The sequence below is a fragment of the Ochlerotatus camptorhynchus genome, unplaced genomic scaffold (genome assembly GCF_037179485.1).
Source record: "Ochlerotatus camptorhynchus isolate MF236.1 unplaced genomic scaffold, CSIRO-AGI_Acam_v1.1 ptg000569l, whole genome shotgun sequence".
In the NCBI taxonomy this organism is placed as follows: domain Eukaryota; kingdom Metazoa; phylum Arthropoda; class Insecta; order Diptera; family Culicidae; genus Ochlerotatus; species Ochlerotatus camptorhynchus.
In genome coordinates this window covers 356,288-500,466 of record NW_027041050.1, presented here as the reverse complement: position 1 = coordinate 500,466, position 144,179 = coordinate 356,288, and the positions used below count along the sequence as shown (strand labels likewise).

The 144,179-nt window shown below is 39.2% G+C and overlaps 2 protein-coding genes across 3 annotated transcripts; one reads left to right on the top strand and one right to left on the bottom strand.

The window, feature by feature from the left end:
* Positions 1 to 12,587: 12,587 nt before the first annotated feature.
* On the top strand, positions 12,588 to 14,284 carry LOC135713562 (alpha-2-macroglobulin receptor-associated protein). Its single transcript, XM_065236685.1, has 2 exons — positions 12,588 to 12,859; positions 13,164 to 14,284. Exons 1-2 carry the CDS (start codon positions 12,656 to 12,658, stop codon positions 14,100 to 14,102), a joined length of 1,143 nt encoding a protein of 380 aa, XP_065092757.1. The 5' UTR covers positions 12,588 to 12,655; the 3' UTR covers positions 14,103 to 14,284.
* Positions 14,285 to 28,006: 13,722 nt separating this feature from the next.
* Positions 28,007 to 88,702, bottom strand: CCHa1 (CCHamide-1). Of its 2 annotated transcripts, XM_065236703.1 has the most exons (5): positions 88,564 to 88,702; positions 88,114 to 88,359; positions 42,656 to 42,815; positions 42,463 to 42,591; positions 28,007 to 28,526 (listed from the first exon to the last, which is right to left on the bottom strand). In XM_065236703.1, the coding sequence occupies exons 2-5, from the start codon at positions 88,211 to 88,213 to the stop codon at positions 28,259 to 28,261; spliced, it is 657 nt and encodes a 218-aa protein (XP_065092775.1). In that variant the 5' UTR covers positions 88,214 to 88,359; positions 88,564 to 88,702; the 3' UTR covers positions 28,007 to 28,258. The 2 variants fall into 2 exon arrangements, with proteins under 2 accessions (XP_065092775.1, XP_065092774.1); XM_065236702.1 differs by having other exon boundaries at positions 88,114 to 88,702.
* Positions 88,703 to 144,179: the final 55,477 nt, after the last annotated feature.

Genomic DNA, 144,179 nt, shown 5'->3' with positions numbered 1-144,179 from the left:
TCAAAAATACTCGTCATCAATCCATCGTCATCAATATTACCTTTTCAATAATATTGTCAGTATGTCAATTCCAGAGTGATTTGAGATTTGAGCGTAATTGCTTTTGTAAACAAACACGTCAATCGCCGATTTCTCGTCAATAAAAACTCAATCTCGTAAACTAACTATACCAAATGATAGAGGAATCATTTCTCTACCTCATAGTGTTGTTAGTTTTCGAAATTGAGATTTTATTCGCGAGAAATCGACGATTGACGTGTTTGTTTACAAATGCAATTACACCCAAATCTCAAATCACTCCGGAATTTATTGTCAATATATTGACCTGTGTAACGAACGCTCTAGCGTATTGTCATTAATGTGTTCATTATTTATAGATTGATAATATTGTAAGGAAAATTGACAATACGATGTTTGTCAATATATTGACATGTGTAATGGGCGCTTTAGGTTTGCAAGAAAATGGCCTTACAAGGTTTGTCTACAAAATGGAGTTGAGGCCTTTTCAATTGTTGGTCTCATTAATCCTCACTTCTGAGGATACGTTTTATTGGTTTTATTTCAAAAAAGATTTTACACACCAGCGCAACATCCATGCGGATTAACATGATGGACAAATGAAATATAAACATCCCTGAGTGTGTGTATGGATTTATTTAAAAAATATTATAATTTTTGCAAATATTTGTGTTTTGCATTATATTTTGAAAATATGTGTTCCTTTCCAGAAAAATCTGTTAGTATTACTGACAAGGGCTCATATGCATTTTTCTACGGAAAACGAAAACAAGCTGTAAGATCTATCCACTAGAGTAGTTCAATAGTTTACATCCTCATGCTGATTCGATGAGGTCTCCAACATCTGTGCCAAATTTGAACGAATTTGGTTATGATCTGGATTAGCGGGAGAATTATGAATTTTGTCTAGGAACATGTATGGGAAACGAAACGAAACTATTTGCGTACTTTTATAAAATTAAAAAACAGCTTAATTTTGACTATACTTTCAACTTACATTGGCAATTGAAAATACTATGCAGAACACTTTAGCCGAAGTCCGCACAGATTAGATTTCTGTAGCAAAAGTTTTTTTTTCTTAATTAAAGCGATACTAAAAGTTACTAAAGTTTTACTTTAGCTGTCGTTAACTAAATTCTTTTTTTTCATAATCAATCAAAATCCTGTTAAGTAGATTGATACATGGTGGGGAATTTCTATTTGGTAAATCAATGAGTCAACGTCTCAATACTAGCCGGATATGTGATTGTCAAATGTACAAAAAACAATGTATGTCAAGGTATTTGGATTCTGCTTTATGGATGTTCACTTCAAAGAAGAATGCAGTCTAGCGTTATCACGCTTGGCTATTATTAAACTTTAAATGTAGACTAAAGATTTCGTATTTACGTTTGAGCCGGTTTTATAACAGATCATCAGAAGATGGTAAATTCCGTAAGCAAGAGCTTCCATTTATGTATAATGCACGCGCTAAGGGCTTAACTGCGATAATCAATTGTCTTTATCGACTTTCTTTTTGCACAAGAGTTTAGATCTAATTTCCGTCCTACTAAGCAAAATCCGCACTTTATTTGCGTTTTTTTTCAAACGGGATTTAACAAAAAAAAAAAAATTAAAATTTTTCTCAAAGATAACTTTTAATTTAATTAACCTTTCCATACGTACCGTTGTATTTGATAAAGAATAGCAAATTGTTGAGATATTGTTAAAAATCTAATGCTGTTTCTTGATTCCAATTCCGTCATACTAGTTTCAATTCCGTCTAAACGCATTGAAATTGGATTCACTTTGCAATACGGTTTCACTAAAAGCACTTCTTTTTTTTCTTAAAGAAAAAAAAATGAGAATGATCATATTACAGACTTTGTTTTGTTGCTTTTGAACTTACCTTTGAGAAGCATTCACGCTTATGATCAAAATAGATGTCTACCGTCAGTTTATAATTCAAGATGTTGGCGTTCAGACCGACGGGGACGACTCTATCTACGATGAAGAAAAGATTGTGTTTTGCTGTGGCTTGCTGCACGCACGCTGAGAAGATAGAAGGAAAATTTATGACGATTTTGAAGATTTCCTGCAAAAAGATGAAGCAAGATGCGCGAAATGAGAGATGATTTTTCGAAGAATGATTCGCTAGTGTGAGATTTTTTGAGCATCTAGAATTGAGATTTAGATGTGTCGCCCCCCTCGGTTCAGACAACGAATTCACATTCGAAACCGTGCAGTAATGGATTCAACTACAGTGAAAAACATATATTCTTTTCTTTATTTACAAGGCTTTCAGTCATTGGCTGGTTCGCCTTGGAACCAATATCATGGTTTGGAATAGTATATGCGGAAAACACTTGTTTCTTCCGTATACTTGAGTATGAGTGCTTACAAATTTTCTCAAACGACAGGAAAATTCGGATTGAAAAAATAGTACACTTGAATGTCCCAAGTCGAACCAGCCGATGGCTGAAAGCCTTGTAAATGAAAGCAAACAAAATAGAATGAAATTGGTTTCAGTACAAGTGGGAGTATTAAATTTAAACCTTAGAAATAGTATTTTCACCCATGGATTTGGCAGATGTACTACAAACCTTTTCTTAACGTTCACCCACCGTGCGGTCAAGCTTGTTTCATTAGGCGCTTTTAGCTTAGTCGGGATTCGTGAACCCCAGGTTGAGAATCAATGGTATAGTAGAAGTTGAGAATTGATGTCTCGATGTCTGTCGACCGTTCAGTTATCCAAAATGTCGGAAATAAAGTTTAGTTTTAGACATCTAGCCCTTGGTTGAAGGACTCTAATTAAAGATGGAGGCTTTTGGACAGCGAATATACATTTGAACTCGTGATGGGATGGGACCGATAAGAAGAATATGATTATCAATATCTGGCGTCATTTTTGAAATCAAGTTGCGGTAATGGGATCACCGAGTAGATGGTGAAAATAGATTTCTGCTGCCAATTTGTAATTCAAGATAGATAACTACAATTTAAAAGGGCGGCCTTCATACAGCGAATGAACAATATGTAATCGGATCTAAGAATGTGAAATCTAATACCGCAAGATGGTAGCTTCTGAAAATCGAATGCGCATATATAACGCATTTATAATTTATTTCGTCTAGGTGAAGCTATTTTTAAATCTATAAGGTGGACACAACATTTCTGATGGTGGCCTTACGCTATCAAAAGTTAAAATCAATATCTGCCTAATTTTGGCAACCAAGCGACAGGTTCTCGGCCCAGGCCTCCAGGAAGTCGAGGAGGAGATCGGTCGGTTGAAAAACAATAAAGCCGCTGGTGTTGACCAACTACCAAGCGTGTTAATGAAATACGGTGGTGAAGCACTGCCTGGGTAATTATTGGTGATTTTAATGCAAAACACCGCTCATGGAATAATGTCCAAATAAACTCCAATGCTAATATTCTGTTTGATGATTGTTCTGCAGGTTATTACACTATTCAATATCCAAACAGCCCCACATGATTTTCTTCTGCAAGAAATCCCTCCACTATTGATTTGGTCTTAACTGATTCATGTCAACTTTGTAGCCAATTGGTTACCCATGCTGACTTCGGTTCTGATCACCTTCCAGTAACTTTTGAAATATCTCAAGAAATAATTTCTAATCCCAACTACTACTACAACTTTGCGGAGTCGATATTCATCGTTTACTCGCGACTTTCTAGAGGTGAGGGGTAACAATTTGTAACAAACGGATGGCAGGGTAGGGATTGAGAACACAAGGTTTGGAAAGCAATGTACTCTTGATCTCGAACTAAGCGACATACTGGAAAAAAAGACAAATATGGGGGTACACCGATGAAGACCTAGCAACTTGAGAGAACACAAGATGACACTAACTTCTAAATCCTCAGATCGATCCGTTTTAAATTAAATTAAAATAATCGAGATCTTGGCTCGCTAAGATGTATCTAACGGGCCACATAGGTTGTTTTCCTCGGGCCCTGAGGGATGCGGATAACTCGGATCTAGCAACACAATGGAGGGTGCATGACCAAAGCACGTGGTCGATATCGTGATAGCCACTACCACAAGCGCACAAATTGCTGCCTGCGAGCCCGATTCGGAAGAAATGCGAGTCTAACGAGTAGTCATTGGACATGAGCCTTGACATGACACGTATAAAGTCACGGCTCATGTCCAACCCGAATAGAAATTTACATTAGCCCAACGTTTTTTTTTTTTTTTTTCAACTCTTTATTTGTTCCAAATTCAAAATTACATTTCATTTTAACCAGTAACGTGCAGTAACGTACCAGCCTTAATTGTTATGATATATATCTAAGTGTTTTTACATTGTTCATGTCTTGGCAATTCAGTATTTTAAACAGGTTTTTTTAACCTGCATGTCAGTATAACAATTGATATCTTAAAACTAAAAACTAAATCTTATCTAAGTATAAAGGGAATTAATCGTTGCAATTGAGGATTGTAACGATTTTTGCCTGAAATTATTAATAATTTTGTTGGACATTTGTGCTAAAGTCTCAACATCCGAAATTCTATGTACCTCGGTAGTACTGTACCAGGGAGGCAACTTCAAAATCATTTTCAGAAGTTTTTTCTGAATCCTTTGAAGTGCTTTTTTCCTGGTAGTGCAGCAACTAGACCATATTGGCACAGCGTAAAGCATGGCCGGTCTAAAAACTTGTTTAAATATTAGAAGTTTATTCGTCAGGCAAAGTTTGGATTTCCTGTTTATAAGAGGATACAAACATTTTATATGTTTGTTACATTTGGCTTGAATGCCCTCAATGTGATCTTTAAAAGTTAATTTTTGGTCAAGTATTAATCCAAGATATTTCACATGGTTTGACCAGGAAATTGGAACTCCGTTCATAGTGACTATGTGACTACTACTAGGTTTCAAAAAGGAAGCTCTAGGCTTATGTGGAAATATTATAAGTTGAGTTTTGGAAGCGTTGGGAGAAATCTTCCATTTTTGTAAATAAGAAGAGAAAATATCTAAACTTTTCTGCAGTCTGCTGCAAATAACACGAAGACTTCTTCCTTTAGCGGAAATGCCTGTGTCATCAGCGAACAAAGATTTGTGGCAACCCTGAGGTAAATCAGGGAGGTCCGAAGTAAAAATGTTATACAATATAGGCCCAAGAATGCTACCCTGAGGAACTCCTGCCCTAACAGGTAGTCGATTAGATTTGGAATTTTGATAATTTACTTGAAGAGTTCTGTCAGTTAAATAATTTTGAACTAATTTCATAATATAAAGTGGAAAATTAAACTTTTTCAATTTAGCAATCAAACCTTCATGCCAAACACTGTCGAATGCTTTTTCTATGTCTAGAAGAGCAACTCCAGTTGAGTGGCCTTCAGATTTGTTTGAACGAATTAAATTGTTAACTCTTAAGAGTTGATGAGTAGTTGAATGCCCATGGCGAAATCCAAACTGCTCATCTGCAAAAATTGAGTTCGTATTGATGTGAAGCATCATTCTATTCAAAATTATCTTTTCAAAAAGTTTACTTATTGAAGAAAGCAAACTTATTGGACGGTAGCTAGAAGCTTCAGCTGGATTTTTATCCGGCTTCAAAATTGGAACAACTTTTGCATTTTTCCATTTATCAGGAAAGTATGCCAAATGGAAACATCTGTTAAATAATTTTACCAAGAAAGACAAGGTACTCTCTGGGAGTTTTTTGATGAGGATATAGAAAATTCCATCATCACCTGGAGCTTTCATATTTTGAAATTTTTTAGTTATAGACCTTACTTCGTCTAAATCAGTCCCCCAGGAATCATCAAAAATATTTTCCCGAGAAAAAATATTCAGAAAATCCCGAGCAACCTGATTCTCAATAGGACTAGTAAGACCCAAACTGAAATTATGGGAACTCTCGAATTGCTTAGCAAGTTTCTGAGCTTTTTCCAAATTTGTGATCAAAATTTTACCACCTTCTTTAAGCGCTGGAATAGGCTTTTGAGGTTTTTTCAAAATTTTTGTGAGTTTCCAAAAGGGTTTGGAACTCGGGTCTAATTTAGAAATATTATTTTCAAAAGTTTTGTTCCTCAGGGCAGAGAATCGCTTTTTAATTTGTTTTTGCAAATCCCGCCAGATAACTTTCATGGCAGGATCGCGTGTTCTTTGATATTGTCTCCTACGGACATTTTTAAGACGGATCAAGAGCTGAAGATCATCGTCTATTATAATTGAATCGAATTTAACCTCGCATTTTGGTACTGAGGCAGCTCTTGCTTCAACTATAGAAGTAGTCAGAGATTCAAGAGCATAATTAATTTCATCTTTGGTTTGCAAAGGAATGTTTGGATCGAAGTTATATTCCATAAATGTTCGATACTGCTCCCAATCAGCTCTATGGTAATTGAAAGTAGAGCTGTTGGGATTACAAATTATTTCTTGGGATATTTCAAAAATTACTGGAAGGTGATCAGAACCGAAGTCAGCATGGGTAACCAATTGGCTACAAAGTTGACATGAATCAGTTAAGACCAAATCAATAGTGGAGGGATTTCTTGCAGAAGAAAAGCATGTTGGGCTGTTTGGATATTGAATAGTGTAATAACCTGCAGAACAATCATCAAACAGAATATTACCATTGGAATTGCTTTGAGCATTATTCCATGAGCGGTGTTTTGCATTAAAATCACCAATAATGAAGAATTTAGACCTATGACGGGTAAGTTTCTGGAGGTCACCCTTGAGAAAATTCTTTTGCTGGCCTACGCATTGGAATGGCAAATAGGCAGCTATAAACGTAAGTTGTCCAAATTTTGTTTCAACAGAAACCCCCAAAGTTTCAAAAACTTTGGTTTCAAATGAAGAAAGAATTTTATGTTTGATTCGTCTATGAATAATGATGGCAACGCCACCACAGGGTCCATCAAGACGATCATTTCTATAAATCAAGTAATTTGCGTCCTTCTTAACCTTATGGGCAGGTTTAAGGAACGTTTCAGTTATAACGGCAATATGCACGTTATGAACTCTTAAAAAGTTAAATAGCTCGTCTTCATTATCTTTAACAGATCGAGCATTCCAATTTACAATATTTAATGCTTTAAAATCCATTACTGAATTTTAAAGTCATGACAATATTATTTGCAAATTTTACTCCAGTTTGAATAGCATCAAACATGGAGTTAGATTTAAGCATATCAGAAATCATGTCAATTAATGAATTCTGTAAAAATTCCATTTTGGGGGCAGTAATGCTTCCTAAGTCAAAATTGTCAAAATTTCCATTAGAACGTTGGTTAGTATTTTGATTTCTACCCGCTGCAATAGCAGCATAGGTAGCTCCATTAACTCGCTGAACATTGTTAGCAGCGAGGGGAGTAGGTACAGATGAAACATTTGAAGCAGGGGTGATATTTGTACCTACGGGTACGAATGTAGAATTTGTTCCTCGCTGACCGTTGTTAACAGCATAGGAATTTGTACCTGGTCGGAAACGTGGAGCGTTTCCTACCTGTCGGTTAGAACGAGATTGTAGGATCGCTTTGCGAGTCTTACATTCCCAAAAATTGGATTTGTGGTTTTCACCACAATTTGAACATTTAAATTTCTTAGGATCTTCCTTCACAGGACAGTCGTCCTTTGCGTGAGAGGAATCACCACAATTCATGCATTTAGCTAGCATGTAGCAATTTTTAGTTCCGTGACCCCATCCCTGGCACTTACGGCACTGGGTGAGGTTTTGGAAATTTCCTCCAGTCTTCCTGAAGTGTTCCCACTTCACTCGGACATGGAGCATAAGGCTAGCTTTTTCTAAGGCCTTAAGGTTGTTTAGTTCACTAGACTTGAAGTGAACTAAATAAAAATCATTAGAAATCCCGTTGCGCGAATCGCCAGGACGGGATTTCATTTTCATTTTGATTACTTGGAGTGGCACAACTCCAAGTAATTTTGCCAGTTCATCTTTGACCTGATCCAGGGATTCACCACTGGGCAATCCTTTCATGACAACCTTGAACACACGTTCAGTTTTGGTGTCGTAAGTAAAAAATTTGTGCTTCTTCTCAGTAAGATACTTGAGAAGACATTTAAATCCGTCCAAGGTTTCAGCCAATACACGACATTCACCCCGACGTCCAATTTGTAGTGAAAACTTAACTTTCACGAAATTCAAAAGTTCCATGCGAAGAGCATGGAAATCGGTAGTGGTTATCACAATAGGGGGAATCTTTTCCTTCTTGGCATTAAGCCGGGAAAGTTTACTAGAATTTTTCTTGGATGATGGATCATTCTCATCATCCGTGAGCAAATCAAATTGATTACTCAAATTAATTTCTTCAGAAGGGGGGTCAAGAGTTTGCCCCTTTCTTTTGCGTTTAGGCGCCATGGCGGCAGTAAATGTTTTATCCAAATCGACTTCCAAGCAGATTACTATAAGAATCTGAAGGATCGAAGAGGAATTTTCCAAATCGATATCCAAGAAGGATTACCTCGGGTAGGGTCCAAACAAGGATCGAAGAGGAATAAGAGGAGTTGAACAAGGTAGAAAATTTTTTACAGGTTGAGCACTGAAAAGTGCTGTTTAAATTTGTTGTAGCTTTAGGTAGTAGTAACACTTCCTTAAGCAAAAAGCAAATAGATCCGCACGGCAAGAGAGCACGATGCGGACTGAAGATTAAACATTGTAATAATCATTGTATGTAGTCTACACTGGCTTGACGAAATGGAAATAAAGAATAAAGAATGAAGATAAAAATTGATTCGGTCGGAGCGCTTCTTTTGTTTTTGGGAATAATGGGTGCAAACCTTCATATCATGTGTTCTCATTGACTTCGTTCCGTAGCTTATTAACTAAAGTATCGTACCAAATGCATAATTGAATTGACGAACTCTGAAATAATGGATTTCTATTCAAGTTTTCTGCTCAATAGGCCCAAAACGGGCGATTAGGCCGAAGTAGTTCTCTACCCTACGTTATTATGACATTTTGTATTTTTAAGTTACACTCAAAAAATTCCACACGTTTGATCGAAATGTTTTAACACTTGATTTTTTAAATGCACAATCACATTTACTTTAAGTGTATTTCACCTTGGTTCAATGTGTTATACACGTTAATTTCTAGTGTTTCAAACTTTGAAATGTTGAAACTATATCACTATCTATTCAAGTGTATTGCACATTGAAACACACTACTGTTCAAAACAGATGGATTTAAAGCGTCTTACATTTCAATGCGATGTGAATTGCTTGCTCAGAAAGGTAAACATCGAAAACAAGACTTGTGACTTTATCCTATCAACCCGCCTCATATATGAGAACAACCGTGGCACAGTGAGATCGAACGAAGACTCCGGCTGGTTCGATACCTGTGGGAGAATAGAATGTAACCATCTTCCCAGATCACTCTCATTCCATTTTTGTTGCCAGTTGGTGAGAACGTACTGACGGGAAATTGAAAAAAAAAAAATTCCGCAAAGGCGATTTGTCGATCAAAAATATCGCCTTCCATAGCGCCCACCTAAGCTAGCGAGTCCGTTTTCTTATTACCCGGAATTGAGCAATGAGATGGAACCCAAACTAAGGTGATAGTATAGGAGCAGTTAGATAAAGTACTCAATTTAGCTCGGATTTCGGTCAGGAAATACGAGGAGTGCTTCATCGGCCTCATTGATCGAATAGCCTCCAACGAGCTACTCTAATAAAAATTGTATGGTTAATTTGCTTAACGACGTGTTTTGGGTATCATCCAAACCATTTGTGGAATAGTTCAATGATTTGGGTTATCGTTCGGTATCGTTTCTGGTTATTTTTTATTAGGGTAACGCTATCAGTAAAAATAAAATAGTGATCAGATGGTAGTGAGGCAATTTGCTCTACTGCGTAAAATATGGCTGCTAGTTCCGCAACGTATACGGAACAGGGTTTTTGCAGTTGATACTAGGCGCTATGAAATTCGTTGAATATTCCAAATCAAGTGGAAGCGTTAATAGTTGACCCATCTGTGAAAAACTTGTACTTGTACTTGTTTGCAAAAATTAAGGTAACAACCATCGACCGATGGTGATCTGGTATTACACGGATTTCTTGCAACATGGTCAGATCAAAACTTACAGAGGAACTATAAAAGTCTTGGAGGTAAACACGAGAGGAATTGAATGAAGAAGGGCCAATCTCCAGCGTCATGTACTCGTAATAGAGACTCATGAATCTTGTTTGAGGATTACTGTCGAGCAGCTTCTCAAAATTTCTATTACCAATGGGTTCATTACTTCACAACGGATAAGAAACCGGAAGGACAGTTCCGCGAAATGTTCTGTCAGTGGGAGAACACCCGCGAGTACTTCGAGGCTCATCGTATGAGTCGAGTGCATACAGCCTAGCGCAATACGAAGGCAACGGTAATGAACCCGTTGCAGCTTCAGGATATGTGTTTTCGCCGCTGATTGAAAGCAGAAGCTACCGTACTCTAGAACCGTCAAGATGGTTGTTCGATACAACCTGATCAGATCTTCCGGGTGTGCTCCCCACCAAGTTCCAGTAATTGTACGAAGAAAATTAATTCTTTGTTGGCATTTTTGTTTCACATACGCAATATGTTTTCCCCACGTGCTTTCGGAATTGAACCAGACACCTAAATACTTGAAAGATATAGGGTTAAATACCCCATTTACGGCATATTAAGCACAACCCACACTTAGTCTTTCTTAATCTAGCGTAATTTATCACCAAACGAAATGTTAATATTATTGTTGGCTTCCAAATTTATTTACCTTTCCGTATGTACCGTAATATTTGATAAATAGTAACCAATCGTTAAGATATTGTCAAAAGTCTAACACCACACCAGTCTGTGCTAACACTGTTTCTTGACGCCAAACTCGGGTTACGGATTCTAAACTCAGCCTAACGCATTGAAACGGTAACCAGCGTAAACACATAAATGAGTAAAAAAAATACACATTTTTTATATTTATATGCAGCTGTCAAAAAATGTGTATATTTGGAGATTCTAAAATGTGTAAAAAAAATACACATTTTAAGAATGTAGTACCAGTCAAAAAATGTGTATTTTTATACTCATTAATGGGTAAAAAAAAACTTCAAACATTGCTGCATCCTACTTTGTTGACGCACGCCATTTGCTAAATTTCAGTGAAGAACAGCAGGAAAATTGATAAAACTACGGTCCAAACTGGACAGTGCGCAACGATGGACATGCTAGAGTGTGCTAGAGGGTAGGTGGTTAATACATTTTTCAAAGCTTTTAGTTTTAGTTTAGTTTATATACTTCATATCCTGATTTTTGTTTTTCTTCCCTTGATTTGTTTCCCGTGCTGAGCATCAATGCTACCGATGCCAGGGAGGAATCTCCCATACCTGGACCCTACCTATCGACCCATCAACTCATGAACCGGAGACCAATGGCTTCACTTCCCTTCCGAAGGAAGGCGTGATCCTCGGCACGATCAGAGATGTTATGCCTCAGAACATCCCGGCAGCGTCGACTGGGATTGAGAGGAAATCACGCTTACCAACACCGCCGCTACTTATTTTTGTTGATTACATTTCTGTTTTTAATAAAATATATACAATAATCGAGCAATCTTTATTTTACCATTGACACAAATAAGAAAAATCCGAAGTTAATAAAAAACTATGAGCACCCATTATATTTAAATTCTAGAAATGATTACTTTTTACACATTTTGCTGTAAAAACCGTTATTGAAAAATGTGTAAAAAATACACTTCTTTTGACGTTTGCTGGGTTTACACATAAATGTGTAAACGCAGTTTACACATTTTATGAGTAGGCCCCTTTTTTCACGAAATGTGTCAAATTTTACACATTAATGTGTTTCCGCTAGTTACCGTGCGAATGAAGATAAAAATTCAGTGTCAACATTTCAAAGGGGCGTAATTGCTTTTGTAAACAATGACTTTAGCCGTCAATTTCTCGCGTATGATATCTTACCTCTCCAATATTACAATGCTAGCTGATAGAGGAAACATTCCTCTACCTGGTGGTGTCATTATTTTTCATGAGTGAGTTTTTATTTGCGAGAAATCGATGGCTAAAGCCATTGTTTACAAATGCAATTACGCCCCTTTGAAATGTTGGCACTGAATTGATTCGAGGAGCGCTTTTTTTGTTTTTGGGAAAAATGGGTGCAAACCTTCACTGCTGTCACGGTATAACATGTTGCCTATACGCGCCTGCCACGGGGCTGCATTACTGTATACCATCTCAAGGCATTTCAAATTTCCTATTGGAAAAAAGTTCTCTTTGAAACCGACTCTATTTCATTTGGCGCTGTCCTCATGAAAGAGATTGGTAGAATCAAACTGGAATTCCAACTACATACATACTTGTCAACCTAAAGCTATGTACACACCATGTAACTAGTTGCTTGCAATAAATTGCATGCAATTTTATATTTTTTTTGCATCCCCGTGTCTAATCGTCCCATTTTGGTAGTTCAGAGAAACACACACTGAAAAGTTCGTATGGAAATTTATAGTATGCAACTAATTGCATGGTGTGTATAGGGCTTACATCTTAAATATCAGCTGGTTGTCATTAAGGCCGACGTCTGGAACAGTAAGCATATATTCATTCCTATTTATGGTTAGACATATATCCGATTTCATTCTATAAAATTGAGAAAAAGAAAATCATTATTAAACATGGGTAATATAAAGTTACTAGTGCTGGCACTAGCATGTGTTCACATTGTACTAAGTTTGGCCAGTGCAGACAGTGCCGCCGACAAGTATTCCAAGAAAGCTAATACGCTTCCTGATTCGGAGATTTACGAGCCGGATTTTCGCAACATTCAACGACCCTTTCGGATGGCCAAACTTAATATGGTTTGGGCAAAAGCCCAGCATGTAAGTAAATGTTATTTATATTTGGATGCCCGTTATGTTCCATTGATGTTTCGAAAACATAACATATAAAACAAAAATCACCACAATTCACAACACCACCCAACAAACAATTTGAGTTGATTAAAATCTGAATGAACCTTTTTTTTAGCAGAAGAAGCAAATATTTCGCTGAATAAACTCATATTCAGCTTTCAATGTTTGTTGGGTTGGTATCGCATATTGATTGGACATGTAATTGAAGCTGACACAGTTCAGCATCTGTTAAGTACTTAAGTCAAACCCTTAATTTGATCCATCATTTTAGCGACTAACCGAACCGAAGCTGAAATCCCTCTACACTGAGCTCAAAATTCACGATAAAGAAGAAATAGCATGGAAGCAACTGAACTCACAGCACAAAGACAAGGAAGGCCTCAAAGAGGCTGAGCTGCGAAAAAAGTTGATCGGAATCATGAGCACATACGGATTGTTGGAGTATTTTGACGACACGCAGGACCCGGAAAAGTATAAACCCTACAAGGCATACTCCGGAAAAGTAGACAGTTATATGAACAAAAGTTTGTTCAAAGATAAGAAGTTGAACAAACTTTGGGAGAAAGCGGAGACGTCGGGATTTACGAAGGAAGAGCTGGATACCTTGAAGGAGGAATTTGAGCATCATCAGGAGAAAATTGATGTGTACTACAACCTGTTGGAGCAATTGGGTGATGATGATGGGAAAGGTGCTAATGTGCATGAAAATGCGGTGAATGAGGACGAGCACGATAAATTCAATGAGATTGGGACGGCTGAGGACGACAGTAATGATATTATGACACAACAGAAAAGTGAGAATAAGCAAAATTCCTATCTGCACAAATCAAACCAACTCAGGGACAAACATCGTAACATTAAGGATAATTTTGATCGCCTTGAGCGGATTGCTTCCAAGGGTCCCAAAAGCCAGGATTTCATAGAACCTAAAGTGCAAGGATTATGGAGAATAGCGTTGAATTCTAATTTTACCGCTGATGAATTGGCCTCGTTGAAGGTGGAACTGTTGCATTATGAGAGCCGGTTGCTGAAGCTACGACACATGCATGCGGAACATGCTTTGAGTATGGAGAAGCACAAGAACGCTCAGCATGGTGATAAGGCCAATACTCACAAAATGATGGAGGAAAACATCAAGAAGCAAACGAGAAAGGTTGAGAAGATTCAGGAAGAAGTAGAGAAGCGCATTTTAAAGCATTCCGACCTTTGAGATAAGTAGTAGGATAATATGCAAAAAAATCTGAACATGATAGTGCCAATTATGTGCTAAAGCATTTAAAATCGATTCGTCCATGATGTCTCTCGAATACATAATCAAAGCAGCTGTTTGTCTTTCTATTGTTTTTATTTAGATTTGTGTAAAATAGAGGCCACCAAACATATATTTTCTGTGAACCTTAAGCAATTGAACAATAAATTTTCTATTTCTTTACACTAACTACACTTTGTTCACTAATTACATTCACAGGATCTTTAGTGTAAGGTCTTAAACATTCTCTCGCAAGGTCTTGGTGAAGAAGAGTGTCTAAAACGAACATTTACCCCACCGATACACAGTGGTTCAAACCTACCAAAAACGTGCTTTTAAATATGTTATTTTAGAAGTTGGCAGATCATAAGCTTGCTTTCCATCCACCTACACTGCCCGTAACGAATAACTGTCCCATTTTTGCTTGATTTCCTATTCGTCCCATATTCCCCCAATTATGCTTTTATGGGCAGTACAAGGGCTCTGAATATATAACATTTTCTAATCATGCTTAAGAGTGGTTACCCGAGCAAAGTCGGATATCAAAATACTTTGATAATTTGATAATTTATGACAAGAGCATCCACATTTATCACTGAAATCTACATTTTTTCTTACGAGTCAACCAGGATGCTTGTTGCAAGGGTGACCAGCAAACCGAGAAAACTGGGAATACCCGGAAATGTCCAGGAATTTGAAAAGTAACCGGGGAAAATCCGGGAATTCGATGAGAGAACCGGGAAAAATAAATTAACCACACTATAGGAATAAATTTTCACACCAGAATTTCAGAATAAACCATTAAAAGAGAGTGATTTTTTACCAAATGAATGTCTCTCTTTGCTGCATAATTATCTTCAGATACCCGCCTTATTGTTTTTAGAATTTATTCACTCAGCAATATTTCAAATTGATTTTTGCGATTCAATTTCAGATGTAAAGTGCATGAGCCTTAAAACAAAATATTGAAGACTTGGAATCCTGCTCTGAATTATTATAGAATTCTTCTAAAATCAGCCAGAAAACACTCTGCGTAATAATTACCGTTGAATTCTTTTTTGAATTTCCTTGAAACCCCTCCCTTGTAAGAAATTGTTTGAAATCCGTCTTAGAATTCCCTTTGACTTGATTTCATTGAAATCCTTTTTAAAATTTTCTTTTAACTCTATTCAAAAGAGCATAAATCTTTCGAAATTTGGAATTACTTTAGTATTTAGAAGTTCCTTGGAGTATTTTAAAGAATTTTTTTTCTAATTATTAGCAATTTTTTTGCAATAAATGTTGTTGCAGCTCTTTGATGAACCTTTTCAAAAATTACCTAATAATTTAATTTAGAACTTGCAATCTTCTCCACAGAAATTCTTCCAAATTCTTTTAACAATTTCTAAAGACTTCATGTCAGAATAATTCTGGAAATTCTGCTCAGAACTTCTCCTTCAAAAACTATGCGGGAATCCTCTTCAATAGTTGTTTGAAATCAACACTTTGAATACTTTGAAATTTTACTAAAAATTCCAGGGTTTGTCCACAAGATTCTATCGATTGTTCTGTAATTTGTTTTAACCCTTAAAATGCTTTTAAGTCTCAGAGCCTTGACAATTATGACTGCACGAGTATTTTATATTTTTTTCAAATCTGTGATCTTGGAAAATTTTTGAACTCTCACATTTTAACTATTTTTTCTCCAAATCTTGCATCATGAAAATTGTTATTAATCCCAAATTTTGAAGAAAATTTCTATTTTCAGATTCTACACAAATTTCAAAGCCCCAGAATCTTGGGAATATATCTTATTAGTAAATAATCTTTCAGTGATTTTTTTTCCAAGTATTGGTTTATTGGTCGTGGGTATTAAATTTCATGAAACATGTTTAGTTTCACGTTGAGCGAGCTCAAACGTCAGTAGGTTTCACATATATTTTTTTTCGTGTTTAGCTTTGTATGTGAATACACATTTTGAAACATTTTTTTTTAATTAAATCTCTTATTCTTCACAATTCTTTCTTAAAATCCATTCATCCAGATTGCATTTGGACAAGTGACTTTAATCTCTGTCACTCAATAAATTCTAGGGCTTTGAAATCATAAGATGTATCGAGCATAAAATGTGGCAGAATTCGATTTATCAAAGTATATCTCGAAAGATCAATAAATTGTTTTGAATACATTAAGTGACACATGAAGTTGAATTTTTCCTATAACTTTAGAAAACACTTTCTGTAATTTGGCTTTTATTTTTCCCACAAATAATCACTGAAAATTTACAGTTGACCACGTTTTAAAAAATGCGTACAATTTCTTTTTTTGTTGAATATTAACAACCGGGATTTTTTTTTTTTAGATTTGAACCGGGAAAACCGGGAAAAAACCGGAATTTAAAAATGAAAAGTCACTGTTGTTTTCTTTATGAACATCACATAGACAATTATGATTTTTACAGTTATATTTTACAAAATTTGTTGATATTAATCTACCTGTGAATTTTATTTACAAATCGATATAACTGATAGAACTGATTGAAATATAATTTGGTTTTTATTTTGAATAGATGAAAACTTATTGATAACATTCAATTTTAAATCTTGATATAAACCAAATAAAAATATATTCAGATTACTAAATTTGATATCACGTCGGCGCCGGTAGTGTAGTGGTAAGCATGATTACCTCTCAACCCAGCACGCCTGGGTTCAATCCCTGTCGGCGCCACCGGGATGTTCTGAGGCATAACATCTCTGATCACTCAGGGAAGTAAAGCCGTTGGTCCCCGGTTCATGAGTTGATGGGTCGATAGGTAGGGTCCAGGTGTGGGAGCTGCCTTCCTGGCGTCAGTAGCATTGGTGCTCAGCACGGAAAACAAGATCGACGGAAAAAACGTATTTTTATTTTTTGTTTTCCTGCCATAGTTATAATAACATGTTGATTACTTATTTTGTTTATTATTAACGAAATTACTGATATCAAAACGCATACATGGATTTGTTATCAAGAAAACAGGATTTGTTATCTTTTTAATATTTTTCATATACTAGAGCTCATTTTTGTTATGATTACTGTTAATTCGACCACACGGTAGGCAAAATATGTTATCACGAACGCTTATATCAAAATATCAAATTTAGTTTTCATTTTGATTTCATTCTCTGCTCGGTTAGTGTCTTTAGTAAAGGTGTATCTTTTCCTTTATTTAACGTCGGTCTCTGTTCCGCAATCTAGTGCCAATCACCGACAGACATCGATTGCCATCGATTGACGGTAATTGAATGTGCAGGAAGGCAGCTTCCATACCTGTGTAGGATATCGCACCCATTCAATCAAACACACATGGGCCGGGACCAACGGCCTTACTTCCCTTCCGAAGGAAGACGTGACCAGAGATTTTTATGCCTCAGAAAAATCCCACCGACCTCGGCTGGGATTGAACCCAGACCCATTGGGGTGAGAAAGCAGTCACGCTTACCACTACACCACCGGCGCCGGCTTCAGTAAAGCTGTAGATAATGCTAATTCTACACGCAAATCAAAAATTTATTCCAGTGAATGTTAGTTCCGTACATTGACTAAATTACTTGGAGTTGAGCCTGTCCAAGTAATCAAAATGAAAATGAACGATTCGCGCAACGGGATTTCGAATGATTTTTATTTAGCTCACTTCAAGTCTAGTGAACTAAACAACATTAAGTCCTTAGAAAAAGCTAGACTTGTGTTCCATGTCCGAGTGAAGTGGGACCATTTCAGGAAGACTGGAAGACATTTCCAAAACTTCACCCAGTGCCGTAAGTGCCAGGGATGGGTGTCGAGTCTTCACGCGAATAAAACCACTCAATTAACTGTGTTATTCAATTTCTATCTTTATTCTCTCCATAGCACAAATTAGCACGTCCGATCACTTCAGCTCTCGATCTCCTCCAAATCCCTTCACTCATCCTTTAGCCCGCTTTACACTATCCTTCCTCTCTCCACAAGTTCAGCCCTCTCTACACCGAGGGGCAAGACCATACATACCACCCTTCTTTTAATAAAACTGTTGTAACTTCTTCGGCTCAATTCTCAACTTTTTCGTAGATGAAAACAAATCATTCACCTTCGCTTTTTATCTATCTCTCTCCGCAGATTCATCTGTAAGCAATTCTTCTTCATCCTGTAGGTCCCTCTCATCTTCCTTCGAGTCCCTTGGTAAAGCTTGTCCTTGATCTAGGTTTTAGTTTCTTACCGGATACTGTTGACCGCAAGCTTACTTCCAATCCCACTCTGTCAGTTGTGTGTGTGTATTCAATCTAACCCCCACTGGCCGGCAGTGGTATTATGGCAGAAATCTGCTTACAACAATCCTTGATGTAATTATTTAAAGCAAGTTTAGTCCGGGAGCAACCCATTTCAGAATGCCTGGTAATTCACGTCCATTCCGAGGTTACTTTCACATACAATAAGCCCCGCATGTAAACACTACCGTTATCATATGAATAATGGTACTGCAAATACACTTCCAGATTTCGAAATGCAATGTTTCGAAATCTGGCACGTATTTAGTAATATATGGAAATATGCATTTATGATTGATTATAAATCAGATGGATCTCACCAAATTCTGCCTCCGAAAAAGGACCGGTTTGTTCACTTGCGGTAATCGAAAAAATCTTCCGCGTTGTTTTTACAACCCAACACGACATTTTGAATCACATTCGAAGTTTTTCATTTGCACCGAATTTTTGCTTGACACCAAATTCGCTGCATCCTCCGGAAGGCAGAACGCCAGAACCAAGAAAAGAAAAAAAAAAATACCCGGTAAAACTCTTCTTGGGAGGGAGGCAAAGCACCAAAAATAAACGAAATGAAAAACCGACCGACGCGACACCACAGCAACACAGCTACTCGAAACAAATTCTTGTCCCAGATTTTTCACGTTAATTACAATATCACTAAAAAAACTTCTGAAGACAAGATAGATCTTAATTTACACTTATCCACACGCGAAAACTAACATTCGTTTGATTTGGTACAATTAAAAAATATGCGAAAAACAGATGAAATCAGCGCCAGCGAAAACAAACCCAACCGTTCGCGGGCCTTCCAATCCCACTCTGTCAGTTACCTCAAAAAGCTCCGGCAAGAAGTCAGTAGCTAGCTTATTATCCTTTTTAATTCGTTTAAGGTTCTACAAAGGGTCATTATTTTGTTTACTTCTTCTTTTTGAAATATTCTTCGATCATCATTTTCTAAATGTATTGGTAAAATTCATTGGAAATGCATGTCCCCACGCCAAAACTGCCCATTTTTCATAAATATCAACTGGTATGGTGAGGAAAACTTAACCATCTCTTTTCTTCCTTCATTTCAATACAACAGCAAATGTGATGTCACACTATCTAGTGGATAAGAATGTAGCAGACAAAACATAAGCACTGCCAGACTGCGCTGTATGCAAGTTTGTTTACACCCCTGAGCGGGAAAGTGTATAACAGGCTACGTGCACTGCTGCCATCAACCCTGTTAGTGTTGAATTCAATCTTCTGTGACTTTTTTAATTGGACCGGTAAAATGTTTAAAATGGTCATTTATGTTTTATTTAATCAGTTTTTGATATTTATCCACCATTAAATACATCCACTCATCTATGTTAATAAGGCAGACTTCGCAATTAATTGTTTTAATAAACTTAAATTCATTGCTAGAGGCAATACATCTGGCACCGCTGTTTCAATGATACTTTCACGATTGCTAGCAAAGCAGTAAAGTAGAAATGGTTTTCTTTGTGATGAATTTTGTTCACCAAGAGTTTTGCGAAGCAGTTGTTTTGAGTTTCGTGTATTCGATTGCGTTTAATTGTGCTATACTTCGAAGAACACAAGTAAGTAAATACAGTGAATGTGTTTTACCCAGGAAATTTTCGTGTTTTACCCACGAAATACATGTTTTAAATTTTCGTATTCATAATATATGAATGTATGTGTAAACTAATGATGATGATTTTATGATATTTAAAAAAGAAGAAGAACACAAAATTACTTACCCTTTGTAGAACCTTAACAAAAATAATATCGCCTACCGTTAAGGCCCAAACGCAATGTGGACGGAAGCGGAAGCGGAAGGGAAACGGAAAGTTTGACAGTTGTCACAAATGACATCAAGAAGCCTAACATATGTCGATTTGCTTCTAACTAGTTTTCAATCCGACAGGTACGCTTACTCAGATCGGGCTTTTCCACTGCCGCTGCCGTTCCACTTCCGCTGTCATTGCGCTTGGACCTTTATTGGATTCCAACGGGTTTTTCGTCTCGCATCGCATCATCTGCATCGGTCCCAATCTCGTGTTACACCATAATTATGAATAATTGCAGGGACATTTGGTAATTAACTTCTTATGCGACGTCTGAACATCATTTCCGAAGGTGATTTCCATGTGACAGAGTGATCAGTAGCAGATATGCCAGCAAAAATTTTCGTAGTTCCCTGCGCCAGTTCTGACCTAATTCTAGAGCGATGCTTATACGTTTCAGAATAGTACGATTCTGACGCTCCACCTCGCCGCTTACCTGAGGCCAGTATGGTGTTGTATTCACTAATTCGATGCCAAAGTTTCAGACAAAACTCTTGAAACTCCTCGCAATCACCTCTGAGCTGTGGTCCGTTGTCTGTCCTCTAAACGCGAGGAGTACCACACCTGCTAAACATGGTAGCCAGCACATTAACTGCATATTTTGCTGTTATCGTAGTCATTTCAGTAACTTTAACAAAACGACTGTAATAGTCAACTGCTACCAATAAATATTGACCCTCCGGCAGCGGCCCTAAAACATTTATTTCTATTTATTCCCAAGGGCCTGAACGAAGCTGTTTACGAAACATGGGCTCCAGTGGATCGGGCGCGGCTACCCAGAGTACAGGCCCAAACGAAGTGACAAACGACTAACTGGCGAAGAAATCCATTAAAATAATGTGGTTCACTGTAATGGAATTTTCTTAAAAGCTTGTGTCATCATCCACTAGATGGGATAGTATTTTTGTTTTGATTTAAACAAAGTAGATTTTGTGTGCAATGATCTTTGACAGTGTGCAAAGAGTGTATCGTTTTGTCATTTTTTATGCATTTCAGTTTTGAGTAGAGTGAAAGAGATCCCATTCTAGTACATTTAGTGTTGCCATGTGGTACAATCAACAATCAATACGAAACTAACGATTTTAAATTGGCTCATTACTTGACTAGCCTATTGGTCCCAAGCAAACGATTAACGTACTTCATTCTAGTCGAAATTCTAGTACTACGCAATGTTTGTTTTGATTCGCTATGAAAGTTTGACAGATAAAATGAGGGGTTATGTAGGGTCCTATGTTTCGAGGGGTGAATCGATTAGCTTGGGACCGAAGAGAGTACCAGAGCTGAGTCAAAAAGTTGAGCACGTTATTTCGGGACCTTCTAGTCTTAGAGTTACCTCTATGGTACAATCATAGAGGTAGCTCTAAGACTAGATCAAAGATGAATACTAAGATGAAACTGTCGGAAGAAAAACTTTCTATTTTAGTGTGCTCTTTCACGGTCCCTTTCATCCAATGAATACCTCCCGTATGCAAGGTAATTTTGTGGTTTTGCTGCCCCCTCAGTAGATATGAAATTTTGCGCTCTTTTTTATCAATACAATCACACCAAAATCAGAGATGTCCCATTTTTTAAATTATTCGATTAAAATCTAATCGATTATTTTTTGTTCACTATGCTGTCATTTTTCCACCAATGAGAGTGCAGCATATGTTTGTAACGATGGGTGATGATCCTCTGGAGAAGTTAATGCTTATATCAGCATGATACAACCGATTACACATATTATACTTTTCAGTTCGTTAATCGATTAATCGATTATTCAAATGAAAATCGGCCATCACTAGATGAATGTGAAACGTCATTTCAAATTTAAGGCCGTACATAAATAATTATACAATTTGAGAGGGACCGGGGCTAATCACAAATTACGTCCCCACGGTAACTGAAATAAACACGAGTGCGGACCGGTTGCTGGTACTCTCTTCAGTCCTAAGCTAATCGATGCACCCCTCGAAACTTAGGAAAATCCACGAACCCCTCATTTCATCTGTCAAACTTTCATAGAGAATCAAAACAAACATAGTGTAGTACTAGAAGTTCAACTAGAATGGGGTACGTTAATCGTTTGCTTGGGACCAATAGGCTAGTCAAGTAGTGAGCCAATTTAAAATAGTTAGTTTCCACCGGTACAATCCAGTACTAGCAAAGATGAATACTAAGATGAAACTGTCGGAAGAAAAACTTTCTATTTTAGTGTCCTCTTTCACGGTCCCTTTCATCCAATGAATACCCCCCGTATGCAAGGTAATTTTGTGGTTTTGCTGCCCCCTTGGTAGAGATGAAATTTTGCGCTCTTTTTATCAAAACAATCACACTAAAATCAGAGATGTCCCATTTTTTAATTACTCGATTAACAACTAATCGATTATTTTTTGTTCACTGTGCTGCCATTTTTCCACCAATGAGAGCGCAGCACATGTTTGAAACGATCGGTGATGATCCTCTGGAGATGTTAATGCTTATATCGGCATGATATAACCGATTACAAATATATTACTTTTCGGTTCGTTAATCGATTAATCGATTATTCGAATGAAAATCGGCCATCACTAGATGAATGTGAAACGTCATTTCAAATATATGGACCGTACATAAATAATGATACAATTTGAAAGGGACCGGGGATAATCACAAATTACGTCCCCACGGTAACTGAAATAAATACGAGTGTTCACCGGTTGGTACTAGTGTTGCCGTGTGGTACACTGAAAAATTGCAATACCGTGCGGGACCGAAATCCGTACAGCACCGAAATCCGTACACCCTGTTGAATTTGTTTATTTATATGCATCATAACAATGTAAATATTATACATGAATACATATTCATGTTCATTCATGCATCAGCTTGATGTTTACTTCAACAATTAAGCAGTATAACATGCAATTAAAATAAGAAAAATAAAAACCTTATCACGTGTCGGGCATTTCTGTCAATCGGTTGCGCTCTTAACGATTTTCTAAGAAAATGTCTCGGATTTACTTCCAGTTGTTAAGCGTATTTAAGTGATTTTTGCAAGTAGTTTCCTGAAGGTCGATCGGAAAGGTAAGTGTTTATCGTTTTATATCTCAATTCTAAGCAATGGATCGTTCATATGGTATTTATTTATCAAAATTAGTACTGTACGGATTTCGATCCATATATAACAGCTGATTCTAAATCCGTACACTTGTGCATCACTAATGACGATTCTACTTTATCCAATGTTTTTCAGCAGATATGGAAACTAAATACACGCCGGAGGATTTTGAGAAGACTGTGGCAATGATGCGTGCGGAGAAATCTTACCGAGAAGCATCCAGGGATTTTGCCGTTCAATTCACCACCATAAGAGATGCCGTATTGAATCGCTACTCTCTTATTTTATTCGTATTGTAAATGTTATATTATTAATATCTTTTAATGAAGAGCGTCAAGAACCAGCCGAAAAGTAAAACAACGCAGCTCCCCTACAGGATATCACCAACACGCATATACAAATTAGGGACCATGCATAAATGACGTAGCATTTGAGGGGGGAGGTGAGGGTTTCAGAATTTGTGACCGGCCATGTATTGGATATAGCCAAATACGCTACGAGGGAGGGGGAGAAGTATAAAATTGATCAAAAATATGCTACGTCATTTTTGGATGCTCCCTTACAGAGAGCAGACAGAAATGGGCCAGAGAGCATTCCAAGCTACCAGCGAGGAATGACCGGAAATACACATGAAAGTAGTGCGGGCGAAAATTGATAAAGAGAACGCAAAGAAACAAAGGATTGAGGAACGACAAAAGAAAAAGGTTGAGCGAGAGAGGAAGAGGAGGAAGAAAAGGAAGAAGAGCAAAGAAAGTTCCCTAATAAACGAATACCATGAACGAACTTTATCCCGGATGGGTAAACTTTCCCACAAATGGTTTGGATGATACCCCGAACACGTCGTTAAGCTCTCTATTATGGTTATTTTTATTAGGCTTGGAAGCAAGAAAGCATTATAACATGAAAAGGCAATGGTAACAATGGAGAAGAAGCAGAAGAAAGCTGTGGAAAAGAAGCAATGAAAGATCTGTATTTTTATGATTATTACTCTCTTGACGTATCAAATTAAATTAAGTTATAGTCGTTATTTTACCAATTTTAATTTTCATGCACAAAACGAAAAACTAATCCTTGATGTCAGTTCATTGTCTTTTTTTGTTGGTTTCTAAGATGGTTGTATTTTTCTTTTACTTATCCGCCATTATAGGGCTACCATCTTAGGAACCGGTTAATTTATCGCTTGATGCCAGTGGGTTGATGGAGTTCCAAAGTATGGCGCATCTTGTACGTTATCACATGTCAAATTTCAAAAACCTCGAAGTTTTGATCGGAGGAAAACTCCAGTAAAAATATTTAACCCAAAGCACTGGTAAAGAATAAAATTTGGAAGAAATTAATCCTTAAACATGATATTAGTTAGCATAAACTCCAGAACAGTTACCTTCTTAAATAAAAAGAATTCAGTTACCTCTCCTTTGAATCGATTGGAGCATCAATTAATCTAACGCTGATATCATTAGTTAAAAAATTAAAAGTAAAAAAAATGAACTTGAACCTTTGAAGAATGATTCTTATGTAAAATCGTGCACTGAATTCAACAATGTAGTCGAAAAAAATGTCAGTAGGATAGTTTTTGAGATACAGCTAAAAATGAAAATTCTCTTTAAACAAGTTTGATTACTATAATACACATATCTCCGGTTGTAATGAGATTATATCAATTATTTTAACGCTAAATTAGAGGTAAGAATTTTTTTCGTTCGATCAATTGAACATCAATTGTCAGTGAGATTGATGGTATTGTTGTTAGTTAATAGTTTGTTTTTTAAGTTTTCCTAAGAAAAATTGAATTTCTGCTAAGTTTTTAAGCAATGTTAATTAAAATGTTTATGGTGGTTCTACCATTACTCTCACGGAAAAATAGTGTTATAACGATCGAAAAAAAATTTATCACGTTTAATTTGGCGTTAAAATAAATAATATCACTTCATTGCAGCCAGAGATATTTGTGTTTTAGTTTTTTTTAACGTGAGATTTCATTTTTTAGCTAGGGGAAGGAGGGGCATAGTGAACAGGCGGGGCATAGTGAGCATCCCGTACTTTGGCTCTGGATCTCCAACTGCATGAAACAAATCAACTGGTAGTAGGATCAATATCATTAAGATATTGATCCTACAGCCAACAAATTTGTTCTGAACGGCCGAAAGTCCAAGCTGGAGCACACGCGATGCTCACTATGCCCCACCTGTTCACTATGCCTCTCTTACCCCTATATCTTCAAAACTATCCTACCGAGATTTTTTTGACTATATTTTTGGATTCAGCGTACGATTTTACATGGGAAATGACCATCAGCGTACAAAGTTCAAATATGCTGTAAAATAGTGTATTTAAACGAATATAGCTGTTTTGGACTCTTAGCCAAGCAACTACAAAAAAAAATACTTTATTCAAGATAGCAACACTTTTTTTTTCATTGATTTGGATCGATTTACATTCATGTACGGATTTTGATTCATGACTGTACGGATTTTGATTCATCCTCAACACAGTGTACGGATTTCGATTCAAAACTGTACGGATTTTGATTCAATCGTAAAACGCTGTACGGATTTTGATTCAAGATATGTGCAATTTAAATCCTTTTTTCTAATAATTGAAGGTAATTTTAAGACCTGGTGTTTGCAAATATTGGAAAAATAAAGATAAATGTAAAGGAAAAAGATGTGATACAGAGCATAATGTGATAGCATTATTTAGTATTGACCGTAAATGATTCTCTCGTGCTTAGGTGTACGGATTTCGGTCCCGCACGGTACTAGGTTCGTCACCAAAGTTTTCGAGCCGCTCCGTCTTTCACTTCGTTTGTGGTACAGGGTTGACATCTCTTCACATACACCTCTATCTACCTGTCCATTTTAAGCCACCAAACTACTGCGCGTAAAAATGTTTTCATCATGCGAATACTCAGATGACCTTCATGCGCTTTCTGAAATACACGGTTACGCAACTTATCCGGAACTGCCACACGATCAATCCGCATTGAAACTTCTCCAGCTCATTTGCAAAAATACGAAAATCGATGAGCAGCTCCTGCAGACTGTTGTTTTGAAGACTCTTCATCACCCGTTGAACATCTGAATCCTGCTTAGTGGCATCAATTAACTCTTCCCACTCGATAGTTACAAAACCTGCAGACAAATTCGCAATTCCAATTCATCGAATGCTATAGGTCGAAGAGTGGTCAGTCGAGAAAGCAACATTTTGATCTCCTAGGATGTATGTAAGTAATAGAATATTCACCGGGCTCCCAGGAGGCAATCCACTATAGCCAGGGGGACCCTACCCGATCAGAAGGGTATAACAAAACAATAACATAATTATAGCAATGGTTGATATTTGGAATTCACATTTGGAAAAATCCAAATGCCGGCACCGGTGGTGTAGTGGTAAGCGTGAAATCAAGTTTACACGCTATTTCTAAACAACCCAAATTTGAGTAGGATCTACTCATATCCGTCAAAAGTAGGGCTACCGAAAATTGAGTAAACAAAGAAAATTGAGTAGACCGGACGTGACCAGAGATTTTTATGCCTCAGAAAAATCCCACCGACCTCGGCTGGGATAGAACTCAGACCCATTGGGGTGAGAAAGCAGTCACGCTTATCACTACACCACCGGCGCCGGCTAAATGATTTTATATGTTAGAACTAGTTTGTGTCATTAGTGATGGTATTTAAACCTGCGGATGCTAATTAAATCAAATAAAAAAACTGATCGGTGTTTTCTACGTCATGAATGGTAATAGTTTTTTAAACGAATAATAATGAGGTATAATGAGTCTGGGTTTAGTTGTTCTATCAACAGTTTGATATTAAATCAATATTCTTCGATGTCAAATTATCAGAACAGCACGCGTTTCATTTTGGAAGAAGTTCGTATACTATAATATACTGTAGTACAAAGATTGGTGCGAACCGTTCACGTTGTGATTTTAAAATCGAGATATTTTTTTTAGATTAACGATAAAATACATCACAATAATGACTTTGTCAAGTAGTTTGAAATGATATTTTCTGCCACTTGAACTACAATAACATTTTGAGACAACTGCATTCAAGTGTTTTTGGCTCAAAAATCTAAGAAATCTTTAAGTATAAGGATAAGTACTGTTTTCTTGGTTTTAAAAGATTTCATTTGTTGCTTTAATTAAGCAAATGTTACGTTTATTAGGATTTTTAGAAGCTAACATACTGCCACAAAATTTCATGTTTTTCACATTTCTTGACCGCGAAATTGTGCTTTTTTGCTACAAATTTTCACTGTCCCTATTGATATGTATAGATTTTGGTTTTAATATACCTATACACAAGAATAAAGAAAACGTTTAAAACACCGTCAATTCAACATAACTATTATATTTTATACGTGACTTACACCATACCGTTTTCGGGGAAAGGAATTTCTATAGTAATGGAATCATCATGAATACTAAGAACTAAATCTTTATTTACATATACGCATGATCTCTCATTGAATTGCAATATATTTATTCATTTTTATAAACAGCCATAATTTACAGCGTAGTGTGACTTCCTTGTGAATAATTGGTTCAAAATCATGTGATGATAGTAACTTGCCCCCAATGTGTTATGTTTTTGAAATCTTTTTATTTTATCTTAAACCGCTTATTCAACACCACATCCATTATCCAGTAGAGAGTAGTTGGAGTTTTTTTTGCCCCGAGAGTTCGCGAGTTCTGCCCAACTTCCAGCCCAGCAGTAGGCAGTACTCGCGCTTGTACAGGACATAAATACTGCTTTCCCTTAATCCTATTCATGCTAGTGTTAACGGTAATGATAATATGCAGAAAACTTCCGCTTTGTCAAATCTCGAACCAATCGACTTCATAGTAACGAAGAGTAAAATGTATATCAGCCATCTCGTTTCAGTGTCCTTTTTTTGTCTCGTCAATGTTTCTTCCCCACTCGTTTGTTTGATTTACGTGCCACGCTCAAACTTCCGGGGTGGGGGTGAATTTAGCAGTTTGAACAGATTTTGGTTGTCCCGGTTCGAAGCGGCCGCATCCAGAAGCAGCTGACCGATGTCATCTTCATTCGAGCTGCCTGCTCCGGCGGTTGCGGTTTCGAAGAGTGCAGCCTTTCTCCTCAGTTGCCTCTGTCGCAACTGGTCCTCTCGGGATCGGAGTGCGTTGTGGTTTTCGAGGCTGGAATCTCCGTTATTTTCGTCGTCGTCCGTTTTCGAGGAACTGGAAGTAAAGTTTTATGGGGAGAAAGTTAATAATGCATTGATTTTGGATGAAACACATTAGAGAATAGCTGCTAGTATTAATAACTGATAATTTAGATACGGAAAAATCCTTCGAATGAAAAGTGAATCCAATAATTAATTTTTGTACTTTATCATTATGATTATGTACTTTAAAGGGTAAATATGTAATCGCATTGGGTAAAAGTTAATAACCATGACAATTGTTTTAGATACGAGCCAAATTAACTGTAATAAATGTTGTTAAAGCACATTAAAGATTTATTTGTGGACAGGCATGGAAAATAATTTGCATTCATTTCATACATTCATTTACATTCATTTGCCTCTAAATTTTTCATCAACAACATTCCGCCAAATGATGTATGGAGCTTTTGTAGGTTTTGTTATTAGGTACAACTTTTGCTCATAACTCAAATCTGTATCTCCTATGCATCACGAACTAGAGTGGGCAGAACTTGTTACTGTTTTTCAGTGCATGTAAAATACATTCACTGAAAAACAGTAGTGGCTTCTGTTCGCTCTGGTTCATCATGCATAAGAGAAACGGATTTGACTTGTTAAGAAAAGTTGTAGCTAATGACAAAACCTACAAAAGCTCAATACATTATTTTGCGGAATTCAACAGCAGTTAGAGGCAAATGAATGTAAATGAATGCAAATGATTTTCCATGCCTGTTTGTGGACATATTGTTTTTAAATTTTATCCTCGTGTATGAAGTGTACAGCATTGGACGGACTTACAAAGCAGAAGGTCATTAGTTCAATCCCAATTCAAATCAAGCAAATCCACTCTTGAAATAAAATGTGGGTTTTTGTCCTCTGTTCACGAAATCCTCTGTGATCAGTAATTTAATTTTTAAACAGGTCCCATTTTGTCTATCAAGCAATCGAATTACTTGATTAGCCTTATACCTCGACCATTGCGGTATTTGTGCAATAATGATACTTACAATCTTCACTTCAATCTTTGAACTTTTGATTGCGTGCATCAATATTGAAAATCCATCGCTCAGTTCGCGGTAGAAAGTGAGTTTTTTTTTAACGACAAATGGATCTATTAAAAAGGACTGTATTGTGGTATATTCCGTGTCGTTAGTTTAGTGCATGTCGTATAACTACAGCACTATTAGATTAGATTCGATTTCTTTATTAAAGATACTTTCAGCCGTGGACTGGTTCATCTCTGTTACTACATCACTACTGAGAAATAATGAAGTTTCGTTTGCATTAGAAAAAGTAATCATTTTTTTTTTCCGAAACAGGCTAGAAAATAAATCTAATTTGAACCGATTACTTTGGCTTAGTGCTAAATGCTCTACTAGCCATTGCTAGCCATTTCTGGTTAGTTGGGATCATAGCCACAGCGGTCTTTTTTTTTTGTTAGAGTAAATTTTAGCATTCCCTTTGTCTTTTCGAATAATCTTTCCACGTTGAGTTCACTTTCAGCTGTGGACGGACACAGCAGCAGTTGTATCTCTCGATGTCGATAGTGCTATCGACAGTTTGTTTACTTGATAGGTACATACCTATTTGTTCGTTTTTCACGCATTGTCTTTACCAGCAACTCGGTCGTGTGTGGTTGCTTTTGGAAACACACATAAATGATGAGTAGCGACGTTGAAGTGAAACGTACCATCAAAATGGTCTTCCGCCGTCGTTGGGCGAAATTGTTAATTTCGCTAAAGCACTAGACGCGGATCCTGTCCACAAGGGAGTTATATCAACAGATATCAACCAGCCCTGAAAATACTCATTACAGCTAAAATACTACTATTTAGAAATTATGAAACTATGAGATATTATAATAATATTTTTTATATGTAAGACGCAAGAAGTGGAGGTAAAGTTTGTGTAAGACACTTAAAACCAAAAAAAAATATTTTGGCTGTAATGAGTAATCGTCATGAGTGAGTATTATTCGTTATAGCTTATCGTTAATTCCCAAGTAACACATAAAACATCTTTTGAAAAAGAATTAGAATGGATTGTTGTATAAATGTATTATAAGAGATGCAGAAAACATCCTACGTTATATATGAGGTTTAAAGATGTTTTCTTCATACTTCTTCGATTCAACATTTTCCAAAATAGTTTTCTTTTGCTTTTATCTTAAAATGTTATTTGAACGTGCATCTTACTGTTTTAATACCACTATAAAACTTGTCGTATACAAAATCAATCCAGATTGACGTAAACATTGACGGTGCCATTGAGCCGGACTGTCTCTTCATGCCGTGATTGACAGTTTCTTATGAGGTATTCGGAGGTTTGTTATAAAGAAAGTTGAAAATACTTTTTTATGACATCTCATAAATTAATACAACTGAAAATGTGCAGGTTGTCTTATAAGGAGTTGAAAATACGTTTAAATAACATTCTGGCAATTAGATGTACGCTTTGCTACTAACAAAACGTCTTCATGACGGATCGAAGGCGTGTTGAACGAGAAAATAATTTTCATGCCATGGGCAAGAACATGATAGATACTTATAACAAACCTTTCATCAAGCGGTGTTGGTCTAGTTAGGTAGAAACAAGTCTACCACGCCAAGGACCAGTGATCGAATCCCATGCTCAAGATTTTTTTATTGTTTTTTTTTGTCGCTGGTTTTTATGATGTTTCCAAAATACATGTTATAAGACCAGTATTTAGTTGTATAAGCTCCGCATCTTGCGCTTTTTAGGTTGTATAAATGTATTAAATGATGTATATTAAAGTAATAGTGATTCTTTGCGTTAGTCATTACAAAGTATTTTCAACTTCTTTATGACAAGCCGTGTTGCTTGGGTTGTTACACTCTGAAAGCGACATTGACGAAATTTCGCTGTAATGAGTATGTTCAAATTGGCTCACTACTTGACTAGCCTATTGGTCCCAAGTACATCTATAAGCGTACCACATTCTAGTTGAAATTCGAGTACTACCATATGTTTGTTTTGATTCGCTATGAAAGTTTGACAGATAAAATGAGGGATTCGTGGATTTTCCTATGTTTCGAGGGGTGTATCGATTAGCTTGGGACCGAAGATAGTACCAGAGTTGAGCCAAAAAGTTGAGAACGTTTCTTCGGGACCTAGAGTTACTTCTATGATTATATACGGTATCAACGAGACTAGCCAGCTACGTAAGTACGTCGCCCATTTCCAGTCAACAGCTGTGGATTGTCGTAGAACTTCCATAAAGCAAGCTTAGTGTAGGCGCAATCTACCTGCCCCCCGACCGCAAAAACGACTGCACGATCATCCGTGAGCTTGTGGAATCGTTAGGCTCGATTTCTTCTCAATTAAGTCCCTGCTCTCCCGCTTTCGTATTTGGCGACTACAATCAAGCTGGTTTGCAGTGGCGCTTTACAGAAAGTGGCACACCATTAATTGATCCACTGCGTTCGCATATGACGGTTGCTTGCTGTGCTCTTTTTGACGGTTTTAACTTTTACGGGTTCACACAAGCGAATACTTTTCCGAACCGAAATTGACGTTTGCTAGATCTTGTCCTGGCAAACGATTCCGCATTACCGGGCACTTCTGTTTCCTTACCGGTCGAGCCACTGATTGATCTAGATGCCGATCATCCCGCTCTCGTCGCGTCATTTAGTTCACCTTCGCCGCTTGTTTTTACGCCGTCATCTGAGTTCTACTCTTGGGACTTTCGCTGAGCTGATTATGTTGCATTGAACAATGCGCTTGCGGAAATTGATTGGCAATTTATCGAAACAGCCGCTAGCGTGAATGATGCTGTGGATTTTTTCAGTGCTGCAGTGGAAGATGCTATTTTCCGCATTGTCCCAGCATGACGACCCCCGCAAAAGCCTCCATTGTCTAACCCACGCCTACGCGTGCTAAAACGTCAACGCTCTGCCGCCCTCCTAAAGAAATGTAACTCTCACTCGCCGTATTACAAACGACTGTTCGTAGTTATCGAAATTACAATCGTTTTCTCTATAATCGACACGTGAGACGGACGGAAGCGAACCTTCGCACGAATCCGAAAAGTTTTTGGTCGTTTGTCAACTCCAAACGGAAGGAATCCGGGTTGCCTTGCTCCATGTTTCTCGGGAATGACTCGGCTAATAGCTCCGCTTGGCCGGCACAAGTGCTGGATGCTACTGTTGGGAACACGCAAACTGAAGCTCTCGTTTGCTGCCGGACCTGACGGTATTCCGTCATCAGTTCTAAAACGTTGTGTAGCCAATCTCTGCCTTCCACTTGCGAGGCTATTCAATCTCTCGGCACAGCAATGTGAGTTCCCCTGCCGCTGGAAACATTCTTAACTGTTTCCAGTCAACAAAACAAGAGATAAACGGAATGTCCCAAATTATCGTGGCATCACCTCCCTGTGTGCCTGCTCAAAACTGTTCGAGATTATCATAAACGATGCTCTGTTCGCGTGTTGCAAAAATTATATCGATATAGAACAACACGGCTTTTACCCGAAGCGCTCCGTGTCCACGAGCCTGGTGCAGTTTACTTTTAACTGTTTGCGATGCATGGATTCAGCATGGCAATTCAATGCTGCGTATATGGATCTAAAATCTGCATTTGACACGGTGGACCAATATATCTTGCTTGCCTAGCTGGAGATACTTGGCGTCTCGTCAACGGCTGTGGAGTGGTTCAGATCTTACTTGGTGAATCGCTTTGAACGAGTTAAGATTGGCGCGTTGGAATCGGATGTTTTCTCAAACAACTCGGGAGTTCCGCTAGGCAGTAACTTAGGACCGCTACTGTTTTCGATCTTTTGACGTAGGACTACGTCTTTGATTTCTATATGGGGGTACACTTTGTGAAAACCGAAAATGGAACATGTAACACATTAAGAAAGATTTTGAACGTTAATAACTCAGCTGCCCCTGATCCAACTTCAATAATTTTATCACCAATCGATCACAAATATGGCTACGCATCGATAACAATGCTTCCGAATGTTGGTTTACAACAAGAAACTATTGAAAAACTGGTATATGTGCAGCATTGTCCAAAAGCGTCGAATTAACTAACAAATCCACCAATTACCTACATGCATATGCTGCTTCCCCAGCACAGTCGTCAGAGAGTAGTAAGTAGACGATACAAGTCGAAGTGGCATTCACCTCCTATCCTTGGGCGCGTGCGAAAAGGGAGGATGGAATTGCGTAATATTTTGCACACTCATCGCCATACTCAGAACCACACGCTCCCAACGACCACACCACTGTGTGGTGGTGTTCAGTCGTCGAAATTAGTAGCAGCAGTAGCAGCAGTAGCAGTGCTTTCGGCGTGTGGCGTTGAAAATTGTTCTCCAGTAACAACGAAAGGCTGCCTGCAAGCAGCGAGCTGCAGAGCCCACATAAGCAACCATCAAAGGAGGAAGAAGCTGCACCGCTATGGTATGGATCGAAATCAGTAGCTCTTCGTGAGTCGCTGTGGGTCGGTCATCTATACCAAGCGTGTCACCCTCGCTCCAAACGACATACAGCTCGACAGGCTCATCCGTGTTGAACAAACAGCTCAAAATTACTCAACCATCACTACAAAACGGTCCTTTTCAGGGCCACCAAAAATTTGTTAAAGAGTATTATTTGGACATTGGTCAAGGTCATTAGTTCCCACAAGCAGCTAGCTATGAAGGCGCAACCTGTATATAGAAGGTGTTGAATTGTAGACCTGAATATATTGGTGCAATTAGTTTTTCCTCGGCTTTCATTCCGCACGATTCGTTTCTTTCGTTTAATCGATCACCCTTGTAGTGACGTCGAAAAAATTGTTTCAATTACATATGAAATTTAATGTGGATTATAGAATTTTTTGTATGTTAACAAATTTTATGAATGGTTTGCCACTAAATGTTGAGATAATTTATTGATTATTGAATTATCACACTGTATACCATGAAAAAGCAGCCTGTTTTTGAGTTCTTACCTGTTTTAAAGTAAGGAGTTATCATAAAAAAACAAATCGCCAGCTGGAATTTCCCGGCGACTTTACAAATAAATTAAATCAAACAAAATCATCATGCAGAACTAGCTAGGATTTATTTTACTCCATATTTCACAAAATTGCTTTCGAGTGTTAAGACATCGTCTCCCGCAAAGTTTACATTTTTCCCTCCACCAACACATACATCTCCACAGGATCTATAGAATCCACGCAATTTCAAAAAACCAAAATGCACAGCATTACGAAAAGAGGTCAGGTTTCGACCAATAGCAGATAGATTTTAATTCTAAACAAACCAAACGATTGGAAATTTATCTACCAATCTGCTAAATGAACATTTAGTTAATTTTAAATAGATCACTATTGAAAAATACCAAATGTCCAACTGTTGCAATGGTGATCAACATTATCACCGGATGTCTGAAAACAGCGCATTCCCTAACACAGACTTAAAAATCGAATTTGATGCGGTCCCACTGAACGGTGCTCTTTCGATCATCGTTAGTGATGGTGTCCAGTCCAGCAGCAGCATTAGTAGCAGCAGAGCAGGAGTGCTTTCAACAACAACAACAACGAAAGGCTGCCTGCAAGCAGCGAGCTGCAGAGCTCATATGAGCAACCATAGAGAAGGAGGATGAAGTCCCACCGCTAGGCTAGGATCGGAATCAGTAGCTCGTCGTGCTCAGCTCAGCATTACTCAATCATCACTACAAAGCGGTCCTTTTCAGGACCACCTTAAATTTATTAAGAGTATTATTTGGACATTTATCAAGGTCATCAGTTCCCGCAAGCAGCTAGCTATCAAGGCTCAGCTGGTCTCTATAGAAGGTGTGGAATTGTAGGCCCGAATGTATTGGTGAGATTAATCATCGTCCGACCATTTTCCAGAACACGCTGGTAGGAAGTGTTAAAAATCCATATATAATTTGAGAGAAGTGGGAATAATTCGCTTTAGGGGTGTATATTCAGTTCCCATAAAGCCAATAAAATCAAATTTGTTCTCACGAGTTCAATCTCTCAAAGTCCCTCCTTTTTTACATATTCTGCACAAACGATACTTTCCGCCCCTCCCCATTCATATAATTCGGAAGGAAATCCTGTGAGGGGTGAATTGAATACACTTACCAAAATGTACAAATCTTAAAACTTCATAAATAACAAAAAATTCAAAATATGTAGATGAATCGAAAATACTCAAGTTGACAGTCCCTTGGATTCCCTTCATAAACTTTCTCTTTGAAATGAATACTACAAATTTGATACGCTTACAAATAAAAAACGGAAAGAGTTAAGATAATTGATGATTGATCAATTAAAAGAACTAAATGTTCACATTTGTTCCGTCCACTAGCGGTCCTACGTCAAGCTTCCGTTCGTGCCCCTAGGCACAGACCCTTCTACTTTTTAAACGACGTCGTCTTTCTGATACCATCACACAGCAAAAAATTAATTTTGATATCACATCAAAGTGGATGCACTTCAATCGTGTCAAAAATATGGTGTAATTTTACTTGCCAAAAAGGGCAAAATTATCATTGATACAGTGTATGAACTGACATTACGTTGCTTTTACTGCATTTGTTTATTTTTGTGGCCATAAAAATTCCATGATATTTTCGACATGATTGAAGTGCATCCCCTTGAATGTAATATTAAAATATGTTTTTTGCTGTGTCAGGATGCCGCGTTTTCTATGCAGACGATACGAAAATCTACAAAATTACTAAAACTCTCTCGGACTGTTGGCATCTCCAGAATATGTTAGGTACTTTTGCTGACTAGTGAAAGAAAAAAATTTGATGAATCTAAGCATCGAAAAATGTAATATTATTTCCTATCACCCAAAAATCGAACCAATCATGTTTGAATATGTTTTCTACGGACGCTGTCTTGCTCGTGTAGAGCACATAAAGGATCTCGGCGTTACCTTGGACTGCAGACTCACTTTCAGAATCCAATACAATAACATCATCTCCAGAGCTAATCGAAAATTGGACCACGGCGCCGAAATTATACACAACACGAGCCAATTCGAGCAATCATCCGGCAATTCAACAACTTCTTTTATATGTTCGACTTCAATGTATCAGCTGACGTGTTTCGACATCGGTTACTTGGCCTTTTCCGTACCGTTGACCGTAACTATTTAGTTTAAGTTTTATTCATTTAGACAATAATTTTCAGTTGAATTTTTTAATACACAAATAAACAAACAAACAAATAAACAAATACAGAATAGATGAGGAGAAATTCATGTTCATAAAATTTAAGACCGAAGAAGCGATGCTACATAACCCAAAGCAATTAATTATCCATTATGATGATGGAAAGGCAGTCTAAGTACGCATGTCGAATGCGGGAGAATACGACCAATATGTGCGAGTTCATGATCGGCCACCTGAAGTCCCCGAAAAATATCAAGCGTTGGTGCTGGGGAAATACGGTAAAGTAAAGTGTGCCGTCCGTGAAAAATTTTCAGCAGAGCTGCGCATCGATATTTACACAGGAGTACGTGGTATTTATGTGGATGTGAAAAAGGAAATTCCTACATCGCAGCATCGGCACCTCCTTTAGCAAAGTCGGTAAAGGCGCAGCTACAAAGCAAGACCATGCTGGAGGTGGCTGGGTTCGATTCCCGGTTCGGTCTAGGAATTTTTCGGGTTGGAAAATTTCTCGACTTCTCTGGGTACTTGGCACACAATTATACTAATGCAAAAATGGTACAGGCATTAATAACTGTAGAAATGCATCTAGAAATCTAGAACACTAAGTTGAGAGCATGGTCATCTAAGCATCTTACAATACTTCCAAATATGACCAGTGATGAGTATGAATGGAGACTGGATAAAAACCAGAGGACAACTATGAAATTCCCTTAAATGTATGTGAAACGGCACGTTTGGATTGACAAACTGGTGGTCAACAGTGTTTCAAGCGGAAATTGTAGCCATACTTGAATGTGTACAAGTTTGTCTGAAGAGGAAATATAGATGTGCAAATATTTGTATTTTTTTTTTCTGACAGTCAAGCAGCGCTGAAAGCACTGAGTGCTTACAAATGAACATCAAAGATCGTTTGGGAATGTATTCTCTCGCTTCGGCAACTGTGCCAAAGGAACTCAGTAAACTTATATTGGGTATCAGGACACCTTGGCATTGAATGGAATGAAAGGGCAGACGACCTAGCAAAGTTAGGTTCCAATTCACAGTTTTTTGGTCCAGAACCATACTGTGGAATATCAAACTGTATGATAAAAATGGAACTCAAATGCAGGAAAGAGCAAAGGGTGATGGCCAATTGGATGACTGTCACAAACTGCAACCAGTCGAAAAGATTTATAACTCCTAATATAACATACACCAAAAAGCTCTTAGAGCTCAATAAAAGAGCTATTAGTATATATATACTGGCCTAGTAACTGGGCACTGTCCTAGTAGATATGATATGAAGAACATTGGTCGGGTTCAGAGGGATATCTATCGTTTCTGTAATTTGGAACGTGAAACCTCGGAACATCTGCTCTGCACTAATAAAAATTCAATGATTATTTTTATGTGTCCCACACATGAATTTTTGCAATGTGATAAATAAATGATATATAAGTGTTGGACACATCGTTCTTATGTGTACACATAAAGTTCATGTGTAGCCACACATACTATTCATTTGACTCATAAATTTCATGTGTACTTCTGAGTGGATTCTGTTTTTGTGTGGACACATGAAAATCATGTTGAATTTTACATCGATAATCGTGTCGAATTTTATGAGGGTGCAGTTGGGGCGCTTTACACAAGCGTAGATCTAAATTTCTTGGAAGTATTAGCTTACAACCTAGTGAAATTTGGTCTGCAAATCATGGAAAGGTAGTTGGTTTTATAAACCATATTATACTGGACTGGGAAAAGATGTTTCCCGGAAATTAGCCGTCCACTCGTTAAATAGTGGTCGGTTTGCATGATACAAACAGCTAATAGGGGTACCAAAAAAGTTCAAATAATGGACGCAGTGGTTTTACTCCCCTTCCCAATAAAAAAAAAGTTCAGGACACGCAATAAGCTAATAATACGAGAAGCAGTAAGCTTGAAATTCGAAGGAGAAGAAGAAGAAGACATCGCAGCATTTTGTCAATCGGAATCGGAGATGCAAGACGGAGGGGCACCGGATGAATTCCTGTCCCAAACGGAAATCTTGGAAGCAGAATGAGAAGCAACAATTGGCCGAAGATCGAAAGGACGAAGAGACGCACGACTAGGACGAGGATCTAAGTGATAGCTGTTTGAAAACTACAGGTGTGGTGGCCGGAGGTGCCACAACGGACACGATTGAGGTGCTCAACGAAGAAGTAATGGCAATCGACGAGATGATCCCGGAGATTGAAGAAAACGTAGAAGAAGAACAAGCAAGCCCTGACCTGCATGATGGCAAAAGAGTTGTTCAACCAAGAACAACAACATATTACTGAAGAGAAGAAGAAGGAAGAAAGAAGCAAGCTATGGGCGCGGGAGAAAGCAACAGTAAACTATCGCCTCTCAGGAAGAAATAAACTCATTATGACCCTTTTTGTTTAATAACATTTAATTTTTTTTGCATAAATCGGCTCCGTAAAGCCAACGCCATTAAGCTTCCGAAAAAAATGAAAGGATTAAACAAATCTTTAAAAGATTTTTTTTATCACAAAGTAATTGGAGTAGATCTTGGGATTTGAGCAGAAATTTTCAATTGAAGGCAGTTGAGAAACATAGGAAGGGTCATTCCCTAAATAAGGGGGGGGGGGTAGATGTCTAGCGGGCTACAGCCCCCCTAGGGTTAATGTAGCCCCCTCTTGAATTATAACTACAATTACTTACTTTCCTTAAGAACCAATAGTTAAATCGTATTTCAATTACATGCTTTTTGGAAATTTTCTTGATGACATTGTCAATTTGAGAGTTGAACTTAAGTTTGTCATCAATAATCACGCCAAGATGTTTAATCTCCCGAACGCGATCTTAAGTTTCATCAAGAATTACAACACAGACGTTCTCATTCACTCGATTTCGTGAAATTACCATGAATTTAGCTTTACTTGTATTCAATTTCTACTGCTTACACTTCAACCATCTACTTAGAGATCACAAAACTTCATTCAAGTGTGGGACGGCAACTTCCAAATCCTTAGCTGAAATGAATAACACAGTATCATGTGTAAAAAAATAGTGTCGCAAAATCATAAAACACATCGCAAGTCGTTAATATACATAATAAATAACAGGGCCCTAGAATCGAGGTAGGCCGTGCATTGAAACTGACGTGTTTTGAATTTGCTGCTGCTTTATTTTCCGAGAAGTTTATTGAAAATTTAGTGCAATAAGTCCTTTAGCTGGTGAATTTTGGACACCTGAAAACTGTTTTAATAATTTCACGTGTGTTTATTAGTGCTGTGTTTGGTTATTTAAAAAAAATAGGATCGAAAGAGTTTTTAAGATTACCGCGAGTGAACAAACTGGGTTTTTTCTTCCTTCGCCGCCGCCGTGAAACGTTGCGAAAAAGCAGATCTTCGCTGAATTTTCTAATGTACGCTGTTGAATCGTGTCCGTTTGCGTTTAGTCACAAGTGATTTGCTTGCTTGCGGTTCCACATCACATCACTAAACATAACCACGAGCGATGACGAGGAACTGCATCCCAAACCCCATGATAAACAAGGAGCGGATGCATCCAATGAAACTTTTAAGCGCAAAAGAATCATTACCAACAAAGGAAAAAATTCGGTAAGATTCTTCCATTGCATTATTTTATGATTCTTCAATATTGTACAAATATTTACACATTACACACAACTACACATAGCAACTCGGAGCGTTTGGTACGGTATGTCCACGCATCCTTCCACCCCTGTAGATTCAAGAAATGTTCGCATTTATTTCCAAGAATGATCTTTGTGGCAAATACAGTAGGCAGTAGGCAGTAGGCCTGGCCGTCTTGATGTTTATATCATATCTCAGATATGCTGTAAACATTTATTAGACAAGAAAAATGATTAGACCTCATCTAACCTAATCATTTTCCAGGATGCTTTCTCGTACTGGCTGTGTTTGTATTAGATTAGATTACTGGTGTAGTGTAAGCAGGAATAAGCGCGAGTCTTTGACAGCTCAACATCATTTATTTGTAAACAAAGGTGCATCCTATATCTACACCCTAAAATATTTCGGTGTACGGCAGTGTACAACCGGTGTAGCTACACCGCAAAAACGAAAACGACATTAGATTAGATTAGATTAGATAATAAATAACAGGGGCCCTAATACACTTCCCTGGGGCACTCCAAGGTTATTTCCCACAAGACTAAAAATAGTATCAGGCCGTTGAGTTCTGTCAGATAAATATCTTTCAAACCATTTATATGCAGTACTCATAATTCCAAAGCGCTTGATTGATCGTAACAATAAGGTCCTAGACATTGTTTTATAAAGTGCGTTTCAGATCCAAAAAATTAGCAACAGTCGTATCTTTACTAATTTGCTAACACCAAATTCAACGCAGTTGCACAAGAATGACCTTCCCGATATCCTGATTGTTCTGGTATCAACAAAGTGTTTCTATTCAAGTTCTCCAACAGCTGGCCTTTGACAACAAGTTCTAAAATTTTCTGAAATGTGTGCAACATGTTGATGGGACGATGGTTTTATTTGTTTCTCCAGCAACTTTTTAAATTTTGGATTCCTTCCAAATGTGTGGCGCATGTCCAGTCGGCAATGATTCATAAATATGGTCCAGCAAGATGTGGCCAATGACATGAAAGCAATCTTGAACTCTTGCATTAACATTATCTACTCCAGCCGATTTTCTTAATGAAAAGCAAATAACTCGTAGTTCATCTAATTCTAATCTAATCTAAATCTACAACTAGTATTACCTGGCTGTTTTATTTCTTCAGGTTCATCTACCAATTCGATACATTAAGAAATCAATGAAGCACTGGCAACAAAATAACCATTAAATTTAGACGCAATTACTTACTCTTCCTTATTCTAATGTAACATAAACAGTTATGGACCGCGGTTTGCAATTACTAGGTTATAGTAACGATTTCAAAATTTTCCATACCTCTTTGCTGTTGTTTTGATGCTGATCATTTTCCTCTGAATATATTTACAACGAGTTTTTTTAACCGATTTTGAATATTTATTATGCTCGATTGTGTACCCATTCCAATGATTATCATTATAAGTTGTATTGGTCTGATCCCGTGCCATTTCATTGCGATATAGTTACGTGAAAATTGTATGAAACCAACAACGTTGCAGATGTAGCCAAAAATAAGAACCTACAAAAATAATTATATTTCGGCCATTTTATATTTAATCATCAAGAGAAACCTCAGGAAGAAACCCAATCCAGAATAAATTGATAGTATGAAAAAAATCATAACAAAATGGCATAATGGCGTCAAATGACTTAATTCAACAATACAAAAGGATTGTGCAAAACCTACTGGAAGGGATCAAACTTAAAGTCCGTGAATTCATATTTGGCAAAGAATATTATGATATTAACACTATCAGGGCTTCATGTGAAAGTAAGCTGCCAGAATAGCAATAGCTTTTCGGTATGTGCTTCACAATTGACCAGTATTCCTCAATTGGTCTTAGCTCCGGCGTATTAGCCGGATTCATCTCCTTGGGAACCACTGCGACGCCATTTTCGCTGTACCATTGTTTGGTGGAATTAGAGTAGTGGCAGCTTGCCAAGTCCGGCCAGAATAGGCAATCTACCCCACGCTGCTCCAGAAAAGGCAGAAGTCTCTTCCGTAGGCACTCTTCCTGGTAAATTTTCCCGTGAATCCATGATGTTAACAAATGAACTTATCCTGACAACCAAGGCCTACTTTGATTCTATACACTCTTAGCTTGATTCAGTGAAATTTTGAAATAAAAATAATACTCAAAAAATGTCGTAATGGCAGCGTTTTTAATGTGTCCGGATTTTTTCGTGTTCAACTTTTATACTTACTTATCATCATTCTCGTTTGATGACGATGACGAATCTGGACCCACTAGGTCCATAATGGAAACTGGAGGAACTTTAAACATTCGTCCGAGTTGTTGATAGTAGACACTGTTTGGAGCTGCATAGAGTGGCCTGAAAGAAGTCACAAAAGCATATTTTTAATATGTTCCAATTGAATCGTTCCAGCGTATTTTACCCTTTGCCTCCGGGTGGTTTCATTCGTTCAATAGCGGGCCATAGATCTGAGGGGGCCATGGGTGGTGCAGGGATGGACCGTGTCATGGATCGTCCAGACGGTGGTCCCGATCGTTTTCCGTGCCCACCCCAACATGAGTGGCCATAGCTGAGGCAGCCTCCTAAACGAAGCGGAGGAAACGATAGAGAAGAAAAACGTGGAACATGTGATTACTCTCACTTTTATCGATGGTAAACATGTGAGTGGGCTGTTGGCTCGAAAGTAAACATGGTTAGAAATTGTGGCTTGGGAACTGCCGCAATTCCCAAATTAAATTTTATTTGGTAGAAAAATCATGTCTCACACTCGAGCATTAGCGGGAATCCAAATTTCAGAGAGAACGCATTGATTCACTCCTGTCAGTGGTATTGATATCGTTTCGAAATTATTATTTTTTAAATTTTCTTGTAATATTTATAGACAAACCCCTATGCTTTACGAGACATTTTTTTTATTAATATGCCTAAAACGTTACTAAAATTTTTAGGAAAAAATGGTTTGCGGTATGATCTGCATATGTTATTATCTGTATATGTCAATAAGTGTAAAAATTCGAATTGTCTGGTGAATTTTAACGATTGGAAATACACAATAGCTCTTTGGGGAATGCAAAAGAGATTAACATAACATACTTAAAGGAGGTGATTATTGATTTTCTTCATTTTAAATTCGCTTTAAAGTGGAACTGGTGGTCTAAAAAATATTTCAAAGATAGCTACTACAATTTATTATTTAGAATAACGGACGTGTATTCTAACGTCTTAGTAGGTTATTATTGCTTTGATTTGTACTGTATGACTGGGAAGCTGAAGTGTGTTGTAAATGACATTTCACTGACGCACTGAAGCATCTTAAGTATCATAGCTGTACTGAATATTTAAAGCATACAGGAACCAATTTCTTCTGTTTGATTTCGCTTCAATCTGCGACCAGATCAAACTTCTGTCGACTAATTTTATTTCAACATACACATACAACATACTCTTTTTTTACACGGTTTTTTTTACGCGGTTTTTTTTACACGGTTTTTTTACACGGTTTTCCACGATTTACACGGTACGTTTTTAACGATTTCTCGACAACGATACAACCTATCGACTTGATTCCAATCACATTATCCGTTTCAAGCTATTTGTAATCGAATGGCATACTTTAAAAAAAAATCACAATTTTTGGTGTAAATACAGAAATTTTTAAAATATGTCTTTATGGACCATATCATGCTTTAATTACAAATGGCATCAAAATCCGATTTTTTAAAAACATTTAAGCATGCGAAAAATCAAAATCTCGTAGGTTTTTTTTACACGGTTTTTTTTTTACACGGACCGTATCCCCCGTGTAAAAAAAGACCTGAGTGTACATAGATGAGATGTGGATATAAACATGCAGAGTTCTGCAGCTAGAGAAAATATTTTAAAGCTGATATTGATATATTTATAACGTCATGTTCACGCTGACGATAGTAATTTATTGCGTTTTCGGTGCATAAGGTTTATTTTCAGAAAGATTGATTTTAGCATAGAAAAAGCAAATATGGACACATTGAGTGGTGTTTAAAAAATGTCATGGAACCCTTTCAATGCTATTTGTGAGCATGGTTTCCATTATAGATACTATAGATTCCATAGATAAGCGGAGGAAAAGTATAATGTAGCCAAACGAACTGTCAGTTAGTTAAGCCAAACGAGCATGACGTCATCATCGTGTTGTTTGAGGGAGAAGTATTATATTATTATGAGCACAAAACGCTTTCCACAATTCACATTCCTATTTATTTCGCGGACATCGGAAGAAGGAAAGGTAAAGCAACCCATTTCTCGATACATTGTTGCAAAGATTTGCTTTGCACTTCATTATGAACTTTTACGCACGAAACAAAACAAAACTGCACAACGAAGAGCTCTATGATGGCATGAACTTTTTTCACGGATGCCAGTAAGATCATTTATTTTTCATGGTTGTCAAAACAACTTTTTGTGCCTCCGCTTATCTATGGAATCTATAGTATCTACAGTTTCCATTAGTCCCAAGAAAAACGGAAGATTTCAATCTAATCTGTATGAGTAGTTTAAAGAACGACTTATTTTTAGATGAAATGTTTACCATAATTTTAACAGTTTACCTTATAGATTAATAAGTTCACCAATAAGCTGTCATCAAAGAAAATGGTCATTAAGATGGAGCCCTCGCATGAATATTTGTTTTCAGTATATTTCAGATATAGTACATATCTGAACTTTGCTTTGTTAAATTCAAATCTCTACCTGTTTCCATTAATAAGTAGCCATATTCATCGAGAAAAGTCATCACACCTGGCACGTACGTTTCAGTTTCAGAACTTATTGAGTCTTGGCCGTGCGTTTAGCCCTTTGTCTGTACCTTGGGGTGTTTTACTTACATACTACACACTTAAAAAAAAATAATGTAAATTTAGGTGCTCTGAGACTGACATATACGAGCGTCAATTTTGACATAAAATTGAGTCATAATAGACGCAAAGTTCATTTCAATCAAACGTAATTTCAAACTTTTCAGTCTAGGATTACTTAATTTTACATTACATGTTTGTTTACGTCTCATCTTTTATATCAAAGATGAATTCCGTTACGAGTAAGATTAGGTATTTCCATAGAGGTAACTCTAAGACCAGAAGGTCCCGAAGAAACGAGCTCAACTTTTTGGCTCAGCTCTGGTACTATCTTCGGTCCCAAGCTAATCGATTCACCCCTCGAAACATGGGAAAATCCACTAACCCCTCATTTTATCTGTCAAACTTTCATAGCAAATCAAAACAAACATTGTGTAGTAGTAGAATTTCAACTAGAATGGGGTACGTTAATCGTTTGCTTGGGACCAATAGGCTAGTCAAGTAGTGAGCCAATTTAAAATCGATAGTTTCGTATTGATTGTTGGTATTTCTATGTAAGTATGCATTATATCTATTATGTTTTAGTTGGGTTTTAATTTCTTCTTTTGGCATAGTGATGCTAATGAATTCACAGTGTAGATTATACTATCGCATAATTCGATTGAAGGGACAAATTTTTGCGTAATTTGTTCTGTGTGACTTTTCTGAGAATAATTTTCGTGTTCTAAGATGCCAACAGGGTGTGTAGAAGTTTAATTGCGAAAGTATTTCTGATGATTCTATGCGATGTGAAATTATGTCATTGATCAAGAAAAGCATTGCGAGTTTGCGGCGTTCTTTGATGAGCATGCAACGTGCTTCATATGATGGAAGAGGAAATACGGTCCAATTCAATTTGCGAAGGGCATATAAATGGAATTGTTTTTGGAAGGATTCTATGCGTTCCTCGTGTATGGCAATGTACGGATTCCATACTATAGTATATATACCTATAGGTTACAGTATTCCAGAATAGGTCTTACGTATGTAATATATAATAATTTAATAGTGTATGGGTCTTGAAAATTATAGCTGAAGCTGAATTATGATGCCCGACATACTATTTGCTTTCGTTATGATTGTATTATAATGTTCTACAAAAGTGAGTTTGGAGTCTAGGATCACACCTAGGTCCCTTACAATTTTACATTTGTCTAATTTTTGGTTGCCTAAACATATGTCAAAAAGAGGTGTTTCTATTTTTCTGCTAAATACAATTGCGTTGCATTTTTTTTTACATTGAGTTGGAGTAGACATTTACTACACCAAGTGTTGAATAAGTTGATTTCATTCTGAAATTCTTCTGTGTCGTTAGAAATACTTATTTCCATGAAGAGCTTCATGTCGTCTGCATATATAAGAACTTTTATTTTTTTTAAGTATGTAGGAAATGTCGTTAACGTACAAAATAAAAAGAATTGGGCCTGATAATTGGAATGAGAACCGTGGGGCACCCCAGAGGTGACCTAAATAGGTTCTGAAAGTTTATTCTGAAAACGAACTAGGTATTTGTTTGCGTTGCGTTAAGTATGATTGGAGCCTATTCAGAAGTTTAGATTCCATTCCTATTTTTTGCAATGTAAAGAGTAATAACGGTACGTCTATTCGGTCAAATGCTTCACTGACGTCAGTATCAAGCGCTTCCACGTACTTGCCATTGTACATTGCGTTAAGAATGAAGGTAACAAATTTAAAAATATTAGAGGTAGCTGAACGACCTTTAAAAAAGCCGTGCTGTTTGTTTGTAATTTGATTGTTTTACTTGCTGAAATTTTTTGTCGTTTACTATTGATTCAAAAAGTTTTGGGATGCTAGAGATAATGGCAACCCCACTATAATTACAGATGTCATATTTCTTGCCTGATTTGAAAATAGGCACCAAATGAGACGATTTCCAAATTTCAGAGAATATTGAAAAGGCGTTCTAAAGGAAAGCTGAGTTGTTCTGAAATATTCTTCAAGAATACAGGTGCAATTTCGTCAGGTCCTGGTCCTTTAGATGCGTCCAAATTTTTTTGTGTATTGAGGACTTCATGTTGACATATTTTATTGACAGATATGTTGTTAGAGACTTCCGGAATGAATGCAAAGAAGTCGCGGTCGCGGTCTTATATACACATTATATAACGCTATCTACAGATACTGCTCATATGGATGGTTCCCCTTTTGGGCAAAGTTTTTTAGATCAACAGGACCTATCTTAAATACGAAAGTTTAGTTCAGAATTCACTTACCAGGCGGCGAGTGTGACGTTATTTTCCAAATTTAACTTAAAATTAACTTAACATCTTGACTTGATAGAAGGCTGTTGGATTAAGTTGTTCAGATGGACAAGACTTGTTTTATGGTAAACAGTTTAGTTCAGATTTCACTTACCAGGTGGCACAAGTGTGACATTAAATTTCCATTGTTTGCCCTAACTTAACATCTTGACTAGATGGAAGGTTCCTGTTTTTGGCAATGTTGTTCAGATGAACAAGATTTATTTAATGGTAAAGAGTTTAGCACATAATTCTCTCGCCAGGCAGCGCTAGTGTGACATTTATTTTTTAATTGTTTGTCCTAACTTAGCATCTTGACTAATTAGAAAGTTCCCTAACTGGCTTAAATAGAAGGTTTCCGTCTTCGAAAAAGTTGTTTAGATGGACAAATCCCATCCTAAGTTAAAGAGGTAAGCTTAGAGCTCACTCACCAGGTAGATCATCCTTTAGACACTAGAATAACAAATTTACACGAAGTGTCACTTGAAAATTCGTACATGTAAACCACACAAACACAAGAAATAAAGATCATTTAAAGTCAAAAGCATTTGCTCATTTTCGCTTCGGACGGCGTGGTGAACAGCAATAGCTACAGTAGGAAGGTGGTGGCTAGTCAACAACCCAACAAGCAACAATTGACTGATCGTGGCAAAAGAGGAAAAGGTCTGGTAATAGAGGTGCCAAGCATCATCGCAAAGTTCTTCGAGATAACCGCCATCCGTCGTCTGGCTCGCCGTGGTGGTGTCAAACGTGTCTGATCTACGAGGTGTGCTGAAGGTGTTCCTGGCCATGGATGTCGTCTACAACAAAACGGCCCTTTTCAGCCATTCGGCCATCAAGCTTATAACAGTAAAGAGTTGGAATACAATTTATCTGTGCCTGTTTGTCCATATTCAGAACCACAGGTCCCCAACGACCACACAAAATGCTCTCCAGAGTTGTAATCTTGTAATCAAACTTGGAAGCAGGGGTGCAAGTGATTTTGATCGATTCTCTTCACCAACTTTCGCTTTGAAAAAAAAACTATAAATTTGGTACGCCTACAATTTAAAAACGGAAAGAGTTAAGATAATAGATAATCGGTCAATTAAAAGAACTAAATGCTCTTCACATTTGTTCCGTCCACTGCATAAAATGTCAATTACTCAAAATATAGCAAAAAGTAGCAGCCAATTTTTTACAGTGATTAGTGTAGACCTTGCTGGGTAAAATAACGATCACATATAACATCATGCCTGCAGTTGCCTGTTGAGCTGTGGTCATTATTTTACCCAGCAATGTCTACACTAATCACTGTAAAAAATTGGCTGCTACTTTTTGCTATATTTTGAGTAATTGACATTTTTATACATCACTTTTTTGAGACATTTATGTTAAAAACTTTATAATAAAGCATGATATATAAAGTAATGGGTATTTATTGGATGAGTCAAACCATTTTGATAATTATCAGAGTATAAAACATATACATTTGACGTATAGAGGTGAAAAAAGGAAAAAACGCAATTTTAGAGGTTAGTTTTCCTAATTGCCCGATATCTCGCTTAATATGAGTCATAGAGTTTTGATGTATTCGACAAAATTTCTCAACACTTCAAACTACACAACTTTGCCTCGAAAACCATTCGGCTAGGATGCTCCGTTCAAAAGATAGACTCGAGCGCCACCTATGTGGCGTAAAAATGAACTAATATGAAACCTTCAAAAGATGGCGCTTTTAGTATTGAGCAACTTTGTACAACATTGTATTGCTGTAGAAAGCAAACCAACGGCGCTAGAGGTTTTGGCCACACGAATGGCTTCGCTGCCCCACTGTGAGTCACTTTGCGACTCCTTGTAGGTCGAATCCAAAATTGTATGCAGCACGATGAAAACACCATACACCGATTTCAGAAGTGTTTGACCTTTACATGTAGTTTTAACGAAAGTCAAACTAATCTATTGTCTTAACTCGGTATTGTGGTATTGTGGTATTGTTCGATACAAGTAGTTAAGCAGCCAAAGATTTTACAAAACTGACACAATTTTCCCTTCTTTTTATCAAAGCTCGGTCTTTATTTTCATTACAATCAGGTATCAATTTGATAAACCATATCTTTGTTTTGTTTACGATTAATGGAAAGGCGTATTCATATATTAGCAACATATTTTATTTCCTGCTATGCTCATTTTGTGTTTCTTACCGTTTAACATCTCTGTTTAAAAACTCATATTGCTTGTGAGACATACAATACGAAAAGTATGTTGTTTGAAAATTTTCATTGGAACTTTAATTGTACAAATTCACTATTTCCCTATCATATCACCGGAATTCAATACCGTTAACGCTAATAACAAATGTTAACCATTCTACAGGATCTTGTAGGCCATTAACATAGAACAAAGTTGTGAGTTTCAAACGCTCACGGTATTTAAATGTATCGAACATGATTATTTTCATTATGTATTTTGGCCATGAATATGCTGGTCTGCATACGTCTTGAAACGTGAATAAAGGCTCTAACGAAAATTCAGTTTCGCTGTATATTTTACAAAGTTTTTCTAGCGAAGTCTTCATTATGAAATTATTGTATATGAACCACTTTGTTCGTATACTTTACACACTGGATAAACAAATACGAATGCAAGCTTTTACGAAGGCCGTCGCCAAATGTCATAACAAGACATAACCACAAAGTTTATCTAGGGTGTTGAACGACTTTGTACTGTTTATCAATATTCAGCAGAGATTTTTTCACAATTTCATAGAGATAAGTTGTAACAAACCCCAGGGTCATATTTAAATAGATCGTGCAGTGTAAATTGTATCTTTCGGGGAAATAGTTTTAGGGAAAACGTTCCTTTCGGGGAACTGGTCCATTCGGCGAACTGGCCATTCGGGGAACTGGTCCATTCGGGGAACTGGTCCATTCGGGGAACTGGTCCATTCGGGGAACTGGTTCATTCGGGGATAAAACTTTCGGGGAAAAGTCGTACTATCGGTGCTAACGGATTAATCGCAAATCACTGTACTAAAACGCTTAAATGTGTATTACCCCCCTCTTTTGTTTAGGCTGGCGCACAATGTATAAGTTTCCGGGTTTTTTGACAGATGGCTAACTGTCAAAAAACCTGAAAATTTACCCATTGTGCGCCGGCCTTTAACCTTTTAGCGGCCGCATCGTGTACTGAGTCGCTGAAAGGTTAACAAAATTAGGGGATAATATACATTTAGGCGTTTTAGTACAGTGATTTGCGATTAACGGAGCACCACTAAAGTTGACAAAATCTGGATCAACAATAAAAAAAGGGCCCATCAGCATTTGTAAACAAACCGTTCCAAAGCCCATTCCTCACAAATCGAAGGCCGCCCACACAAACCAGCACCATCATCGTGTAGGTAGAAGTTTCCCCTATCCGATGATGGTGTTGGTTTGCGTGGGTGGCCTTCGCTTTCTTAGTAAAGGGCTTTGGAAAGGTTTGTTTACAAATGCTGATGGGCCCTTTTCTATTGTTGAACCAGAAATGTTACTTTCGATTTTATGGCATTATAGGGCAACCTGGTCTATAGGTGTGGAGATCTAGCCCTCACGTATGTGTTGGTAGAGGGAAAAAGGTAAACATTGCGGGTAACATAAAGGTAAACATACCAGTCGAAAGCAAATTTGTGAAATATGAAGTACAGACAATTCTAGATATGTTTGCATGATGATTGCGCTTGTTTGTATGCTTTTGTAAAGTATCCGGGAAATATCAGCAAGCGTTTTGTGTTTTTTTTTAGTAACTCCTTACTGGGAAACGGGCAAAAAGTCACCAGCAGGCTGCTTTTTCATGGTATACAGTGTGCTAATAAAATAATCAATACATTATCTCAACATTCAGTGGAAAAAAATTCATAAATTTTGGCTTCATACAGAAATTATATAATCCATTATAATTCATTATAATTCATATTCAATTTCCAATGCAAACGCTGATTGAAACAAACGTTATGACGTAACAACGAGCGTGTTTGAGCGTACGAAAGAAGCGAATCGTGCGAAACCGACTGAAAGCCGAGTGAAAAACGAACTCCACCAATACGTACAGACCATCAATTCAACACCTTGTATACAACAGGTTGATTATAGGGGCTATACGACCGTTTTAATGTGTCCATTAGACTGATGCAAAATTGTCGCTATTTGAACTCATTTAGTAAGAAACTGACTTGGTACAAACCATTTGAAGTAAAACAATATTTTTTGTTAACATCGAACTAAATATTTACCATATATTAAGTTACTCATGCCTTATGATTATGCTCATTCAACTATTCAGCAGGCAACATTGGTGTTTCTGGTGCATAGGATAGAGCACAACATTCATGGCTACTATGTCAAACTGCAGAATACACCCAAGTAACTAACAAGCCCGTTAATTCGCCTTTTTGCAATAAAAGGCTAATATGCTGTTCAGTTCACCAACAGCCAAACTGAAGAAGAAGCAGTGTCTAGCAGTGAGCAGGAAATATACTACTAACGCCCACCCCTTTTGCAAAGTGAGCGAGACTGGGAGCATAATAGCAGGGGTACAACTGTGAGAGAACGCCCGCCCCTTTTGCAAATTGAGCGAGAATGTGAGCATAAAAGCAAGGGTACAACTGTGAGAGGACGCAACTTTTCATTCAACCGTCTACCGTGTCGCACCAAGCGAGGAGCCCATCCAGAGAGCACAACAGAGAGCATCTAAGTATAATTTTAAGCAGTGGAAAAGAGAAATTTAAGTTAAAATATGTAGAGAAGAAAAATAAATCCGTGTGAAAAGTGAACTTCTCCCGCGCTTTGCATCCGATCTCCGAACGTCCAATCCAACACTCCACATCATAACACAAACAGAGTTTTAGAACTTTCAGCCTTTTTCAAGGCTCAGCGAGTTAATTGCAAAGGTTGTTGCTAGCCAAGCGGGCTAGTCCAATCCAACCACGTCGTGGCTATCCGAGTAAAGCCAAGTCTAGGTGTTCGGGCCAGTTGCCCTCCTGGGAAGGAACGCGAGGGTTCCTGCTCCCACCCGGCTCGGTTCCCGAAGGGAACGCGAGTACCGTCAACCGACCAGTGCAGTACAGTCCACCGTAGCTCGAACATATTTGGTCCTTCGAGCCGGATCTTCAACGTTTCGAGTATCTGGATGCGGAATGGATGGTTCGGGATCGGAGTAAGCACGGAGAAGATAGAAAGAACTGAGTGAAAGTACAAAAACTGTGAAAAACCACTGTTAAAACTGCGAACTGAACAATATTGAGTGAAATAAGTGACGAACCTAAAATAATAGTGAAGTGTGAAAATGTCAACAAAAAGAACACCACAGAAGTTGTCAAAAAATGGCAGTGAAGAATCAGAAGCGGAATTGAGCATGCTGATCCATATGCGAGGCATGGCGCAAGGCAATGTGACGCGCATCAAAAACATCTTGAATGAAGCTGATGTGGACCGAACTGAGCTCACACCTGCTCAAGTAAAGGTCTACATAAAGAAGGTAGAAACTTCCTACACCGAGTATCACCAATATCACCAGCAAATAATGGCGAGTGTACCACTGAACAAGCGAGAAGAACAAGACGTGAAGTTCCTGAATTTCGAAACTTTGCACGAGCAGGTGTCGACCATTCTCGAAACTTGGCTCGAGAACCTTACCGCACCTCCACGAGTTCAGGAGCAACAAGCCATCCCATTGGCCATGAATCAGCAACCCATTGTTAGCCATCAGTCCCTACCTCGTGCCATTCCCACGTTTGACGGGAGGTACGAGAGCTGGGAAAGGTTCAAGATAATGTTCCGGGACGCTGTGGATCGCACTAACGAAGCACCAAAGATCAAGTTATATCACCTCGAGAAGGCTCTCGTTGGTGACGCTGCAGGACTAATAGACGTCAAGACAATCAGCGATGGAAATTACGACCATGCCTGGCAATTACTGAATGAACGGTTCGAGGATAAGCGGCGTATGATCGATATACATATCGCCGGCTTACTAGGAGTGACAAAATTGTCGAAGGAGGATTTTTCTGAGCTGAGAGCGCTGGTCGAGACTATCAGTGGTCATGTGGAGAATCTTAAATTCCTTAACCAAGAATTCACTGGAATTTCGGAACCTATCGTCGTGCACTTGATCGCCCGAGTCCTGGATACTACAACGAAGAAACTGTGGGAGTCTACAATACGAAGAGGTGAGCTTCCCACTTACGAGAATACAATCCAGTTTTTGAAGGATCGTGTCTCAGTTTTGGAGAGATGTCACAGTTTTAGCGAGGAATCTAGATCACAGCGAACAACTGTAAAGCCGCCTACAGGAAAACAGGCCACTCCAAGAGCCAACGCTGCAACCACGGATAAACGATGTAACATGTGCGGAGAAACCCATCCGATATTCAAGTGTTCGTCGTTCAACAGTCTTACTGTAAGTGACCGACTTTCGAAGATCAAGGAACAAGGTGTCTGCTTCAACTGCTTGAGGCGGGGACACAGCGTGAAGAACTGTCCATCGAAGAAGTCGTGCTCCAGATGCAACAAAAGACATCACACATTGCTTCATTTTGAGAGCCGTGCCAGTCCACCGAAGACTTCTTCAGATGAAGGTAGCGAAGTGAAGTTGAATCCTGCTATTTCAGTTCATGTTCCAAACGAGGCAGCAGAATCCATAGGTGGTGTAAGGTCAACAGTTAGACAAAAATGTACCGTAAACGTCCACTCTAGATGCAATGATTTCTCCTTCGCTTTGAATTGTTTGGTTTCGCCAAAAATCACGGGTCACGTTCCGTCGGTTAAGATAAATTTGGAAAATTGGGAACTTCCTCCAGGTCTAAAACTGGCCGACCCATCCTTCCATGAGCCTAGCCAAGTTGATTTGCTTATTGGAATGGACTGGTTTTACGATCTCATGAAACCAGGGTGTTTGAAAATCAATGACAATCTCCCTAGACTTCACGATTCCCAACTGGGATGGTTGGTGGGTGGAAAGCTGTTCCAGGATTCCTCTTCCAATCTTGCGATACATTCATGCACAGTTCGTGTGGATCCAGTGGAGGAGCTTATGCAGAAGTTTTGGGAGGTGGAAAGCGTGTCACCAGAGACTGTTCCATCATGCGAGGAGGAGCAATGTGAGGCACATTTTGCTGCAACCTATCGCCGAGATGATAGTGGCCGTTATATCGTACAACTTCCATTGAAGGACATCGCGGCGCAGCTATCAAATTCTCGTTCCATGGCCCTGCGAAGATTTTACATGCTCGAATCAAAGTTGCAACACCATCCAGATTTGAAAGCTCAGTATGATGCCTTCCTGGACGAATACGAGGAGCTCGGACACTGTCGGGAGGTGAAGGAATGCGACGACCCACCTGGATTGCAGACGTGGTACCTTCCCCACCACGCAGTTCTGCGCCCTTCGAACACAACGACAAAATGCCGAGTCGTTTTTGATGCGTCGGCAAAGGTCTCCGGGTTGTCCCTAAACGACGTCATGATGACAGGATCCACCGTACAGAGCGATTTGCTGTCAATAATTCTCCGTTTTCGAAAGTTCCGATACGTTTTGAGTGCAGATGTAGCAAAAATGTTTCGTCAGATCTTGATGGAACTCATCTTCACTGCATTTCAGCGTATTTTTTGGCGGAAGTCACCTCAGGACCCATTGCGTGTTCTTGAGCTAACGACAGTGACATATGGTACGACGGCGGCCCCCTTCTTGGCAACGCGGGCCCTTCTTCAATTAGCACGGGATGAACGAGACAAGTTCCCTCTCGCCTCAGTACTAGTAGAAAAGAACTTCTACATAGACGATGCACTTTTTGGTTCCGACGACTTTCAAGAGGCGTGTGAACTTCGAGACCAGCTGAAAGCTTTACTGCAGTCCGGTGGAATGCATCTCCATAAGTGGTCATCCAATGATGAAAGGCTTTTGTCCTCCATTCCTAGTGAAGACAAAGATCAATATGTTTCAATAGGCGATAGTGGAATCAACGAGGTCATCAAGACATTGGGATTGATGTGGAATCCATCAACTGACGAATTTTTGTTTCGATCACAGTCTCCAAATAGAATCTCCAGACCCACAAAGAGGCAAGTTTTATCTGAAATCGCCAAGATTTTTGATCCCCTCGGTCTCATTTCTCCGGTGGTGGTAGTAGCTAAAATCCTAATGCAAAATGTGTGGATCAGCAAGCTGAAATGGGACGATCCGTTGGACGAGAGCCTCATGAAACAGTGGGAGAACTTTTTAACATCGTTGCCGACTTCTGAGCAAATTCGCATCCCACGTCAAGTGCTATCAAGCGGAGCGGTCTACTACGAGCTACATGGGTTTGCGGATGCCTCGCAAAAGGCCTACGGTGCTTGCGTGTATGTCAGGTCAATCTTGTCAAATGGCAGAGCATCGATGAGATTGGTCAGTGCGAAGTCTAAAATTGCACCTATCACGCCATTGACTATTCCGAGAAAGGAGTTACTTGCAGCTCTTCTTCTAACGAGACTAGTTACTAAGGTTGAAGAAGCTTTAGAGATGAACTTCAAGTCAACAATCCTCTGGTCCGATAGTCAGGTTGTACTGGCATGGCTACGCAGACCACTTACCAGCCTACAGGTATTTGTTCAGCACAGAGTTGCCGAGATTACGTCCAACAGCCATTTTGTTTGGAAATACGTTCGCACTGACCAGAATCCAGCGGATACTGTGTCACGAGGACAATCTGCCAAGGAGTTAGCTGGAAACAATGTTTGGTGGAATGGACCACATTTTTTACGCACCGTCGACTACATGGAAGAGAAGATAGCTACGCTGAATGAGTGCGAAATTCCTGAGCTAAGAAATCAATTGTTCGTATTACCGGTGATGAACTACGACGAGTTTCCATTGTTGACGAAGTTTAATTCATTTAGAAAGTCTCAACGAATCGTGGCATACCTGTTACGCTTCATAAAAAACGCTAGAAAGAAGAAGGAAGATCGGCTGCTATCTCCGCACCTCACCATATCGGAGCTTCGAACGGCATCGAATTTGATCGTAGGAGCTGTTCAGCACCAGGAGTTTGCCAAAGAAATCGAGTGTATTAGGTCGGGAGAATCCAATCACCGTCTAAACAACTTGAGGCCGTTTCTAGACAATGATTTGCTGAGGGTAGGCGGTCGAATCAGCCAGTCCCAACTACCATTTGAAGTGAAACATCAGCTGATATTACCTGACAAAAGTCCCGTAGTTCGTGGTTTAATTGCTGATATCCACCTAGAAAGTCTACATGCCGGATGCAGCAGCGTTCAATATGCTATGAGACAACAGTTCTGGTTGATTAATGCGAGATCTACAATCAGAAAGGTGTTACGAGGCTGTGTCACTTGCTTTAGGGCAAAACCTACTACAATTGATCAACAGACGGGAGATTTACCGTTCTACCGCATTTCCACGGCCAAAGCCTTCGAGAGAGTCGGACTTGATTTTGCGGGCCCGATTTATGTCAAGCAGTCAGTGCGGAAGGCTACTCCAGTGAAGGGCTACATATGCGTTTTTATATGTATGGTAACGAAGGCCATACATTTGGAAGCTGTGGAAGATTTGTCTGCTGATTCGTTTCTGGCTGCATTTCAGCGCTTTGTGTCCAGACGAGGATTTCCGGAAAAAGTGTTCAGCGATAATAGAACGAATTTCATCGGAGCCAGGTCTGCGCTGCGGGATCTGTATTGACTCTTCAAGGAAGAAACTACCCAAAATAAGATTTTTGAGTATTGTCAGGCAAAGCAGATCGACTGGAATACGATCCCACCAAATGCACCACATTTCGGTGGTCTTTGGGAGGCTGGAGTAAAGAGCGTGAAGACAGTACTGAAGAAGGTATACCAAACTACATCACTAACGCTTTTCGAACTTTCCACCCTGTTATGCCAGATTGAAGCTATCTTGAATTCGAGACCTTTGTATTCCCTATCAAGTGACCCGGCGGAACCTGAAGTACTGACTCCTGGTCATTTTATTATCAACCGCCCGCTTTTGGCAGTTCCCGAACCATCAGTCTTGGATATACCGACAAACCGCTTATCTCACTGGCAGCACATTCAAAGGTTACGCGAGCACTTCTGGAAGCGCTGGTCGCGAGAGTATGTCACCGAAATGCAAGTGAGAGGAAAGTGGACGAAGCAAAAGGCGAACGTTCGACCTGGAATTATCGTTGTGCTAAAAGAAGATAATCTTCCCCCTCAATGTTGGAGACTGGGGAGAGTGGTGAATGTCTATCCTGGAGCGGAAAATTTAGTAAGAGCGGTAGATGTCAAAACGAAGACAGGTACATTCAAACGACCTATACATAAACTTGCACCTTTACCTATAGCCGATAATGACCTTACTTCCACTTTTTGCCTGGGGGAGTATGTTCAGTTCACCAACAGCCGAACTGAAGAAGAAGCAGTGTCTAGCAGTGAGCAGGAAATATACTACTAACGCCTACCCCTTTTGCAAAGTGAGCGAGACTGGGAGCATAATAGCAGGGGTACAACTGTGCGAGAACGCCCGCCCCTTTTGCAAATTGAGCGAGAATGTGAGCATAAAAGCAAGGGTACAACTGTGAGAGGACGCATCATTCGCTGCCAGACTGTTGAGCAGTTCAGTCGATTTGAATTCTCTCTAGTTTCGTTCGTTCGTTCGCAAGTCGAATTAGCTCCGCGTTGTATAGTGACGCTCTCGCTGACCCAGCCATGGGTAAGAAATCGCGCGGTAACGCGAGTGCCGGCTTACCGGGAAAACAGACTCTCCCAGGAGACGGCGCGACCACCGAGCCAGCTCAGAAGAAGCAGAAGAAAACCCCATTGCCCGTCCCGACAGGCGTTGCGGACCCGCAGCCGGGGCCTCCCGGAACTAAACGACCCAGACCTGAAGACATCAGCGCCACCGCATCGGCAGCAAAAAAGCTGCTGAGCAACAATCCGTTCTCCGCCCTGCAGAACGGAGCCCAGCCGCAGTCGGACCCTGAGACGGTGCCACCCTTCTATGTGAAGGGCTTCCCTCCCGGGCTATGGGAGCAGCTGGATTTCTACATTAAGCAGGGCCTTCGCTGCACCATTCAACGGTGCACGGAAGGCTACAAACTGATGGTCTCGGCTGAAAATCACTACAACGCAGTCCAGGCCCTCTTGGACAGGATGAAGCTGGAGTACTTCTCCCACGACGTCGAGGCCACCAAGCCGCTGAAAGTGGTGCTGCGCGGGCTCCACGACATGGACACCACCACCTTAATGGACGAGATTAAGGCGAACGGCCTCAAGCCGGTCGAAATCCACAAGATGACCCGCAGCAAGGCCATCAAGTATCGTGACCAGCTCTACTTGGTCCATCTGCAGAAGAACTCCACAACCGTGAAGGATCTCCATACGACACGCACACTGTTCCACATCGTAGTGAAGTGGGAGCGGTATAAGCCAACCCACCGTGGCGTCACTCAGTGCTCGAACTGCCTATTGTTCGGGCACGGCACCAGGAACTGCCGCATGGCCAGCCGCTGCATCAAATGCGGCAAAAACCACAAGATCGACGACTGCGACAGCATCGAGGAAGCCGCTCCCACATGCGCCAACTGCGGTGCTGCCCACAAGGCCACGAGTAAGGCCTGTCCGAAGCGGGCCGAATACGCCGAGATCCGGAAGAAGGCCTCGTCCAACAACCAGCCCGGTCGCAAGAAGGTCCCGGAAAACAACGCGCAGAACTTTCCTCCGTTATCACCGGTCCAACCACGGCCAATTCCAGTGTTGGCGCCGCTCCCGCTCAACCAACAGTTGGCTGCTGCCCAGTCGGCTGCCGCTGCAGTACCCAGTCAAGCCTCCGGCCCATCGACGGATCCCCCTGCTCCGGGATTGGCCGGTACAACCGGTGAAGCTACAGACGATTCTCCGCTGTCAACGGATGAGATCGTCACACTGTTGGCCCAGGCCATCATCATCAAGCGCACCTGCGCAACAAGAACACAACAGCTCCAAGCTATCATCTCCTTCGTCGCTAATTATGGACCGTGAACCCATAAAGATCGCCAACTGGAACGCTCGCTCCGTAGGGGCGAAAAACATTGAGCTTGCAGACTTCCTCCGCAAGCACGACATCGACGTGGGCCTCCTCACCGAGACCCACCTCAAGACCGGTGACAGCTTCTGGCTGCCCGACCACAGCACTGTCCGGCTTGATCGCACCAGCTCCAGGGGGGGCGGTGTCGCGGTCATCATCAAGAAAGGCATCAAGTACTGCACCCTACCCCACTACCGCACTTCCATCATCGAGGCCGTCGGCGTAGAGGTGGAAACATCGACCGGAAACATCCGGTTCATCGCCGCCTACTGTCCCCGGCAATGTACCGTTAGCAATGGTACAGCACAGCAGTTCAAGAACGACCTTGCCATCATAACCCGCACCAATGCCCGCTTCGTAATCGGAGGGGACCTGAACGCCCGGCACGAGGCCTGGCGGAACTACCAGCAGAACCAGAACGGCCGCCTGCTATTCGACCATTCCCAGCATGGTCTCTATTCCGTCTGGTTTCCGGACGAACCAACCTTCACATCACCGACGGGCAACCCATCGACGCTGGACCTGTTCTTGGCAAACACCAGATTAGCCAAGCCGGTTGCCATCAACGACCTGAGTTCGGACCACCAACCGGTGCTGACCGAGCTGGGCTACAACGTGGCCCCTGCACCGTGCCAGCGGAAGGACTACCATCGAGTCAACTGGGTCCAGTTTCGACGCGTGGTCGACCGCCACATCGACGACAACCCACCGCTCGACACAGTGGAGGACATCGACCGGGCCCTGGAGGGTCTCCATCAAGCCATATCCGTGGCTGACGAAGAGTGCGTTCGACGAGTTCCTGTCAGGGGTAAGTTTCAAGCAATTGATTCCCACACCAAACTCTTGATTCGGCTCAGAAATGTTCGTAGACGCCAGTTTCAGCGGACTGGGGATCTGCAGCGTAAATACGAAATGGTCGATCTGAATCGGCAGATCGCTTCCAGAATGGTCTCAATCCGGAACGAGAGTTTCGGGCGGCTCGTTCAGAACCTGGACGACCGTTCCAGACCATTCTGGAAGGTTGCCAAGGTGCTGAAGTCTCACCCCAAGCCCATTCCACCACTTAGAGTCAATGACGAACGGCTTATCACCAACGAAGAGAAGGCCAATGCGATTGGGGAGCACATTGCCCAGTCGCATTTGCTTGGCTCTAAAATCCCAAGTCCACTCGAGAACCAGGTTGCGCAGTGCGTCCTGACGTTAGATGCCTCCCCTTGTGCCGTCCCTCCAGAAGAACGGATTACAGAGGAACAAATTTGCTCAGCGCTGAAATACAGTAAGAACATGAAGGCTCCCGGGTTTGACGGAATATTCAACCTAGCGTTGAAAAATCTCAGCCCGAGGGTGCACTCGCTGCTAGCTGCCACCTTCAACAGATGCTTGGAGCTGCACTACTTTCCAAGCATCTGGAAGGTGGCAAAAATCATCCCGATCCGCAAACCTGGGAAAGACCCTTCACTACCGTCAAGCTACAGACCGATTAGCCTGCTCTCAGCGCTGAGCAAGCTGTTCGAAAAATTGATCCTCAGCCGACTAAACAAGTTTGTGGAGGAACATGACATTCTTCTTCCGGAACAGTTCGGGTTCCGTAAGGGGCATTCCACCAATCATCAGCTAGTGCGGGTGATGAATAACATCCGGAGTAACAAAGCTGTATCCAAGTCCACAGCCATGGCCTTGTTAGACGTCGAAAAGGCGTTTGACAATGTCTGGCACGACGGACTTATATACAAGCTTTGTAACTCCAACTTTCCACCATACCTTGTGAAAATCACCCGTAACTATCTCCAGCAAAGGTCGTTCAGGGTGTCGTTGAATAGTTCCCTTTCGGGACAATTTCCGATCCCAGCAGGTGTTCCGCAAGGGAGTCTGCTGGGACCACTGCTTTACAGCATCTACACGTCGGACATCCCTCCTCTAGGAGACGGTTGCGTGTTCTTTCTGTTTGCAGATGACACCGCGATAGCCGTCAAAGGTAGGATGCCTCGTGAAATTACGAACAAGCTCCAACGATGCCTTGACACCTTTACTGATTATGCCACCACGTGGAAAATCAAAATCAACGCCTCGAAAACCCAAGCGATCATGTTCCTTCACAGACAATCATTAAAACTTAAACCGTCTCCCTCCTGTACCGTAATAATGGATGGTACAAGGGTCGAGTGGTCCACTGATGTTACTTATCTCGGGATGTTGTTCGATGAGAAGCTCCTGTTCCGCTCGCACATAGAGAAAACCCTAGTTAAGTGCTCCGCCTTGGTTAGGTGTTTGTATCCGCTCATTTGCCGCAGATCCCGCCTCTCAAGGCAAAACAAACTGGCTGTCTACAAACAGATCATAGCCCCCGCGATCTTCTATGCCGCCCCGGTGTGGGAATCGTGCGCTCAGACCCACAGGAACAAAATCCAGGTTGCACAGAATAGAGTGTTGAGGATGATCCTAGATCGTCCATTCGACACAAGAATAGCAGACCTCCATCAAGAGGCAGAAATTCCCAAAGTAGATTCCAAAATTGATGATATGACAACTAAATTTATTCAAAAATGCAATCTTTCTGAACATGCTTTAATAAGCAATTTGTACATAGTAGGTTAAGTGTATATAGTAGAGTAGGTTAGTTTTAAGCTGTAAATAGTAGTATTAAGTAGTTTCTCTTCAAATTCTAAAAACAAAACAAACCAATCCCACCAAGGTGGTCGACCGTGTACTAAGTCTAGGACTAATTCTGTAAAACAAATTTTGAATTTTGCCCATACCTAAAGATGAAGAAAGCAATTGAATCACTTAGTAAAAAATTTATATGGTAATCGTCCAAGTTAAACTAAAATAAAGATCATTTAAACAAAAACAACAACAATGTGAGAGGACGCAACTTTTCATTCAACCGTCGACCGTGTCGCACCAAGCGAGGAGCCCATCCAGAGAGCACAACAGAGAGCATCTAAGTATAATTTTAAGCAGTGGAAAAGAGAAATTTAAGTTAAAATATGTAGAGAAGAAAAATAAATCCGTGTGAAAAGTGAACTTCTCCCGCGCTTTGCATCCGATCTCCGAACGCCCAATCCAACACTCCACATCATAACACAAACAGAGTTTTAGAACTTTCAGCCTTTTTCAAGGCTCAGCGAGTTAATTGCAAAGGTTGTTGCTAGCCAAGCGGGCTAGTCCAATCCAACCACGTCGTGGCTATGCGAGTAAAGCCAAGTCTAGGTGTTCGGGCCAGTTGCCCTCCTGGGAAGGAACGCGAGGGTTCCTGCTCCCACCCGGCTCGGTTCCCGAAGGAAACGCGAGTACCGTCAACCGACCAGTGCAGTACAGTCCACCGTAGCTCGAACAATGCTGCTAACATAAAGTCCTATGTTACCCGTGTATCAGTCTTATATTGCAAAAAGGCGAATAAGCGGGCTTGTTGGTTACTTGGGCAGTGTTGCCCACAAGACAGCTGCTTGATCATGCCATAAGAATATCAATCTCTTAAGCAGTTAATTACTATTTAATTTAAAGTTTGATTGCAAAGTTTTAGCAGAGAAAATTACCCATAAGAATAGCTTTTTAACAGTGCAATATGGAAGAAAGCTAGAAGACAATCAACGAAAAGTGTGATTTTCTCATGGTAATTTCCATATAAACTTCAAACGGTTTGTGCCAAGTTAGATTATTATCAAATGAGTTTATGTTTTGGGATGCTAATCAGGACCCAAATTGGAACCGTTTGAGCACTGTAGGGCAAAAATTTCAAAATTTGTATCAGTCCAGTGTCTATTCTACCACGCACATAAGTTATATTTAGCATAAATGCTTCTTCGGAGCATAATTTCTCTCATGGTCCAACTTAACCCATGCCATGGTCTGTTATTATGTGAGGTAAGTGGAATTTATAAATATTCGCTTTAAAATCCTCACAGTGTTTTATGAAGCAATTAGTTATGAGAAGTAATGAAGATTAAATTTGATATCAAGATTCAAATTGATATTTTATTAAATATCAATAATTATGCATTAGATAGAATTCAATACGAACTATTATATTCTAGGGGAAAATAAATAAAATTAATAAGATCTTTGTCACACAAGCCAATGATCCCACTAGCTCCCAAGTCTCACTTTCTCCAGTGTACCTTAATTCTTTAGTTTGCAAAGGGAATCGGGAAAAATTAAATACTAGGTCATAACTTCTTTTCACGGCTTTCACGAACTTTTTATGGAGTCTGATTTAGCTTAGTCGATAAAGGTACATCTATAAGGCTATGTTGGAGGCGGTGGAATCGATTACCATTCCGGTCTACCATATCGGTTCCACAGTACAATGTAGACATGTAGTTCAAGAGGTTCAAAACCATGAAATTTAATAACGAGAAAATCAAATGGCACCAATATGGTGGATTAATTGAACATTTCTCTACCTATGCTCTAACTACCACCATGAGTCTCAAGTACAAGTCAACTCTCGATTTAAAAAAAATATAACGCCACGCAAATTTGTTCTTGGAACTATTTTAATCGCTATCTATTACGGGTAATGGAAAATAAACAAACTCTAGTATGTAGCAAACACAACGGTTGAATAATCTCCTCGATATTGACATGCAAAATACATTTATTCATTTTGCCATGAACCCCTTTTTCCACTATCACTAGCCGATTGTAGGGCTGATGTTTTCCGAAAGGGTCTCGCCAGTTTACACCACCAGTGACTGTCACTTGTAGAAAAACCGCAAACAACGAAAACATCCTCGCTCCACATTCCGCATCGCCTTCAAAGTAGCATATCTTCCAACAAATGAACAGATGATAATTTCCCGCGACTCTTATCGTTGATGTGAATGAATCAACCGTGGCGCCGGCTAAGTCTCTGTTTGTTGCGGTAGTTGACAATTTTATGAATTCATACGTACGGTAGTTGTTACGAAGGGTGACCGACAAACGGTTGCATCCAAAGGACGATATGGCTTGTTGATTGCAAGTTAATTGCGGAAATAGCCCCCACTTTAACTGTGCATGTTCTAGAGAGGCTATGAATAAATCTTCAACATTAAGACTTGGAGCATGGTTCCAGAGAATGTGCCCATTGAAATTGTACGCCAAATGGGGTATTGATTTTTGGCGATTGATAGGTGCCTGAGTGGGTGCCTTCCTTTCAGAAGCTTGATCTTTCACATATTCGAAATGAGGGAAGCGTGTAGCGTAATAGAAGAACGCATTGTCGTTAGATTATGAGCGTTGATTTTTCGTTCGTAAAAATAGCGCTCTATTTATTTTTAGAATGATGGGATGTCGTTTCTGCTGCGATGAGGAGTTTATCGGAAAATTCAGTTTTTGTCGAGGTGTGAATCAATTTTCTTTGACCAAGTGACATGTTCGCTTCCGGGTTTACTGAGTAGATCTGATGTAGTCCATAGATCATGTATCACCTGACGTAAGCTTTGTTTTTCGAGAAACGGAAAAAGTTTCTATTGGTAAATCGATGTACAGTAATCTCCAGAACAGTGCTGTGAGTGGTGTTGTTTGCTTATGGGTTACTGTTGCTAGGAATCAATATCAACTCATGAATTCATGAATGTAAGAAAGATGTTAATGTTTAATTCATTAACGATTGGCTTTCCATGGATGGTTGGCATCCAAAATTTTTTAAGATATCAGCTCAGTTCAAACAATGGAAAACCAGTGACACGGTGGAAGGCAGTACTGTACAGCAATGTCCCCTATGTGGATATTATTCTTTCTCATCCTCGTGGTATGGATAAGCTAAAAGCATTTCTCCACAGTTCTTCCTTCTTTCCATCTACCGATTATATACGGGAATAAACAGATTCGTGAAAGGAATACGTCTACAGGCAGTTTTGTTTTCATAAATCTATTGCACGAGTCTCATAGCGAGCATGTGTTAGATCCACCCGCCGACCTACCGAACACCCAACCCTCATATATAAACAGGTTTCTCAGGGAGAGGTAAATTACGAAATAACTGTAAAATCCACCAAAAAGGAATCGACCATTGTTGCACTACTAAAATGCCCAAGGAAGTCGATTAAATTTGCAATCTAAAATTTTTCTCGGTCGCCTCCAGCATGGTTTTGCTTGACAGCATCTAGGTTAAGGGAAACCCTCTTAAATTACATAAATATCAGAAAACGACCGTTTTTATCCAAATTTATGATCTGTTTTTTATGTAGTTTACAGTGATATCTATTTGAATTTGCTGTATATGCTAGGACTATCAGAACAATGATTATTTAAATCACAAAGCAACAAAAAACATTGCAAAAACCCTCTGACACTTTAGTGTCGCTTTATCAGGCAGACATGATTGAGGAATCGTGACATCTAGAAACAATCATTGTTCTTCACAACAAAAAATACAGGCTGCAGTCTAGGTATATGGGGGACACCATTTGCACTTGCATCAGCACAGCGCGATGAGGATGGAAAACAAAGCTTCGCGGTAGATGTATTTCGCTAAGTGGCTTCCCTGCTGATATTTTTTTCTTTGTGCGATGTAACTGAAAATGCAAACACAACAAAAGGTATCACAGAGAGTTTTTAGAATGAAAAGCAAGCATCTTGTGATTTCAACGCTGGGGCTAGAAAGCACCACATACTGGCATCACTACTAAAGGGCGAACACGAAATTATTGCGACACATTCAATACTGCATAACTTTTTTACCATTGGGTAAAAATCAACCAAATTTTGCACACTTTCTCATTGATGTGTATTGTGTACATGCTGTCAAACTCGAAGTCGTGTTTTTCGATTCAACGAAAATGGAGGTGAACCAACGCGAGTTGAGAGAACAAATTCTTTCCAAACACCTGGAATTTCCTGACCTGTCGCACCGGCAGTTGGGAAAAATGTTGAACATTCACCATTCAACCGTCTCCAGAGTGTTGAAGCGGTTCCAGGAGCGGTTGACGTTGGACCACGGCAAAGGAGCTGGACGAAAACCGGGACCGGAGAACAAAAAGACGGAGGGAAAGGTGAAACGGATGATTAAAGCAAATCCCAACGTCTCAAGCCGTGATTTGGCTAAAAAGATCGGCATGTCGCAGAGCTACGTCCAGAATGCAAAGAAGAGAGCTGGACTACATACATACAAGGTACAGAACTTCCAAAACCGTGATGAGCGGCAACAATCGACGGCTAAAACTCGGGCACGGAAGCTCTACGAGAAGATGGTGACAAAATATGGCTGCTGTGTGATGGACGACGAAACGTATATAAAAGCCGATTTTAAGCAAATTCCGGGGTTGGAGTTTTTCACCGGCAAGAGCAAGTTCGATGTGGACGACAAATTTAAGAAGAAGAAAATGTCGAAGTTCGCCTCCAAATATCTCATTTGCGGACTGAGGAGTGAGCCTTTCGTGATAAAGGGCACAGTAAATGGCGAGATCTACAAATCTGAGTGCCTCGAGAAGCGCCTTTTGCCGTTCTTGCAGCAGCACGACGAAGCTCCGCTATTTTGGCCAGATTTGGCATCATGCCACTATTCTAAAAGTGTCCTGGAGTGGTATGAGGCCAATTCTGTCCATTTTGTTCCAAAGGACATGAATCCGCCAAACTGTCCGGAGTTGCGCCCGGTGGAGCAGTACTGGGCAATAATGAAGCGGGAGCTTCGGAAGAGCAAGAAGACAGTCAAAGACGAGAAGGACATGTTAAGAAAATGGAAAAAAAAACTGAGAAACTGGTACCGGATGACACTGTAAAGACTTTGATGGAGGGCATCAAGCGAAAATGCGTTCAATTTTACACTCAAGGCTCCATCGATTAACTTTTCTTTTGATTTTTGAAGTAAATATATGTATAAAACTACCCTAAAATTTTGGTTTGATTCTAAACATTATAAGAAAATTGGCATGACATTTTCGGTGTCGCAATAATTTCGTGTTCGCCCTTTACGAAACGGTGTCCAAGGTCGTTTTCAAAACACATTAATATGCATATATGATTACACGCATATTAATGCATCATGTATTCCGTTTACAAGTGATTCAAATTGAGATTAATTGAGCAAGCGTAAATCTTCTTTTATGTAGGCTGATACCTACGGCTGCTCTCAACCATATGATAAGGTAGATTGCATTCCTGAAGATATTTTGAAAAGCATCAGACCTATGCGCAGACAAACAAAAATTGAGCTTAACCTTTGCGTGCCTAACGTCCCAGAATTTCTAGGCACGACTTAAAAAAAAAAACGAAAACGTAACTCTGTTTACAGCAATTTCGATTTCAACTTCGTATACATGTTCTCTATAGTATTGTCTTAAAGTTAAACGTTGAAAATCCGAGATCCGATCAGTCGTTAGCCAAGGAGCGGATTTTTGATCTAGCGCTATTTCAGCACAGATGCCTTTCCAACAATTTTGGATACTTTTTACCAGTCTTTCGCAAACTTTGCAATGGAACCTGCTGCCTTTACATGTTTTCGCAAATATCCCAACTAACAATTTTCGCAAAGTAAACACGCTTTACTCATTTCATTTCTACAGCCTCAAGTTGTATTCCAATGTTATACGATATGTCAGCTACTTATGGCTGTTGGGACGGTTGGGACAAGCTTTTATTGCATATCCATTAACGCGTCTATACAGCTGTTATCCTGCTGTTTATTTGTGTGTGGACTTGACAGGCGCTTATTTAACCTTTTCCCGGTTATCCAATAATCATTACACAGCTTTGTCTTGAAGCCGGTTAAATATTGTCTACGATATTTTTTAATCAAGGAATTTATTGAGTTTATATTTTGCTGTAAATCAAATTAATCCAAATTAGTTACAAGCAACACCACCAAATTATTTACCCTGCACCAGAAATCTGGAATCGAACTCGAGACGACCGCATGCATTGGCAATCCTTGACACTACCAACTGTACTACGTCAACTCTTTGAACTGATGTAAGGAGCAGAGTAAAGGGTGTCCACGATGAAATTGCCACACTATGAAATTGCTCTAACTTTTTAACCGTTGGGTAGAATTTAATGAAAATTTGGGTGGATTTAGTTCATAGTGCATTATTTACATCCTGCAAGTTTTAAAGTCCTGTGATCAAAACTCGCGGAAATGGAGTCGAAATAACAGCTCGTGCGTGATAAAATCTTGCGCATTCATCACGAGAACAAGGATCTCTCGCATCGTTCCATCGCTAAAACGTTGGGAATCGCGAATTCCACGGTGTCGCGAGTGATTAGGCGGTTCGAGGAACGGTTGACCACCGATCGGAAGCCCAGAAGTGAAGGAAAAAGTATTCCGTACAACACCAAAAATCACAACCGCGTAGTTGGGGCCTTCAACCGAAATCCGAACGCCTCCGTTAGGGATGTGGCTAAGAAGCTGCACCTAAGCCGAAGTTTTGTCCAGAAGGCCAAAACTAAGGCTGGGCTTCGAACGTTCAAGGTACAAAAGGCCCCTAATCGCGACGAGAAGCAGAACAAGTCCGTCAAAACCCGTGCCAGGAAGTTGTACCTCAACATGCTGACGAAAGTTGAATGCTGCATCATGGACGACGAAACATATGTGAAGGCCGACTTCAAACAGATCCCCGGCAACCTGTTTTTCACGGCCAAGGATAAGTTCAGCGTTCCGGAGCATGTCCGCACTCAGAAGATGTCCAAATTTGCGAAGAAATTCCTGGTTTGGCAAGCCATCTGCACGTGCGGGAAGCGGAGTGTACCTTTCGTGACCCAGGACACGATGAACGGACAGGTGTACATAAAAGAGTGCCTCCAGAAGCGGCTGCTTCCTCTCCTGAAGGCCCACAACGCCCCAACAATCTTCTGGCCGGATTTGGCCTCATGCCACTACTCCAAGGACGTGCTGAAGTGGTATGCGGACAATAAGGTCAATTTCGTGCCGAAAATGTTCAACCCTCCCAACACTCCGGAGCTCCGCCCCATCGAGAAGTACTGGGCGATTATGAAGCAGCACCTTCTTAAACGACCTAAGGTAGTGAAGACAGTCGAGGAACTTGTTACATGCAAAAAACGGTTGATTCACAGGTTGTGCAGAATCTTATGGCCGGGGTTAAGGCCAAGGTGTGGGCATTTGCGTATGGACTCTAAATAAAATACGAGTAAAATGGTAAAATGAAGTTTAATAGTTATTTCTCAATCCCTGAAAATTTGATGGCAATCGGATGAAAACTCGAATTTTGCGAATCAATTTTGCGTGTGGCAATTTCATCGTGGACACCCAGAAGCTGTAAAACTGCACACGTCTAAAAATAAACCTAGCTGACTGTAAAAATGCGTCCAAAGTAGCGCTAACACAGTTGATACAGGTTGTTTAGTTGTTGAAAAAACACTTTTGATGTTTATGTTATTCAGCAAGAGTGGTTGGTTGTGTAGAAGTCATCAAATGAGTAATATATTCACTTTATTAGCTTCGTTTTGCAGCTACAAGTTGAAAGTTGATTAGGAGTGTATAAAAGTGACACTAGAGTTTATTGGCTGTTGTTATTCAGTGAGATTGGTAAATTGAATAATGGTTGTGAAAAAGTTGAGCTTCTGATTGTAGCTGTATCTGCAGCTTTTTTTCAGCTACTTTACAGCACAACGCTGCAAAAGTTGGCTTACAAAGCAGAAAATGTTAGTTGGGATGCTCTGGTCAGGACCCAAAAAGTTTCGATTGGCCTGGCCTAGGGACAGTTTGGCGGATTCATCCCCTTGGGTACGAATTGGACCTTGTTGGCTTTATACCAGGCTACCGTTTCCTTGGAGTAATGAACCAATGCCAAATCCGGCCAAAACAGTACTGGTGCGTCGTGTTTGCGGATCTTGGGTAACAGACGCTTATTGAAACACTCACGCACGTAAACATTGGTTGTCATTGTCTGCGTTGTCACAAACGGTTTGGAAAGCATACCACACTCGCAAATAACATTTTTACCGAATTTTTCGGCAAAAATCGACTTATCCGCGTCGTCAACACTTCGGCCATCACGAACGGTGTAGTACTGATTGCCAGGAAAAGTTTTGTAATCAAATTCAACGTATGATTCATCGTCCATAATCACTCACACCGATTTTCTACCCAGGAATTCGTCGTATAACCAACCGGTGAAAACTAACGATTTTAAATTGGCTTACTACTTGACTAGCCTATTGGTCCCAAGCAAATCGATTAATGTACCCCATTTTAGTCGAAATTCTAGTACTACACTATGTTTGTTTTGATTTGCTATGAAAGTTTGACAGATAAAATGAGGGGTTCGTGGATTTTCGAGAGGTGCATCGATTAGCTTGGGACCGAAGAGAGTACCAGAGCTGAGCCAAAAAGTTGAGCACTTTTCTTCGGGACCTTCTTAGAGTTACCGCTATGGTATAACTTTCGAGCTCTCGGTTTGACGGATGCGGCTTGTTTTTCACTCCATTTTGGCTTCTTCTGCTTCCTATTCGTCTTTTGACCTATTCTTGCCTTTGCCCGCTGGACGTTAATCTTCGAGGATCCCACTTGCACGATTTTCCGGTTCAGATTTCGGTCAACATTGTTCGGTTTACGTCCAGATTTTTGCTTGTCCTGGGAAGTTGCTTAATCGCCATACTTCCGAATCGCGTTTCAAACGACTCCGATGCTTACACCTTCCAATTTCACTAATTGACTCAGTTAGGATTGGGCGATCTTGAGAGAAATACGAAGTTATCTCTAACGGATTATTTTGTTTGGAGACTGTCATAAAGACATTTTAGTAATTTGTGTAGCATATACAAAAAACAACATTGTTTGCCTCGATGGTGATGATGGATTTATAGTTTTTTGATTTTGTAGTAGTAATGGTAAAAATAGCTTTGAGTAGTCTACAATAGTTTGAGCCTCGCGCGCGGAATACAGGTATAAATGACTAATATGTGGAAATTGTGGCAAAAGCCTTGAATTAGTAAAGGGTTGGCTGGAAGTCGTTTCCTTGGATATAGTCCTGGCACTGCGGAAGCTTAAACGTGTAAATCCCAGGTCACGTGTAAATGGAAGTATTGTCGAGGACTATACTTGGACTCTTGATAACTAGTTACACCTTTGAATGTTTTTGGTTGATGCCTACAGCATATTAACAGGACATTTATATCTGTAATTGTAACCAGCTGGATTTTGTTTGCAAACCTGGTTAAAATGTTTATATTTAATTCTTTTAAAGATAGCTCGTCCAGCTCAAACCTTTGTAGGGGTAAGAGGTGGGACCATCATCATCATCTTGATGGATCGATCTTATATTTGGCTCTAGAATCGATTCACTGATTAAATCGGTACCAAAGAATCGATCTGATCGCCCATTTTGGTCCGTCGGGTCGTAAAAAAAAGGAACCGTAGAGGTACAATGAAATGTATTGTAACCATACAATAGAGTTTATTGTATTTACAATAAATCGTATTCTCCACAACGATTAAATTACAATACAATGTATTGTTTTTACTTTAGAATCTATGGTATATGATGAAGTCATTTTTTACAAAAGCTGTTACGCCCTAATTCCAGCTCTATCTAGAATTATGCGTTTGGTACGATACTTTAGTTCAAAAGCTACCAAACGAAATCAATGAGAACGCGTGATTTTAATGTTTGCACCCATTATTCTCAAAAACAAGAGAAGCGCTCGAACCGAATCAATTTTTATTTTCATCTCATAGGCCGAAGTGAATTCAGTGGCATTTCAATGCGTTAGGCCGAATTTAGAATCCGTAGGCCGAGTTTGGGGTCAAGAAGCAGTGTTAGATTTTTAACAATATCTCGAAAATGTGTTTCTCTTCAAATCTTACAGTACGTACGGAAAGGTGAATAAATTAAAAGGTCATCTGCAGTGAAAACATGCCATTTTGTGAAGAAAAAAAAAATCCACTCGGAAAATAGATGCAAGGGCGGGTTGTGCTTAGTAGGCCCAACATTAAATCTGAGCCCCACGCTTTTTACGTCGGTACCCCAAGGAATTCCTTCCTTTACAATATTCTATTAAAAGTTTTCAATAATATAACAAAAATAACATATTTTATTTTTATGCTCTCGGCTTGAACAAAAGGTTTGATTATATATCAAAAGAAAAAAATGTAAAGGTAAGGAGCAATGAGCACAGGATGCAGGAAGCGTGAACCTTCAAATGTTGCTGTATTCGTATATACCGGAAACGGAAATAGTGACGCCATTGTAATCCAGCTAATAACGTAGGAAGCGTTGATGATGTTGACGTTATGTTCATTAAATTCACCACGTAGCCTGGAGTGAGAGTAAATCGTTTTTTTTCGATGTAAACACACTTAAACAAACTACCACCTATTTTTTAAAGATAGAAATGAAAATTTTTTCGATTTTTTCGTAGGCAAAGAATCGATCAGAAAAATTGGAAATTGGGATGCAAAAGCTCGAACTTGCAAAGATCGATCGAAGATCGCCCAATCCTACCTCAGAGAAATGTTGGGGATAGGACACCATCTGTGCTTCGCATTGTCACGGAAATGTAAAGAACCGACATTTGCTATACACGAAACTGTTGATCGAAATGTAAACAATGATTCAGCGTGATCATCAGCTGTTTATACGTCACCTGAAATAAGCAGCGGTGTTCCAAAGTTGTGCTTAGAAATTCGGGGACACCCTATAGCATACACAGCAAAAACTTAATTTTGATGCACTACAATCGTGTCAAAAATATTATCATTAATATTGCATTAATTTGTTTATTTTTATGACCATAAACATTACATTAGATTTTCGACATGATTAAAGTGCATCCTCTTGGATGTAATATTAAAATATATTTTTTTGTTGCGTAGTTTTCAAAATTCAATTAGCTCTAAAACATATTTTCTCAATCTTCTTCTGCACAACAAGTTGCATTTTGTCGAGGTCGAGAAACTTTTCAAGCATTTCAATCCATCAGGAAAAAAAAAATGGGGTCCTCCCTTAGCTCAGTCGGTAAAGGCGCAGCTACAAAGCAAGACCATGCTGGAGGTGGCTGGGTTCGATTACCGCTCTGGTCTAGGAATTTTTCGGGTTGGAATATGTCTCAACTTCCCTGGGCATAGAAGTATGATTGGTTTTGCCACACAATTATACTAATGCAAAAATGGTACAGGCATCGAAAGCTCTCTTAACTGTGGAAGTGCATCTGGAACACTAAGTTGAGAGCACGCAATAAGCTAATATGTGATATGCAATAAGCTTGACATGCGAAGAAGAAGAAGAAGAAGAAGAAGAATGCAAAAATTGGATCAAAACACTTTTCCGGACTTATTTCGGTTTTCGTTGGGGTCTCTTTGAGTCGTTATTCGGCTTTACTGTTCTGTAATCATTATACCACAGACAAACAGACGTAACTCTATGAAAAACTTGTTCTTGAAAACATAGTATCTCAAAACATATAACCTCAGTAACGACATCTCTCTGGCTTCTCGCGGAAAATAAGCTTGCTCGCTAACTCGTAAACAATATTGCATAAAAGTTCTATAGAATGTATAGAAACGTCAAAGTGATCCTATGCCAGCGCTACGGCGAGTAATTCGCGGAACTGATAATATTCAAATCAACCGTTAAATGCATGAACGAAGGTACACAACGAAGAGTTACATCTGTTTGTCTGTGATTATACACACAGTGAACATAATATTTTCTCACTAAAATGATTTAATTGGACCAATTACGGCTACGCCAATGATCCATGATCACATTGGGCATCCCGAAAAAGTATCGGTGCCGCCGGGGAAGTGGCCAATTCTCGACTAGAACCAAAACTCGTCTACATGTTTTTGCAAAGCTCGGCTAGTAATGGCCTTATTGACAGTACATGGTCACACAAGCCTTCCCAGGCATGTTCTGGTGCCCTCCGGGGAAGAAGCCAATTCTAGACAAAAGCTAAAATCGGTCATGTGTCATATCAATCTTGGAGAACTCGGCCAGTAATGGCCTTAATGAGAGTCCACATTTCTCGACAACCACTGAACCTAATTGGAATCGCTAGTTGGGTCAGACCTTGACTAATTGACATCGCATTCATGCATCATGAAAAGCGGCAAGTTGATACAACATAAATGCCCCAAAAGAACTCTCATTTGTCTTCAAAGGTAATTAAAACCTAATCAAATGGTTTAAGAATTGACGCGTAAAATTTGTGTGAATCACACTTTACATTGCCATGATCTAGAATACTATCTTTCATAGTTGATAATAGAAGAGTTACGCAGACTGAAACGAAAATCTACCTATCGAACTATCAAACCGTCTACCTATCGAGCATAGTAGACACACTGACTCTGTCGCGTTGGAAGTATTGTTATCGAAACTAGATGAAACTTTCACAACCCAGGCTAAGTCATCTGAGGTGTTAACAAAAACAAAGGTTGCCAAAATTTAAAAAAAATGCCCAATGGTCGACATCAATGTTGCAAGCTTCACTCTGCGTAACTCTACTATTATCAACTCTGACTATCTTGATTTAACGTTATGCAGGGTGACATAAATCAAGCATTATTGACAACATCAATAAAGCACTGCACACAAAAGCTAACCTCTCTTTTTGCCGTACTCTTTGCTCTTTTCTCCATGAGAATTAAAGAGCTGGGAACGATGGAGATCAAACAAACCCGGCATAACTGTCAATATTTGCGGGTGAGGAAAGGAGACGGGAGAATTAGGTTAAGTTTTGCGCAGTAGACAGTCAACTTCGTGCGGCGGTGAATTTTATTCAACCGGAGCGTCCTCCGGAGTCCAAAGTAAGCACGACTCCCTGGCAAAATGCGCCTTTGAATTTCTCTACTGGTATCATTTTCGGCGGTCACCAGTGAGCCCAAATGCACGAACTCATTGACCACCTCGATTTCGTCACCGTCAATCTGAACTCGGGGTGGGAGGCTAACATTGTCTTCCCTAGAACCTCTTCCTTTCATGTATTTTGTCTTTGATGCGTTGATGGCAAGTCCAATCCGCCTAGCTTTAGCCTTCAGTCTGATGTTCGTTTTTGCCATAGTCTCAAAGTTCCGTGCCATGATGTCGATGTCATCGGCGAAGCCAAGAAGCTGAATGGACTTCCTGAAGATCGTGCCACTCGTGTCTATCCCTGCAGTAGCTGCAGTTGAAGTAGCGATATAAATCATAATACGCCTGACAAACTTCGATTTTTTAAGATGATGCTTTGGCAGCCGATCACGAAGGAGCAGACTTGGATTTGGCTGATAAAGTTGCTCTATTAGCACAACGGTACTCTGATATGTAGAGTAAACTAAACAACCTAGCCGAACGCTCTTGTACGGCCTGCCATCAACGACAGCAACACCAAATCGTTGGATGTTAACTGGACTTGGACAACGTATCAGCCACCCCAGGTCACAGTATGTGAGGAATCCTATTTTGTACTAATAAATTAGAAACGCGCTGGGATTGCATCCAATTAGGTTGACGTCTTCAGCAAAGCTTCATGGCTTTATTAGGAAAAAAAAAATATCATTTAGCATATTCAGTCCGCATCGTGCTCTTTTGCCGCTCGGATCTATTTGCTTTTTGCTGAAGGAAGTGTTACTGCTACCTAAAGCTATAACAAATTGAAATTTCAGTGCTCAACCTGTAAAAATTCTACCTTGTGTGGACCTTTTCGATCTTTGTTTGGACCCTAACCGAGGTAATCCTGCTTGGCCATCGACTTGGAAAATTCCTCTTCGAACCTTCAGATTATTATAATAGTCTGCTTCAGGGTTCCTTGCATTCATTTCGGCAAAAAAAAATGTTTTATTAAATTATGGAATAATAAGATATTATGATAATAATTGGTTTGCGTAAGCAACAAGACAAGATTGTAAAGTTTGTGTTTGACGCATACAACTTGCAAATTTAGCTTTGACAGAGTCACAATGAGTGGTTTTCTGATAGCCGCGGGAAAACGGCCTCCCTACTAACATGACAACAATCAATCACAATCAAGATTGTTTTTATAGTACACTTTTCTATCCTTTTTGCGTCGCGCAGTAACAGCCAATCAGAAGTGGCTGATGAAATATAAAATGTTTAAAAGTAGAGTACGCACCAAAAACTTTGTCAGTCTTTCTTGAATCCTGGAGAATAAATCAACCATAAACAAGTGAAAAGGTTTCGCAGTATTATTTCAAAGAAGAGACGTCTTCCAGTTTGATTTCTCCTGCTGTTAATTGGTTTCGTCTGCTTGCTGTTTGAAGTTCCGGTCGTCGGCGTCCTGCTCTGAGATGGTCCTAATAGTTTTCTGCTGCGTGTTTCCACATTATCACTTTTCCAAAAGAGTTTATTTCATCGGAGTTCTTTTCAGAACTTCCGATATCGTGTGGTAAGTGGTTTCACCAGCAGAACTAGTGCCCACTCCGTTCCGGGAGCAGCAATCCGTTCCATCGCTTGTCGTTGGCAGTGGGCCAACGAAGCATAGTTCGTGTTCATCGTTGGCAGTGGCCAACAATCAGTCTGTCCGTCGAACTCGTTGGCAGTGAGCCAACAAGAAAATTCGTGTTCGTTCGTGTCTGTTGGCTTTGCCCAACAAAGAGTGGGTGAGATAAATGACAAAATCGCTTATTGCGGCTCTCATGTAGCAAAATTGGCAGGTATTATGTGTCAAACACAAACTTTACAATATTTTCTTGATGCTTACGCAAACAAAATATTATCATAATATCTTATTATTCCATAATTTAATAAAACATTTTTTTTTGCCGAAATGAATGGAAGGAACCCTGGTCTGCTTGGAAGTCGATTTGGAGACACTTGGTTCTGCCGCCATGGTACCTAAGCGCAAAAGAAAAGGGCAATCCCAGTTCTGACGAAATTCAATTGAGCGATCAATTTAATACGCTCACGGATGATGAGGATGATCAATCATCCAGGCAAAATTCCATTAAACATTCCCGGCTCAGTGTCAAAAAGGAAAAGGTTCCCACTATTGTTGTATCCACTTCCGAGAGATGAACTAGCCTATGGCTAAAAATCTCTATAATAATAATAAAAAAAAATGTATTCACTTCCGATTTCCATGCTCTACGGAAGGAACATTTGAACTTCGTTCGATTTGAGTTTTCACTTAAAATTGGCAGTGGGGTGAATACCGTATATTGGTTAAAACCTTGGATGGATTCAAAAGTCTTCGAAAAAATCTTTATGAGAAGCAACACACATTTTTTAGTTACGACACCAAAACTGAACGTCTGTTCAAGGTTGCCTTGAAAGGCCTGCCCAGTGGAAAATCCCTGGATCAGATCAAAGATGAATTGACTAAATCACTTGGAGTTGAGCCAGTCAAAGTAATCAAAATGAAAATTTCCCGTCCTCCTGGCGATTCGCACAACGGGATTTCCAATGGTTTTTATTTAGTTCACTTCAAGTGAACTAAACAACTTTAAGGCCTTAGAAAAAGCTAGCCTTATGCTCCATGTCCAAGTGAAGTGGAAACACTTCAGGAAGACTGGAGGAAATTGCCAAAACCTCACCCAGTGCCGTAAGCAGGCATGGAAATTCATTTACATTCATTTCTTGCATTCATTTACATTCATTTGCCTCTAATATTTTTCATTAACAGCATTACGCAAAATGATGTATGGAGCTTTAGTAAGTTTTGTTATTAGCTACAAGTTTTGTTCATAACTCAAATCTGTATCTCTTATGCATCACGAATTAGAGCGGGCAGAACTTGTTACTGTTTTCCAGTGAATGTAAAATACATTCACTGAAAAACAGTAGTGGTTTCTGTTCGCTCTGGTTCGTCATGCGTAAGAGATACGGATTTGAAATGTTGACAAAACTTGTAGCTAATAATAAAACCTATAAAATCCCCGGACATCATTTTGTGGAATTCTGTTGATGAAAAAAGTTAGGGGCAAATGAATGTAAATTAATGCACGAAATAAATGCAAATGATTTTCCATGCCTGGCCGTAAGTGCCAAGGACGGGGTCACGGAACAAAAAAATGCTACATGCCAGCTAAATGCATGAATTGTGGTGATTCCTTTCACGCAAAGGACGACTGTCCTGTGAAGGAAGATCTTAAGAAATTTAAATACTCAAATTGTGGTGAAAACCACAAATCTAATTTTAGTGAATGTAAGACTCGCAAAGCGATCCTACAATCTTCTACAACGATCAGCGAGGAACAAATTATATATTCGTACCCTTACATACAAAAATCAGCCCTGCTTCAAATTCTTCATCTACACCTGCTCCCCTTGCTGCTAGAAATGTTCAGCGTGTAAATGGAGCTACCTATGCTGCTATTGCAGCTGGTAGAAATCAAAATCCTAACCAACATAGTTCTAACGGAAATTTTGACAATTTTGACTTAGGAAGCATTACTGCGCCTAAAATGGATTTTTTACAGAAATCATTAATTGACATGATTACTGATATGCTGAAAACTAACTCCATGTTTGACGCTATTCAAGCTGGAGTAAAATTAGTAAACAATATTGTCGTGACTTTGAAACTTAGTAATGGATTTTAAATCATCAAATATTTTGAATTGGAATGCTCGATCTCTTAGAGATAATGAGAACGAGCTATTTAACTTTGTGAGAGTTAATAACGTGCATATTGCCGTTATAACTGAAACGTTCCTCAAAACTGACCTTAAGGTTAAAAGGGACGCAAATAATTAATTTATTTATTGAAACGATCACCTTGATGGAGCGTGTGGTGCCTTTTCTATCATTGTTCATAGACGTATCAAACATCAAATTCTTTCTTGAAGCAAGAGCTGCCTCAGTACCAAAATGCGAGGTTAAATTCAATTCAATTATAATAGATGACGATCTTCGGCTCTTAATCCGTCTTAAAAATGTCCGCAGGAGGAAATATTAAAAAAACACGCGATCCTGCCATGAAAGTTATCTGGCGGGATTTGCAAAAATAAATTAAAAAATAAAACAGCAAAAAAGGTTATCTTCCATTTAATTCCACTTAATTAATTTTGGTATCCATGACAGATACGTATTTCGACTACAATGTGCAGTCTTCATCAGTGTCATTCCCACTAAAGAACTTATCAAAATCTAACCCCCTTAAGTACTCATCCCCTAGGTAAAAAAGTCAAGATCATAGGTATAAAAATGAAACTACAATGTGTTGAATCGGAACCTCGGAAAATTAAAAAGCAATTATCTGCTCTGAGGAACAAAACTTTTGAAAATAATGTTTCGAAATTAGACCCGAGATGCAAACCCTTTTGGATTCTCACAATTTTTTTTAAAAACCTCAAAGGCCTATTGCAGCGCTTAAAGAAGGTGGTAAAATTTTGATCGCAAATTCGGAAAAAGCACAGAAGCTAATAAATAAAAAATGCAAAAGTTGTTCCAATTAAATAAAAATAAAAATCCGTCCAATAAATTAGCTTTCTTCAATAAGTAAACTTTATGAAAAAAAAAAATAAGATTGCAGATGAGCAGTTTGGATTTCACCATGGCCATTCAACTACTTATCAACTCTTAAGAGTTACCAATTTATTTCGTTCAAATAAATCTGAAGGCTGCTCAACTGGAGTTGATATTCTATACATACAAAAAGCATTCGACAGTCTTAGGCATGAAAATTTGTTTGCTAAATTGAAAAAAGTTTAATTTTCCACTCTGTATCATGAAATTAGTTCAACATTATTTAACTGACAGAACCCGGCAGGTAAATTATCAAAATTCCAAATCTGAACGACTACCTGTTAGAGTAGGAGTTCCTCACGGTAGCATTCTTGGGCCTATATTGTATAACATTTTCATTTAGGACCTTTCTTATTTGCCTCAGGGTTGCCACAAATCTTTGTTCGCCGATGGCACAGGCGAAGAAGTCTTCGTGTTATTTGCAGCAGACTGCAGAAAAGTTTAGATATTTTCTCTTCTTATTTACAAAAGTGGAAGATTTTTCCCAACGCTTCCAAAACTCAACTTATAATATTTCTACATAAGCCTAAAGTTTCATTTTTGAAACCTAGTGGTAGTCACATAGTTACTATGAACGGAGTTCCAATTTCCTGTTCAAGCCAAGTGAAATATCATATATTGATTAAAAATTAACTTTTAAAAATCACATTACGTCCAATGTAGCAAATATATAAAATGTTTGTATCCTCTTATAAACAGTAAATAAACTTCTTATATTTAAGCAAGTTTTTAGACCGGTCATGCTATATGCTGTGGCAATATACTTTAGTTGTTGCACTACCAGGTAAAAAGCACTTCAAAGGATCCAGAATATTATTTTGAAGTTGCCTCCCTGTACTGCTGAGGTACATGAAGTTTTGAATGTTGAGACTGTAGAACAAATGTACAACAAAATAATTAAAAATTTCAGGCACACATCGTTGAAATCCTCAACTGCAACGATTAATTCCTTCATACTAAGATAAGATTTATTTTTAGTTTTTAGTTTTAAGATGGCAGATGTTATACTGACATGCAGGTTTAAAAATCGTGTCTTAAATACTGAATTGCCAAGGCAGGAACAATGTAAAAACACTTCTATATACAGTATGTAGAAAAAGTAGATCCACCCATGTTGGGAATCTGAAATGTTTAAGTTTTTCCGTCACAACATTTTTTTTATATGAGTAAATCCACATAGTACATACATACATACATACATATATTTGTACAACATCATATTTAAGATAAGACATAATCAACAATAGTACGCCACAATACTCGGTTTGCGGCTGCCGCTCTCCATCCTCGGTCATGCCCAATGCTCGCTAGATCACGCTCTACCTGGTCCGCCCATCGTGCTGTCTGCGCTCCACGCCTTCTTGTGCCAACCGGATCAGTAGCGAACACCAACTTTGCAGGGTTGTTGCCCGGCATTCTTGCAACTTGCCCTGCCCACCGCATCCTTCCGGCTTTGGCCACCTTCTGGATGCTGGGTTCGCCGTAGAGTGCAGCGAGCTCGTGGTTCATTCTTCGCCGCCACTCACCGTTCTCCTGCACACCGCCGAAGATCGTCCTTAGCACACGTCGCTCGAAAACTCCGAGTGCTTGCAGGTCCTATTCGAGCATAGTCCATGTCTCGTGTCCATAGAGGACCACCGGTCTTATTAGCTTTCTGTACATGGTACATTTGGTCCGGGGGTGAATCTTTTTTGACCGTAGTTTCTTCAGGAGCCCGTACGACTTCCACTGATGATGCGCCTTCGTGTTTCACGACTCACATTGTTGTCAGCCGTCATTAAGGATCCAAGGTAAACGAATTCCTACACTACCTCGAAAGTATCCCCGTCTATCGTGACATTACTTCCCTGACGAATCCTGTCATGTTCGGTTCCGCCCATTAGCATGTACTTTGTTTTTGACGCACTCACCACCAGTTCGACCTTTGCTGCTTCGTGTTTCAGGCGGGTGTATAGTTCTGCCACCGTTCCAAATGTTCTTGCGATAATGTCCATGTCGTCCGCAAAGCACACAAATTGACCGGATTTCGTGAAAATCGTACCCCGGCTGTTGAGCCCGGCTCGTCGCATTACACCGCATTAGAGCAATGTTGAAGAGTAGGCATGAGAGTCCGTCACCTTGTCGCAGTCCCCGGCGAGATTCGAATGAACTGGATAGTTCACCCGAAACCCTTACGCAGTTTTGCACACCGTCCATCGTTGCTTTGATCAGTCTGATCAGCTTCCCAGGAAAGCCGTTCTCGTTCATGATTTTCCATAGCTCTGTGCGGTCGATACTGTCGTGTGCCACCTTAAAGTCGATGAACAAATGATGCGTTGGGACCTGGTATTCACAGCATTTCTGGAGGATTTGCCGTACGGTGAAGATCTGGTCCGTTTTCGATCGGCCGTCAATGAAGCCGGCTTGATAACTTCCCACGAACTCGGTCATTTTAGGTGATAGACGACGGAAGATGATCTGGGATAGCACTTTGTAGGCGGCATTCAAAATGGTGATCGCTCTGAAGTTCTCACATTCCAAATGGTCGCCTTTCTTGTGAATGGGGCAGATTACCCCCTCCTTCCACTCCTCCGGTAGCTGTTCTGTTTCCCAGATCCTGACTATCATCCGGTGCAGGCAGGTGGCCAACTTTTCTGGGCCCATCTTGATGAGTTCGGCTGCGATACCATCCTTACCAGCTGTTTTGTTGTTTTTGAGCTGCTGAATGGAGTCCTTAACTTCCCTCAGCGTGGGAGTTGGGTCAGTTCTGTCCTCTGCTGCACTGACGTAGTCGTTTCCTCCATTGCGCTGGTATCCCGTGCCTACGTTCTCCTCGCCATTCAGGTGCGCATCGAAGTGCTGCTTCCACCTTTCAATCACCTCACGTCCGTCCGTCAAGAGGCTCCCGTCCTTATCCTTGCACATTTCGGCGGTACGAAGCCGTTGCGGGATGCGTTGCGCTTCTGGTAGAACTTCCGTGTTTCTTGGGAACGGCACAGCAGTTCCATTTCCTCGCACTCCGCTTCTTCCAGGCGGCGTTTTTTCTTCCGAAAGATGCGGGTCTGCTGTTTCCGCTTCTGTTTATACCGTTCCACGTTCTGTCGGGTTCCATGCTGCAGCATTACCGTCCGCGCTGCGTTCTTCTCCTCCAAAATCGCTCTGCACTCCTCGTCGAGCCATTCATTCCGTTGACTTCTTTCCACGTACCCGATGGTGCTCTCGGCTGCGTCGGTGATGACTGCTTTAACTGTACTCCAGCAGTCCTCTAGAAGGGGGCACATCAAGCTCGCCCTCCTCTGGCAACGCTGCCTCGAGATTCTGCGCGTATGCTAAGGCGACATCCGGTTGCTTCAGTCGCTCTAGGTTGTACCGTGGCGGGCGTCGGTACCGTACATTGTTGATGATGGAAAGTTTTGGGCGCAGTTTGACCATCACCAGGTAGTGGTCAGAATCGATGTTAGCGCTACGGTAGGTCCTGACGTCGATAATGTCGAAGAAGTGCCGTCCATCAATCAGAACGTGGTCGATTTGCGATTCCGTCTGCTGTGGTGATCTCCAGGTGTAACGATAGGGGAGGTGGTGTTGGAAGAAGGTGCTACGTATGGTCATGCTCTTAGAGGCGGCGAAATCGATAAGTCGTAGGCCGTTCCCGTTCGTCAGCTGGTGGGCGCTGAACTTTCCAATCGTCGGTCTGAATTCCTCCTCCTGGCCTACCTGAGCGTTTAGGTCTCCTATGATGATCTTGACGTCGTGGCTTGGGCAGCGATCGTACTGGCGGTCGAGCTGCGCGTAAAATGCGTCCTTGTCATCATCAGTGCTTCCGGAGTGACGGCTGTGCACGTTGATTATGCTAAAGTTGAAGCAAGAAATCCACATAGTCTTCTTAGATTTTCATTACGCACCATTCCCGCATAACAAGTATTTGAGATTTTGTTTTCTGTAGGTTTATACCAAGAATTAGAAAACGATCAGTAAAAAAAGACAAAAAAATGTATCCACCCAAATGCACTTAATAATATTTTGGCGTGTATTAACCAGAACCTGTCACTTTTTCGGATGTAAACATCACATATTACTGTTATTCTACCGCTCGAAAGATTTTGGAGTCATAAATTTGGATATATCGTTCCAAAGGTCCACAAATATCGTTGAGTGTTCAAGAATTGATTGTAAAGCATCACAAATCTGGCAAAAGTTATAATCAAATCGCTGATATTGTTCTGCTCCACAATGATACGGTTGCTAAAATTGTACAGAAGTACAAAACATGTGGTTCTATTGTTCCATCAAAGCGTTCAGGACGTCCATCGAAGACCATTTCTCGGATTGACAGGGCAATCGTCAACAAGGTAAAGCAATATCGTGGTTTATCCGATCCCAAAATTGTGAAGCAAATTTAAAGTGAGTTTTCTATGTATTTCTATGAGACTAAAGAAGTGCTATTCGGATCTGATGGTATCACAAGAAAATGGCGGAAAACCGGTGAAAGCTTGAAAAAAGAGTGCTTGAGGCCTACAGTCAAACATAGTGGAGGTTAATTCATAAAGCATTATCAATTATCAACTTACTCAATCTGTTTATTCATTGGCTTTGCAGGTAGGGTAATGATATGGGGCTCGATGGCTTGGTATGGCCCTGGAGAGCTAGAATTCATTGACGGGATAGTGACAAAAGAGGTTTGTCCAAAATATTGAAGCGGAAACTTCCAGAAAAAAAGTGTGCAGAAACTGAAGATGGGCCGTAAGTATACGTTCCAGCAAGATGGGGATCCGAAGCATACCGCAAAAGTGGAATCTCAATGGTTCAAAGATCGTAAAATTAACGTTATAGAGTGGCCAGCACAATCCCCCGACCTTAATACAATAGAACAAACGACAACCAACAAGTCTTCAGCAATTGCGACAAGTAATTGAAACTGAATGGCACAAAATCTCAGCAGAAACGACTGCCAAGCTTGTTGAATCAATGCCGCGACGATGCCAAGCTGTTATTGCAGCCAAGGTTGGGCATACAAAATTTTGAGTAGGGTAATTGATTCTGGTTGGACCTATCCAAAAACTGATGATGGTTGGACCTATTTTTTCAATCGCTAGGTTAAATATTGCTTCATAACCACAAAAACTCTTTTTCTTCAATTTGCATGAGTGTTTTATTGAAAAAAAAAAAATAGTTGAGTTTCAATGTGTTTTCAAAACAATTCAGGAATATACAGGAATATTTTTTCCATTTATTTTTATTTTCATGCAGTATAATACTTCTTTAAGATGTAAAGAACACGTTAGTACGCCATTTATCCATTGGTTTCACTAAAATGTTTGAATAATTGACGAAATTCGAATAGATAAATATGATTATGGTTGGATCATGGTTGGCATGATGATGGTGGCACGATGATGGTTTTACCTATGTGTTTTCTAAGACGGCCGCTAGGAGCGCTTTGGTTTGTTAACATCCTTCATGCGCAGCTAATTTTAAATTCGATTTCGTGTTGGCCGAGTGTTCAGTTTCTTCGATTGAAAAAATGACTAAAGAAAACAGTTATACGGCCGAAAATCTTCAAGAGGCTGTTCAAGCATAGAAAAGGTACAATTGAGTGTTGATTTGGAGAACCAGCTTGAAAATTGGTTTTTTTAAGCTGCTTAGGACCTTGCGTCACTAGTTGGGTGTAAATTTAAAGGAGGGATACCATCGTTAGGTTGGCTGAAAGGGTAACCACCGATTTCCGTACCACCACGAAAGCGCCGTGTTAATATGAATTTACATTAAGCCTTTCTCATACACCTTCTGTGTGTGAATTAATGTATACCATAATTTTTTTTTTAACAAACTAAAAATTGCTAACTGAAACTTATTTCCGAAAAAATATTCCTAGGAAAAAATAATATAAAACCGGAATTAATTCACCTGTGGTGTGATCTTCATATTTCTGTAAGTTCTGATATTCTGTCATTTTAAACCCCAGGAGCCCCCAGAACATGCCTGAAAGGGGTCAATGTGGTCCAAGGCAATCAATATTGTTATTGGTCTTGATATCGAATTTGGACGTAATGTGAAGTGTCGCATGATAGGTTTTATTCCTTCCAAGTCAAATTTAGGTCCATGTTCCATATACCCTGAAACTTGTTCCGGCCATATCTCCGAAACCAGTTGACCGATTCCAAAAATATTCAATAGCTTTCAATGGGACCACAATACCTATAGTTTAACGTTAAAATTTTTCCAAATCTGTTCAGTGATTTTCGAGAAAATGAGCCATGATGAATAGCTAATGCGTGGAAAGTGACCTTTTTTTTTTAAAAAAACGCAGTGAAATACAAATTTGTTGATTTTTTTAAAATAACAAATTCACAAAAACTGCATAAAAAGGTTTTTTTATGATAACAATAAGCTCTAAGCAAAGTTTTTGAACAAATGTGGGCTGAACTAGCATTTGCAAAAATAGGTCTAAAATCATTTGTTCATTAAATTTAGCTTCTTATGTTATTATTAGAAACAAGAAAGGTAGATCTTTCCCTAAGCACGCATTTTTCATAATTATGTGTTGAATAAAAAAAAAATACGAAATGAATTTTGACGTCGTGTGAAACCGGTCTAAATAGGTCCAACCATCATCAGTTACCCTAACCGTCAGCAGTAAAGTGGATATATTTGTTTTGCCTTATTTTTGATGGATTTTTCAAATATTCGACATCAGTAACTGAATTATCTTGGTTTCATGTTAATTTGTAATCTTTCCATTCACTCGCGACCAATAAAGGAATAAAATGACAACAAATAGTATTTTAATTTATTTTTATAAAAAGATTGTTTAACGAGAATGTGCATATTGGCTGGATGGATAAACTTTTTTATATACTGTATATCATAACATTTAAGGCTGGTAGGCTGGAGCACCTAGGCTAAAATAAAATGTAATTTATTTTGAATTTGAAACAGTTAGAGTTAAAAAATTGAGAATATTGCAAAAAAAAAAACTGTGAAAGAAAATTTGGATGTCAAGGGAACGTTGAAGAGAACTTGAAAGAAATTCAATCAAATTCTGTCAACAGCTTTATAATAAATTCCAAGTACTGCAAACCGGGGTAAATTGATCACTGAGTTTAAATTGATCGAACAAACTGCTGAAAATAAGTACGTTTTTTATTGAATATTCAATATTGCAACGTGATTCAAAGGCACGTTTTTCCCAATATTTTGCATTAAGTTTATGTTATAATCACTAATTATTCTACATTAATCTTAGCTTATTTTTTGTTCTCATGTAAATAGTTGGTAATAAACATATTTTTCAAACATATGAATGTTATTTATGAGCTGGAATCACATCACCTCACATTCTGCAGATTTGGTTTATACTGTAAACCAAAGTGATAATAAAATAACAGCTCCAACTTTTGGAACAAGTCATAACAATCAATTAAAAAACTCTTGATAATTTCACCGCAAAGCAGTATTCTCAAATGTTCGAACAATAATTTTTCAAACTAAGTCTAACGTAAATAATTTATCAAATCAAGCTACTTGGTTTTGTTACCTAGGCACCAGTTTAAAAAATAAATGTTTTGAAAATAAACTATAAGCAAAGAAAATATTCACATATTACTGAAAATCGTGATCAATATGCCCCCGGTTTATGGTACTTTGGAAGAATGTCTAGGGTGATCTGCAGGGAAAACCTTGGAATGTTTATTGTTTACATTAAACTAACTTTACCAGATTTTAGTTCATTTGTGACTTGTCCGGAAAACACGTGACAATTAGCGTGAAAGGATGCTGAGGTGCTGACCACTACGCCGGGCCCATCTCACCTTGAGTCTATAGATCGTCAAGACCTTAACTCCGGGACAATTTGGTGATCATAGTATTCTGCAGGATATTAAAAAGCAGTTGAATGTATAATATAGGCACATACTAACACAAATTAAGTCAAACAATGCAGAAAAAACAATAACATATGTTTGTTATGGAGATTCCACATAGTGAATAGTATTCTTAATGGCGATATGTTTGGGAATTCAATAAGGCACATTGCTATGGGAGGTGAACTTATCGTCTAAAGCCGCATATAAAATGTTTTAATTACTTAATTAATTGCTTAGCTCAACTTTTAGGACTACAGATTTGATATAAAGTATTTAGTTACATTTCAAGGACGGTGGCCATTAGATTGATGTAAATTTCGAAAGTTTTGCTTCGAAGAAACCAAGCAGTTCCAATACAAATGCTCCTAAACCAGGACCTAATCTGAAGTAATTTCGTTACTATTGAGTGACATTTTAAAATTTGCATCAGCCTAGTTATTATGTGGTTCCTATAGTTCATCTGCCATCATATTTAACCTCAAAGATATCTATAAAGACACGATAATTTTACCTTTTGCATAACTGAAACAGCAGCATATCACCAGAAACACAGCACCAATCATTTTCACTCTACAGCTCATTATACCACTGATCATTCCCATTTTTTTCATTCAGTATACAATATTTTTTTTGAATATTCGCGAAAGCAGAAATATTTTTTTGAAGGCAACTTTCACTGGCGTTGTGTATTTTTATTTTTGCGTTTCACGTGAGCACTTACACTACAACGGTTTTAATTTTCCCTGTTATCATTCTTCTTAATTAGATTTTCGTATCATAATCCAGACAGCAGTGCAAAAAAAGAAGATATAAACTCGTTTTGATTTAGTTGAACTATCTCTGTTCACTTACAAAGGAATCAACTGATGAAGTATCTGTTTTGTGTCCAGCAAAGCTTTTAACAAAACTAATAAAAGCCAGATGCAACCAAATAGAAACTAAATCTAATTAATGTGCGTACAGTTTTGGCACTATAAATCAACACTCAATTTTTCTGCTGCACACACACACACACTTTTCACTTGTTCCCAAAAATGATCCAGCCTTCCTCGTCGTCACGGTTTCATCGAAATTTTATCCTGTTTTCTGTTCAACGTTCCAGCTATCACTGGCCAAGTGGTTAGAGCCGGCAGTGCTTTTTATACAGCTTGATGGAAAGAGTTTGCTGCTATTGGAACGAGAAGCGCGCACTTTTGGACCACAGCAGCGTGGCACATACATACGTCTTCGATTCAGCTAACCAGTCAACAGGTATATTCTTGCGGGGAAAGGCGTGAAATGCATGTTATGGTTTTCAAACACTGTTGGTTTTAGCACAATTTTGGAGTGGGAGGAAAGTTCAGTGTTACATAAGAGATGGACTACACGTGGGTAAGAGTGATGAGGTCATAGGTAATTTCGACTTTAGTATTGTAAAACAGAACACCATACAGATCCCTGAAATATTGACCAAACAAATATGAACCATATATTTAATGGTATTTCTGAGATGGTTCTGAACCAAATTTAGGGCTAACGGCAAACAGAAAGCTAACTAGGGGAGAATGGTATATAACGCACCCCCTGGGCAGAACGCACCAGCTGACTTTCATTTGTGTTTTTCATGGCTTTTACGTAACTTTTTTGTTGTCTTATCAAGCTGCACTTCTAGCATAGCATCTGAACTCAAAATCCTGCACGATAAATCCTACAATTGGATTAAAAATTCCAAGAAAAACTCAAAATAAAATGAAAAAGTGCGTCTTACCCCGGGGGTGCGTTATGTACTGTTCTCCCCTACCTACTTTTTTTTTCATATCAATCATACGCGTAGTTGAGGTTGTGTCGTACCGTGCGTCTCCTTGATAAAGGGTGTTTTTTTTCATAGGTGAAATAACCAATCATCATCCCTTCTTTTATTTTTTTTTCAATTTGTTTATTTTATTGGGCTTGCATGTCATTAATAAAGCAGCCTTATAGATGATCACTGGAAGACAGAAAAATTCCCGTGGTTTTTTACCAATAAATTTGCTTGCTGAGGAGCAATGAGTTGATTGGAAAATTGCATATTTTATTGAAAAAATTTCAAAGGATTGGTACACCCAACCGGGGGATGTAAGATTCGCTTACAATTATGTGAGATTCATCATCTGAGGATGTTAGTAGAGACCGCATGAACCGAGGATGCGATATACCTAGCTGCGGTCCAATGCAAGAAAATTGGAGACCGAAAAATGTGGAGTGTATTAGTGAGTGGAATTAATTACGTCGAAAAAATAGGAAAAAGGTTTCCGGACTGGACTTGAACCACGAACGTTGCGATTATCAGACCTGTGCTTTCTCCACTGCTCTCTCCATGCTTCTTAATATGGTTAGCCGTAAAGCAAACACTAAGCGCTCATTTCCTCTCATAATCGACTTCGTATGCTTTTTCTGCTGGAGAGATTCGAGGCAAGTGTGTGCGTCGTTCAACCATGTTAAACATAAAAATAAAGGCAAATGCTTGCTTTTATAGGTTAAAGCATAGACATAACACGAAATAAAAAAGACAAAAAACCATTACATCGCCTGCAAGGCTAACTTCAAACATTCGCTGTGATGTTCATGATCAGGAAATGGAACTAACATTCGTTGTAATAATTTTATGGTTTGCGTGTAGCCATCGTACTGAATGTTTTAAATTGGGTGGTTAGTAGAATAGTCAAAAGACCAAAGTAAGTGTTTATTTTTCTTTTAATTTCACTTAGTATTTTGTATCCATGACAGGGATGAAATGGAAAAAAATCAGAATTTTATAAGCTTCGATGAAAGCTTTTAAACCCATAAAATCTGCATCTGCAAATAAAGGGTGTCCCACATCAAGTTGCATCACGAAAAAAAAACGCTGTTGAAAATTCCCCATTGGGTATTTTCTCTTTAAAATTTGAGTAGATTTACTTTAGAGTGTATTGTTTATCGCTGTCAGTTATTCGAAAGTTGAAAAAAATGGCGTCACCCGAAAAGCAACGTCGTGAATTGACTTTGCGCAAGCACCTGGAAAATCTTCAACTCTCTCATCGGGACATCGGAAAACAACTCGGAATCGTACAGTCAACGGCGAGTCGTGTGATTAAACCTCACTACAAAACTCTGAGCATCGAACGGAAGGAGAAATGCGGTCAGAATGGATGTTCTATTAGTGATCAGGATCACAAGCGTGCTGTGAAAGCGTTTAAGTGGAATCCCAATACTTCGGTCAGGGATGTGGCCAAAAAGTTGAATCTGTCCAAGTCATTCGTTTAGAGATCCAAGGACCGGGAGGGACTGCATACGTACAAAGTGCAGAAGGCTCCAAATCGTGACTAATGGCAAAATATGGCGGGAAAGTCACGGGCCCGGAAACTATACACCCAGATGCTGACGAAGCCTGTTACTTCTGAGGGAGCAGGGCTCTCTATTATGGCAATCCCCCAGGTCCCTGGTCTAGAGCCACGGGGACCAACGGGGTGGGCTTTCCACCAGCCTCTTTTGTTGGCTTAGCTCACGACTCTTCCCCAGGTCGTATCTCGACAAAGAGTGAGATGGTGAGGCTGATCAGGGCGCAAATAACCTTCTACTCGGTCTTCTTTTAGGCACTTTTTATTTAGGATATCACGTTACTTACGTATAATAGGGTGTGTGTGCGTGTGTGGGTGTGTGAATGGCCGGCCGGCGTGCTGGATCGTGGATCGCTGGGCGGATGACCCAGCGGATGATCTGCTAGTTTAGGAATGACGCGATCTCGTGTCTCCCGACGCTCGCTTGGTTGACCGCTCCGACGGTCTAGACAGCGTTCGGTTGATCGCCAGTGATTGCGAGGAACTTCACGCTCGCTGGGAGGGTTGACCGCTCCGACGGTCTAGAAAGCGTTCGGTGGCTCAACGCTGAACAGCGGAGACTCAAACTAAGGACAATGGGTCCTTGGGTTAAAACAATGGGAGGTCTTATTATATGGAAACTACTGGGCAGTTGGGTTAGGTATGTTACCTGATTCTTTGATTAACGCGTTCCTGAGGTTTTTATTTCCACTTTATTTAACTGGAAAGTCACTTCGACTTGAAATGTTTGAACACTTGGACTTTGTCTGTAAATATACCGATACTAGTCTGTGAACTATGATCCAAACCTCCTTCGAGAAGAGCTGAAGTGGAAAAGAACTTGCCCATTCGATCTGACCCAGTAGTAACCTCCTTTTTGACCATACTCCCTGTTTCCATCCGTCATACTTTTCATTTATTTCCCTCTTCTGTTAACCGATCCTGGTTGTAGTGTCTGTATGGGAAGTGTACCTTATGTTTTACAAATTGTGTTCTGATAAATTTAATTTGACCGTTTCTTTGGAGTGGTATTTTTTATCTGTTCTGCTATTTCTTTACATATTTTCATTTGTTTTTAATTAATTAAGTTTTATAACATAGAACATTAAGTAAAGAAACAATAACTTTCGGCATAGCCGTTAAATAAATAGATTAATATTATAGATAACTCAATAGCATATCGCTAGCAACAGTCGGCCTTGCTCGTTCATACTTAATAGCAGTATGGATTGCCGATACCTACACTCACTCTCATTGCTCAGTGCTGGTGATATAGGGTAAACTACCCAAACGGTAACAAGCCTCATTGTCTCATCATGGATGATGAGACTTACGTCAAGGCGGACTTCCGGCAGCTTCCGGGGTTACTGTTCTTCACCGCCCAGCACAAGTTTGATGTTCCGGAGGAAGTAAGGAAGCAGAAACTTTCAAAGTTTGCCATAAAAATACATGATTTGGAAAGGGATCTGCTCATGTGGCAAACGGAGTACGCCGTTCGTGATTACCGGGACTATAAACGGGGAGATCTACCTCAAGAAGTGTCAAAAGAAGCGTCTGCTTCCACTGTTGAAGCTGCACGAGGGCCCTACAATCTTCTGGCTGGATCTAGCTTCGTGCCTCTATTCAAATGTTGTCCTGGAGTGGTACGAAGCCAACGGGGTCACTTTTGTACCCAAGGACATCCGCATATAGCAACTTACAGGAACTTAGCATATCACACACGTCGTTAATAAACAGAACAAAAATGAGAGGTCCTCGTGACTCCCTTGTGGAACCCCCGATGGTATATGGAATACCTCGGATCTGGAATCACGTACCTTAACGAAAGCCTTCCTGGATGATAAGTATGATTACAACCAACAAACGATCCACGGTGGAAGACCAAGGTGGATTAGCTTCATAATGGCTAGGTCATGAGGGACTTTGTCAAAAGCCTTAGAGAAGTCGATGTAAACGGAGTCCACTTCGTGACGCTTCTTGATGCTTCCTATAAGAGTGTTCGTGTAAGTCATCAAGTTAGAGACTTGAAACCGTTTGTTACAAAACATGTTAGATTTTTAAATTGTGCATAGTTGTTAAATGTACCGTCACGTCTCTTAAAGTTATTTGGTGTTGGATTAGTAGGGTTAGTAGTCGTTGTAAAAAAAAATGTTAATTTGTTAGTAGGATTAATTGTTTTTAAATTTGAAAATTATATAAAACCGTACAACAGTACAGTGGGTATGAGTATTCTACCAGTGGGTACAATAACATTCGGGCGAATCTACGAATTCAAAATGGGTGGAAAATAACGTCTAACGAGGAGAGCAATGGGATGGGAAAAGCGCGAAGGAAAACCGCCATTCCTTAATCAGTATCTGGCGTTCGTGTGCTTCGGACCGTTAAAACCAAGTGTCCTCAAAGTAATAAAAGTGAGTGGTGAATCGCGGGAATACCTATCAGTTCAATCAGGTAATACGGCTTGGCTAATTAATTACGGATAGCTAACATTAATCGAATGACCGTAGACTAGTACGATAATTAATTAAAATAAACCCCGTTGCCCTCACAGGACCTTTTTGTGGTACCATTCGGTACAGCGCCATTTTGTGAACTAACCGACTAAGTCGGTCAGGAAGCACACGAGTCGGATTATTGGTCCTTAGTGGCTATTAATCCTAACAGTAAAGGACATCATTTCGATTTGGCATTGCAAGGTCAAAATCGTCGCATTCCTCGGGCCAAGGCGGCTCTAAACGCTAAAGAGGACCCCTCTCAGCAGAGTCACTCCGGCCTTGCCTGGACTCCGGTGATTCTCGTCAACGAGGGTAGACGCCAGGAGACCGCAGATCGCCATCGAGTTAAGTCGATCTGTTGTTCCAACATCACCACCCTGTCAGGCTTGATTCGCCCGACGTCAAGCTCGTCGTACGTAGGATCATCGGCGAGCGCTCGCACATCGGCAGAGTAGTCTTCGGCAGAGCAGAATCAACGGCAGCAGTTCAGTACCGGTACGTCAAACCCCCAAAAACCCACTGTACATCCATAAAATTCAATAGAACTATTAGAAATCCAATCCACACCTGCTATAGCTTTTATTAATAAATAATAGTATACACCCTTTGATTACTGTGTCACTTAAACTTTCCATAGCTTTTAGTCAGGTGACAGTACTGCACGTTAAGATCGCGAAGCCCCTCCAGATTACCCAGTAGTAAGCCGACCTTGAGACACAGCTCGAGAGGTTTCTTGCTACTGAGCGTTTTTACCGGGATACAGACAGTAGAGTTACAGACTGTCGAGCGCTTTTTCATGAATCCATGCTGAAACTCTGAAATTATGGGTTGAACAGCTGGATACAACTTCTCATGCAGAAGACTTTCGAGAACTTTGGCCAAGCAGTTCAGGATCGAGATAGGTCGGTAGGTAGTGGCCAACGATGCTGCACAGTTCTTGACAATAGACGGTGGAATACGGTCCGGGCCTGGACCTTTCGATGGATCGACTGAGCAAAGGGCTTTGAGAATAGCGTCTTGACTGAAGATGAGCTGCTGCAGGTGAATGTCGTATCTTGGTAGCTGATCAATGAATTGCTGCGGTGGAGGAGTTTGATCGGGTTCGAAAACACTTCGGAAAAAGTCAGCGAAAAGGCCAGTAGAAGCGGTGTTGGTGGTGGAGCTTCTACTACCGTAGGTGACGTCCACGGGAATACCAGCTGATCTTTTCCGAGAGTTGATAAAAGACCAGAACGACGATGGATTTTCCTTGAAACCCCTCTGGAGGTTGTCGACGTACTCACGAAAGCGAGCTTCCTGCAAACTATTATACTCTGCTTCTACTAGCTGCACCGTATACTTGTTTGCTGCGGTCCGGGAACGAAAGTAACGTTTTCGAGCTTAACGCAGACGGTTGTTGGAATTGCAAACAAAATTTTCGTGTCTTCACCGGAACAGTATCTTTATAGATGATGTCGTAGAATACGGAGACGGCGGCATCAATGGTGGGTTGGTCAAGTATATGTACCCAATCCAAGGCGGCAATCCTCGTGTTAACAACATCGAAATCACATTGTGCAAAATTATACTCACTGCGGGCTGCTGGGTACTGGAGCGGATGATCTCTCGAACGGGAGTCAACTTTTAGAACCAACGGCTTGTGGTGACAATCAACTTTCATAATTGCAGAGGGTGGTTCAAACCGGGATACAGACAATCGGAGTCACTGACGAGAACCAGGTCAAGAAGCTTACCATTCGTGTTCACCAGATCTTTGATTTGCTTCAATCCAGCAGACAGTATGGACTCCACTACAGCGAGCTCCTGTTCTGATGAAGCATTGAGAGGCAGAAATCCTCTGACGTCCTCATCGAAGTCCCAAGCTAGATTTGGCAGATTGTAATCGCCCACAACTATGGTTGTATCGTGAGGGTTCGCCATACCAAGGAGCTGTTGTACGGACTCAGCGTGTTTGGTGTAAATGTCGGGCTGACTGTTTGGTCGAATATAGATGCAGCACAGGAAGATCGATTGATGTTGTAAATCGACTTGAACAGCAATTTGTTCGAGGCTCTCAACGCCCACAAGATGCATAGCCTTACACTTCAGCTCGGATTTCACGGCAATTAAGACGCCACTGCCACGTCGCAGTGCGCTGGTGCGAAAATTTGATGTAGACCAAAATAAGAAATTTTGGTAAAAAGAAATTGTAATGTAAGAAGTAAGAGCAAGAGTAAGGGAGTAAGAATGCTTCATTTTCATTGCCTAAGATAAAGTCTGCCTTGCGTTGGTTTAAGTCGCCATAAGTGTGCAAGTTTACTTCTGGTTCCGAAGTAGACGTAATAGTTTCTACGATTTGGAAAAATAATTCAAATGATTGTTTATTTGCATGTTCGGGTGAGAAATAAAAAGATGAAAAATTATGTGTTTCTCCAGCATAGTTGCTTTGGCCCAAACTTGTTCGAATTATTTGTGTTTAGTAGTTTTAATTTCTTCAGAAGTAAATTTTGCATTGATGGCTATGAGGACTCCTTCCCCAGACTTTTTCTTAAAAAGAAGAAAATTTCTGTCATGCCGAAATACATTACAATTGTTTCCGAATTTTTTTTTCGATTCTTATGCTTTTGTTCCAGCTAGTTTCAGTTGCTAGAATTACACAGAAGGAAGAAGATAGATGTTTTTGTTGGATTTCCTTCATCTTGGCTGGGCTTTTAATGCGATTGAAATTTTGGCAATACATCATCATTTCAGTCACATTATTTTGAGAAGATAAAGAAACTCCTGGGAGATTATTAAAACTTACATTAGTTTACTCATGCCGAGCATCGTTACATAGACATAATGAATCTTCTTCAAGGTGCATCAGCGGCGTTGAAAATTTAAAGAATTTTAAAATTTGAGAGCGCTTTCCTAGTGGATTGTAGCCGTTGCGTGCGTTCACTGGACATGAATGCACGGTAGGATGTCAGGTCTACCAAGGCGTTGTTTCTTGTAATTCGAAGTTCTTCATGGTCGTCCAGAAACATTTCATGCTGAAGATTTTTGTCTTTTGGTAGTCCTTCAGCTTCTAGCATTAGAATGGCACTGGGGCCGCATTGCGCATCTCGAAACGAAAAAGTTTTTCATATAAGCGTTCGTACAAAATGTCTTTTGTTTCGAGATGCGCAATGTGCCCCCTGGTATTGGTGATTCCGCGAATAGATGTGGATGATGGCTGATCATGCAGGAAAGAGAGGCAGGCCCGAACAATGTCCATTATTTTTGGGTCCCTTAGACCCGCCTTCTGAAAGGTGTGGTCGCCAGTTACAGACTGTTCCGTGAATCTCATTATTGGCGGACGCACGGGGTCCAGGAGAGGAGGGTTGGCTTTTCATTTCGATAAGGGTTAATAGTTTCCTCTTTTTCGAAATAAATGAAAATTAGTTCGTTGTCTTTTGGTGGCCGAGAAAATTGTATTCGTGTAGCAGCCAAGTAAAGACTGTATTCGAAAAAAAAACAAATGAGCCGCTAAAAACTGGTCGCCAAACATTCTGTTTAAGTTCGATTCTCTTCAAGCTTTCAGGAAATAAAGTATAGCATTATGATTATGTGTCAACATCAATACTTTATTGAACCTCTTCTCCATATCCAAATGCCCATACCTTTGCCTTGACACTGCTCATTAGATTTTGGGCAATGGTGGAGCCAACTTGTTTCGACAGTTGCAACCACTCTTCCTTAAAATCCAGTTCATTTTCCAACACTTTAGGGGTTTTGCGAAGTTTTGCCTTCACGATAGCCCAATTGCTCAAAACATATTGAAACATTTGCCGCATCCCGAACCGAAAGGTTGGGTCGGCGCTTGAAGAGGTTCAATATCTTCCTAGCCTTCACCGGATCTGCTGTCTTGCATTTCCTGCCACTACCATCCTTCCTCTTGCTCGTCTGACGCTTCTTGAACGTCTTGATCACACGACATACAGTTGAATGATGAATTCCGAGCTGTTTTCCGTTCCATCTATGTGACGCGTTTGGATTTTCGAAGTCAGTGCACTCATTTCTTGCGCCATCACTGTAACCACTTAAATTACTGTGATGAAACTCTGCCGGCGTAAACTTTACACTGTTAGCTAGTTTCAGGTTGAGCCTGTACAAATAAAGCTAGTTTCAGGCAAAATTCCAGCATTTTTTAAAAGTTACAACTTAATGAGTGTGCCTCATTTTTTTCGAATACACAATACAGAATGACATTTAGTCGAAACAAATCTCAAGTTTTTCTGTTGTCACCCTCCCCTTCAAAAGTTTGGAATATCACAAAGGGGGATATACAAAAAAAAAAAAAACTTTCAGTGCAATAATTTAAGCACTGCATCAGCAAGAATTGGAACTAGATGCACATGAGGATCCAGTGAAGATGACAAGGTGTTTTTATCCTAGGTAAAAGGTAAGCTCCAAATTCGCTATTATCGTCGTCGTTGGCAGTACTATTCGTATATTTTAAATTAACCATCGATCGTAGAAAATACATGAATTATCGCATATCTTAATCGTTCGTTGCGTACTTTGACGCAAAGCACTGTGGATTGTGAGATGCCTGATGACCCTGGAGGGATCGTTTTTGCTTACTAAGCAAAACATCATGGATTTAACGCCAAGCTCTTCCACAGCACAATTAATCGCCATCGTAATTTGTATATTTAAGATTTACCATCAACCTCGGATACTATTTGCATTATCGCTTATTTTAGTCGTTCGTTACATACCACGCGAAAGCGTAGTCGCGAAATGTTATGGTTCTGAGATGCTCGATGACTCTGGAGGGAGCATGAAAATCATGGCTCTCCAAGCTCTCCATCATGACTCTTAAAATGCATGATCACTGAACAAAATTAATATTCTTTATCGGCGGGCTATCGAGAGATGAAATAAGCAACGCATAAACAATATATACTTTTGGTTGCATTGCCAACATGAGGCGAATCCTAACCGAATACCTAATCCAAACCTCCAACTCCGTAGCACTTATGAGGCTGTCGCTAAGTAGGTGGCCTCTCATTAAGTAAGTACTACATCAACATCTCCTTCCCTATTCCTAGTTATGGAAAAGATGGGCATAGCCGGGAATTGCGACAGTCAAGCTTCTGGTATTCTTATTTAGATTGGAATCAATATTTACTCCCCAGCATTATTCCTGAAGTAGTCTGAATGAGAATTTCAAAAGAGTCGTGAGTGTCGCTAGTTTCTACGAAGTATAACGCTAACGCTAACGCATAATTTAAGCACTGGATCAGTTGTCATTCGTTTTTGCGCGTTTTCCTGCAACGCTCCGCTCAACGAATAGTCATTCAGCTATACATAGTGTCAAAAGATTTCATGGCTGTATGACCTCCAGTGTTCGGAAAATCATTTTCAAATCTCATTCACTGAGCCTCCCTGCGAAAATAAACTCGCGTGCGAATGCGGCAAACAAAATTCATAGGGACATAGAAAACCCCATCGGAGTAGCTGCGGAAGGGCTAGGGGGCGTTAGCCCCCGTAGGGTTTACAAAGCTTTCTCTTGAATTTTAACTGTAATTACTTATTTTCGCTAATTGCCTAATTGAGAAGTTGATGATGATGATGATGGCATGAACATGGCATCCCATCTTGATATTACTTTTTGGAACCATATCCAAGAAAAATTGCTGGTTTTGTGAGGGTTCTGTATACCATTATTTAGACTAGTAAAAAAAACTAAGGGTTGTGTGCAAAGCACTACCGCATTGTTGACGTAGAGCTTCGAGATTGTTTTTGATGCTCCATTGACTAATATATTAATGACAGAATAAATGGTTTATAAACTTAACTCCAAAATGAGCAATTCATTATTAAAATTTGTGAAATTGGGTTATTATTGAATAAATCCTAAAATTCGGATTACCTTTGGCCGCTTTCTAGTTGGCTTGACACAACACGTGTTCAGTTACGGTCCGCGTATGTTTCGCAGGTTTCCCTGCCTCCTGGTCTCTCACGCGCTTCCGATATTCGCGGAGATATTTTGCAGCCATGTGTTGAGACATTTTGAAGGTTTTTCAGAATTTCTCAATTAACACTTGATTCAATTCGAATATTGACTTTATCCAACGCGGAGTGTAAACAATGAAGCACTTACTGTACCAATTGGAATATACCGAGAATGCTACAATGCATAATCACCGTGGTGTTTCAATATGATGTCTGTGTTTGGAACACAATCACAAAATGAAATTTTGATTGCCTTTCTTTTTGCACACACCGGTAAGCTACACAGACTCCTCCCATCATGAGTAGTTTGCTATCAAGTAGCGACACTCTTCCTTTGCGTAGTTTGCCAATGTCAATCCTTCAAAGCAAAAGGGCAATTAACGAGTTATTAACGAAAGATGAAAATAATCGATCAAAATCACTTGCCCCCTGCTTTCAAATTTGGTTACAAGATTACAACTCTGGAGAGCATTTTGTGTGGTCGTTGGGGGCGTGTGGTTTTGATTATGGACAAACAGGCAGATACATTCAATTTCCACTGTTTACTGTAATAAACTTGTTGGCCCTGAAAAGGTGCCACGGTGAACCAGACGACGGATGGCGGTTATCGCGAAGAACCTTGCGATGACGCTTAGCGCCTTTTTTACCAAGACCTTTTCCTCCTTTGCACGAGCAGTCACTGTTGCTTTTTAGGTAGAAGAATGGACTAACTAACCTACCACCACCTTCCTACTGCTGCTATTGCTACTTCTGCTGCCTGCTCATCACGCCGTCCAAAGTGAAAATGAGTTGAGCAGCGCTCTTTTACATCTTTTCAGGTTAAAGCAGAATGATGTGCAACCAAGAGGTACTCGATTATGACGACTGGGTTTGGGAAGAACGTTTATTTCATGAAAACAGTGACCCTCAGTACCACATAACCACTTTTTCAATAGTTCATTGTTGGAAATCATCAGTCAAAAGCATTGCTTTTGATGCGTAGACATATTTCTGATCGATTGATGATAAAATAATTGAAATTGATCCTGGGGCAGCTGAGTTATTAATGTTCAAAATCTTTCATAATTTTGTTACTTGTTTCATTTTCGGTATTCACAAAATGTACCCCCATATGGAAATCACAGACGTAGTCCTACGTCAAAATCAAGTGCTTGGGGATATCCACGACGATAATTAGATGGCTGCATAAATTACCCTTGTTCTGCAGCTCGGCAGTATCGTTTAGCGCATAGAATTGGCAAGGTTCCAACCCTGTGTTTTAAATCTGGCTAGGATTATCCTCTCATAATAAGGCCAACAGACTTCGCTTAGTCCTGAGATTTCGAGCTTCATGCGTCGCGTCTCGCTGGTGAATTCTGCCAGCTTACCCTGTTGAGCCAACGTTAAATAGATGATATTTTTTCCTTGGATTCAACTTTCCTTCTAGAAGTTAAGCTCCCTAAAGATCTCTCCGAGAAGTTATTTTATTAGAAAATCTATGACATGCATTTTCATTCCAATGTGATCCCTTAAATTCAAGACTTCTCCTCACTGTAGGGGAACGTGACGCTTGAGTTAACGACGTTCACACCTGCACTATTATGCAACATACCGTGATGATCTATTACATTCTCTGCGACCATAAATCGAACCAGGATGGCCAACAAACTACTGTTTATGATGGGGAAGTACGCTTTCCATACACATCATAAAGTATATCAGGGAAACTTTTCACTATCATTGTTCTTTGTCCCATAAACGAACGTCAAAAGATTAGTGAAATATTTCCCTTCGGCGAACAAATGCAACATAACACGTGCTATCCACCACAGGCTCTACACCCTCTTACATGGACGTGTGACGAGGATTAATGTATGACCCGTCGGCGACTGTGATTTTCCCGCTGGATTTTGGGGGCGTCCTCTTAGGAAAGTAAACAAGCGCGGTAAATATACAAAAAATAATACACTCCTTATCGATTCCATCGAGTTATTGATAGTAGCCTTTTACTGCGTGCATGGTTGTATACGATACGGTAGTTTTCTCACCGGCTGAGATTGGTGACGTTTGCTCATCACGTCACGGTTCTTATCTGATTTGACGTGCTGTGGTGATTAGTATGTTTTATCTCCTGTTGTACCCTTCTTGCAATACCCATGCATGCCGCTTGTAAAACCGACTTTCGATTCGAGGTCGTGTCTGTGTGTGTGTGTGTGTGTGTGTATGTGTGTAACAAAACAAAGTAAGATGTGTTTCTCAGCAATCATTGCACCAAATTGGTCGGAACAACCATCAAATGAAAGGTACAATGGTCTCATTGAACACTATTGAATATTTTTGGAATCGATTTACTGGTTCCGCAGATATTACCGAGATATGTTTCGATGAGTACCGGCCATGAGACTAAAACCGACCGTGCAAGACACGTCATATGATACCTAAAATCATATGAGAATTTAAAAATGAGATCATTGATAGCCATATTGAGGGCCAAGACCACATTGACCTCATCCGGGTTCCCTCGGAGAAGCAGCTAGAATCTGATTGGAACTAAAACCCATCATAAGATACTTAAAATAACGCGAGAATTCAAAAATATGATCTTTGGTACACCGTTTGAAAAATTAATGTAAATTTCTGCGAGATATAGCGCACATAAAATTAACGCTAAATTTTGCATAAATTTACGCGATATTTCATATAAATTTAAGCGCAATATCGCATAAATTAGCAATATTGTATGCAAGCTTGTAAACGATTTCGCTGTTTATGTCAAGTATAGCTCAAAATTAAACGAGGGGAGATTTTACGCGGTAGTTAAAATTCTGATTTTTTTCTGTGTAGTCATCAATGGCGTTTCCTCAACCTCAATCTACCTGTGCACCAAATCTCAAAACATAAACAATTATCAAAATATTACTTGCAATGGATAGATATCGAGTAAACTAGAAGATTAAGTGTATTTTTCAACCGATTCGAGTATGAATATGGTATTAAATTTGGTTTTGAAAGTTGGTGCACAGGTGAAGGGTTAGGTTACGGGACGCCACTGGTAGTCATATTTAGTGACCAGGACAACATTTTCCACTCCCAAAATTGTTTCGGATTCTCCAGCGGAGTTGTCCACATCTACATTACGCACACCCGGACATGTTCCGGGTTCCTCAGCAGAAGTGTTTATAAACTGAGTATAGCTTAAAAACATGTTGTGCCGCATAACAAATCATAGGAGATTTCAAAAATAAGATCATTACAAGTCTTATTGAGTGTCTAAAGGGTGATACGGTCAAAATTTGGTCAATATCAACTTGACGTATTTCTTTCAATTTTGCATTTAAAAAACCTGAACACCCCTCATTTTGAAGGTGTGTGTGTGTAGAATGTTGCTCCTATTTTGATTTTGGAATTCACTCTTCAGTTGTCAAAATGCCGTCCAAGCAAGAAGAGCAGCGTATCAAAATTTTCAAAGTTGGCAAAATCGCTAAAAGTTGCCAAATCAACCGTAACAAATGTAAATAAAGTGTTTGGGGAACGTTTGTCGACAGCCAGGAAGTCTGGATCGGGGGGAAATCGAAAACCGGAAGCCGCTGAGACGACAAAGAGAGTTGCCGGTAGTTTCAAGCGAAACCCTAACCTCTCTCTCCGAGATGCCGCAAATAAGCTGGGTGTATCGTCTACAACCGTGCATCGAGCCAAAAAACGAGCCGGACTATCGACTTACAAGAAGGTAGTGACTCCAAATCGCGATGATAAACAAAATACGACGGCCAAAGCGCGATCCCGGAGGCTGTACACGACGATGCTGATGAAGTTTGACTGCGTGGTAATGGACGACGAAACCTACGTCAAAGCCGACTACAAGCAGCTTCCGGGACAGGAGTTTTATACGGCAAAAGGAAGGGGAAAGGTAGCAGATGTTTTCAAGCACATGAAACTGTCAAAGTTCGCAAAGAAATATCTGGTTTGGCAAGCCATCTGTACCTGTGGCTTGAAAAGCAGCATTTTCATAGCTTCCGGGACTGTCAACCAAGAAATTTACGTGAAAGAGTGTTTGAATAAACGTCTGCTGCCTTTCCTGAAGAAACGCGGTTGTTCCGTACTGTTTTGGCCGGATTTGGCATCTTGCCATTACGGTAAAAAGGCCATGGTGGTACGCCGCCAACAACGTGCAGGTGGTTCCCAAGGACAAGAACCCTCCCAACACGCCAGAGCTCTGCCCAATTGAGAAATACTGGGCTATTGTCAAGCGGAACCTAAAGAAGACCAAAAAAACTGCTAAGGGCGAGCAGCAGTTCAAGGCAAACTGGCTTTCTGCGGCGAAGAAGGTGGACAAGGTGGCTGTACAAAATCTGATGGCAGGGGTCAAGCGTAAGGCCCGGCAATTCGGATTTGGAAAAGCGGAAGCCTAACTGAATATTTTTCCTGAATTTTATACTAATTGAACTTGAAAAAGAAATTTAATTTGATTTTTTAAATAAACGATTTCACCGATTTACACGCGTTTTCCCTTGACCAAATTTTGACCGTATCACCCTTTAGGACCATTTTGGCCACATCTGTTCTGAGTTCCCCCGGGCAATTGTCATAATCTGACTTGAACCAAATCACATATTTTTTTAATCAAATTTGGCTTCAAAACTGGACGCCTCAACATAGGAAAAACACAAGATATCACTAAATGATAACTTTATGAACACTTGAAACTAAATTTCAGCACCCAAATTAACAAATTCAAAGCAAAAAAAAATTCATTCGCTGACGAAAAATACGCAGCAAAAGAAAACACGTCAGCTTTCAAGCGCGGCCTACTGCAATCCTCCTGGTAAAATTATTTATCAAAAAAAAAAAAATCGTGTAAAAAAAAGACTTCAGTGTACTTTCAAAATAAATGGAAGAATGCAAAAGTTGTTTCAAGTTTGATGCCGGATAAAAAGCCAACTGAAGCTACCGTCCAATAAGTTTGCTTTCTTCAATAACTAATCTTTTTAAAAAGATATTTTTAAATAGAATGATGCTTCACTTCAATACGAACTCAATTTTTGCAGATGAGCAGTTTGTATTTCGCCATGGGCATTCAACTACTCATCAACTCTTAAGAGTTACCAATTTAATTCATTCAAACAAAACTGAAGACTGCTCAACTGGAGTTGCACTTATAGACATAAAAAGCATTCGATAGTGTTTGTCACGAAGGTTTGATTGCTAAATGGAAAAGGTTATTGAACTGGTTGAAAATTATTTGACTGACAGAACTCTGCAGGTAAATTATCGAAATTCCAAATCTGATCGACTACTTGTTAGAGCTGGAGTTCTTAAGGGTAGCATTAGTGGTCTTATATTGTCTAACATTTTTACTTCGGACCTCCCTGATTTGCCTCAGCGTTGTTTCAAATTTTTGCCGCTGATGACACAGGCATTTCTGCTAAAGGAAGAAGTCTTCGTGTTACATATTTGTAGCAGACTGCAGAAAAGTTAGATATTTTCTCTTCTTATTTACAAAAATCAGGGATGCTAAATTCGCTGATATACTGCACCCGGGTAAGAGTTTCACACTCACCTGGGTGAATCACTGATCGTCTCTGTGGAGATTCTCAACGCACAACACTAAAGAGAAAACAGATACGGATCGCGAGTGTGTGAGAGTGGCAAATTTTCTATTAACCTGTTTTCACTCTCTCTTCGGTGAGAAGAAGAACAACGCAATCGAGCTGACATATCAGTGCCAACATTTCAAAAGGGCGTAAATGCTTTTGTAAACAACGGCTTTAGCTGTCGATTTCTCGTATCTTAAAGCTCACTCCTTTAAAATAACAATGCTAGATGGTAGAGGAAATATTCCTCTACCTATTGGTTTCATTATTTTTCATGAGTGAGCTTTTATTCGCGAGAAATCGACGGCTAAAGCCATTGTTTACAAATGATGTGTTACATGTTACATCAGTCAGATGTTTATTTGATTATAAATAAAGATAAATCAGGGTCATTCACAAATTCTGTAAGTTAGTATGAGGGAGGGAGGTCTCAAATTATTTTATAGTTTCTCATAAGAGAGGGAGGGTGGTGGACATTTTCTACCATAAGATATTATATTACCGAATTACCATAAGTAAAAGTGATTAATTTAGGGCCCATTAAAGTATTACGAAACACAAAAAGGTGCGAGAGGGAAGTCTGGAAATGCGATAAAGGGGTTATGAAGAAATCACGTAATATTTTTTTTTTGGATTTTCCATCACTCTCCCGCCATTGTAAGACTAAATAATATTTAACAAAACCCCCCTCCCCCTTTGTCTGTATATAGCTTGTTAATGTTTGCGTTAGATATTTCTGAGTCTCCTTCCTGTAGGAAAACAAGTAGCTAGTAGGTAGTGAAGGTAGTGCTAGTGCCAACGCACGAGATAGCGTTTGTATCGCACTCGAGTGAGGTGAGCTGTACACGCGAGTGCAATATTATTTTCATCTCCACACTTTGCAACTCTGAAAAAAATGGAAGATTTCTCCCAACGCTTTCAAAAATCAACTTATAATATTTCCACAAGCCTAGAGTTTCCTTTTTGAAATAGTCACTATGAACGGAGTTCCAATTTTCTGGTCAAACCAAGTGAAATATCTTGGATTAGTACTTGACCAAAAATTAACTTTTGAAGATCACATTGAGGGAATTCAAACCAAATGTAAATATATATAGAATGCTTGTATCCTTTTATAAACAGGAAATCCAAACTTTGCATGAATTGTAAACTTCTAATATTTAAACAAGTTTTCAGACCGGCCATGCTTTATGCTGTGCCAATATGGTCTAGTTGTCGCACTACCAGGAAAAAACACTTCAAAGGATTCAGAACAAAGTTCTGAAGATGACTTTGAAATTGCCTCCCTGGTACAGTACTACCGAGGTACATAGAATTTAGGATGTTGAGACTTTAGAACAAATGGCCAACAAAATAATTAATAATTTCAGGCAAAATCGTTGCAATCCTCAATTGCAACGAATAATTTCCTTTATACCTAGATAAGATTCAGTTTTCGTTTTTAGCTTTAAGATGCCAATTGTTATACTGACTGACATGCAGGTTTAGAAATCCTGTTTAAAATACTGAATTGCCAAGGCAGAAACAATGTAAAAACACTTAGATTTATATCATAACAATTAAGGCTGGTTAGTTACTGTTACAATGTAGTGTAATTTATTTTGAATTTGGAACAAATAAAGAGGTTAAAACATGAGAATTCGAATTAAAAAAGATCTGTCATATTTAGTGTAAAAAGGGTCAGATCATCTCATAGGTGGATAAACTCAGAGTTTACGTTGACGTTGATGTCAGTCATTGTAATGACTTGTTGTTAATTTTAGAATCTAAATGATAGGTATGTTATATGTTAAATAACAATTCAAGGGGTATTGAAAAAAAGTATTCGATATTGAGCATCGGTTGATGGCCCTTACAAAGTAAACATCCAGCCATCATTAAGATCGCTTAACATGTTTTCTGCCACTAATCAGGCTTTTAGTGCATCAATTGAAAACGATCAATCGGTGAGGCCACCCGTCCGCAAATTAGTTTACCAATAGCCTCTCTTATGGGTATGCTGTCACACGATGCGCTATCATCGGTTGATACTTGTTGAAGGATTTAATGAACTTTCCATCTCCAATTCGCTGGAGGGTGATATCATACGGTTGGCTGGTTCGTGACACGGAATTAAAACTCCTATGTGCAACAAGGTGAAAGGGCAAAATCGACAAATATGTAGTTTATATTCTCTCGTCACATCTATTTAGAGTGTACATAAGGACTGTATCGAAATAAGTTGCAAACAAACTTTTCTATCTTAATCGATAAAATAAATTATTAATCGAAGAATGGTTCGCTTGCCTTCTTAAAAAGTTATATCTTAGATTTTGTTCTTTTTATGAATTCTGTATAGTTTGTCAAAACAGTTTATCACAGGTTCTGTACCCATCGTTCAATATTTTTAAATCTAGGTATATCATGGTCTTAGAAGTCTCAGAGATGCAAAATATCATGACACTCACTCGTCACTTGTCAGCGCATTAACCGATTATCGTTTTGTCACGCAGGGAGAGGTAGAGCCATGGCAAACAACAATCACCAGTAATGGTCGCTGCTCACAGGCCAAACGTAAAACTCGTTGCTGATGATGTAAAGCACAACGTAAACAGTGAAGACTTCTGCAGTACGATGATGAGAAAAAGCGCAACGACAGAAGAATATGAAAACAATGCCTACGCATTCCAAGTTCGTCTCGGAACGTGCGACTGTGCGAGTTACTTTACAAATCTGGCAAAATTTAAACGGAACCTGTTGGGCTCACTCACCAACACACTCACATAAGCAAGCAAAGAAGCAACTGCTTCAAAACGAGCACAGTTGAGTGTCGTGATTGTCGGGAATGACCAGATTGGTCACCATCGAAGACGAACATTCACCAGTTGCTTTTTACTTCTTTCGTCAACTTGATGGATCGTCATGGAGAGTGCTTCGACAAGCACATTGATAGGAATTTACTAAGCATTACTACCATCAGCTGACGAACGTGATTGTGATGGGTCGCAACTCTCAAGTTAGAAGTCTTAGCATCCCATGGAAACGGTTGTGAATGAATCGAATTTTTCTATTGTTTTGGCCTAATTTGTCATAAATTACCTACGTCATTCTGGCTGAAAGATGGAAAAATGAGATTTTATGTTTTCAGCTTTTTGGTTTTTCTGAAATCAACACAAATTCAACTTACTTGCACCTACGACCTATTGAATCCTGACTGCTGAACCTGAGCGGCAATTTTATAAGGAAAGCGGTCTGCATTAACATAAGGGCCATACATTGACACTTCTATGTTTGTCAATAGTACCACATTCCTTCTGATAACTGCATAAGTGAATGATCAAAAATGAGGGGGTAGTTATTAATCATTCACTTATGCAGTTATTGCTAGTTTTGATGACCATATCTTTACAGAGTTTGTAAGGAGGTTGAGCAATCTAAAAATATTTTTTTAAATATTCAAATATTTTCGAATGTTTCCCTTTTGTACAGCCCATTCCTTCAATATTGAATATTCAGTGGAAACCTTTCCCAATGGAGTTGAATAAATCTAAAATTACATATTTATCGTTGCTCTGTACCAGCCTATTATCGCAATTAGAAGCATGTCACGAGTGAGTGGTGGTTGGCAATTTGACGCTTCCATCTCTTCAACCGACTGAATATGGCCTATCGTCGTGCTATCATCGTGCCAGAATCGAAATAACCCCACTACGCTGGTAAATATTTACTTTTTCTCGCGAGATAATCCATGAACCTACTTTGGGGAACTGGAAATTTAATCAAATCACTATAAAATGACCCGAATGGCCATCCATAGACTCGCGTACGCCCACTTTACCAAAGGTTGCTGGAGACTAAAAATGCGGTGAAAGTGAGAATCACTGTTGTACGTACTAAAAATCACATTAAATGAGCAATCATGCGGTCGTCTCTTATCAATGACCATTCAACCCCTCCGCAATAAAAAAAAAATTAGAATGGAAAAAAAGTACCAACTGTTGATCACATAAAATCGATTTTATCTCAAAAGATGCTGAATGATTTCCGGGTAGGTGGGTTGGTGCAAAACTGGAAGATTCATGAGCTGGGCCACGTGGGACTTTTGTAACTTACCTTGAAGGCAGTCAATTAGGATAGAAGCTCCTTCTTCTCCGGGAAGCACTTGCTTACCATAGAAACTTACGAGGAGACGATGTACGATATCTGTTTGAACTGGATGTGTGCCAAGCTTGGGAGGATTTACACCTTACGGGATCATTCATAAATCGTAACTAGATGTCCTCTTGCTGTTGCAGTTGCCTGGTGCCTCAGGTGTTAACGAGTGGTGTATTATTAAAAATGTTTGTTATCCGAAGGATAAAGCATATGACTGCAACGATCTATTTTCGATTTTAGTTTTCTTTATTACCACGCATGAAGTATAAAAATGGAATGTAAAAATAGTATATAATAATTAAATAAAATTAAGCGGTGCCGGTGGTGTAGTGGTAAGCGTGATTAACTCTCACCCCAGCAGGCCTGGGTTCAATCTCAGTCGGCGCCACCGGAATGTTCTGAACATTCTGATCTGATTTTAGTGAAGGACTTAAAAATCATCTTCTTCATTTTCTTATTTTGTTATTTCGTTCCAACTGGATTGTGTTTTTCGAGCACATCCACAGTTGTTAATAAATCATTTAGTAGAGTAGAATTTTTACAACGACCAGGGATTTTAAGAAAATGATACATTAAATTCCATGCCTAAAAACTTAGCATAAATAAACCCTCTTTTCTCGAAGCACTAGAAGAAACAATCACAAACTATTACTCCGTGGTAAAGTTTGAGTTCCAGGAAATGTAGTTTTAAACAACACGAAGGATGTGATTAATTGAGAGTTTTCTACACTCTGGTATTAAAAAGTACACATACATTTTTGCAAATTACAATGTAGAAAGTCTCATAATATTCATAAGGATCACATAAACAAAAAACCCATGAAATTCATGAGTACCATAATCCGGAGGCGTTTTTAGTTTTTTTTTTTTTTTTGTTCAACACTTTATTTGTACAGGCTCAATCGAATAAACTTTAAAGAGCCAACTTATCATCTACGTTACACATTATTAATGTCTTAAATCTAAAGTTAAAGGAATTCAACCGAATACTCGCGGTTTTCTCGAGGTTAGTGGATGACAATTTTATGGATGTGGAGAGGGAGAAGGAGATTTAAGGTATGTATTATGATACAAACATTTCACTATTTCTTAAACATGCACTTAATCCTTTTCAACGTTATATCAGCTCAATTATTACAGAAACAAATAAAGAAAAAAAAAAATTAAACACACACACGTACATACAAAATATAAACTAACCACAAAGTTAATCAAACCGAGGGGGACGACTCTATTTACGATGCAGGAAATATTGTGTTTTGCTGTGGCTAGCTGCGCGTACACTGAGTAGATAGAAAGAAGATTTTTCACGATTTTGAAGATTTCCTGCAAAAAGATGATGCGCGATTCAAGTAGATGCGAGAAATAAAAGAAGATTTTTCGAAGATTTATTCGCTATTGTGAGATTTTTTGAGCATCTAGAATTGAAATTTAGATGTGTCACTCCCCTCGAATCAAACTAACAATCTAAGGTTAATATTCTTCAAGAAAACATATATGAGTTTCATAAACTCCAGATCGCATCTAGCCAAAATATCTCGAACTGGTACATTAAGTTGTCTACCTCGAGCTCGAAAGGAATCGTACAGCAAAGATGTGACTGCACAATGCTCAGCACAAGACCAAATAATGTGATCTGCGTCCTGATAACTTTGTTCGCATTCACAGAGATTGCAGTCCCCAGCCCAAAACGGAACAAGGGAGCGTTTAACGAATAGTTATTGAACATGAGGCGAGACGTCACGTGAATGAAGCCTCGACCCACCTCCAACCCTTTAAAGCAAGGATTCTTCGATACGTTAGGGATGATCGAATACAGCCATCGTCTCAAACTCCCTTCACTCCATTTCTTTTGCCAGCTGGCGAGCGTCTCTTGACGATAAATGAAGAAAAATTCGTTGTAGGCGATTTGTCGATCGTAAATATCGCGTTCCATAGCGCCCACCTTTGCAAGCGAGTCCGCCTTATCATTGCCCGGAATCAAGCAATGAGATGGGACCCATGCAAAGGTGATGACAAAAGATCTTAAAGATAAAGTACTTAGAAGCTCTCGTATTTTCATGAGAATATACGAGGAGTGCTTTACCAGCCTCGTGGAGCGAATAGCCTCGAATGAACTGAGTAAAAAATAAAGTAGTGATCTGGTGCAATTCGGGTGATAATTTCTAGCGTATAATTTATAGTCGCCAGCTCAGCAACATAAACGGAAACACGAGCTTGCCGCATTCGAGAGGCGCTATGAAATTCCTTATAAATATCAAAACCAGCGGACGCCTCTATTGGTGATCCATCGATAAGCGAAAATTGACGACGCAATCATGGAACGATGATGCTCTGGAATCTCACCAATCTCCCGCGTTATGGATACATCAAATTGAAAAGGATTGCCGGAGTAGGAGAAACAAACACGATAGGGGTCATACTGCGAAGGGCTGACATCCTGTGTTATGTACACGTAGTACAATGACATACAACGAGTTTGAGGTTTAGCTCAAGAAGCTTCTCAAAGTTGGCAATCACCAGTGGGTTCATGATTGAACACCGGGTGAGGAGCCTGAGGGAAAATTCCGAAAACCGATCAGAGAGTGGCTACATGCCCACCATCACTTCAAGACTCATCGTATGAGTCGAATGCATGCATCATAACGCAATACGAAGACAGCGATACTGGATCCGTTCCAGTTTGATGAAGTGCGTTTTAGCCGCCGACTGAAAACAAAAACTACCATACTCTAAAATCGATAAAATCGTTGTTCGGTACAACGTTAAATCATCTTGCGGATGAGCTCCCCACCACGTTCCGGAAAAATTGATCCTTTGTTGGCATTTCCGCTTAAGCTACTCAATTTGGGATCTCCAGGTTTATTTGGAATCGAACCAGACCCCAAGATATTTGAAGGACACAGAATGAGTGATCGGTTTACCCAAAAGTTGAAGCTACGGTTGTGCTGGGCTATGCTTTCTAGAAAAAACGACCAACTCAGTTTTCCATGTGGAGAATTCGATACCTAGCTGAATAGCCCTAGTTTTAGGGTAGATTTTAATTTATTACTTTAGTGTTCACTACCGCTCAAACTTGATAATTTGTTCGTTGGCACCGTGCCGTACATTTAATATTTGTCTCTACTCGAGCCTCTACTGTTATCATACAGAGTTGCACCCCTCGAAACATAGGAAAATCCACGAGCCCCTCATTTTATCTGTCAAACTTTTATAGCGAACCAAAACAAACATAGTGCAGTACTAGAACTTCGACTATAATGGGATACGCTTATAGATGTACTAGGGACCAATAGGCTAGTCAAGTAGTGAACCAATTTAAAATCGTTAGTATCCACCGGTTGGTAATATCCAGTGTCTTTGATCGGTATAAGTCAATCCGTAGATAATTTGGCTAGATGTAAGAATGATCGATTAGGTTTATGATGTGCTCATAGTTCAAGTTAGGTAACTTAAGTTTTAAATAGATAGTTAAGTTAAGTAGACTAAGGTCAGCAAATTTATCTAGCAAAACGGTTTAGCTGTAATAATAGCTTTTAGGTTAGAATCCATGATTCACTTTTATCGTTAAGCATTCACTTTTACAACTAGTACCTAATGAATTTTGATATAAGCCGATCGTTTGTAAGTAGATAAGTTAAAATATAAGAAAGTTTAATGTTAAGATAGTTTAATAAGGCGCAGATAGCAGAATACATTTTAGCACGCCGTTCGTCACGTCTAGTAATTTTTCACTCAGTCCACCTTTTGTCCTATACGTCTATTGTTCCCTGGATGTTTGTTTTTGTTGTTTCTTCACTACAAACTTAGATTTTTTACCGAGATGGGCACCATCGAGCAGCTCGGCATTTTATTTTGCTGGATCTCAGCGAGATTCATCAAAAGTTATGTTTGTTAGATGAGATCTCGGCAAAATTCCAATTTGTTAGCTGCATCTCGGCAAGAGAGGAATACTGGTTAATGGGCGAGAGTTGACAATATTCTCAACCTCCAGTACCATGTTTTCGAGGACTTCATGGGATAGCGTTCTGTTGGCTTTCAGCTTCCAAAGGTTTTGTTTGACGGTTCGTACGAGTCGCTCCCACACTTCACCCATGTGTGGTGATGCGGGAGGAATGAACTTCCAGGAAGTATGTGAGGAGGTGAACTCCGCTGCAAGCCGCTCTCGATCGCCATAGCTTCTTCGAGTTCTTTACTTGCCCCCTGGATGTTTGTACTTCTGTTACTTGCTGGTACGTCTCTCCCAGCCATGACGTTTCTTAGTGCCATAATACATGAATCGGTAGTCATGGTGTGAATGATTTGCAAGTGGTTAGCGCGAGTGGTGAGGCAAGTGGCGAGAAGTAGCCAACGCTTCTTGAGACGGCGTCCAAGAATAATCATAAATGGACCAAAGTAGTCCACCCCCATATAAGCAAACGGACGAGCGTAGGCAGCCCGACGAGGCAGTGGCAAGTCACTCATGACCGGTGGTGGTGGATGCTGACAGCATCGACGAATACTGTGAGACGGGTGATGTGGTGGTTTCGAGGAAGGATTCACTGCATCCTGATTAACGAACAGACAAGCGCTGGTTCTACCACGAACGTGTAGTACATCATGTTTGTCTAGGAACGGACAAAGGTGAAAAATTGAACTGTTTCTCGGTATCGTCAATGTTGAGTTTCCGGACTCTCGGATGTCCCATAGAACTGCTACCTCATCTGCGTAAGAACTACCTTGCGTAAGTCGGTGCAAGTAATTTTCAGCCATCAACGCTCCAACAGTTCTTTCCTCGGGTCTGGATGTCCTCACGTTCCCGATGAATCGAAACACGTATGCAGTTCGACGTAGAAGTGGAGTCCATTTAGAACAGAACCCTCAAGATGATTGGCTCCGAAAATTTGATGCGAACGAGTTATTGTGGACGTACTTCCTCCGTGGTAGCGCTATCGATGTGTAGTTCCATGGGTCAATCTTGTTCATAGTTCTTGAGAAATGCCGGACCATTAAAACAACGGTTAGTTCTACCCATGTCAGGCACCCGTTTCCAATTCGTTCGATCATCAGATACGTTCTTCTTAGTTTGGATCCACTGCCACTCGCTGATCTCCGAAACATCGAAAATCTCACTTGCTCGGAAAGCAACAAATTGGCTCTCGGATGACCAGATTTGAAACAGCTGATGAAGTCACTTGAATCTGTCCAGAAGAAGCGCCTATCCACCTTGATAGACAGTGATTGCGCTATGCTGCTCGCCAACCTGACTCAGATGATGCAAGCTTGAAGCTCCGAGCGCGGAATGGAAAGAAATTTTATTGGTGCAACACGAGCCTTCGATCCTACCAGAGCAGTTTCGATGGTGGGTCCCGAGCATCTCCGTTGCGTGTTGGTCCTCCTGTGACCGCATAATCTTTTCTGGTTTTGCAACCCCAAGGCTATCTAGAGTGAAGTAGGTTTTCATGGCAGTGTACAGATTCTCATCCGATTCATGTTTACACTCACACTATTTAATCGTGTGAACATTCACGTAATTCAGCTGTCGCTTTGTTCTTGAACAACTTCCGTATACTATCCATGCTAAACGCGTTTTGACAGCGATAGGTTCGTAAGGTTTCCTTCTCGACTTTTCAAAGCATGTGCAAGCGACGCATGGTGAAGACCAATCAGGATTCGAAGACAGACGTGCCATTTTTATCGAATACACACAATATATGGCTCATCTGATTTTAGCATACATGACTTCGGGGATATCCAGAAAACTGAAGAGATGTCAAAAAATCATCAGAAAACTTAGGAGGGAATGGGGAGTTGTGGAAACCTTCTAGAAATCTAGCTCTTTAAATTTCAAGGGTAGCTCAGAGATCTTAAGGGCAGTCTCAAAAACTTCTGGACAGTCCAGACTTTCGGGGATGTTTAAATATCTGTAAAAGCTAAATTCTATAAATTCAGAACAGCCACAAGAAATTCAGGAAACTTCAAAAATATCCAGGAATTTAAGCGCAGTCCAGAAAACTTCTGTGAAGTCTTAAAATTTTAGACATTTTTTGTGATTACTTAGGTTCAGAGATTTCCAGGCAAATTTAAAGATTTTTATGACAGATTCATTGATTATAGAGCAGTTGCAAAAATTTCATGAGAACTTTGAGAGCCTTACGTTAGCTTCGAAAACATCAAGGAAGATCGGATAACCTCAGGTTAGTTCAATTAAATTCAAGGAAATTGCAGGAAATTTATAGAAGATCTTAAAATCTCCGAAAATTTTACCAATGTTTCATGATGTTCAGGGAAGTCCTAAGAACTACAGAGAAGTTTAAATATTTTTAGTCAGTTTTATTATTTTCAGGGATGTTCCGAGAATTTAGAGCAGTTCCGTTAATAAATTGCAGAGTCTTCAAGAAGTGCCGAGGATTTACAGAATACCTATTCCAAGATATTCAAAAGTGTTCCGAAAATTTCTGAAAAAAAAAGTCTTCAGAGAATTTTTTGAAACGTAAGAGAATTTCTTGAAAATTAAAGGAACTTCATGTAGCTATTAAAATTCCAGGCATGTCCAGTGAAGCCCAAGAAATTCCATTAGATTCAAGGAATATCGTAAATTTCAGAATTTTATTTAAAATTATGTCTTTCCTATCGAGATTTTTAACCGCAGGCTGATTCATCTCCCAACTTCAGGAAAAGTGCGGGAGTGTGTTACGATCAAAATTTGGTCGACCTAAACTTGACGCATTTCTTTAAATCGAGCATTTAAAAAACATGAACACCCCTTTCATTTTGTTACAATCTTCGTTTTTCAAGATATTTTTCCTTTGAAATAACTTTATTCTCATCAATTCATCGATCAGCAGTAATAGAGATTACGAAAATCATTTTGTTTCCTTAATTAAAATTATTTAGTCAAATTATCGTTTTCCGAAGGCGGACTTATTTTTTTCGATCTTCCGAAGCACGTTTCACATTAGATTTAATCTGCCACCTAAAATTAGGCCACAATATGAGTTTCGATAATTTTAGTAATTCTTTCATTTTAATAATGAGAAAAATTATGAGGATTTTTGACAGATTCATTTTTGAACAATGAATGTGACAAGATCGGACGATATTTATGTATTCCTTTTATATTGATTTATGCTTTATTTTTAGTGCGCTTAGCAAGCGTCAAAGGCAAATGGCATAAGTATTGATGCCAAAAGGCTTTTATTGTACCTTTAATAAGGATTTCTAATGGTTCTCAATGCATTGCATTGCATGTAACCTTTTTGCAGCATGTCATTCTTGAAATGTCTTGATAATACACTCTTAAGAACCTTCTTCAGGGTGGGCCAACTAGACAGATTCTAGTCTTAATGAGGTTTTGGAGGATGTAATAAAGGCAAAGCTATCTTGAGCTATCATCTTGAGGGTTTTATGAATGTTGTTTTATAGAAGCCTTGTGGTACTTCATAAAACGTTAAATGTTACTTGGGAATGATGCCTCGATTTTGATTTTGACATTTGCTCTTCAGTTATCAAAATGGCGTCCAAGCAAGAGGAGCAACGCATCAACATTCTGCAATGGCATCACGAAACAGCTTCCTGGGCAGGAGAAGTGCTACGTACTGTCAACAATGTCAGTTGATGCAAGATATTGGTCTAGCACTGAATCTCACATCCGAAACTGATATTCGTCATTAGCATGATATCAGGCTTTGACATTACTATCCATATGAATATCACTAGGGAATAGTGGAAAATCTGACTTTTATTTCAATAAATCAACTTTTTCGTATAATCGTTGCATTGCTTTAATATTAATGATGAGTTTTCTAAAGATTGGTACTCAATTAGCTGGCTTGTATAAGCAAAATTTTCCACAATTTGAATATCAGTGGTCTCTTCACGATGTCAATGTCATTTGAGCACTGACATTGAGACGAATGATATTGATATTCTTACTGTGTGAACTGACACTGACATCAGTAGGCTAGTGAAATTCAACATTTTGCAAGTTTTTAATATTGATATTTTGCAGCACAGCAGGAGGGGGAAAGGTGGCTGACATTTTCAAGCATATGAAACTGTCGAAGTTCGCTAAAAAATATTTGGTTTGGCAGGCGACATTTACAATCCAACCAGGTTCGTCAACCAAAATGAAATTTACGTGAACGTGTGTCTGGAAAAACGTCCGCTGCCTTTCCTGAAGCAACATGATTGCTCCGTGCTGTTTTGGCCGGATTTGTCATCCTGTCATTGCGGAAAAAGGCCATGGAGGGGTATGCTGTATACAACGTGCAGGTTGTGCCCAAGGACAAGAACCCTTCCAACACGCCAGAGCTCCAGCCGGAAATTCGGTCAACCGGAAACTTAGCAGAATATTTTTCTGTATTTTGTACTAATTGAACGTATAAAAGAAAATAATTTGATTTGTTCAATATAAAAATTAATCAACGCATTCGTGTATGATAAAATTTTGATCGTAACACGCGCTATGCACAAATTACAAAAAACTTTGTTTTAATTAACAATGACTGTTTTTCTATTGAAGTTGATTTTCAAATTATTGGGTTTTCCTTACCACATCTCAAATGTTATTTCGAATAGAAGAAACGTTTTCGTACTGTGATTTTTTTTTTAAATAAGCTTTAAAATCGAGAAAGGTGCGTCTGATCGATTTGCCAGTTTGCGTGGAATAACTCACCTTTAAAATTACCTAGGGGTAGTTTTGATTCTTCATGGAGTTTTTCATTTATGAATTATTCCATAACTAATGGGAAATTTAAGATTTGTTTCCAAATTTTACTCTGGAGTTTAAAAGTAAAAAATTAATACGGCATATTTTATAAATATTCAACCTTCATAGAAGTCAGTAGATTGGTAAATTTTAATAAAACTAAGGGAGTTTTGTCATCTTGTTTGAATTTGAAAATGCTTTCTGACACGTAACACGACCAGCCTGAAAAAAATTATAGCCGTGCTACTAAATTTATATCGCAGCTACATCCTCCCTATCCAACTTGTGCGATTCGAAAGTTTCGCATTTGGAAGACTTTCGTGGTGGGCATTCTTTGAATTACGGTGTAAAGCTTTGTAGAGTTGCGATACATCCGCAATGACATCTTTAGGAGAGTAGCGAGACCACAGTGGATTGTAGAGCAACATTATACGATACATCGTATGCTTCTCATGGCGTGCTGTGGTTAATTTATTTTACTTTTTTTTTTTTTTTTTTTTTTTTTTTTTTAACTCTTTATTTGTTCCAAATTCAAAATAAATTACATTTCATTTTTAACCTAGGTGCTCCAGTTACTACAGTAACTTACCAGCCTTAATTGTTATGATATATATCTAAGTGTTTTTACATTGTTCCTGTCTTGGCAATTCAGTATTTTAAACAGGTTTTTTAAACCTGCATGTCAGTATAACAATTGATAGCTTAAAACTAAATAACTAAAACTAAATCTTATCTAAGTATAAAGGGAATTAATCGTTGCAATTGAGGATTGTAACGATTTTTGCCGGAAATTATTAATTATTTTGTTGGACATTTGTGCTAAAGTCTCAACATTCGAAATTCTATGTACTTCGGTTGTACTGTACCAGGGAGGCAACTTCAAAATCATTTTCAGAATTTTGTTCTGAATCCTTTGAAGTGCTTTTTTCCTGGTAGTGCAACAACTAGACCATATTGGCACAGCGTAAAGCATGGCCGGTCTAAAAACTTGTTTAAATATTAGAAGTTTATTCGTCAGGCAAAGTTTGGATTTCCTGTTAATAAGAGGATACAAACATTTTATATATTTGTTACATTTGGCTTGAATGCCCTCAATGTGATCTTTAAAAGTTAATTTATGGTCAAGTATTAATCCAAGATATTTCACTTGGTTTGACCAGGAAATTGGAACTCCGTTCATAGTGACTATGTGACTACTACTAGGTTTCAAAAAGGAAGCCCTGGGCTTATGTGGAAATATTATAAGTTGAGTTTTGGAAGCGTTGGGAGAAATCTTCCATTTTTGTAAATAAGAAGAGAAAATATCTAAACTTTTCTGAAGTCTGCTGCAAATAACACGAAGACTTCTTCCTTTAGCGGAAATGCCTGTGTCATCAGCGAACAAAGATTTGTGGCAACCCTGAGGCAAATCAGGGAGGTCCGAAGTGAAAATGTTATACAATATAGGCCCAAGAATGCTACCCTGAGGAACTCCTGCTCTAACAGGTAGTCGATTAGATTTGGAATTTTGATAATTTACCTGCAGAGTTCTGTCAGTTAAATAATTTTGAACTAATTTCATAATGTAAAGTGGAAAATTAAACTTTTTCAATTTAGCAATCAAACCTTCATGCCAAACACTGTCGAATGCTTTTTCTATGTCTAGAAGAGCAACTCCAGTTGAGTGGCCTTCAGATTTGTTTGAACGAATTAAATTGGTAACTCTCAAGAGTTGATGAGTAGTTGAATGCCCATGGCGAAATCCAAACTGCTCATCTGCAAAAATTGAGTTCGTATTGATGTGAAGCATCATTCTATTCAAAATTATTTTTTCAAAAAGTTTACTTATTGAAGAAAGCAAACTTATTGGACGGTAGCTAGAAGCTTCAGCTGGATTTTTATCCGGCTTCAAAATTGGAACAACTTTTGCATTTTTCCATTTATCAGGAAAGTATGCCAAATGGAAACATCTGTTAAATAATTTTACCAAGAAAGACAAGGTACTCTCTGGGAGTTTTTTGATGAGGATATAGAAAATTCCATCATCACCTGGAGCTTTCATATTTTGAAAATTTTTAGTTATAGACCTTACTTCGTCCAAATCAGTCCCCCAGGAATCATCAAAAATATTTTCCCGAGAGAAAATATTCAGAAAATCCCCAGCAACCTGATTCTCAATAGGACTAGTAAGACCCAAACTGAAATTATGGGAACTCTCGAATTGCTTAGCAAGTTTCTGAGCTTTTTCCAAATTTGTGATCAAAATTTTACCACCTTCTTTAAGCGCTGGAATTGGCTTTTGAGGTTTTTTCAAAATTTTTGTGAGTTTCCAAAAGGGTTTGGAACTCGGGTCTAATTTAGAAACATTATTTTCAAAAGTTTTGTTCCTCAGGGCAGAGAATCGCTTTTTAATTTGTTTTTGCAAATCCCGCCAGATAACTTTCATGGCAGGATCGCGTGTTCTTTGAAATTGTCTCCTACGGACATTTTTAAGACGGATCAAGAGCTGAAGATCATCGTCTATTATAATTGAATCGAATTTAACCTCGCATTTTGGTACTGAGGCAGCTCTTGCTTCAACTATAGAAGTAGTCAGAGATTCAAGAGCATAATTAATTTCATCTTTGGTTTGCAAAGGAATGTTTGGATCGAAGTTATATTCCATAAATGTTCGATATTGCTCCCAATCAGCCCTATGGTAATTGAAAGTAAAGCTGTTGGGATTAGAAATTATTTCTTGGGATATTTCAAAAGTTACTGGAAGGTGATCAGAACCGAAGTCAGCATGAGTAACCAATTGGCTACAAAGATGACATGAATCAGTTAAGACCAAATCAATAGTTGAGGGATTTCTTGCAGAAGAAAAGCATGTTGGGCTGTTTGGATATTGAATAGTGTAATAACCTGCAGAACAATCATCAAACAGAATATTACCATTGGAATTGCTTTGAGCATTATTCCATGAGCGGTGTTTTGCATTAAAATCACCAATAATGAAGAATTTAGACCTATGACGGGTAAGTTTCTGGAGGTCACCCTTGAGAAAATTCTTTTGCTGGCCTACGCATTGGAATGGCAAATAGGCAGCTATAAACGTAAGTTGTCCAAATTTTGTTTCAACAGAAACTCCCAAAGTTTCAAAAACTTTGGTTTCAAATGAAGAAAGAATTTTATGCTTGATTCGTCTATGAATAATGATGGCAACGCCACCACAGGGTCCATCAAGACGATCATTTCTATAAATCAAGTAATTTGCGTCCTTCTTAACCTTATGGTCAGGTTTAAGGAACGTTTCAGTTATAACGGCAATATGCACGTTATGAACTCTCAAAAAATTAAATAGCTCGTCTTCATTATCTTTAAGAGATCGAGCATTCCAATTTAAAATGTTTAATGCTTTAAAATCCATTACTGAATTTTAAAGTCATGACAATATTATTAGCAAATTTTACTCCAGTTTGAATAGCATCAAACATGGAGTTAGATTTAAGCATATCAGAAATCATGTCAATTAATGAATTCTGTAAAAATTCCATTTTAGGAGCAGTAATGCTTCCTAAGTCAAAATTGTCAAAATTTCCGTTAGAACGTTGGTTAGTATTTTGATTTCTACCCGCTGCAATAGCAGCATAGGTAGCTCCATTAACTCGCTGAACATTGTTAGCAGCGAGGGGAGTAGGTACAGATGAAACATTTGAAGCAGGGGTGATATTTGTACCTACGGGTACGAATGTAGAATTTGTTCCTCGCTGACCGTTGTTAACAGCAGAGGAATTTGTACCTGGTCGGAAACGTGGAGCGTTTCCTACCTGTCGGTTAGAACGAGATTGTAGGATCGCTTTGCGAGTCTTACATTCCCAAAAATTGGATTTGTGGTTTTCACCACAATTTGAACATTTAAATTTCTTAGGATCTTCCTTCACAGGACAGTCGTCCTTTGCGTGAGAGGAATCACCACAATTCATGCATTTAGCTGGCATGTAGCAATTTTTAGTTCCGTGACCCCATCCCTGGCACTTACGGCACTGAGTGAGGTTTTGGAAATTTCCTCCAGTCTTCCTGAAGTGTTCCCACTTCACTCGGACATGGAGCATAAGGCTAGCTTTTTCTAAGGCCTTAAGGTTGTTTAGTTCACTAGACTTGAAGTGAACTAAATAAAAATCATTAGAAATCCCGTTGCGCGAATCGCCAGGACGGGATTTCATTTTCATTTTGATTACTTGGAGTGGCACAACTCCAAGTAATTTTGCCAGTTCATCTTTGATCTGATCCAGGGATTCACCACTGGGCAGTCCTTTCATGACAACCTTGAACACACGTTCAGTTTTGGTGTCGTAAGTAAAAAATTTGTGCTTCTTCTCAGTAAGATACTTGAGAAGACATTTAAATCCGTCCAAGGTTTCAGCCAATACACGGCATTCACCCCGACGTCCAATTTGTAGTGAAAACTTAACTTTCACGAAATTCAAAAGTTCCATGCGAAGAGCATGGAAATCGGTAGTGGTTATCACAATAGGGGGAATCTTTTCCTTCTTGGCATTAAGCCGGGAAAGTTTACTAGAATTTTTCTTGGAAGATGGATCATTCTCATCATCCGTGAGCAAATCAAATTGATTACTCAAATTAATTTCATCAGAAGGGGGGTCAAGAGTTTGCCCCTTTCTTTTGCGTTTAGGCGCCATGGCGGCAGTAAATTTTTTATCCAAATCGACTTCCAAGCAGATTACTATAAGAATCTGAAGGATCGAAGAGGAATTTTCCAAATCGATATCCAAGAAGGATTACCTCGGGTAGGGTCCAAACAAGGATCGAAGAGGAATAAGAGGAGTTGAACAAGGTAGAAAAATTTTACAGGTTGAGCACTGAAAAGTGCTGTTTAAATTTGTTGTAGCTTTAGGTAGTAGTAACACTTCCTTAAGCAAAAAGCAAATAGATCCGCACGGCAAGAGAGCACGATGCGGACTGAATTTATTTTACTTGAATCTTTCCTCATGAAGAGTAATGTAACAGAGGGGAAATTTGGTCGATCATACTTGATTAAAGTATTTTAAAAGTGAAAATTATACCAATCTTTGCTCTTACAAATTACCATCGATCTATCCATAATTCAAATGTATTGCTCATTTAGATAAGAAACTAATTCTCTTATCAGATTTTCAATACTTTATACGTGAAGTTGCCTATTATAAATTCCACTTTATCTGAAACTAAGTTTACGGATTTTCATTCATCGTAAAGATTTCGGTTAAATATAAAAACAAGTGATTGATATTGAACCAAAGGTTCCATTATCCTTAGTAGAACAATGACATTATCATCATAAAAGTTGTTCATAATTGTAGGTGGTACGAAGTCCTCATTCAATTGTTAAATTGAATAATCATTAGAGCGAAAACAGTTCTGTTTTCCGATATTGCTCAGCCATGTTCGGCAATACCGACTTGCTGCCATAATAATTCAGACATATTACCATGATTGAACATTTTGTCGCTTTTGAATGCAACATGTTACACAACATTGCACCGGGTCTTCCGTTACTGCATTCGACACACATTTTACATCCTGCTTCCATTAATCATCATGCCATAGGATGATCTCCTTTCGATTCTCACTTCTGTAATGTTTGCCATTATTGAGCCAACATGCTACTGGGCGAGGCACACGTTCACGATGGGTTCAATTATTGGAATATTATCGTTTTGAGACATTTTCGGTTTCATTGTCATGCAGATGAAATCATTGTAAATTACTAATTTCCAAAATTTTGGGGATCTCGTCCCAATTTCGGAATATATTAGCGTTTATCTATCACAGTGGATTGCAGACGAATGTGTAGAAAAGGATTGCATGGGCAAGGGGGGTATTGAGTCAGGTCAAATGGGTATCAAATGGAAATTTTGCAGTGAAATCCACTGTCAACTCAAACAGCAGTGACGCAGCGTGCCAAATTGTGTCACACCAGTTTTTACTCGCTCGAATACCGTTGCACAAGGCATGGGAATTTTGCCACATGGAGGAGGGATGTGTTCTGCTTTTCCTTTCTTGTTGCGATATAGGGGGATGTGTTATTGGAAAATAATAATTGTCGTGATCTCTCCCTCTAGTTCAGTCAGTAATGGTGCGCTTGTGAAACATACCATGCTTGAGGTGGTGGGTTCAATTTAGGGTTAAAATCTTTTCGAATTGAATATTTTCCAAGCTTTCCTGGGTGTGGATTATAGTCATACAATAAACCAGTTTAGAAATGGTTTTAAATTAACAGCTACGGAAGGCAGCTATGTTTCAATTGGGAACAATAAGAATAATAATTGTCGGCTCAGTTGTTGGCCAGTCACGGCGTGTCTCATGGATGTTAAAAAAATGGTTTTGACAAGCAGTTCCTCGATTTGTTGGTCGTGTAAATTGCGAGCCATATCGAAGCGTTTCGTTTTTTCGTTGTAAAAAAAAAACACTAACAATAGATTTTCACTAAAAATTTACTAGTGTTGATAATGTTTCACTCTTAATTGTTTTCGATTCACTTTCGGTAATTAGTAATTCACTTATCACTTATGGTTCACTTAAAATAGTTAGAAAAAATAAATCGCTTACCTGTATTCCGTTGGACCGATTAGCCTTCGGTTCCTTCGGATGTTCCAGAAGAGTTCCAATAATCCGTTGGTCCTTCCGGGGTGGTTCGTGGTGTGAAAGATGCCGCTACTCCTTCGATGTCCCCTCGATGAATTGGACGAAACACACTTCACTACACTTTCTTACACCACTCCGTACGACTGCGCCAATTATGTGACGGGTTGTCGGATACGGGTTTTTAAAAAAAGAGATCTGAACGATTGAGCTGCTCAACTGAGAATAAATTTCTATATTAATCGATACTTAAAGTTACCCTGCGCTAGCTAACTGATCTGCTGACTTAGCACGTCCAAAGGTCGTCCACCGTCGTTGTCGTCGTCGTCGCTGTGGTCAGGATGTTATCTGCTTATGAGACCAAAATAGTGTTCGATCGTTGCATTCGGTTGAACTGTTTACTTCTGCTGATGTGGGTCAAACGGTGGCTATGGAATGTACGCAAATGTTGTTAGCAACAAGCTTCAGGTTGGCTGTGGAATAGCTGGCTTCTGATGATGTGGCCCGAATAATGTTTGTATGGTGTTTGTTGGAATCGTGTTGTTACTAACTGGATCTATGCTGGTGGTCTGGTTGGTAACTTGTATTCTTCAGATATAAAATCAAATGTAATAAAATATTTGAGTATAATTACAGAACCCACCGTTAAACTTCAAAAGCGAAAAAGGAGTTTTTGCAGAAATTTCAAGACAGGACATGCCAGGAAAAATGATAGGTGAGTAAAAGATTCATGACAATCAAACTTGACAAAGACTAAGCATAAATTGCTGCAAATAGAGAGAGTTATAATTTCAACATAAAATATCAAAAACGTTGATTAGCAAACACCTAGGAGGTTCTCCAAGAGTACCGAGAGATAACGAGATCGGGCAGCATCCGCTGACATGGAATGAAATAAGAATTACCAGTATTCCACTGAAGTGAAAAGCGGCAACGACATTCCATAGGCTACACGAGAGGCAGATCAAAGATCGAAGGTATTGGGTAACATTGGTCAGACGGGAGACATCATGGATGTGGCACGAAGATACAGCGAGACAAAAAGGAAATGGGTCGAAACGAGGGGCGAAAGACAATGTTCCACATAAAGAGCGAGACAAAATATAATGAGAAGAGCCAGAAATCACAATTCAAGCTACGTGACATGATGAGGAGACAACGACGAAAATTTTCAAAAAGTGCGTGAGGTGAAGACGCAACAGCTAGGTACACTGGGTACTCAACAAACGAGCGAGGGTTCACAATCTAAAAACCCAAAAAACGAAAAAAAAAAAAAATCCAACAAGAAACACACAAAAATTTCATCTACGGCAGACAATATGAAAACTCCACAACAACATTTAACAATCATCGGAAACTCGAAACTAAGAATTCAACTAGACACGTCAAACGTCTAGTATGATTCTGACATTTCTACAAATAAATCATAATTCCATCAAATAAAAAAAAATCGATAACCAAACACATCTAAAGTTTGATGTGGGATCAGTAGGATACACACGACATCCAAATTGGTGAAATCACACAACATGAAGACATGCGTAAAAGACGATTATCAGATTCAACATAACATACGAGTCAAAGTTGTATTATGCAGCATAAAACAATTATTAACAACACCAAGGCCCAACGGACCCAAGGAACGGTCGTGCTAAGCACCAATGCTACTGACGCCAGGGAGGCAGCTTCCACACCTGGGACCCTACCTATCGACTCATGAACCGGGGACCAATGGCTTTACTTCCCTTCCGAAGGAAGGCGTGATCAGAGATGTTATGCCTCAGAACATCCCGGCGGCGTCGACTGGGATTGAACCCAGGCCTGCTAGGGTGAGAAGTAATCACGCTTACCACTACACCACCGGTGCCGCTATTGATTAATTAATAAACCCAACTCGAAAAGGGTTTCGGTGGTTGCGTAGGTTCGGACGTGAATTATTTCCAACTTCGAAACCACCAAAAGGGAAGGAGAGTCCACTTCACACACATAGTTAGATCTATTTGCTCACAATAATTATTTTAAACTCTCATCATTCTATTGATTGGTTCATTTTTTACCATAATTCGTTCTGTGAGGTGACAGTTGAAATACATTTCGAGCTCTTAACATGCGTGACGGTGCGTAAACATTTAAGCTTGCTAATACTTTTTTCTGAATTTACGCGTTGTGAGATAATATCATTAAAAAAGGCAATCATGGAAATTTCTATTCGTTTCTTAAGTGTTTCAATGTTTATTAACATGCAACGGGACTCATAAGAAGGAAGGGGAAAAGAGGTCCAGCCTAGTTTCCTAAGAGCAAATAACAAAAACTGTTTTTAAACTGATTCTATACGATTTATATAAATTTCATGGTATGGAGCCCAAACCACACTGCAATATTCGATAATTGATCTCACGTAAGCTATATACACTTTGTTAACATTTCTTCATGTTATCCATCATCGAATTGCTATGCTATAAGAGTTTTAATAATACATGATCAGAATCGTTCAACTGAGCAACTCATGCTCGAAATCCTTTTCAATTTGATTTAATTAAAAATAATTTCTATGCATGGATTGAATACAGATTTGGTTTATATCATCGCAAATTAAACCATGGCATTTTATTTAAAATTTGTGTTTGGCCCTAGGGCCAAAAACTGGAGCACGAGTGCCATAAATTACACATTAACCCTACAAAATCCAAAATGGTAAAATTTAAGCAAATATATTAATCATTTCCAATAACAAACAACTACGCAAAGTTTCCTGCATATCAGATTCAAAAATTCAATTTTGTTTTCATTATTTTGCATTGAACTGCTCATAAGCGTATTACATTAAACTAAGTAAATTTGGGAGCTCCGGGGTCGACATTTACATTACATTTACATTACATTTACATTACATTTACATTACATTTACATTACATTTACATTACATTTACATTACATTTACATTACATTTACATTACATTTACATTACATTTACATTACATTTACATTACATTTACATTACATTTACATTACATTTACATTACATTTACATTACATTTACATTACATTTACATTACATTTACATTACATTTACATTACATTTACATTACATTTACATTACATTTACATTACATTTACATTACATTTACATTACATTTACATTACATTTACATTACATTTACATTACATTTACATTACATTTACATTACATTTACATTACATTTACATTACATTTACATTACATTTACATTACATTTACATTACATTTACATTACATTTACATTACATTTACATTACATTTACATTACATTTACATTACATTTACATTACATTTACATTACATTTACATTACATTTACATTACATTTACAATACATTTACATTACATTTACATTACATTTACATTTACTGTACCTAGCAAGTATTTCGGGTAAAGTCAAAACATTTGCTTGAATATCTTATATATTTATTTGTCGTCAATCAGTGTAGACCGTTTAACAATTGTTGTCTTAAGTGCTATTTTTACAATTGTTGTCTTTGTTTATATTTTTTTATAATTTGTCTTAAGAACAAGTTAAAACATTACTTCTAGTTGACGTTATGCGAGGAATAAAAATATTGCTTTAATTTGGTTTTTGTCATTGTAAAGTCAATGTTATCGCAATGCTTATTATGTGTATCCATCATTTGGTTCAAGGGTCCAAATTTGGGTTAATTCGTACGATGATGATTTGTAGCAAATATATTTCTATTTCGTAAATGCCTAGATACTTACCTTACCAATCAGGCTAAGGCCTTGTTGTCCTCTGCTGTCCGAAGAAGTCGTCTCCATTCTACTCGATCCATGGCCACAGTTCGCCAGCCTCGTAGTCTGCGAAGGGTCCGCAGGTCACCTTCTACTTGGTCGATCCACCTTGCCCGCTGCGTGCCTCTTCTTCTTGTTCCTGTTGGGTCGCTTTCTAGAACCATTTTCACTGGGTCGTCGTGCGGCATTCTTACGACGTGCCCAGCCCACCGTAGTCGCCCAATTTTTGCAATGTGGACGATGGATGGTTCTCCCAGCAGCTGGTGCAATTCGTGGTTCATTCGCCTCCTCCACGTTCCGTCATCTATCTGCACTCCACCGTAGATGGTACGCAACACCTTCCGTTCGAAAACACCAAGGGCGCGTTGGTTCTCCACGAGCATAGTCCAGGTCTCGTGGCCGTAAAGGACCAACGGTCTAATCAGCGTCTTGTAGACAGTCAACTTCGTGCGGCGGCGAATTTTATTCGACCGGAGCGTCCTGCGGAGTCCAAAGTAGGCACGATTCCCTGCCATAATGCGTCTTTGAATTTCTCTGCTGGTATCATTTTTGGCGGTCACCAGTGAGCCCAAATACATGAACTCATCGATCACCTCGATTTCGTCACCGTCAATCTGAACTCGGGGTGGGAGGCTAACATTGTCTACCCTAGAACCTCTTCCTTTCATGTATTTTGTCTTTGATGCGTTGATGGCAAGTCCAATCCGTCTAGCTTCAGCCTTCAAACTGATGTACGTTTCCGCCATCATCTCAAAGTTCCTTGCCATAATGCCTAGATGGTGTATATAAATTTAAGGATGGCAATAGTTCTATTGAATCAATTCGATGTAATACGATATCGTTTACGAAATAAATCATAGCAAATTCACGACGCTCTTTTAATGTTTGGATATTTATGAGCATACATCGAGCTGTGTAAGATGACAGAGGAAATACAGTCCAACCTAACTTGCGGAGTGCATACAATAGAAACTGCTTTTGAACGGACTCTATTCTTTCTTCGTGTGTGATTGAAAAAGGAGACCAAACTATGCTGCAATATTCTAATATCGACCTTACATAAGCAATGTACAATGTTTTTATCGTATAAGGATCGTGAAAGTTATAGCAGAAACGTTTTATGAAACCAAGCATGTTGTTAGCTCTGTTAATAATTGTGTTATAATGATCGGTGAAAGTAAGCTTTTAGTCTAAGATAGCGCCTGGATCCCTGACTCTATCACTCTTTTCTACGTTCTGGTTTCCTTAAGTGATAATTATATCGGGTATTTTCGTTTTCTACTAAAGGTAATTGAGTCCAAACACCACACAAGTGTTCAATACACTTACGTTTCATTTTTAGATATTCTTCAATTCAAATGTTCTAGTTGGACTAACTTTGTTTTCTAACTCATCATTTCTTTCATAACATTCCTTGTTTTTTTTTTAACTATTTATTTGTTCCAAATTCAAAATAAATTACATTTCATTTTTAACCTAGGTGCTCCAGTTACTGCAGTAACGTACCAGCCTTAATTGTTACGATATATATCTAAGTGTTTTTACATTGTTCATGTCTTGGCAATTAAGTATTTTAAACAGGTTTTTTAACCTGCATGTCAGTATAACAATTGATATCTTAAAACTAAAAACTAAAACTAAATCTTATCGAAGTATAAAGGGAATTAATCGTTGCAATTGAGGATTGCAACGATTTTTGCCTGAAATTATTAATTATTTTGTTGGACATTTGTTCTAAAGTCTCAACATTCGAAATTCTATGTACTTCGGTAGTACTGTACCAGGGAGGCAACTTCAAAATCATTTTCAGAACTTTGTTCTGAATTCTTTGAAGTGCTTTTTTCCTGGTAGTGCAACAACAAGACCATATTGGCACAGCGTAAAGCATGGCCGGTCTAAAAACTTGTTTAAATATTAGAAGTTTATTCGTCAGGCAAAGTTTGGATTTCCTGTTTATAAGAGGATACAAACATTTAAGATATTTGTTACATTTAGCTTGAATGCCCTCAATGTGATCTTTAAAAAATAATTTTTGGTCAAGTATTAATCCAAGACAGTTCACTTGGTTTGACCAGGAAATTGGAACTCCGTGCATAGTGACTATGTGACTACTACTAGGTTTCAAAAAGGAAGCTCTAGGCTTATGTAGAAATATTATAAGTTGAGTTTTGGAAGCGTTGGGAGAAATCTTCCATTTTTGTAAATAAGAAGAGAAAATATCTAAACTTTTCTGCAGTCTGCTGCAAATAACACGAAGACTTCTTCCTTTAGCGGAAATGCCTGTGTCATCAGCGAACAAAGATTTGTGGCAAATCAGGGAGGTCCGAAGTGAAAATGTTATACAATATAGGCCCAAGAATGCTCCTGAGGAACTACTGTTCTAACAGGTAGTCGATTAGATTTGGAATTTTGATAATTTACCTGCAGAGTTCTGTCAGTTAAATAATTTTGAACTAATTTCATAATATAAAGTGGAAAATTAAACTTTTTCAATTTAGCAATCAAACCTTCATGCCAAACACTGTCGAATGCTTTTTCTATGTCTAGAAGAGCAACTCCAGTTGAGTGGCCTTCAGATTTGTTTGAACGAATTAAATTGGTAACTCTTAAGAGTTGATGAGTAGTTGAATGCCCATGGCGAAATCCAAACTGCTCATCTGCAAAAATTGAGTTCGTATGGATGTGATGCATCATTCTATTCAAAATTATCTTTTCAAAAAGTTTATTTATTGAAGAAAGCAAACTTATTGGGCGTTAGCTAGAAGCTTCAGCTGGATTTTTATCCGGCTTCAAAATTGGAACAACTTTTGCATTTTTCCATTTATCAGGAAAGTATGCCAAATGGAAACATCTGTTAAATAATTTTACCAAGAAAGACAAGGTACTCTCTGGGAGTTTTTTGATGAGGATATAGAAAATTCCATCATCACCTGGAGCTTTCATATTTTGAAACTTTTTAGTTATAGACCTTACTTCGTCCAAATCAGTCCCCCAGGAATCATCAAAAATATTTTCCCGAGAGAAAATATTCAGAAAATCCCGAGCAACCTGATTCTCAATAGGACTAGTAAGACCCAAACTGAAATTATGGGAACTGTCGAATTGCTTAGCAAGTTTCTGAGCTTTTTCCAGCATCAAACATGGAGTTAGATTTAAGCATATCAAAAATCATGTCAGTTAATGATTTCTGTAAAAAATCCATTTTAGGGGCAGTAATCCTAAGTCAAAATTGCCAAAATTTCCGTTAGAATTACTTTGGTTAGTATTTTGATATCTACCCGCTGCAATAGCAGCATAGGTAGCTCCATTAACGCGCTGAACATTGTTAGCAGCGAGGGGAGTAGGTACAGATGAAAAATTTGAAGCAGGGGTGATATTTGTACCGTTGTTAACAGCAGAGAAATTTGTACCTGGTCGGAAACGTGGAGCGTTTCCTACCTGTCGGTTAGAACGAGATTGTAGGATCGCTTTGCGAGTCTTACATTCCCAAAAATTGGATTTGTGGTTTTCACCACAATTTGAACATTTAAATTTCTTAGGATCTTCCTTCACAGGACAGTCGTCCTTTGCGTGAGAGGAATCACCACAATTCATGCATTTAGCTGGCATGTAGCAATTTTTAGTTCCGTGACTCCATCCCTGGCACTTACGGCACTAAGTGAGGTTTTGAAAATTTCCTCCAGTCTTCCTGAAGTGTTCCCACTTCACTCGGACATGGAGCATAAGGCTAGCTTTTTCTAAGGCCTTAAGGTTGTTTAGTTCACTAGACTTGAAGTGAACTAAATAAAAATCATTAGAAATCCCGTTGCGCGAATCGCCAGGACGGGATTTCATTTTCATTTTGATTACTTGGAGTGGCACAACTCCAAGTAATTTTGCCAGTTCATCTTTGATCTGATCCAGGGATTCACCACTGGGCAGTCCTTTCATGACAACCTTGAACACACGTTCAGTTTTGGTGTCGTAAGTAAAAAATCGTGCTTCTTCTCAGTAAGATACTTGAGAAGACATTTAAATCCGTCCAAGGTTTCAGCCAATACACGGCATTCACCCCGATGTCCAATTTGTAGAGAAAACTTAACTTTCACGAAATTCAAAAGTTCCATGCGAAGAGCATGGAAATCGGAAGTGGTTATCACAATAGGGGGAATCTTTTCCTTCTTGGCATTAAGCCGGGAAAGTTTACTAGAATTTTTCTTGGATGATGGATCATTCTCATCATCCGTGAGCAAATCAAATTGATTACTCAAATCAATTTCTTCAGAAGGGGGGTCAAGAGTTTGCCCCTTTCTTTTGCGTTTAGGCGCCATGGCGGCAGTAAATTTTTATCCAAATCGAGTTCCAAGCAGATTACTATAAGAATCTGAAGGATCGAAGAGGAATTTTCCAAATCGATATCCAAGAAGGATTACCTCGGGTAGTGTCCAAACAAGGATCGAAGAGGAATAAAGTTGAACAAGGTAGAAATTTTACAGGTTGAGAACTGAAAAGTGCTGTTTAAATTTGTTATATATTTAGATAGTAGTAACACTTCCTTCAGCAAAAAGCAAATAGATCCGCACGGCAAGAGAGCGCGATGCGGACTGACATTCCTTGTTTTATGTGAAGCATTGTATCGTACCTACGAGTGAGTGATACTTTTCAGAAAAATATATAATTTTTTATATGAAAATTGGAATTTCGTATAGAAGAACTTTGATTCTATTTGTTTTTTTTTATGGTCTTCATGGTGTGTAGACCATGGGCGTAATACGTTTTAATATATTTTTTTTTTTAATTTAGGCTTTTTTACACAACGTATCAAAAAATCATCGATAGAATTTTCTTCGTTTTTGAGTTACGATTTTTTGAAACTATCATGTTAAGAAATTTCGCTCATTACTCCAATACGACTAGATAACCCTGCGTCTCCATTGATACATGTCGAAAGTATCATGGTTACATTAATTATTTATTTCAATTTCTGATCCTAGACTACCATGACATTCATAGAAACTTGAATCAAATTTATTGATTGCTTTTGGGTTATGTGTAAATAATAATTACTACAGTGATTCGTTGCATAGAAAGAGAACAGAACCTCGATGAGTGCAAGTTCGAGCACAGGCGCAAGCACGAATCTTCAAGCCTGAGTTCATTTACGCTGCGCTCATCCCCAGGTGTTGTTCATTTCTCTCAAGCTCGATGTGCGTGTGTAAACATGAGCCTGAGAGAGAACACGCGCTCTGAATGAACTTGCACGTCTGAAATTTGAAATCACGCTCAGCGCCGTGCATGATTACGTGAAGACTGCTCGTAAGTAAAAAAAAAAATGTGTTGCTTCTCAGTAAGATACTAAGACGATTGAATCCGTAAATGTTTCAGTCAATTCACGGCATTCGATGGCCTATGTGTAGTGATTTTTTTTTATTTTTTTTTTAAGTTCCGTGCGAAGAGCATGGAAATCGGAAGTGGTTACCACAAAAAGAGGGACCTTTTACCATTCAAAATAACAAAATATACTTATTAAAGCATGTTCTAACTCATAACGTTGGTTAAATGATTTTTTTTTTCTGTAATTGCGAATATAATTTCAGATCTTTAAAAGACTTCAATTTCATTATATTTCTGCTATACTCTAAGAGCTTCAAACATGATCAAAACCATTCAACTGAGCAACTCATGCTTGTAATCCAATAGAGACTTCCCAAGTAACACATCTTCATACTATTATGTTGAGTAAACTTCTTTACAACCAAATTCAGTTATATAAAGGTTATATTAACTGGTATAAAACATGTGTGTTGCTTGGGTTGACATATTTAAAATAATCTTCAAATAACACTGTGCAACAATTTCAGGAGCTTACCAGTGAGTATCGAAAAACAACTAAGAATAAGTTTTTCAGAAAAATTCGAGGAACAGGGTATGTCTGAAATATGTTTTGAATAATGGGTTTCAACTGATCGATGTAGAAACTTGTAAAACCAGTAGATGGATTTGTTCCTTATTTTTGCGAAAAGTTGGAAAAAACTGGATTATATTAAAATTCAGCAGTCTAGTTTCTTGAGAAATACAAAAAAATACTCTTAAAAATGGAGAAGTTGTCATAATTTGTGATTTTTCCGAAAATTATTCATTTGTTCTTCAAGATGCTGCCCAAAGTAGTTACTGGAATAATCAACAAGCTACTATTCATCCTTTTTGCATTAATTATTCAGAATCAGGTATAAAGGGTGATAGGTCAAAATTTGGTCAAGGGAAAACGCGTGTAAATCGGTGAAATCGTTTATTTAAAAAATCAAATTAAATTTCTTTTTCAAGTTCAATTAGTATAAAATTCAGGAAAAATATTCAGTTAGGCTTCCGCTTTTCCAAATCCGAATTGCCGGGCCTTACGCTTGACCCCTGCCATCAGATTTTGTACAGCCACCTTGTCCACCTTCTTCGCCGCAGAAAGCCAGTTTGCCTTGAACTGCTGCTCGCCCTTAGCAGTTTTTTTGGTCTTCTTTAGGTTCCGCTTGACAATAGCCCAGTATTTCTCAATTGGGCGGAGCTCTGGCGTGTTGGGAGGGTTCTTGTCCTTGGGAACCACCTGCGCGTTGTTGGCGGCGTACCACTCCATGACCTTTTTACCGTAATGGCAAGATGCCAAATCCGGCCAAAACAGTACGGAACAACCGTGTTTCTTCAGGAAAGGCAGCAGACGTTTATTCAAACACTCTTTCACGTAAATGTCTTGGTTGACAGTCCCGGAAGCTATGAAAATGCTGCTTTTCAAGCCACAGGTACAGATGGCTTGCCAAACCAGATATTTCTTTGCGAACTTTGACAGTTTCATGTGCTTGAAAACATCTGCTACCTTTCCCCTTCCTTTTGCCGTATAAAACTCCTGTCCGGGAAGCTGCTTGTAGTCGGCTTTGACGTAGGTTTCGTCGTCCATTACCACGCAGTCAAACTTCGTCAGCATCGTCGTGTACAGCCTCCGGGATCGCGCTTTGGCCGTCGTATTTTGTTTATCATCGCGATTTGGAGTCACTACCTTCTTGTAAGTCGATAGTCCGGCTCGTTTTTTGGCTCGATGCACGGTTGTAGACGATACACCCAGCTTATTTGCGGCATCTCGGAGAGAGAGGTTAGGGTTTCGCTTGAAACTACCGGCAATTCTCTTTGTCGTCTCAGCGGCTTCCGGTTTTCGATTTCCCCCCGATCCAGACTTCCTGGCTGTCGACAAACGTTCCCCAAACACTTTAATTACATTTGTAACGGTTGATTTGGCAACTTTTAGCGATTTTGCCAACTTTGCGTGCGAGTAGCTCGGATTTTCGCGATGCGCGAGCAAAATTTTGATACGCTGCTCTTCTTGCTTGGACGGCATTTTGACAACTGAAGAGTGAATTCCAAAATCAAAATAGGAGCAACATTCTACACACCTCAAAATGAGGGGTGTTCAGGTTTTTTAAATGCAAAATTGAAAGAAATACGTCAAGTTGATATTGACCAAATTTTGACCGTATCACCCTTTAATTAAAAATTTAAGTTTGATCGTAATCTCTGAAGTTTTGAAGCACGGTACAATTGCGGTACAAGTATTTATTTCAAAATTACTGACGTTTTTGCAAACAAAAATACAAGTAAAAAAATCGATGTTTATGTCTGATGAAGCTGTATCCCAATATAAAAATTGCAAAATTTTGCAAGTCTTTGTAAATTTAAAACGAAGTACAATATTGATGTTGAATGGCACTTTTTTGCAACTTCGCATGGCAAGGGATCATGTGACGCGATTGGTGGCACATTAAAACGAATGGCAAGGAACGCAAGTGTGGCTGTAGAACACGAACATCCAATCACAAGTGCAGCAGGGTTATATGCATGGGCTGATTATTTAACAAAAATGTCATTTTGTTTTGTGTCACAAAAGGAATACGAACAGGGGGCTGCAGAATGGAAAAGCATTTTTGAAAAGGCCAAAACGATCCCAGGTACAAGAAAACATCACTGTATTGTTCCGATTTCCGAAAATAAAATACATATCAGCGAAACTATTTTCGAATGACGAAGAACGCACCATTCACATCAAAACGCACATGCCAATCAAAAGTTCATCAAATATATATATATTCAACGAAAAGGTCACCTCTCACCCCAGCAGGCCTGGGTTTAATCCCAGTCGGCGCCGCCGGGATGTTCTGAGGCATAACATCTCTGATCACGCCTTCCTTCGGATGGGAAGTAAAGCCGTTGGTCCCCGGTTCATGAGTTGATGGGTCGATAGGTAGGGTCCAGGTGTGGGAGCTGCCTTCCTGGCACGTCGGTAGCATTGGTGCTCAGCACGGAAAACAAGATCGACGGAAAAAACAAACCAAAGGAAAAAAAAAAACGAAAAGGTTTATGTACATATTATTATTATTAGACGATTGAAAGTAATAAATGTAAGATGCAAATAAAAACGCATGGGTATTTCATTTATTTATCTTTGACGGATTCCATCCAGAATGAGCTGAAAAAACCTGAAATCGTGCTCGACCATCTTCGATTTGGATGATACTTTGCCCACATTTTCAGTATGATAGACCAAGTATTTTCCGCAGGAGAGGAGACCCTTTTGACTCAAGGGTAATTTTTGAAAAGGGCCTATGTGTTTTTGCACACATACTTAAAAAAAAATAGTTCGAAAACAGTTGGTTGTAGAAAAAAATTTACTCGGAAGGAGTTGTAGGAAACTAATCAGGCTTTATAAAAAAAAAACACGGATTTTTTTAATCGTTTTTTTACAAAAAAAAAAATAAAAATAAACCTCAAAATTGAAATAACAAAAAAAATGTATTTTTGATTTTTTTTGTATTTTTTTTTTATAAAAACTTGAATGGAAAGCAAAAGTTTTGAAAACAACTCTAGGATGGACAAACTTTTAATAAAAAAGTTTTCCTAAGAGCAACTTTTGAGGCAGTTTTGAAAATTTCATTATTTACGGAAAAATGTTCAGTTTGATGCTAGTATACGATTATAAAAATCATTTCAAACGATAGTGCCCATATCAATAAACTTCCTAAATATAACCGTTTTCGAGATATTTCAAATTTACTGTCATCAAAATCAATTTTTTAAGCCATTTTCATAAGTTAATCGTGATACTCCATCAGCATTGATAAGTTTAACAAGATACGCATATATTTACCTTCAATTTGTCTTTTGACGATTGAACGATCAGACAACCCGTCTAGAATTAACAGGGGAAATGAAAACATTATTATTTTAAATATAAAGGGTGTCCACGATGAAATTGCCACACACAAAATTGATTCGCAAAATTCGAGTTTTCATCCGATTGCCATAAAATTTTCAGGGATTGAGAAATAACTATTAAACTTCATTTTACCATTTTACTCGTATTTTATTTACAGTCCATACGCAAATGCCCGCACCTTGGCCTTAACCCCGGCCATAAGATTATGCACAACCTGTGAATCAACCGTTTTTTGCATGTAAACCCATACTTTCTCCAGTTCCTCGACTGTCTTCACTACTTTAGGTCGTTTAAGAAGGTGCTGCTTCATAATCGCCCAGTACTTCTCGATGGGGCGGAGCTCCGGAGTGTTGGGAGGGTTGAACATTTTCGGCACGAAATTGACCTTATTGTCCGCATACCACTTCAGCACGTCCTTGGAGTAGTGGCATGAGACCAAATCTGGCCAGAAGATTGTTGGGACGTTGTGGGCCTTCAGGAGAGGAAGCAGCCGCTTCTGGAGGCACTCTTTTATGTACACCTGTCCGTTCATCGTGTCCTGGGTCACGAAAGGTGCACTCCGCTTCCCGCACATGCAGATGGCTTGCCAAACCAGGAATTTCTTCGCAAATTTGGACATCTTCTGAGTGCGGACATGCTCCGGAACGCTGAACTTATCCTTGGCCGTGAAAAACAGGTTGCCGGGGATCTGTTTGAAGTCGGCCTTCACATATGTTTCGTCGTCCATGATGCAGCATTCAACTTTCGTCAGCATGTTGAGGTACAACTTCCTGGCACGGGTTTTGGCGGACTTGTTCTGCTTCTCGTCGTGATTAGGGGCCTTTTGTACCTTGAACGTTCGAAGCCCAGCCTTAGTTTTGGCCTTCTGGACAAAACTTCGGCTTAGGTGCAGCTTCTTAGGCACATCCCTAACGGAGGCGTTCGGATTTCGGTTGAAGGCCCCAACTACGCGGTTGTGATTTTTGGTGTTGTACGGAATACTTTTTCCTTCACTTCTGGGCTTCCGATCGGTGGTCAACCGTTCCTCGAACCGCTTAATCACTCGCGACACCGTGGAATTCGCGATTCCCAACGTTTTAGCGATGGAACGATGCGAGAGATCCTTGTTCTCGTGATGAATGCGCAAGATTTTATCACGCACGAGCTGTTCTTTCGACTCCATTTCCGCGAGTTTTGATCACAGGACTTTAAAACTTGCCGGATGTAAATAATGCACTATGAACTAAATCCACCCAAATTTTCATTAAATTCTACCCAATGGTTAAAAAGTTAGAGCAATTTCATAGTGTGGCAATTTCATCGTGGACACTTTTTAGAAACCAACATAAGTTAAGTTGCACTTATTTTCATTATCAAGCGTAGTTTCATCCGATTTAAGTTGTTATTCTTGATGCACCTATTATTTTAGGTACATTATAATGTCTTCCACGGTATTTTTCGTGAAAAATAGAGCTTCTCTGTTAGAGTAGCTTCAATACCAAAACAATATTTATACCTGAATATCCAAATGGTACCTACGTTTGTATATAAGCATGACCATCCTTTTGAAAACAGACATCAATAAAAAAATATTTTTGAGTGAACAAGTATAATTTGAATATGGAATTCAAGAAGGTCGAGTGTTGCAAGTCGTTTCCTAATAAACGGTGTTCGTCAAAGCTTCGTAAATTATCCGAAAATTTGATTGAAAAACATAAGTTCCTAGAGTGGAAATTTAATTTGGATACATCTCTATCATACTGTGATACGTGTCGCTTGAATTTAAATAGAATCGAACCATGTGCTGAAAATCTGGAACTAGAAGTGCAACCGTCAGTCATGGACATCGCGGAGCCGCAGCCATCTACATCTCGACATGGCCTCGAAGAAATACCATCAACTACGTCAATAACAACAGCATCATCTCAGGATAGTGGAGAGCAACAATTTTCCAGGACGCATAATATTGAGCTATTCAACAAGGACATAGCTGGTATCAACGTATCGCCAATATCGACAAAAAAAATTCCAGAATGTTAAATATCCCCGGAGGAAGTATATGGACATTACCAATGGCATTAAGAAACGCATCTTCGGTTTTCAAGCTGAAGAAGATGACCTGGAGCAACTAAAATTGAAAGCTGCGGAACACAATGAGATGATCGGACAACTGAAGGAGAGATTTGCTGATCCAGGTTCATCGAATAAGGATTCTGACGATTTTTCCGAAATCTTGGTCAACGCAAACGGTAATGGACGAGTTTGAAACAAGTATTGGCCACCCTCAACGAAAGGTTAGGACACGGTTTGGATCCCGAAATTAAAAACGAGGTATTGCAGTTCTTTGAAAGCGACCAGATAAGCAGAAGATAAGGACTAAACGATTACGTTTCAGTGAAGAAGGAAGGTAAAAAGATTCTTATTCAAAAGCGACTTTTAGTTTGTACATTGCGAGAAGCTTTTATTAAATTTCAAGAAGTTAGTAAAAATAGCATTGGATTTAGTTCATCTGCAGCACTAAAACCAAAGCATTGCAAATTACTTGGTAGTTCAGGTTCTCACAATATTTGTGTTTGTACCATCCATGAAAATATCAATTTAATGTTTCATTATCCTAGAAAATATTCATTCGAAAAAGATTTCAACCATTATTTTGAAGAAATATTATGCAGTTCATCATCCAGAACTAAACATTGTTATCTCCGCGAATGCGAACGTTGTCCAGGTCTCTCATATTTTGAAATTTAGGTAGCATTACTGCTCCTCAAATGGAATTTTTACAGAAATCATTAATCCACATGATTGACTCCATGTTTAGTACTATTCAAAGCGGAGTAAAATTTGCAAACAATATCGTCATGATTTTTAAATTCAGTAATGGACTTCAAATCATTAAATATTTTAAATTGGAATGCTCGATCTCGGTCTCTAAATTTTAATAGAAAATACAGACAACACAGAAGACTACACAACGACAATACAAGACCGGAGACAAATTGAGACTGATACTTTTATTGGCAGAATTAGCCCTTTTTATATCGTTGAAAAGTATCTTAGGTATGAATATGATATAAACCATAGGTACCTTTTAGGTTTTAAGACTAGGTACCTTCTACCATTATGCATGTATAATATTCAAGCAAATGTTTTGACTTTACCTGAAATACTTGCTAGGTACAGTAAATGTTTAACCACCAACTATATGTTGACCCCGGAGATCGCAAATTTACTTAGTTTAATGTAATACGCTTATAAGAGAAATTTTAACGAATTGTTGAAGATCAGAAATGAGATTCTTGGATAGCAACTTTTGGTAAATTTAGATTGCCTCAAGATGTTCAATTGTGGAAATTTTCAAAGTTGATGTGGATTTGATTAAATAATTTTTCATTCTCGTTTCGTTTTGCTTCATTAATTACGTCCACTATTTTATCGATGAGTCTCATCGTCGCCCACTAGTCACCATAGCCGATCGAACAACGACCCCACCCACTTCTCCCATGATTCTATCCTTCGACAATGTACCCCTCTAACCTCGGGAAAGCCTCGAGTATTCGGCCCAACTCCTACTACACATTGAACAATGAATTATCGGCTTCGTAAAACTAACGGGATTGAGCCTTCCAAATTGTACACTCTTTAAATTATATTTTTTTTTAAATTATTCTCTTGATTTGCTGACTTAAGTCGCAATTCTATAGTCTTTAGAGTCAGCTTCTTTTTGCATTGAAAAAAAAAAAAAAAAAAAATAATCCCAAATTTTTCCATCGTCTGGTCCATCTAAAAGCAATTTTCCACATAACCAACAGACCTTTCATGCTGCTCATACTGTGTGTATCTCATGGGAGCGCTTCCTCGTTGTTAATTATTGAACAATTTACACCTTCACCGGATGTCCGATGGTGGAGTTTAGCTTCCATTTCATTCTTCGCTCTAAAAAAATGCGAAAATCGCTTGACCACCAAACACCTGGCGTGAAGCCAGTGTCACATGTTTCTCCTATTCGTCCCGTGAAAATTATTCTGCAATAAACGGCTTGGGAAAAAAAACAGCACCAGTGCCGCGTTCCGTGGTGTGCCAAAATTTTAAACTAAAAGCCGTAAATAGAATGCCTCTGCAGAGAGCCATACTCCTCGTGGTATGTCAATTCTGTACCGCATTCAACTGATGCTTAATGGAAATTGGAACGGTTTGCAACTAATTGAATTCAAATTGTGGTCATGGATCAAAATTGTATGCCTTGTGGTCGTATGTTTTGAAATTCAGGACAGTGTTTTCAATTTATGGGTTAGAACTTTGGGAGTTTCCATGCACATCCTGTGACACTGAAAGATAGTGAGTACTTATGGTTGTTTTTGTGAATGAGTTTAATTTCACAGGAAATCAACATGTGAAGTCACCTTTTACAAAAGCAATTAACCTACAGTAACCTCTCCATATAAGCGGTGGGAGGCACCGTCCTCCTACCGCTATTTTTTATTTCGGCTGTACTTCAACCAATTGAGCTGATTTTCTGTAGATAACAAGTGTATGGTTGACACTAATCACATTCGAAAAATCAGCGTAATTGGATGAAGGACAGTCAAGAAACCGGTGGGCGGACGGTACCACCCACCGCATATATGGCAGGACTACTGTAGGTTGAATAAACCCTTTTAACACCATTTAAGAGAATGGCTTCAACACCCAGAATGATTCGGAGGGATTTTTTTAACGTTGACCGCTGAAATAATCGATTTTTAATCATCGGTTGGTAGCAAGCGCTGCTAAACTGCATTTTACATAAAGCCAAATCGTGCCTCCTCGTCTGTTTGTTTACATCTGTAATTTCTTGAACGTGATCGGAGAAGCAAAATGAAAGACGGTGCAGGTAGGTATTCGTTTTCGATACAGGTAAATCATACATACTTGCTCTTCTCACAAGAAGCCTCATTCATTTGTAATATATCGCATCATTCGAAGCTTCGAAGCGTTCTGGGACTTTTCAAAAGATGAGCCCTCTCATTAATTGTAATTGAAATTGAAATCTTCATTCTGGCATCGCTCCAAATACCGTCTCAACTATAAAAAGGTCTTCTTAGCGACAAAAACAAGCGATGACACTGATATTTGACCATAAGAACCCTAGTCCAAACTTGTTCAAAGATGATACCATGACAGATCAAACAACTGGTCGCAGTGGATATATGTACCGAACAGAGGAAAACAAAATGATCCATAGCTGCCATTCACAACTGAAAGTGAGAGTTTATTTAGTCTTTCTTCAATTCACTCAAAGCAGCGCCACTCAGAACGTTTGCGTATGCACATTGAATCATTCACTTTAAAAATGTACATGTACTGCGGGGGGCTGTGAGTAATCAACAAACAGTCAGAAGACAAAAGGTCGAATGGACAAATGGTCGATTAAAATTAAAGAGGATCATGGGTCGAATGCTCAACCGTTAATTCCTGCAGATAAAAATCTGATACTACAATTATACCAAGACTAACGATTTTTGAAAGACTTACAGGAACAGTAAACTGCAATTCCCGGAAAGAGTAGGATGAATAAAAGGTAGATTATTCCATTTCACTCCAAGACTGAGAAGGCCGTTTATACCGCGAACATACATCCGAGGTATCAATTTAATGCTTAACAAATGTCCTTTTAACAATTCAATTCAGCTTTAGTATGAATAACTGTTGTACTTTAACCCAGCAAACCATCACTCAGCTTTTAAACATCGGATTTTGGTACTTTTAACCAGCTAAATGATTAACAATAGCTTAAGAGTATAGTTTATTAAAGCGTTAAATAACAGTCTATTTCAGCCCTTGTGCAGCCTAAATGATTTCATTTATAAAAAATTGCATTAGGAATCCATTATTGCATTTCCATTTTTTTCAAAGAACTTCTATCTACCACTACCATATTAAGACAAAAAACTACTTCTGCACATCGTGGCTCGAACAGGCATCCACAGATTTATCGGTGTCAACCATACCTAGTGGGCCACTAAAGAATATGTATTTCATCAGGTGTGATCATTAAATTTAATCACGTCAAACTTAGGCTGAATAATGGTTTATAGTGATGGTCAGATAAAATTATAATTAAAATCTTATTCAACGACTGACAGTAAAACACGCCTCTTAATTCCAAGTTTGGTAAGTAGAAGAAATGGCTCTAATGTTGGCCTATGGATATAATATTGGGCCCATCGCTAAAAATCTGCTATTTATTAATTTTATCTAGTTGAACGCGTCATTGGGACGGTACTAATGGATATTTTTGGTCGCTATTGAAAATTTAGGGGCCTTTAGGCCGAAATTACATCCATTTCCCCTATAATATTTTTGTGACTGGAATTCCCTGCAGTTGGCCAGAATCTCCGGCCCTTTGAACTATCTGATGGATTTGACTATCATTGTCTATCTCTGTTGTATGTCTGGCAAAGATATCTAATTAACAAGATATCCCACTAATAAATTCCTCGAATATAACAATGGATACACGACCCTTATGTGATTGCAGTGCCATCTGGTGAGTGCATAATGAAACTGTTAGGAGTCCTCAGCCAACTTCACCACCAGGGCTCAATAGCTGACTGGTGCCAGCATAACAGATGCCAGAAAGACGTTGGGTAGAGGATGATATCATCCTCGATGTAATCATCATTATATTGCGATTGCGAGATTCTCATTTTTATGTGATTGCTCCGTTTCTCAATCATTACGCAACAGAAACACTTGAGAAAACAATCACACATCCAAACTCGCATCCAATATGTTTTGCATTCAAAACTGTTGCTCTAATAATCTTTATAAGCATAGAAGA

Coding starts and splice junctions, on each gene's coding strand:
- LOC135713562 (XM_065236685.1), top strand. CDS start 12,656: ATGGGTAATATAAAGTTACTAGTGCTGGCACTAGCATGTGTTCACATT. Junction 12,860..13,163: donor TTTGGGCAAAAGCCCAGCAT/GTAAGTAAATGT, acceptor CCATCATTTTAG/CGACTAACCGAACCGAAGCT.
- CCHa1 (XM_065236702.1), bottom strand. CDS start 88,213: ATGAAAAAAATGGGAATGATCAGTGGTATAATGAGCTGTAGAGTGAAA. Junction 42,816..88,113: donor CTGTTTCAGTTATGCAAAAG/GTAAAATTATCG, acceptor CGCTTCGTTTAG/GAGGCTGCCTCAGCTATGGC. Junction 28,527..42,462: donor TCAAACGAGAATGATGATAA/GTAAGTATAAAA, acceptor CTTTACTTCCAG/TTCCTCGAAAACGGACGACG.